A 144,179-nucleotide genomic window follows, 5' to 3' on the forward strand; every position below is an offset into this window, starting at 1 on the left:
GAAGGACTCTGTTCATGGCTGAGAGCAGAAGTGGTCTAAACAGAGATGTGCTGGGGCCAGCTTGTACCAACTCACAATAGTGATTATTAAATTTGTAGGAATTTTGCAAGTTTGCTGTTAAACATAGCTATTATTAAAAATCAAGTTATGTACACACTATTGAATCAATTATATTAAAAATAAGGTGATACATACTCAAAACTTATCACTTGCTAATTATTTTACCACGTTTTACTATTTTGTATGCTTTTGAGGTTGTTTACATCTACTTATCAGAATGGTGGAAGCAATGTATAATGCTGCTGTGTGTCCCTTCAGAGATGGCGGTGGCTTGAAATCAGTGGTGGTGAAGAGTATGAACGCCATGGAAATCAGAAAATGCTTTGTATCAGTGCTCGATATGTTTTGTTGATTGTAGACTTAATAAGATGATGGAGAAAATGTTAATAATCCAGACGAAAACTTTAAAAGTGCACATCATGTGTCTAAGCCATTGCTTAGAGAATAGCGTAAAAAATCGAGGGAATATTCTTTCAGTATTTATAAATGTTTTTTCAGCTTTATTGAGGTATAAAATTTCCTCAAAAAAAGTAAAAATAGAATTACCTTATGATCCAGATATCCCACTCCTGGGTATATACCCAAAAGAATTGAAAGCAGAGTCTTAAGGAGATACTTGCACACCCATTTTCACAGTTGCATTATTCGAAATAGCCAAAAGATAGAAGTAACCCAAGTGTCCCTCAGTGGATGAATGAATAAACAAAAGATCATATACACATACAATGGAATTTTATTCAGCCTTAAAAAGGAAGGAAATTCTGATACATGCCACAACATAGATGAACCTAGAGGACATTATGCTAAGTGAAATAAGCCAATCACAAAAGAACAAATACAATATGATTCTATTTATATGAGGTACCCAGAATAGTCAAAATCCTAGAAACAGAAAGTAGAATGGTGATTGCCAGGAGTTGGGGGAAGGGGAATGGAGAGTTGTTGTTTAACGTGTATAGAGTTTCAGTTTTGCAAGATGAAAGGAGTTCTGGAGACTTGGTTGCACAACAATGTGAATAAAGTTGCTACTGAACTGTATACTTAAGGATGGTTAAGATGGTAGATTCTATGTTATGTGTATTAAACCACAATTCAAAAAAAGATATTTCATGCCATGTGGCACTCATAAAACTGATTCATTATTGACATCTGATATTGCTTTGAAACAGGATAAAATATTGACATCTGAGATTACTTTGAAACAGGGTACTGCTCAAGCCAGGAGTCAGAGCAGTAAACTGGAGGGGAGTCAGGGAACCCAAGACCACTTCTGGTTTCATCAATGATACGCCATGTGTGAAGTACAGTTACTGCACCTTTGGAGGATTTGATCAAATGCTCTTACTGCCTTCTAAAAAAAAACTAGATGTTTTAAGTATGAATGGGGTAATATTTGTAAAACTACAGAGGCTCTTTACCAAAAAGAAGACTTTAAGGAAAAAAAAGTATTACTAGTGTTATTATGCTAATTCTATAAACATTGTTACATTGTTAAAAGGAATCTGTCCATTTAATGGTCTGTGCTAGATATCTATTAATGATAGGCCCTTTGTCACAGCAAGTAATATTTAGTTTCCAGAAACCAATCTTTAAAAGCCTGCTTTGTACAACTGTTGAAGTCTATCATTACGAGGATTTATTTTTGGCACTGGATCCTGGAGCTTTGGCTAATAGCAGTCAACTGAGGTAATTCTACCTTAATTTTGCAAGTGTTCTAATGGCAGTAAAAATTTATTACCCGTGAATCATGGTGACACTCAGCACAAGAGCTCAACATTTTATAGTTATAAGAGCACAGTAACTGTAGTTCTCATTTTTCATGGTCATTTTTTGTTGGAAATACTTTTATTATTTAGAGAAATGCAAATAATTTGGGGGGACCGAATTCCATTACAATTAATATCCACATAACAAAAATGTGTTCAATTCCAGAAGTGTTTGTGGTATGGTCAAGTAATCTAGATTCAAATTCCCTGGAGGAGTTTTTATCCTGTGTTCATGGTACCAAAGAAAGTATCACCATCAACAAACAAGTGCAATTGTTTTAATGATCCTTTTAAATTAATTTTCCTGTTTGAAGATGAAATGCCATTTCTTTCTGTTTCCTAGACTACTTTCTTTCCTATACCTTGGCAGTTATTTTTCATGCTTGTTCTTATGCTATATCAGTAGTGAAGAGGGAGGAACAGTGGACTCATGTAGCAAAAAACAAGGGTCTTTTGATAAAAAAAAAAGTCATAGATTATAAGCCAGAAGCAAGAACCATGTTTCCAGCATACAATTCTCATCGTGTTTGGCATTTTATGGCCATTAAAAATCACTATTTAAGATCAAATGATATTTTTAAGGTACTTTGCAATGCAGGAAATAATATTTTAGTATTATTTTTATTTTCAGGGTTCATGGCTTTCTAAATCTTAGTAAGATTTTAGGTAATAAGATAATAAGTAATCTTATTTTTGAATGGGAATATTAAGGAAAGTGAGACTTTCTAAAATTAGGGTAATTGGGACTTCCCTGGTGGTCCAGTGGTTAAGACTTCGCCTTCCAGTGCAGGGGGTACAGGTTTGATCCCTGGTCGGGGAGCTAAGATCCCACATGCCTTGCGGCCAAAAAACCAAAACATAAAACAGAAGCAATATTGTAACAAATTCCATAAAGACTTGGAAAATTGTCCACATCAAAAAATTCTTTAAAAAAATAAAATTAGGGACATTAAGGAAAATAACAATTAAAACTAGTATTGAAAGAAACAAAAACCTCTGCTGATTGTCTTATCTTACCATTTCCAAACTGTTGTCCACTTGTATGATGTACACGAGCAAGAGGTGAACCAAAGCTCACTGACTGAATGAAATTGCCATTATAAAAATAATATACTTTATTGATATGAGTATATGCAAATTGATGGAAAATGTTTATTTCCAACTCAGTTATTTCCAGAAGCAAATACTTTCATTTATTCAAAGCTTATACCAAATACAGTATTCTATTAATTGTTAGAAGCATTATAAAGTAACACATAACAATTTCAGAAGAATGTATCTAATGCTATCTTTTTCTTTTTTTAAATTTGGCTGTGCCAGGTCTTCGTTTTGGCACGTGGGATCTTTAGTTGTGGCATGTGGGATCTTAGTTGCGGCATGCGTGTGGTATCTAGTTTCCCGACCAGGGGTCGATCAAACCCAGGCCCCCTGCATTGGGAGCGTGGAGTCTACCCACTGGACCACCAGGGAAGTCCCAAGTCTCCATATTTTTAACAAAGAATCACAATCTTATTAAGCTAGAGGTTCCAGTTTTTTACAAACTCAGTAGATTTGAAGTTTTCACAATTTCCTTAGATCATGAAATAATCACTATAGAAGTTCTGGGCAAAGAAAGGGAAGAACAGATGAAGAAGGAATATTTCCTGTTCTTTCTTTATAAGTCTTTTGTTTACATGGAAAAAGTGTCCTTGAAATTAATCGTATTACATTCTGTTTCTATACTTAGATGCTTATCTTACAGAAAAAGATCTCTCAGCACTACAGGAGGAAATAATTTCAAGTGCATGGTGGATCAGAAGTGTGTCAGTATCAAAACAAGTGAGGTTATAAAATAGTTCTAAAGCAATCTTTATTTTTCAGTGTATCCTCACCACAATTAGATAAGTCACTGACAGTAATTCAGTAAGAACTTTAGTAATAAACAAAACCTGAAAGCTAACTTTATATTTTTTTAAATAGATGGAGGTGATACAAAAATGTGAAGCTATAAAGCCAGCAGCCACTTATGACCCTTCAGCAGCAGAGTCATGAGGCTCGTGGGCACAGGAATGGAACGTGTGTGAGAACTCCCATCACCAAAGAGGCTGGGGTGGTCTGGCTTTGAGTCCCACACTTCCTTTTTTCATCTACTTAGTTGAGACTTTTATCCTTAAAACTAGACTTTGTGGAGAGAGAATGGATAACTTAATTCCAGATCATCTCTGTTGGTTAGCATAACAAGAGCCGGGACTGGAGGACCTGCTCACGGTTGTATATCAGGAAAGTCCCAGCAAGGCAGGAAGAGAGTGGCCTAGCTTTTGATTCTGGGAGCGCCCAGAGTACTCTAGGGTCCAGGAGAGGAGAACAGTGTTAGATGAGTAGAGGGGAAGCTAAGCACAGAAGCACGCTTGCTGCACATCTCGTGTGGTTTCCTGGAAGAAGACTTTCCAGCAAGGTGCCCTGGAACAACCTCGGAGTGCCAAGAGGCCAGGCAGAGAGAGAGCCTGAGTTAGCTTTCCTGAGGAACCCAGCGTGGTGTGGAAGGAGGTGCCTGCATCCCCTTAGGCAACATTAGAGTAGCAGAGACTCTGCCTGAGAAGCTTGTTAGGGTGGGTCACCAATGCCAGGGCAAAAATAACACTGTGGTCAAGGGCTATAGCGAGGGCCACCTAAGCCAGGGAAGGGACAGCCAAACCTCAGGGGCTCAGCTGTGTCAGATGTTGAGTCAGCAGGTGGGGACTCTGGGTGAGCAGACCATAGGATGGTGTCCACATGGGAAGCCAACAGAGCCTCCAGCCCGAAGCGGCATCAGGAGAACCAAAGGGCAGTGTGTGGCCCCTCAGTACTCTCCAAGATCCCTCCCCCAACTCCTCCACCACAAGGACACTGCAAGCTGTCCACTCCCGGACTCCCATGCCATCTCAAAGAAGAAAAAAAGAAAAAATCAGAAGGAGACCATTGAACTTGGAAGAGACTAAGCTACCGGAAAAAAAGAATTACAAAAGGTACGTCCATATTGAAACAAGCACTGCTATTACACTGTCAGACAGGTGCTTATGCCTTGGCTGGGAACCTCATTACCCTTTAGGAAGTTGCATGAATAGAAGCAAAGCATTTATAAGTTCCCACTGAACAAAGTATAAACAAGCCTTTCAGGGACAAGCTCTTCTAATTTTTAAAAAATATTTATTTGTTTTAGGCTGCGTTGGGTTTTTGTTGCTGCATGCGGGCTTTCTCTTGTTGCGGCGAGCAGGGGCTACTCTTCGTTGTGGCGCGAGGGCTTCTCATTGCGGTGGCTTCTCTTGTTGTGGAGCATGGGCTCTAGGCTCGGGGGCTTCAGTAGTTGTGGCACACGGGCTCAGTAGTTGTGGCTTGAGGGCTCTAGAGCGCAGGCTCAGTAGTTGTGGAGCACGGGCTTAGTTGCTCCATGGCCTGAGGAATCTTCCCGGACCAGGGCTTGAACCCGTGTCCCCTGCACTGGCAGGCAGATTCTTAACCATTGCGCCACCAGGGAAGTCCCTCTTCTAATTTTAAGACTACCAGAGTGATGAAAACCTATTGTTGGCAGAAACTTCAAAATATGCATATAATACAATAAGAAAACACTTTAGTAAAGAAATCAAGGCAAAAGGAAAATAATGTTAGGAAAAACAAGATGAAGCCGTAGATAATTTCTAGTTTTAAAATGCATGCTTAAAAGCAGGCCACAGGGGCTTCCCTGGTGGCGCAGTGGTTGGGAGTCCGCCTGCCGATGCAGGGGACACGGGTTCGTGCCCCGGTCCGGGAAGATCCCACATGCCGCGGAGCGGCTGGGCCCGTGAGCCATGGCCGCTGAGCCTGCGCGTCCGGAGCCTGTGCTCCGCAACGGGAGAGGCCACAACAGTGAGAGGCCCGCGTACCGCAAAAAAAAAAAAAAAAAAAAAAAAAAAAAAAAAAAAAGCAGGCCACAAATTTGGCCCTGAGCTTCCTAGCAGTTAATGCAAAAAAATAAATCACGTTACATGATTCTTGAGATTTTGTTTTGGCCGGATTTCTCAGGGAAAAACTCAATTATTCCTAGTACTGTGGGCTGAGAAAATTGTCTCCCGTGGATCCTCAACAGAGGACTTCATGTCATGTAGTTTTCTAATACAATGGCTAATGCTCAGCGGGAGCTATCCAGGTAATTTTTCTATTTTGTCACCTTCACATCTCAGAAAAACGCTATGAGGCCCTTCCGAGATAAGGAAACTGAAGCTCAGAGAAGTTTAATACCTTGGCCAGGTCGTACAGTTCATACACGGTGGGCCTGGGACTTGACTGGGTCTGTTAGTTAGTCATTTTAAGTCCCTGTTGTTGATGACTGCTTCATGAACAATCACCCTAAAATGCAATCAATACGTCCCATGTGGTATTTTTTATAATGACCTCAATATCCAATGCTAAAAATGTGTGTCAACAAAGCAGCAAGTTATCGTCACATTAGAAGCCGAAAGCATTACTTGTAACTCAACTGTAATTTTTTCATACTGTATTTTTTTTTTTAAAGAAGATGTTGGGGGTAGGAGTTTATTAATTAATTTATTTTTCCTGTGTTGGGTCTTCGTTTCTGTGCGAGGGCTTTCTCTAGTTGTAGCAAGCAGGGGCCACTCTTCATCGCGGTGCACGGGCCTCTCACTATCACGGCCTCTCTTGTTGCGGAGCACAGGCTCCAGATGCGCAGGCTCAGTAGTTGTGGCTCACGGGCCTAGTTATGTGGGATCCTCCCAGACCAGGGCTCGAACCCGTGTCCCCTGCATTAGCAGGCAGATTCTCAACCACTACACCACCAGGGAAGCCCTTTCATACTGTATTGTTATTTCGTACTTTCCACCAGTAAAATTGTTAGAAATAGAAAAATATGGATATTCTTTTTCAAGGTTTCAACTGTTTCTTTAGTAAATAGAACAGGTCTGTTTCAAAATTCCATATTTTCTCTTTTATATGGATCATAGCTCTCACACAGATTATGAAAAGTTTCTTTCACTGTCTATAGGAATTAAAGTACAGTTGTCAATTCTAGAAGCTTCTTCCTTAAATATACTGCCATCTTTTGTTTAATTTTGCAGCTCTGTGGAAAATACCTTTTTTTTTCCTACTTGCAAAAGGAACTTTTCCACTCAAAATCTGTTGGAAATATAAAATAGTTCTATTTCTATCAAAGAAAACCTTATTACTTATACACAGAGTATTTTACTTTTGTGTTAAATTGAAGAGTGGCATTAACTGAATGCCCACAAAGCATCTTAAAGGCTAAGGAAGGATTAAAGTAAAGGCTAAACTCTGAGACAGGTTTATGTACACTGTGGTGCACTTTCCTGGGGCTTAACGTCTTTTCTCCTATCTGTAGAGGATATAGAGGGCAGCGTTTCTGTCATGAAATAGGACTAATCAACTTAGTTGAGTTCGTATTTAAGGCAAGGTGAATTAATTAAGACAGTCTGACACAGTTGTCTGATGTGTTTTTCAGCCTGCATTCAGAGAAGCTTCTGCAATTGAAGGACAGAAGGTCTTTGGATGGTTCTTCTTTGAGCAATGTCTAAACCAAGAGGTCTTCACAGTGGATGTAAGTACACAAATCTACACGTTGATTAGTCCAAACTGAGGCTAGTTACTTTCAGAAAACATGTTTGCACATAAAAATAAAGGGAAAATTTTATCTTAAAAGGAATACGGTTCTGTATGGGTCTAATGAAAAATGAAGACGTAAGGAAATATTCTTGTATTATTCTTGTGTAAATACCATCAACAGCATTCCTCCCTAAACTACTGGGTATACTATAAAACATGATACTGGGCTTCCCTGGTGGTGCAGTGGTTGAGAGTCCGCCTGCCGATGCAGGGGACACGGGTTCGTGCCCCGGTCCGGGAAGATCCCACATGCCGCGGAGCGGCTGGGCCCGTGAGCCATGGCCGCTGAGCCTGCGCGTCCGGAGCCTGTGCTCCGCAACGGGAGAGGCCACAACAGTGAGAGGCCCATGTACCGCAAAGAAAACAAACAAAGAAACAAACATGATGCACTTGGGAAAAATAAATATGTATAAAGAAATACTTAGATTTATCTATAAATTTTATTGGCTTCATTACTAACAGTATGTTAGCTAATAAATTCTTATTTGGCTGAAGTTACTAAAGAGTAAAGATTTATTTGACAGTAAAGTAAAGATTTATTTGCCAAATAAGTAAATACTGCCTTGCTTTAGTTTGTTTTTTTAAGTAAAAGGAAGTTTATTTGAAATAGTCATTTCCAAGTTGTTATATAAAGTTATTAAGTGTTTCATTATCTTTAAATAGATTAAGTACCTGCTTCTCTGTGTTACAGCTATACATTTACTCTCCATTCTTACTTTAATGGCCTCCCATTACTGCAGATAACTGTATGCAAAAAAATTGTCACGAGGTATGGACCATGAAATGACAGAGTAGAAAATTTGGGGGAAAAAAATTGAGGAACAATCAATGATAATCATGAAAAAAAATCTCATTTTAATATTTCCTCACTCTTTCTTTTAAAAGATCTAAGTGAAATATCTAAAATTCGGTTCAATTGAGCACTGCTAGAATTTCACTTTAGTCTATGTACAGATTTATATATAATGGGTTTTGCTTCACAATCTTTGGAAGAAAGTGAACACAATGTATACAAACTGTGGTAGCGCTTAAATTATGTTGATTTCAAGAAGAAAAGAAATTACATAATGTCTACTTGCTTATTGATGACAGAGGCTTATCCCTTTTCATTATAATACTTGCAAATAGACCTAGAACTTTTCATTTCAAGAAGACATGGGTGGATCTGACGACAATGAGCTTCCACAGTGAAAAGAAATAGGAGGTGAGGGAAGCAGGTGCAAGCCATCTGTCATCAACAACACTTTCTAGGGAATGTGTATTTAGATGCATTTAGAAGAGTGCTGAAGCATGTGCCTTCAGTAAAAGTGAAATATATTTTAGGGCCACTACCAAGTGCTTCAGTATTAACTGTCTTTGTTGTCAATACTACTTGCCACTATAGTGCTAATTCGTTTATAATGTGCTTGTATAACAGGGAGAGTGCTTATTGTTATTTAAAACCAAAATTAAGTCTAGCTGCCTTCTAAAGTGAGATGTTAGTGGTATAATTCAAACAAGTAGAAATCTCTAAACTCCCCTACCCTCAGCAAAGATGGAGTTGGGGAGGAAGATATGAAGAGACCAGAGTCAAAGGCCCACTGAGGAAAGGCTAAGAGCGGACTCAGGGAGAGGGGCTAGAGTGGTCTCTGCAAAATAAAGTGGGAAGAATTGCTTTAGAGTTATTGGGGTAGCAGCTGAGAGAAGGTTTTAAAAAAAAAAAAAAGAAAGAAAAGAGCAAGAAGCCAGAGCCTGCATTGTCAAAATTGCCCAAAGGACTGTTTCACAATGGAAAAGTCTGGTGTTCAATTTTAAGATGTATTTGACACACACGCTCCCCAATCGGCCAAGACCTTGGTAAAGTCAGCTACACACATGTGTTACCTTGTGTTAGTGGTTTTATATGGATATCGAGGGAAGTGGACTGCGTTCTGCGTCAGTGTAGAGCAGAGAGGAGGGAAGAGCTTAAGGGAGTAGACTGGGAGGCCCACAGTGGCGTAAACTCAGAACCCGAGCACCCACGAAGATGAAATCCCCAGGATTGGGCAGAGCCTTGTAGAAGATGTGGGATAGGGGCTGAAGGTGATATCAGCTGCTCATATTTTAAGGAGTAATGTCATTTGTCCTGTTATAAATGACCATGCTGCACATTTGGGTTGAAGATATTTTAAATGTAACTATTTCTTCCACTTGAGATAAGTGCTCAGATAATTTTAGGATTCCCGTGTAATCTTCTCAGGAAATACATGTATCTACAATTAGAAACAGTCAAATATTTTATGCCAGTTATGCACCTAGTCTTACCTTAAACTTTATTTCAATTAACAAATGTATTTTGAATATCAATACAATTATTTTTATTTTATACAATTAACATATAATTATTTTTTAAAACTTTTTTCTTATAGGATATAAAAATAGACTTTTTTCACGCTTCTAACTATAGCAATGAAAAACTGCCGTGATGTCTCTTCTCACAGCTAGTTTTTCTGCTAAAAGTATTTGATCATGAAATGCTTTGGGGCAGCTCTCTTGGCCTTCCAAATTTAAAAAAAGATTTCCCATTTATTATTTTAAAACACTGAAAATATACTTAAGGACAAGTGAATTACACTTCAGCATTAACGTGCTTTTCAGCACTCACATTAATACAGGATACTTAGAACAGTGAATACGTGAAGCTACTAAGGATTGTTTTATAACTTAAAAACCTTTAAGAATATCTCCCTCTAGTCTTAAGAATTTATTTTTCTCAGAATTATAGAAATATTTAATTCTATTGATCTACCTTTCAAATGTAAAAACTTACCAAATACAGCAGTTATTTAAAAATTAATTTATCTTAATGAATATAATCCCAGAATTCATGCAGCATAACGTGCAATAAGTATTCTATATATAATTGCTTAAATTCAGGGTTGGCCAAACTCAAATTGTATTGACTTTAATGAATGGTCACAGTAAAACCATGTAAAGAAATGTAATGGAATTGGCACCTGGCTGCGATGCATAAGGCAGGCAAGCGTTCTCCATAGTAGCAGTCAGTACTCAGTAAGTATCTGCTGATTCGGCAACGGCTTTGTTTCATGGTTCGGCAAGTTCATGGAGTTCATGTCTTACTACTATTGCCCTAATCAGTTGAGACAGAATTAGCACTAGCTAAATCTTCTATGTGCTGCCTGGAAGGGTTTGTTGAGGGTAAGAGTCTGAAGACAGAGATTAAGGAGTCTTCATCCTCCTAAAGTGCTGGGCATCCAGGATCAGAGCCCTAGGTCAGAGAAATCCAGCCTGAATGCAAACCTAAGCACCAGTGCATTCCTGCATTGGGGATCACCAGACACGCTCTGCATTTAGAACGGATATCCCAGTCTATGCTTTGACTCAGGAGCATTTCATGTGCCACAGCAAAGTGACCTTGGTTCAAAAATTGTCTACATGTTTCTAAACATGTAGAAGAGGATACCCTGAAAATGTGAACGTTAATGTTTAAAGACTCATGGGTTGATCCATGACTGAGGAACTCCAAAACGGTGAGTTTGTAGAAACATACATTTGGAGCTTCAAGTATTTATCTACCTATCTGGTAAAGTGAAAGGTCTGATCAACCCCAGAGTACTTCCTTGGAAGTGTCTGATTATATTTGCTTTAAAATATAATTTGGTTTAGGGCAGTGAAACTATTCTGTATGAGACTGTAATGGTGGGTACATGTCATTATACATTTGTCAAAACCCAAAGAATGTACAACAGAAAGAGTGAACCGACCCTAAGGGAACCCGTGGCCTTTCAGTAATAGTGAGGTGTCAGTGTAGGTTCATCATTGTAACAAATGTAAGACTCTGGTGCAGGATGTTGATAGTGGGGAGGCTATGCTTGTGCGTGGGAGAGGTATATGTGAATTCTTCGTACTGTCTACTCAATTTTGCTGTGAACATAAAATTGCTCCTAAAAATAGTCTATTAAAAAAAAAAGAAGAACAGTATGGAGGTTCCTTAAAAAACTAAAAGTAGAACTACCATATGGCCCAGCAATCCCACTATTGGGCATATACCCTGAGAAAACCGTAATTCAAAAAGAGTCATGTATCACAATGTTCACTGCAGCTCTATTTACAATAGCCAGGACATGGAAGCAACCTAAGTGTGCATCAACAGATGACTGGATAAAGAAGATGTGGCACATATATACAATGGAATATTACTCGGCCATAAAAAGAAATGAAATTGAGTTATTTGTAGTGAGGTGGATGGACCTAGAGTCTGTCATAGAGAGTGAAGTAAGTCAGAAAGAGAAAAACAAATACTGTATGCTAACACATATATATGGAATCTAAAAAAAAAAAAAAGTTCTGAAGAACCTAGGGGCAGGACAGGAATAAAGACACAGATGTAGAGACTGGACTTGAGGACACGGGGAGGGGGAAGGGTAAGCTGGGACGAAGTGAGAGAGTGGCATGGACTTATATATACTACTAAATGTAAAATGGATAGCTAGTGGGAAGCAACCACATAGCACAGGGAGATCAGCTCGGTGCTTTGTGACCGACCACCTAGAGGGGTGGGTTAGGGAGGGGATATGGGGACATATGTATATGTATAGCTGATTCACTTTGTTATACAGCAGAAACTAACACACCATTGTAAAGCAATTATACTCCAATAAAGATGTTAAAAAATATATATATGTATATATATAATTATAAAATATACATATATAAAATTTGGGACATTCAAAAGATAACAGGCACAACATTAAAAATTGCCTTCCTCCATTCAGGCTGCTATAACAGAATACTATAATCTGGGTGGCTTATAAACAGAAATTAATTTCTCACAATTCTGGAGGCAGGGAAGTTCAAGGTCAGTGTCTGGTGAGGACTTGCTTCCTGGTTCATAGATGGCCTTCGTCTCACTGTGTCCTGTGTGGAGGAAAGGCTGAGGGAGCTCTCTGCTGTCTCTATTCTAAGAGTACTAATTCCATACATGAGGGCTCCACACTCATGACCTAAATCACCTCCAAAACGCCCCACCTCCAAATACCATCGCTTTGGGGATTAGTTTTCAACATACGAATTTTGAGGGGAGACAGTCTATAGCACAGGGCTATAATTTTTTTTTAAGAAAATTTGGGCACTAATAGATGTCGTGGTAAGTAAATAAGCACTTTCTCACAGGTGTAAAGATGAAAAGAAACTAGGGAAGCCAGGTGGAGCCCAGAACTGTAACACTCAGGTGTGGTAGGTGCCAATGACTCATTGTCCTTCCCAGGGACCTTCATGACATAGGGACATTTCTGTAGACTTGGGAATAATTTACATTTTAGGAAAAAATTTGGTAGACTGATTAAAAATAATAAATTACCATGTCAGAAGTATAACAAAATTTTATAGATTACATTCAATTTCCCTGGCATTGCAAAAAGAAAGAAAGTCAGGTTCAAGCACCATGGAATCCAGGACAGGTATGGTACCAAGGAGGGCTTTAATGGTAAATTAGATGAGACTTGTCTCCGATGCCTCATTTCTTCAACTCCATTGGCTCAATAGCCTTAAGTCCCCCACTCATTTCACTGAACACATGAATAACAGGGAAAAAAATCCAGCTGTGTTGTTGCAGACAATGGACCCTACAGAGCCTCGTAGAAATATGCCTATGCCTGGCAAACCTGGTGGTCCAGAAGAAAGGCATTTGTGTCGATTAGTGGAATGACATTAGAAAGTAATCACGTGGCCTCAACAGTTCTTGCTGCCTTACCATACCCCCTTTCTGAGTTCACCTGCAACCACAGAGGTCATTTCCCATCTCAAGCACGTGCATTTCTCTGCTTCAGACGGAAGGCTTTCTCCGGCACTGTAGGAGCTTGTTGGATCTAGCTCCGGCATAACCCAGATGCAAGGGAGAACGTTGCCCTCCACCAGTGGCTGACAGAAATCAGTGGGTAAATGGCCAGCTCTGTGTCTTTCACTGGGACAATTATGAGGTGTGCACTACAAGTTTTCTTAGAGGGTCCCCAGAAGGTTGTCCATAGTGGTAACTCACAGACTAGCTCACCCCTTATTGGCTTTTTTCCCTTCCTGGTCTCACCCACTCCCTCATGTGGGCTTCCTGGGATTACCTCCCAAATAAATTACCTTCATTCAAGTCCTTGTCTCAGGCCTGCTTTGGAGGAATCCCAAAGTAAGATAGTCTCATCCACTTTTGGTGAGTAATCTCCATGGCACTTCCCTATGGTGACATGTGAAGTAGCGGGGTGGTCAGCCTCTAGGCAATGCTTGCTCTGGAGGGATTCTGCACTCCTTTTCTTCCTTCTCCTTCCTCCAGATTTGTTTCAGGCATCACATAAAATGCAAGATGAGCACTATATGTCACAGCTTCAGAGTTTCTACCTCTCTCATAGGTAAGTTCAGACTTCTACCAGAGACTGTCAATTCATGACACAAATCAAAGTTCAACAGTATTTCAAAAGGAAACCCCACGTTGTGTCCCACACTGTTCTGTTGTGTAATGGACGAGGTGAAAAAAGGTGGCTGGGCACCAAATCTCAGATGCGGAGGACCTGAGGTTCTAAGCCAAGGATCAGTGTCCTCACCAGAGATGCAAGCCCACAGCTGACACACCTGGCCTGAGTTCTTTCTTGGCATCTCACCCTGGCTGGCAGGCATCTGGCAAATAATTTTATCCTGATTCTGACTGGTCACTACTCTGAGGCCACTATCAGGGAAGAAATTATATTGACCTCACAGAAATAGTGAAAAGAAATCCACATTCAAAACTTGAAAAAAATGTATATGAATGGTGAAAGCCAATGCTAGGTGACCTGTGGACTTGAATTTCGAAGTTGATCCGTAGGTTTAGGCCTGAAAAAGAAGCTAAAGAAGTGACTGCTTATTTAAATACATTGTATTTCTAGTTTTGGAACCATATGAATGTATTAGCTCTTTTAAAAATTAAATCAAATATGCACACGAGAAAGAAAAAAACATCACTACTTTGAAAAGCAGAACATTTTCTTCCTGATTTCCTTTTTTTTTCAAACATAGCTGTAGTTATCTCAGTTTTTTTTAAAGTAACTATTGAGGATGAAGAAGCTAAAGTGACCTGTTTGACTAACACTCATTTAATATTTAAAATTATTCAAAAGATGTTAATGATTAATAAGAAAATATAAGACAAAATTTTACCCCTTTTATAATGGTCCCTTTTTCTGATCACTAGGTTCTAGATAAAGTTATGAATGCTTGTGTTTATGTATGTTTGGATATAACTTGGTCACTTGTTCTAATTAGACACATGCAGTCAGCCTGTATTCACTTTAATTAGATGTATTTTGGGCCATTAGGAAGATTTTCCTCCTCTTTTCTGTTTTAATCTTATCAACTAAATAGGAATATTTTTCCAAAAATTTAAAAATATGGGAGCATACATGCATTTGTACTTCTGGAAATATAAGCATCAAAATAAGTTGTAATAAAAGAAGATGGTATTTCTGGAATCTTGCAAAACTGGTTTAATTTTATTAGTGTTGCTTGTAGTGTGGTATGGTATTACCTGTGGACTCTCCAACAAATTCCAAAGGCACACGGAGTTCTACAGTTGTATCTGGGTACTTAACGATGGAGGGGTTTTTGTGTAACTGAAATCTTGCTGTAGTTAGTCTTCCCAAGTGTTGGGAAAATACAAAAGGTGTTCATCGTGTTCAAGAAGAATTCAAATAGTTCACAAAAAGTAGAGGTATTTGTTGACATATCTATCTGGTTTTTTTTAGAACTCCGTCAGTGGCGAGAGATATTGATGATAAATCCAATGATGGCCGTGAACCCTTTATTGACAGCATCAGGGCATCAGAGCATTCCACTGGTTCCCTCACCATTTGAACCTCCAAGTGTGGATAGGTATTTCTCTTCAATACGATATTCCAGTCAAAGGAGAAAATGGATATTATTAAGGTTTCAAATGCTGTTAATCCCAGTGTTGTTTTATTGTCTAATGTTATTTCAGGGAACTGTGGTGCAATAAATCTGCCGGCCACATCTTCAACAAACTTCTCATCACTTCCCCTTTGAGGCCTGCTTGACATCCTCACTCAGCAAATAGCTAAGGAGCACTTTCTATGTAACAGCATTGCATAGGTGCAAACGTGGATGTAGTCTGCTAGGGCTGTGGTAGCAAAATACCACAGACTGGGTGGCTTAATTTTATTTCTCACAGTTCTGGAGGCTGAAAGTCCTAGATCAAGGTACTGGCAGGTTTTGTTTCTCCTGAGGCTTCTCTCCTTGGCTTGGCTGCCTTTTTCTCTGTGTCTTCACGTGCTTTTTTCTCTGTGTGCAAGCACTTCTGGTGTCTCTTCCTCTTCTTATAAGAACACCAGTCCTACTGGGGCGCCACCCTTAGGACTTCATTTAACTTTAATTACCCCCTTAAAGGCCCTGGCTCCAAAGACAGTCGCATGGTGGGGCAGGGGTTAGGAACACAATTCAGGCCATAACAATTGGGTATCCTGGATTTCCTGTGATAGAGCAGTTCTTTCTTTGCAATAAAAGTGAAGTTATCAGTATTTTGGTGGTACACTCTGGCAGTTTCCTGTCTTCCCTTCTTTTGAATATATTGATACAGTCTGACATTCCGAGGAGAAAGAAAAATTCAGTATTTGTGCTTGTTCATGGAGCACAAACAAAAGAGTTGGACTTCTAGAGACCACTGAAGTGTGGAGAAATAAATTGTCCACCCAGGTAGTCGCTGATCCCAGATGGCAAAACTCAAGCCACAGTATGTTTATCTAATGAGGAAAGAATGTTGTGGTCAAGAATGGAAAATCAGACATTGGTACTGATTTGATTGGATCTTTTTTTTCCCCTGACATCCCTAAAACTTCCCTTTCCTGCTTTCTCTGTTGTGTTGGCAGCTGAGTTAGTCCTTCCTTAGTAGAGCCCTTCCTCCTAAGCTTTCTCATCATATTTCTACTTAAGCCAATAGAGACTGCAGGACTTTTGTACTTCATTTTGGGAAGAGATGATAGAATCCCATATGGCAATTAAAAAAAACTCAGTCTATGCAATGGAAATTTTGTACAATTCCATTTTCATTTTACCTAATTTGTATCTTTTTTTTTTTTAACATCTTTATTGGGGGTATAATTGCTTTACAATGGTGTGTTAGTTTCTGCTTTATAACAAAGTGAATCAGTTATACATATACATATGTTCCCATATCTCTTCCCTCTTGCGTCTCCCTCCCTCCCACCCTCCCTATCCCACCCCTCCAGGCGGTCACAAAGCACCAAGCTGATCTTCCTGTGCTATGCGGCTGCTTCCCACTAGCTATCTTTCTAGTGTATATATGTCCATGCCTCTCTCTTGCTTTGTCACAGCTCACCCTTCCCCCTCCCCATATCCTCAAGTCCGTTCTCCACTAGGTCTGTGTCTTTATTCCTGTCTTACCCCTAGGTTCTTCATGACATTTTTTTTCTTAAATTCCATATATATGTGTTAGCATACGGTATTTGTTTTTTCTCTTTCTGACTTACTTCACTCTGTATGACAGACTCTAGGTCTATCCACCTCATTACAAATAGCTCAATTTCGTTTCTTTTTATGGCTGAGTAATATCCTAATTTGTATCTTTTTCCCTAGAGATTTATTGCCTCCCACTGTAGCTCCAACTGACCCAAGACAGTTTTGTGTTCCTTCCCAATTTGGATTCTCTGCTCTACCAAATGCAAATATGCCGAATGTGCTGTCCAGTCATGTCTACTCAGGTATGAGCAACAGATGGCTCTCGTCTGTGGAGCCACTGTGAACTGGATTGCTGCATTAAGCTTGCCATCAAATTTACTGCCAAATTTTAGAGGCAAAACTGTATGGTGATTATACTTGTAGTTTCTATAATTACTACCTAGGTTTAAATCATGGTTCCACCACTGTGTAACCAAGTGTAAGTCGCTTAACTCCTCCAACCATCAATTTACTGATGAATAACATGAAAATCTGCAATTACTATCTGTCTTATCTTACAGGCAGGAACTGATGAGGTCATGAGGAGATGAGGTCTGAGAGTTAAAGGCCCTGGGGCAGTTTACAGATGGCCTGATAGGTCATAGTGAGGACCTGCCTTTTATTCTGGGGAAGAGGGAAAGCTTTTGAGGAGTTTGAGCAAAGGAATGACATGGTCTGACTTACATTTTACCAGGATCACTCTGGCTGCTGTGTTGGGGACAAACTTGATAGGATTAAAGTTCTGGAGTTAAACTGATGGGAGTTAATGGGCTATTAGAATAGTCAAAAGATTATGATGGATTGGCCCTGCGTGATGACAGTAGGAATGGTAAGAAGTGGCTGGATTCTGTAAATACTTTGAAGGTAGAAACAACAAGATTTTCTCAGAGTTTAGATACGAGATGTAAAAAGAGGAGAGGTGTTAAGGATGACATCAGAAATTTTGGCTGAGAAATGGGAAAGGTGGAGTTGCTCTTCACTGAGTTGAGGAAGACCATGAAAGCAAGAGTTCTTGGGGCGGGAGGGATATCATAGGCATTTGAGATGCCTAATAGACAATCAATGGGGGGATGTCTGGAAGGCAGCTGAAGTCCAGGGAGGACTTCTGGAGACAACCTGGAGATATAATTTTGGAAGTCATCGGGATATATGAGACTAGATGAGATCATCCATAGAGTAGGTTAAAAGGATGAGTTAGAAGTTAAAAGGATGATCCCTGGGACATACCAACAGGGTCTAGAAGATAAAAGGAGATATAGAAAAAGCAACCACTGAGGTGGGAGGAAACCCAGGAGAGGACGGAGGCCTGGAAACCAAGGGAAGAAAGTGTTTTAAGGAAAGAGTGAGCAACTGTGTCAAGTGTGCCACTCAAAGGCCAAGTAAGATGAGGACCAAGAATACATGATTAGATATAGCTTTGTGGAGGTCATTGATGATCTCGATAAGAGCAATTTCAGCAGAGTGGTGTCAGTAAAAACATGAGTGTAGGGGCTCAAGAGGGAATAAGATTGAAGATCAGATTGATGCATCTTATCTCCCCCAAACTATATTCAGTGAGTTTCTGTTTGTCCCTGCTCTCCAGTTCCAACAACTCTTAACACTGAGTTAGCCGAAAAGTTCATTCGAGTTTTCCATGTTACAGGAAAACCCAAATGAACTTTTTGACCAACCCACTAGATATGAACAATGTGAGTGAAAAGCCTGAGACAGAAAGAAATAAGATTGGTGCCAGGGCCAGTGAAGACACTGGCCTGCCTGGACTTAAGCATGTTGTCTGCCGCAGTGCATGTGGATCCACTTCGATGAGATTGAGCAGGGGCCAGGTCTGAAACTAGACCCACCCACTGGAGTGTGACAGGCCCATCAGCTGAACCTGGATGGTAGCCCCATCTGGCAGCAAGAACCAGGTTAAATCTATAGCCCGAAGTTACAGGCAGCAATTAAGCAGACCAGTGAAATAGCTGCATTGCTGACTCAGAAAGAGCTTCTTACTGATGAAGAATCCAGAAACTGCCAATAGTTGGATACAAACAGGCAGGTTGACAACCTGTCCCAGGAACAGAGGTCAGTCTCCCACCTCAAGGCTGACGTGTAAGAGAGTAAGCAAGGGCAAGGTAGGGCCTCAGTCCTATAGAAACCGAGCCACTAAGTAAGTTAGCAAAATAGGGATTAAGACAGGGATCTGTTTCAAAATTTGGGATGTTAGGTAGGGAGTGAATTATTACAACAGGACTAGCACTAAGTTTGATGTCAACTATTGGGGAAAGAGAAAGAAACTTGAAATAGGTTTGATGAGTCCACATTTTATAGGGTGCTAAAATCTAGGTAATGAGAATTGTGCCCTCTACACTGATCTTCTCACATGGACATTCTCTGCATCCTTGGGCATTACCCCATGGGTTGGCAGTCTTATGCATGCCAGCTGTCTCAAGGAGAATATCTCAAAGGCCCCGAACTGTAAAAATATAGAGGTTTAGAGTCAGAAGGATTTTTAGAGGCCATGTCATCTAACCTCTGAATTTTACAACTGAGAGAGAATCTCGTAAAAATAGATACAGTATGGTGTATTTCAAGGTAGGTTATTATTAATAGGAGTTTAACGAGCTCTGCTAGCTTGGTACAAGGCAAGTATAAAAACAGTTCTAGCCTTCATGATACTTGCCCTCTTGTTGGGGAGAACAGATTTACACATGTAGAACTATCATTGAACAAAACTCTGTAATAAGTATAATTTGTGCATCTGTTATTGTTACAGTGTGGTCTGTAGACCTATGCTGGTCTGAGAAGTGTTTGTACAAATAAATGCATAAACAGAGAGTAAGGCTTAGAAACTTTCACAGCAACCTGACAGGGTAATTTTATGTCCGTTAATCTAATCGTTTTAAATTGTGCTTGTACTTGTTCTTGCTTTCATTTCAATTTTCTAAACTGTCATTTTATGTATTTTTTGAAAGTATTGGTCCATGATGGGTTGGAAATTTTAAAAGAAAAAAATAGTCCTTCACCAAGGGATGGTTTGAGAAGCACCAGCATAGACTCTAAGTGCATTAGGAGTCCAGAAAAAGAAAAAATGATAAAAACATGAAGTTACCAGGCAAGAATAGAGCCTTGAATTCTGACGATGCTGTCATTACCTTAAGACATATTGGAAGGTTGACACAGAATGTAATTGCTGTTCAACTCCATTGAAATTGTTTTCTAAAAAGTATTTTCCTCAGCTACACCCAAAAGTCCATGTAGAGAGCTTCATATTTTATCCACTTAAAACACTATATTTGGGGCTTCCCTGGTGCAGTGGTTGAGAGTCCACCTGCTGATGCAGGGGACACGGGTTCGTGCCCCGGTCTGGGAGGATCCCACATGCCGCGGAGCGGCTGGGCCCGTGAACCATGGCCGTTGAGCCTGCGTGTCTGGAGTCTGTGCTCCGCAACGGGAGAGGCCACAACAGTGAGAGGCCCACATACCGCAAAAAAAAACAAAAACAAAAAAAACCCACTGTATTATTTCCAGGGATTTCAGTGCATAAAGAAGCACTTAGTTACTTTTTTTTTTTTAAGGTCAGCTAATTCTTTTCTTTCAAAAAAAAATTATCAATATTTACTGAAAAAGCAAGCGATCAAGAGATCCACAGTTAATTTCATCTTTTTCCTTTTGAAGTATGGCAGGGAAACATTGCCAGTCATGAGACCCATACTTAAAGAAAAAAAAATATCTGGGGAATTCCCTGGCAGTCCAGTGGTTTGAACTCGGTGCTTTCACTGCCAGGGCCCTGGGGTCAATCCCTGGTCAGGGAAATAAGATCCCACAAGCCGCAAGGCACAGCCATAAAAGAGAAAAAAATTATCTGGTGTTATATCATGCCATCACCAAAGTGACTCTGAGATTCTGAACAGCCATGAACTGATACCATTTCCAACACTGTGGTCAGTTGGTGGTTTTTTGCAGATACTGTTTTAAATCATTATATTTTCTTTCATTATTTTCAAGTGGATATTGTTAATTTGTTTGTGGGGTGGGATGGTGGTTTTCTTGTTTAAGGTTGGGGCATTTTGCCACCTGAATCCATAAAGGCAATGGCTAGAAGGAATGAAATGATTCAAAGGCAGCATACTGCCAGGTAATGTAACAATGTTGTTTTATTTTCTATTCATTCACTTGTTTGTTTATTCATTTGTTATATATATACTTTTCTATATATTCATTCATTTATTGTATTTGTGTATTGTTTTTGTATATATTGTTATATTTGTGTATATGTATTCACTGATTATATATGTATATATATGCGCACACACACACACACACACACACACACACACACATACACTGATTACTTTCAAAAAGTATTCCAGGAATATTACAAAAAGAAACATATACAAACATGTACACAGGTTGTTTAAGGATAAAAACAAGATTAGAAATTACACAGTGAAGCTAAGTCTACAGATCACAGTAGCTTGTCAATGTCTCATAATTAAAATGCCTAGCTGTGATTCCTTTGAAATTCATACTGGCATTTCTGTCTTAAATGACTTCAGTTCTGCTCAAAGACAGGAGCCAAGCTTGCCAATCCCACTTCAAACTATGCCATTAGAGCCCAGACAGCCCCCTGTCAACCTAAAAGTGGCCTTCAACAGCCAGGAGAAACACACAGCAGTGATGACTAGGTTATTGCTGTGGGCAAGAGAAAGCATCAGTCAACTTTTTCATTGATGAACATTAAGGGGTCCAGGTGATGACCAATAAGCAAAGTAAAGTAAGCAAAAATACCAGCAAGTCTTCCCCCCTTCTCCCTTCCCCAACCCTTACCACTGGCATTAATTTTAACAGTTGAGACTTCTGTGTTTCTTGAGTCTCACTAAAATTGTACTGTAAGGTTTAAAAACTTCTTCCCAGAACTTTAATTTCTTTGAGGATTAATCTCTGGCAGGAAACTAATGCTGTGCTGCATTCTCCCCATCCCTGCTAAGATTGTCACATCCATTAGAGACAATGCTCTAAAGACTGGCCTTAGACTTCCATTGTGAGATTCAGCCAAACCCTTCACCTGTGATCTTACTCCAAACTCTCCTTCCCAGTGGCTCTCTGGGGGATTCGTGTTTACACCTAACAGACTTCAGAGAAGTAGCATAAGGACTCAAAAGAAAAGCAGAGGTGCTACAATAGGGAAGGCAGAGGGCCATTAAAATGATATTTCTAATGGTTTTCTTGGGTTTATAAAATATATTGTTCTGTTTTTAGGATGGAAATGGAAATGCATGCCATTTACCAACAAAGGAGAATAGAAAAAGTTAATTCCAAGGGACTAGCAGGCCTAGGGATACCATTCCTTTATGGCTTCAGTATCCCAGCTGGCCCAGCCACCGACCATGGCAGAAGCATGCTCCCTGCCAGTGACCTGCACGCTCACAGAAGCGCCCTGAGAAACTTTCAGGGAAACCCCATGCTAGTGGCAACTGGTCCGCACTTTCTAGAGAGCTGGGGGCAGAAATGTCGTCGTCTCAGGAGAGGTACAGGAAATCAGAAAGTTCTAGACAGTGACACCGAGAGTTCTAAAAGTGGAGTAGAAGAAAAGCCCCTAGGCCAAACCCGTGCAATACCCTGTGAAGAGAGTGAGTATGCAAAAGACCCAGAAACAGACACTCTCAACAATCACAAGTTGGGTGAAACCGCCCACACCTTTGGAGAGCTGGAGCGCGGCCATGGAAAACCCTGGGGAGCCCATGGCACTCCCCTGGAAGAAAAGGCCTGGGACAATGGGAAGGAGAAGGCTTCAGAGCAGGTTTTGGCAGCCTGTGGGGAAAAGAATGAGGTTTACCCGCCAGTTCCTCGACCATCTCTGCCAGGTAGGAGTCCAGGGGCTAATCCTCATGAACCGCAGGTCATCAAGTCCCTGAAGTTATTACATGGTGAGCTGTAACCACTGTGTTTCTTTTTATCCTCCTTTTTCTTGATCCTACTTAGAATGACCTCCTCTTGAAAAATTTATTACATTAGTTCCAATTAGCCATAACAGTGCAATGTATCTCTGTTTATATATTTGCTATATAGAGAATTTTCAGCAAAGGCTAGGAAGGTAAATATGAGGAAGGATGGGAAAGCCTACCAGAATTTTTAATTAACATTTTAATTTAATTTTTAATTTAATCTAATCTCTTCAACACAAAACAGAGGGGCTTCTTGCTTAAAAGTATGAATTCAATCTCCCCTGTATTTAAGTGTAGAAAAAATAAACAATTAAACAGAAGCTCTTTCAGTGCTCACTACTGCTATGATACTCTCTAACCTAAAAGTATTAACACACTATCCCCTGCCCCAAAAAGACACACTGAATAGTTTTCAAGAACTTCTTTAGATAAAAAATAGTTTAAAACTGGAACTTCTTTAGATAAAAATATTTTAAAACACAGGGATTTGGATATGTGTAATCTAGCCACCATACCGACTGCTTCCCTGACAAAATATTAATTTGCCATTTTGATGAAGATGTAGCTAAATTCTCACATGGCTTAGAGAGCATGATAAATCATGTAACATCATAGAACATGGTAGTATTAATCTGGAGAATGAAATCCACAGGGTATTTCTATTGGAATCTGAGAGAAGCTGGAACTTTGTTTTTATTTATGATAAGGTTGTCATTAAAGATCCTTTAGAGGAAGAAAAGAAAGGAGGTAGCTAAGCTTTTTTAGAAATCATCTCTCAGTAACTCTGTCTTTTAAGGGGGTCACGTGTAGATCTATGTAAAGGGACTGCTCTGTGGTAATAGAACATGAGGAAATGAATGTAACTATACAAGAAACTGTACTCTTAGCTTCCCCCTTTTCCCTTTTCCCACAAAATAATTTTCTTTCTGTTTTAAAGGAACACATGTGCTTCTTACAATCAAGGAAAATCTATCTTTGGATGAAGATATTCAGAAATGGACCGTGAATGACGTGTACAACTTCATTAGTGGCCTTCCAGGTTGTTCAGACTATGCTCAGGTGACGCAACATTTAAGTATTTTCTTAAAAGTTAGACACTTTGAAATATACTTCCTTCATAATGAGTTCTGTCGAACTTGATTTTGACCCCAAAGAGCATTCCTAATAATCTCTCCCTTTGTATGGCATTGGCTCCCTTGGAACAGAAGTCTCTGATTGGTGGAGCTTGGGTCATGTGCCCACCCCAGCCTCAGGGGAGGCTGGGAAAGCCAGTGTCTGGCTTTAGTTTCTGTCCCATCAAGGCTCCTGAGATGTGGAATTCTCCCAGAATTAGGAGGTTCAGAGGCCAAACATCCAAGAAGAATGAGAGGTATCTACTATATTCCCTGCTCATCCATTTAGCAAACATTTGGAGGCATGTACTTCTGTATCAGAAGTTTTAGGCTACTCATCATACATAACAGAAATATATACTTTATTCTAAAAAGGACAAGAAGGAAATACATCTGAAAAGTTGGAAATTAACTATTTTTAAATTCCATTTTTATTCTGGGGCAATATATAAAAATGCCTACGCACATAATTTAATCTGGTAGATAAATACCATTTTTTAAATTATAATGAACTATCAGGACAGTTGAAAAGTAAAACTAGCCTCACTTATATGGGAAAATTGGAGATAAAAATGGTGGGTTGCCAAGTTTTTGAAGTTTATGTCAGTGCTACATTTTCATGCATATAATTTACTTTTTCAAGTGATTTAATAACATAATTCCAAGCAACAGTGTGCCTACTAAATCTGGTATAACTATCTTTGGTTTATATTTTAAAGTAAAAGAAAGCAAGAAAAGGACATTATGATTTAACTACATCATAAGTAACTGATGTTAGTGATAACTTTTTTCAGATCTCATTTTGTGATATTTTCTTCAGTGTAATGCTGTTAATTTTTTAAAAATTTTCATTTCTTTCTTCCTTCCTTTCTCTCTTTCTTTCCTTCCTTCCTTCCTTCCTTCCTTCCTTCCTTCCTTCCTTCCTTCCTTCCTTCCTTCCTTCCTTCCTTTCTTTCTTTCTTTCTTTCTTTCTTTCTTTCTTTCTTTCTTTCTTTCTTTCTTTCTTTCTTTCCTTTCTTTCTTTCTTTCTTTCTTTCTTTCCCTTTCTCTTTTTCTTCCTTTGTTCTTTTTATTGGACCAATGGAAAAGTCATATAGAGTAGTGATTAAGAGTATGGCTTATGAAACCAGAAAGTACAAGTTCAAATCCTGGCTTTTCCACTTTCTGGACATGTGACCTAAGACAAGTTGCCTCCCTCCTCAGTGTCTCGGTTTTTTCATCTGTAAAATGAGGATAATAGTATAATACATTTTCAAAGGATTGTTGTAAGCATAAATGAGTGCCTGGCACTCAGTAGATTCTAATTTCATCATTACCTCAGAGGCTTCTAGAGAAAGCAGAATCTCAAGTTACTTGTGAAGCAAGTTGTGTTCTTCAAGTCACCTACTTTGTCTTTTTGCATACCTGCTAAAAAAATTTGTTCTATTTTGCCTATTCAATGAGTATAACCTTATTATTTTATTACTAGTCATTAACCGTGGGTAAGTCACTTTTTAAATGTATCTATGCTGCTTTTCAAGTGGTACAATGAAGTTACCAAATTCTGATAACCAGAAAGAAGCAACCCCATGTATAACGAACATTTGATTACTGACTTCTGATGGATTGAATCTGTTTGAACTCAATATTTTTTATCAGTCAGTGATTCACAGTCAAAAAAATGCAGTTTATAATAACCACTCTTGTAATAAACAATGTTACATGCATTTCATACTTTATAATCCCAGATGTCCCCTTATGGGTATAAAGAAGTCACATAAACACGAAGACCCCAAACTTTGCTGACTCATTATCTCTTGCCAACAGGATGTTGGTGCTTCCTTCCCCACCCCAAGAAGTGGTACAGTTATTTCTAGGTGTTTCTCAAATGTGTTTAGGATCAAGTCCTGCTCTTGTTTCCTCACTAAAGTCAGTTCCCCTCCTAGCAATTGCTGGTGACCTCAACAGCAAGGATGGCACTACTCTGCTGGGCATGACCAGGCTGTGTTCAGTGACGGTGTTCTGTACAGAAATGGGGAGCACCCCCCTGGATGCAGCTGGGTGCCGTCTGAGCGCAACAGGCTCTGAAGCAGCACTGCTTGTGCACAGCTCTCACAGGAACCCTTGTCTGCAATGTGCCATCCGCTTTTACTCACAGCCCCTGGGACTACTCAGGGCCACACCCCCTGTCCCCTTCTCTGTCCTCTTCTTCCTCACCTCTGCCTTAGGTGCAGCAACCTCCAACCACCCACCTTCTGCAGGTAGAAAAAGAAAATTCAGGAAAAAATAACTGCAGTGAAAATCCAAAGCCCCTTGCAAATGAAATCTTTTAAATAGATGTGAAGAGAGGATGGGTGGTTCAGCCATTTAGGGATATCCAGGATACCCTGTAACACATTTTTTTGGTTCAAAGTCAATGTCTAGTTCAAATAAGTCAGCAGTTAAAGTATTCTCTCTAAAAATAAATGAAATTATTAAAAATACATGCATATTTATATCATGCACTTGGCCCAAACTGCTCTCATGAGAATGAAGTGAGGATATCTTCTGAGTGACAGAGGTATGTTCTGCATCCTTGCCTCAGGCCCAGGGTCCATCCACCATGACTGAAGGTTAGGCCCTCATGCATTTCAGGCCCTGGGTGCCAACCTACCTGTGTGTGAAAATTTATCGCTGTGATTTCTCCTTCTTTGGATGAGCTCTCACGGTCCCTTTGCTGCTCAATGGAATCCCTACAAAGGAAAGAGAAATTAGGTAAATTTTCTACCATAAATATAGGTAACTATTTTTATCAGCACTCCTTTTGCTGATTGGCAGTTAAGGGTTGATTGGGGTTAAGCAGGGAAAATTCTGGATCAGAATCATGAACTATACATTATTTTACAAGTTCTCTAACAGGCAAGCTATGCTTTTTGGGCAACTCACTTAACCTTTTCTATGTTGGTTCTCTCATTTACAAAAAATCATAATAATAGCGCCTACTCTTTATTGGCAGGAGATTATGTGCCAGGCGCAGTACTAAGTAAATTATTTAGATTGTCTTTTAAATTTAATCGACACCGTACTTCTGCAAAGGAGATATTAACTCTATTTTGCAGCTGAGTAAAGCTGAACTTCAAGGTGGCTAGAGGACTGCTTAAAGAAATGTGTGTGTGACTACAAATCTAGCTCTTTCCATTATAATTACTCTACATTGAGGATATTGGGCCATATGATTTTCGGCCAAGGGTACCTGGGGCCCTAGGAATTCTCAAAGATGGTAGGAGGTATGCTTAAGTTATTCAAGATATTTCAAAACAACAGACAACCTAAGAAATATCATACATTTCCCCAAAATAAGGCTACATAGACTAACCCAAACTGTCCACTTTTTTGCTTTGGCCCAAATTGTAGAATTAGCCATTCTACAATTTGCTCAGTTAAAATAGGAAAAGAAATAATTACTTAATAAATATAGTTTGTAAATAACTAAAATCTGTTAGAACACAAAGTTCCTGGTATAGAAGTTTCCCAAGAAGAATCTAATCTTCTGCTGGTCCTGAGGCATGCCCTCCGAGGCACGGAACACACAGTGGAAATGGGACAAATATGGTTCCTCTTCTTACGGAGCTTGTAGTCCAGAAGAGGGGCACCGTAAGGGATTCCACATCAGCGTGACCGTGCTGGAGAGGGCAGCTACGGCGCGTGGTAGGAACACATGGGAGGGCCTTACGGTTTCCTAGAGGAAGAGGCATCGAAAGTGAGACCTGACAGTGAGGAGTTTACCACCTGAGGGACAACAAGGTGAGAGGGAGGCAAAGGAGGAGTTTCCAGGTGAGGACCAGAAGCCAGAGAGAACTTAACGTGGTTGGGATTTGAGAATAATTTTTAGTGGCCAGAGGCGAGGGCCAAGGTGGGAAAGGTGAGGATGGCAGGATAGGGGACTGAAGAGGGAGAAGGGATCAGGCCACAGAGACTTGAAGGATTGTGACTTCATCCCGGAAACAGTCTAGGTTTTAAGGAGGAGTGGCGTGCTTAGCTTTGTGTTTCAGAAAGGTTGCTCAAGTTGCTTTCATGAAAATAGGTTAGGTCTTAAAAAAAAGACATTTAAACAAAGCTGACATCTTTTGTGTTTAATAAGGTGTTTAAAGATCATGCAATTGATGGAGAAACCTTGCCATTACTCACAGAGGGGCATCTTCGAAGCACTATGGGCTTAAAGCTGGGGCCGGCACTAAAGATCCAATCGCAGGTAGGGTGATTTTTCGTAACTAAACGTGTTCATGGTATGAAGCTTAAGAGAAATATGTTACCTTTATCTTGTTGTAACATTAACGATACATCTTTATTAAGCTTTTTCCCTCTGTGGTTGGGGACATGATAAAAGTGAGGGAACCTGAGGGCTTCCCTGGTGGCGCAGTGGTTGAGAGTCCGCCTGCCGATGCAGGGGACACGGGTTCGTGCCCTGGTCTGGGAAGATCCCACATGCCGCGGAGCAGCTGGGCCCGTGAGCCCGCTGAGCCTGCGTGTCTGGAGCCTGTGCTCCGCAGCGGGAGAGGCCACAACAGTGAGAGGCCCGCGTACCGCAAAAAAAAAAAAAAAAGGAACCTAAAAACTTTGGACGGGGCATTGGTACATGTTCCTAGTTTTGGTTGGGAAGGCACAAAGCAGTGGTGTGCTGGCCAGTGTTTAACAACCTGCTGTCTTTAAAAATGAACCCCGATTTGTAGCATTTGTCAATTTCTGTGGTGTCAGTCCTCCCACCATGGCTGACACATGCAGCGTCACTGAATACAGAATTGGGAAGAGATGCACAGCAGCTCCCCATTTCAGACTGTCTTCACCATGTGGATGGCACAAGTGTAAACAACCTCAATAGCAGAGATAATAATAAACAATTATAGTAAAATAAGTAGGTAAAAATAATTAAGTGATAGGTTTGGGGTATTTAATACTTTAGTTTGCAATATAATATATCTAATTGTAACTTTATATAATTTAATTTTCAATACTGGCATTTTTAGCAATTAGCTGGCAAATTTCCTAAAAATATAACAATTGGTCTCAAGAGCTGGAACAAGCCAGCTCCAGAGCACCACTTCTCATCACTACCTCCACTGCTTCATTCTGGTCTAAGGCACTGTCTTCTCTCGTTGGATTACTGCGTTAGCCTTCTAACTCTTCTCCCTGCTCTGCCCTTGCCCACCCAGAGCGTATTCACACAGCAGTAAAGAATGATTCTTCTAATACATGAGACAGATCATGTCACTCTTCTGCTCAAATGTCTGCAATAGCTCCCCATTTCTTTCAAAGTCCAAGTCAAAGTCCTATATTATTTGCACTCCTCTGCACCCATCACCACCCTTGCCTTCCTGACCTCATCTTCTAAGTCTCTCCCTGCCAGTTACTGCTTTTGTCAACTCACCTCTGGATGCTGTTTGAACATCTAGACAGGTTCCACCTTCACACTGTTCCCTCTGCCTGCAATGCTCTTCCCCCAACATCCTCATGCTTTGTTCCCTCATCTCCTTCATCTTTGCTCCACCGTACCATCTCAGTGAGGTTTGATTGGTTCACCTTACTTAAAATTGCACACGGCCCAGCCCCCATACATACTACTGCTATCCCTTTTTCTGGTCTTCTCTTTTTCCCCATAGCACCCGTCACGTTCAGTCACACAATATAATTTATTTATTTGTTATATTTATTTTTATTTTTGATTTCCCTCTGCCCCCACTAGAATGTAAGCTCCATTAGAGCAGAGATCTTTATCTGTTTTGTTGACAGATATAACCTTAGAACGTGCAAAACCCATAATAGGTCAATAGTTATTTGTTGAAAGAGTGAGTTTCCTAAAAGTCAAACCAAGAAGCCTCAACTAATTCTTTCAGAATTTTTACAGTACTTTACTTATTCACAATACATGCTTAGACCAGGAGCTGAGTTTCCAGAATGTCCTTCAAAAACCTTTTTATTTTTCCTAAACTTTTCAGGGTAAAGGAGTACTTCAGTGTTTCCATTGATGTTCTTTTTTTCAACTTCTTATTTTGGAATAACTTTAGATACAGAAAAGTTGCCAAGATAGTACAGAGAATTCACCTAGCTTTTCCTAATGTTAACATAATACATGAGAGGGCACATTTGTCAAAACTAAGAAATTAACATTGGTACAATATAATATTCACTTTTAAATGATTTATTTTTCTTTCGTGAGGAAACTATACCTCTTGGAGTACTTACAATAACACTGCAGTTTTTTCTCAAATCTGATTTTCTTTGGCTTTGGTTTATCACTTTCGTTGCACTTTTTGTTCTGCTTTGTCCTTACAATGTGGCCAACCCCAAGTCATTCTTAATCTTCTCCTCACTTGCTGCTAGCATTCTTATGCTCCTATCTGATATATATAAGTGCTTTCATGCAGCCCAGCTGAGCTATTACATCCCAGGCCCCATCTACCAGCATGACAGGACTCCCACAGAAGCTGGGGGTGGGGGGGAGGTGGAGGGGGAAGGTCCAGCTGATGCCAGATGTTCAACCAAGCAGAACAGTTGTAGAGTCCTTGGGATTGGGAATTTCCAGGGGTCCCATTGAAGCAGGAAAATTGGAAGGTTCTGAGTAACATCTGAAAGTCCCAGAAGGTGGGCAGGCAGGAATCAGTGGATAACAAAATCTCAGTCTCCAAAATGGGAATCAAGGGCAAAATTCCATTACAGCAAGAACTGCTAAGAAGAAGGAAACCTACCCTCCAGAACAGAAACGTAGAAGGTAGACCGGGACTGAGCACACAAGGGAAGGGGTAGGAGAAGAAAAAGTTACTGGAATTAGAGAAAGATATTATTAGAATGGCGGGAGCTGGGGGTTTGAGCTGTAACAATGCGAACAATATAGAAATCTCCTGGGTCCCACTCGGCATCAGGTTTGTGTAGGAGCCCGCTGGTTAGTACTAGGGCACCAAGCCCCAGCGCAGCCTTATTTATGTCTCAACACTAAGCCCACTGAAGGCCAGTTGTGTGCTAAGGTTCTAAAGAATTCCAGCCTCACCTGGAGAAGGACGGGCTGGGTGTTGGTGAAGGTGAAGTAGGGTGTCTGTGGGAACCTTTGTGGGACCATTGGGAAAGGAAGAGCTAGAGTGAACTCAGAGTGAAATAATTGTGTGTGCAAATGAACCACAGCAGAACCAAGAACAGGAACTGGCAAGCTCCTACCACCTTGATATCCAGTTTTACAATGTAAACACTATGATTCTAAAAGAAAAAGCCCACCACATCCTAGAATTGTGTCCTTCTAGATGTCCCATACCTGAAATTACCTCAGCCTCCCTGCCACCTGTGGCTTAGCAGAGTATGCTGTGTTATTGAAAGAATTCATAGATGTAATTACTATATTTTGTCTTCTAAGGTATCTCAGCATATGGAAAGTATATTCTACAAGAAAAGGCTGTCACTTCCTACCCACACGAAACAAGCATTTGATCAACCAACAGATACAAACCCTCTTTTGGATTTTAATTCCTGGAGTGATACACTGGACATTCCTTGTTCCCAGGATATGATCATTCCTAAAAGAACCGAGCGAGATACTATGAGAAATTAAAACCCTCACGGAGCAAGAACAGTCTTAATCGGTTTTCTGAAAAGTCTGGCATATTCTGAAGGGTGTGCGGGGGTTTCCCAGGACCAGATGGCGGCTCAGAGGGAGAGAAAGCCCACCCTCCTGAGCTCTCTGGGAGGAGGCCTTGCCCAGGCTTCCTGAGGTGACCACATCACAAAGTAGCTGGAGGCATATCCTTAGAAGCAAATACTAAATGAAGGATAGAATTTGCAAACATCAAATTTGTATATATAAAGAGGTCTATTTCTTTTTTTTCCTTCCAGTTTTATTGAGATACTATTGACATAACAGCACTGCATAAATTTCAGGTGTACCACATAATGATATGACTTAAATACATCATGAAACAGCTGTCACAATAAGTTTAGTGAATATCCGTCATCCCTTATAGATACAAAATGAAAGAAACAAGGTTCTTCCTTGTGATGAGAACTCTTAGGATTTACTTACTTAACAGCTTTCATACATAACGTACAGCAGTGTTCATTCTATTTATCATGTGGTACATTGCATCCCTAGTACTTATTTATCTTACAGCTGGAAGTTTGTACCCTTTGACGACCTTCATTAAAGAGGTCTATTTCTGATTTTCAAAAAAAAAAAAAAAAGAAAGCTATAGTTGGATGTTTCCACGAGGATATCTGTGCAGAAGCCAGAAGAGCTGACACTGAAAAACAGAGCTCCTAACTGTCTTCACTGGCTTCCCATCCCCCAGCCCAGAGAGAGACAGAGGCAACCCAGTGGAGCCGGAAGGAGGAAGAAGAGAATGTGAAGTACAAAATAGAGAAATAGAGGAGCTGAGCACAAGGCCCCAGCTTTTCTCGTGGCAGGCTTTCAGCCTGAAGGAAGCTGGAGAAAGGAACGGGCAGAAGCTCGAACCTTAAAATTCAGAGTTCGACTGTTACTCAGCATTTTCCTTCTGATATGAAACCATGTTATGACTAAAAACAACTGGAGGACTCCTTATGACCTGAGAGGGAGAGGAAAGGGCATAGTGACCACCTCCTATTTCACCCAAGAGGTGGGGAAGAGTTACCTCCTCAAAGCAGTACTGAACTGGCAAGATCGAGGGGAGACGATGACGGCAGCTTCTGCGCGTGCCCCGTGGAATCCCACTCTTTCAACTTCACATTTAACAGAAAGACTGTGAAAGAATCCACAGGGAGCGGATAAGCGTTTGCTCAAGGAGGGTATTGGGTGACAGCGGTGTGAGGGAGACTTCTTACTATATACCCTCTGGTACATTTTAAATTTTTAACTGTGAGAACGTATTTTCTGTTTTTAAAATTTATATTTAAAATAAACTGGGACTTCCCTGGTGGTCCAATGGTTAAGACTCTGAGCTTCCACTGCAGGGGGCACGGGTTCAATCCCTGGTCAGGGAACTAAGATCCCCCACGCCGTGGGGTGCGGCCAAAAAAACAGAAAAAATAAAATAAAAATATAAACTGTGGTAGGCAGCTTCTAAGATGGACGCCAGTTACCCCTGCTTCCTGATGTTCATACCTTGTGTGATTCCCCTCCCCTTTGGGGTGGGCTGCAGTTATGACTTTTTCTAAGGGGTAGAAGATGGAAGACATGACGGGGTGTCACTTCTGTGGCTTCTGTCACAGGTCCTCTCTCTTATTCTCTTTGGATTGCTCGCTCTGGAGGAAGCCAGCTTTCCTGTCTCCAGGCGGACCTGTGGAGAGGACGGTGTGACTGAACTCGGCAATAGATCTTCTGAGGCCTGCCAATAGCCACGTGACTCTTCCCCAGGTCAAGCCTTGAGATGACTATCCAGCTCCTGCCCACAGCTTGACGGCAGCCTTGTGGCTGACCCTGAGCCAGAGGCCCCCAGCTAATCCGCTCCTGGGTTCCTGACCCACAGAAACTGTGGGATAATAAGTATGTGTTGTTTCCAGCCACTAATGGAATAATTTGTTTTGTAGCAATAGATTCCTAAAACAAACAAACAAATTGCATTGATAAACATAGATAGCGTGCGTCCCATCTTCACTTTTTGATTTGGAAGATGGGCTTTTGAAGTCATTGCCCCACAAGCCATGTTAATTTAGTTGATCTTTGCTTTCTTTCATTTTTAATGTGAAAACAACAGGGTTTTTTCCTGACATAAAGTTATATTATACTATCAAACATGCTTGTGGACCAAAGAGGGAGTATTGGTAACTTTGAGGGGAGAGAGAGAGAAAGAGAGAGAAAGGCTCAGAGAGAGAAATGATACTTTCAAATTTCAAAATTTTAAGAACTGTTTTGTCACATAACCTTTCACTTCCTGTAATTCCCAGCATATAAAAGTTTCATAAGGTGCCAAACGTGAGTTAACAGGTGTTATGGTGCGGGATAAAAAGAAAGCTTAATTAATACTTTTAGTGGCAAAGGGATCATGGGATTCCATCCATATGATGGCTTTTGAATTTCTTTTCCCTGCTAAATGAGTCAATTGAATTGGTAACTGATTCACTTGAACAGATGTGTCTCAATGTTACTCTAAGGAAAATGTCCTTATGTCATCCTGGCATGTACTAATAGCACCAAAAAAAGCACTGTGCTTAATTTTAGAACCATGCATAAAAAGAGAACCACGTAAAGGAGGCTCTCCCCAGCTCTCAGCACTCTTCTTTGGAAGAAAAGGAGACTGAAGTTGCTTGTCCACACTAAGATTATTCTTTCCAGATTCATGACTCTAGGGTACCTTTTAACAAAAGACCCACTTTAGTAATCAAAATTATTTTGAAGGGTGAAAATTTTACTCATATTATCATATAGAAATAGTTTTTAACTCTTCTGCAAATTCAACTTTAGTCTTGATTGTACTGTGTACCCTTTGGGAGAATAAAATAAAGAACAGCAAAAACAACAACAAAATTCTCTCTCATGTTTGAAAAATAATCACAATAAAAATGTGTTTGCTAAATAGGCTCTTCTGACTTATGAAACATTCTGTTTAGACAAGGGGAATAAACATCCATATAATGGAATACTATGTAACTGTTCCTCTATGGAAGTATTAAACAGCTATTAAAAAGCAATAATAGAATTCAAATATCACCACTTTGCACCCCTAAAAACTAAAGGACCTAAACAGTGATCATAAATGACTATTAACACCACAAAAAGAGAAACAACCAGACATTATATGCCTCCTCATGGAAGCTTATGAAACTGTTATGAATATAGCAAAATCCAAACTGGGGGAAACTGTATAGTATAAATGACCTGATCTTCTTCAACAAATAAATTGCAAGGAGAAACAGAGAAGGGGAAAAGGGAAACCAATAGATTAAAAGATACTAAAGATTTAAATCACCCAGATGTAAAAGTTTTAGGAACAGGTGGTGATGATGGTGGTGAATGTTATTATTGCCACTGAACCGTACACTTAAAATTGGTTAAAATCACAACTTTTATATATATTTTACCACAATAAAATTTTTAAAGGTTCATATCACCAATACAATTATTTGGATGCCTATTGAATATATTGTTTAAAAAAAAGAAATAATTGGGGAAATTTGAACATGATTGATGATATTCACTTCTATTAAAGAATTATTGTCTGTTTTTTAGATGCAATAATAGTGACATTTTTATTGTGGTAAGAACATTTAACACGAAATCTTTTCTCTTAACAAATATTTATGTGCACAATACAATATTGTTAAGGCACAATGTCGTGTAGCAGATCTCTAGAACTTAGTCATCTTACCTAAGTAGTTTTTTTGTTTTTTTTGAGTTCTTATCTCTTAGAGATGTATACTGAAATATGTACAGATAAAATGATATATATTGGATCTGGGATTCGATTTTACCTGACCTACAATCTAATAAATTATCCACTTATTATTTTATGGAGCCTGGCAGAATACTCAAGACCCTTGGGTCAGAGACAAAGAACTTTATTACTCATGACACAATAAGCAGCACAAACATTAGCATATTTGTTTTGGGTCCCCTTGCTCTCGGTGCCACCGGGGTAACACAGATGGATGGCTGCACGTGCAGCGGGTTGCTTCATAGCTGTGGAACACTGAGTTTGGGGAACTCACTTAGTCTTACAGCAAACAGTAAGAGCAAGAAAGACCTACTGTTTGTCCAGGGGTGGGAGTGGAGGGTGGAGGGGTGGGGAGGAGATGTTACCTCATTTCTTAAAGTTACTTAGTACACAATCAACCTTGAGAAATGGGCCTGGTGAAAGCAGTCAGGGCCTTGGCATCTTGGTCCATAGGAACATAAGAGGCCCAAAGAAGAGTCTCTCTCCCAACAATATCATGACATGAATTTGCTTCAAAAAAATCCATCGAGAAATGAGGCTTTGGTAAGTCAGTGAGAGTATAGTGAAACAAGTTTGGCCATGAGTCGATACTTGTTGAAGCTGGGTTGTGAGTATATATGAGTATATAAGGTCCACTGTGCTCATCACCGTTTTTTTGTATATGTTTGAACTTTTCCACAATAAAAGTTTTTAAAAAATCTGTTTACTAAAGAGTTATCTTATACAATATGTATGGATTCCAATATTTTTTAATAAAATAGAATATGCAAAAATACATATTTGTTATTTTTAATTTATGGAATATTTTGTTCTGCCCAATAATACTAAGAATATACTTCAAGCAAATGCTATTCCTCATTATGGTAAATATATACATTGTCATCTCATTACAAATATATGAAAGGTCCGTTTTATAGAGAGTTGTAGTCAATTTACGGTACTTTTCCAGCCTGTCCTCTGCCAAATGAATGTGTCTTCACGTAAGCCAACAACATGAGGTCCAAGGTCTTCGATGTATCTGCTAAGAATCCTGAGGTGTCATTGTACAGCTGTGAAAAGTTAATCTCCCCAGGAAAGGTAAGGGTTCACTTGAACATCATTGGGTGCCATTTTGAAAAAAATCAGAATGCTTTTAGGTTGTGCATATATATTTTTTAAACTAAACTTCTAATGTATTTCACCACTACCACCCTCATTCCCTAAGGAATGGCTCATTCTCTAAGGGGTGGATTTTATTTTGCTAGTTAGAGTGACAAAAAGTTTACTGATTGTTTAATTGAATTAGATTATTATCTCTTTCATTTTGCTAAGAAGTTATTCTCATCAAATAAAACAAAAGCAGGGACTTCCCTGGTGGCACAGTGGTTAAGAATCTGCCTGCCAATGCAGGGGACACGGGTTTGAGCCCTGGTCCGGGAAGATCCCACATGTTGCAGAACAACTAAGCCTGTGCACCACAACTACTGAGCCTGTGCTCTAGAGCCCGTGAGCCACAACTACTGAGCCTGCGTACCACAGCTGAAGCCCACACGCCTAGAGCCCATGCTCTGCAACAAGAGAAGCCACTGCATGGACCTAAAGTCTGTCATATAGAGTGAAGCCAGAAAAATACCGTATGCTAACACATATATATGGAATCTAAAAAAAAAAGAGAAAAAGAAAAAATGGTTCTCATGAACCTAGGGACAGGACAGGAATAAAGACGCAGAGTAGAGAATGGACTTGAGAACATGGGGAAGGGTAAGCTGGGACGAATTGAGAGAGTAGCACTGACATACATACACTACCAAACGTAAAATAGATAGCTAGTGGGAAGCAGCCGCATAGCACAGGGAGATCAGCTGGGTGCTTTGTGACCACCTAGAGGGCTGGGATAAGGAGGGTGGGAGGGAGATGCAAGAGAGAGGGGATATGGGGATATATGTATACATAAAGCTGATTCAGTTTGGTATACAGCAGAAACACAACATTGTAAAGCAATTATGCTCCAATAAACATGTTAAAAAAAAAAAGCCACCGCAATGAGAAGACCGTGCACCACAACCAAGAGTAGCCTCCGCTCGCTGCAACTAGAGAAAGCCCGCACGCAGCAGCAAAGACCCAATGCAGCCAAAAATAAATACATACATAAATTAAAAAAAAAACAAGAAACAAAACCAAAAGCAAGGATCTCAAATACCTTGTTACTGTAAACAAATTTATCGCCTTTTTTCCTGGTTCAGGCTGCTATAATAAAATACTATAGACTGGGTGGCTTATAAGCAACAGAAGTGTATTTCTCACATTTCTGGAAGCTGGAAATCCAAGATCAGGGTGCCAGCACGGTCAGGTTCTGGTGAGAGTCCTCTTCCAGGTTGCAGACTGCTGACTTCTCATTTTATCCTCACATGGTAGAACTCAGAAAGCTGGAGCAAACTCTTATGACCCTTCTTAGAAGGGCATTAATCCCATTCTTGAGGGCTCTACCTTCATGACCTCATGACCTCCCAAAGGCCCTACCTCCTCATACCATCACATTGCGGGTTAGGATTTCAACATGAATTTTGGAGGAACACAGTCTATAACACCTTCATAGGCCCATTTTCCGTTAGTCTTCTCTCAACATTCTTGGGTTCTTTGATGTCTAAAACATTAGTCAGCAATCTCAGATGCCCTTCTGTGTCTTTTTGGGGTAGGGGAAATAGCCAAATTTCTGAACTTTTTTTTTCACAGTTCCACTCCTGTATAGAGAAGAGCTAATTTCACTTCAAAAAGGATGTTTCTCTCCTAATAGGCTGGGCCACGAACTTCCTTGAATCACAGACTAGAAATGCCTTTCAACTGCTCTTTGAACACTGCATAATGTCCTGTGGAAGCTAGAAATTTCAGTGCTTTCTATATGGGACAGGTAGATAATTTGTTGAACGCTCAACTTGTTTCTTGACATTTGTGAGACTAACCCAACCAGTTTTGTGAAGGAAGCCCAATATTTGTTGGAGTTATGTCAAATGCAGTGCTGTGTTTTGCCTTGATAACAGAACTCTGCTGCAGTTATTTTTTTTTTACTTTCAAAACAGATATGATAAGTGTTTATGAAAAGCATTTGTATAATTTAATAAATAGTGGGAAACAGTTCCCTGATATTTTCAAAACTTCAGTTGCAGACCTCTACTAGGGCAACATCTTTTTCATACATTTAGGTCCCCAGACACTGAATAGATAGAAACAGCTTCATTCCAAGCTGCAGAAAGAAATTTGGTCCATGTTAGGTTTTTTTTAATGAATTAGATGATGATCAGGTGGTTCATTGTGTTAATGAGATTGGAGTTACTATTGTAGTCTAATAGTTGGTTTAGAATCCTTTAACACTCAGCTTTTCCTAAATTATCATCTTGGCTCTTCGCGCTTTAACACCAGTGGCTACCACTAAAACCACTCATTTAATTGAGTAAGCAAATAAATATTCACAGCACAGGAATCAGAATGAACCATCCCAAATCTGGTTGTATAGGCTGTATATAAGAAAGATATCAACAATTCCAAAGAATAAATCTATAAGAGGCAACATTTTTAGTCCTGGGAGAATATGAAAAAAAGTCTTTATTCCAGGCCTGATGACTGCTCCCATGCTAGAGGCATAAAAAAATCATTACTCACCAGCCTTTGTCTACACTCACCAACTCTTTAGGTAAATCATGTATGGAATAGATTCTAAGCATTGCTTCCCTCATAGAGAACTTTCCAAAGTGAATGGTCTGATTAGGTTACTTCTTATAATTACTATCCCTAAAACACTCGTTAATTCATAAATCAGGGCTTTCTTTTAAAATTTAGGATGAAGAATAACAATAAAATGCAAGTATTCTTGTGAAGACTCACTTTTCATGTTTGAAATCTTTAATTTGAAATAATTTTTCAATTATCTTATTTTAGGGTGGTGTATCAATTAGGATATTCTATGATGCAAATGACAGAATACCCAATTCATACTGGCTTAAACTATAAAAAGGAGCTTGTTGGATCTTGTAACTAAAAAGTCTAAATGTTCGGCTTCAGGCGAGGCTTATCCAGCGGTTCAAATGATGTCACCGAGGATCCAGTTTCTCTTTGTGCTGCCTTCCCTTGACTCCAATGTTAAGTTCTATAGAAGTGGCTTCTGAGCAGTTCCAGGGCCTCTTCTCCTGATAGTGAAATGCCTCTAGCAGTCAAGACCTAATATTCTCAAATCACAGGATAGAAAAGAAGAGCATGTCTCTTCTAATAGATTCAAACTCCCGGGAGTCACTCAGTTTCATTGATTCCTTTGGCTCCTGTGCCCAGTACCTGAGCTGGATACAGATTGGTTCATCCCTAAAGCCTGAATTTGTACATGTATTTTAGCTCCTTAATTTTGTTTTTCATTTGTAATATCTCATCTAACTCTTTCGGGTATTAGCCCCTTGAAAGCAACTATGGAATCTAAATTTCTTGCACTATTTCAAAGTACCCACAACAATGAATGCTCAACAAATGGAACTGAATTATATGTAGCAATGATCATTCTTTTATTTATGCACTGTCTCTAACATCCCAAAGTACTTTGTAAAAAATATGTTAGAGTCACAGGATGACAAATGTTCTCCATTGGGAGTGGGAGGAAAGATAAGTTAGAGTGTTTATTTATTCCTTGGGTTACTTTCCTGCAAGTCTGCTTTCCTCATAAAGCCCACAGCTCCTGTCAGGCAGCCCTCTCTAGAAACAACAGCTTCTAGAGAGGGCCCTTCCTAAGTTCTGGATTGTGGGAAACCAGCCCCTCCTCTTGTCATTTCAGGCTGGGGGATGAAAAGGTTTCCTGCTATTGCTAGTTCTTGTTGGTTTCCCTTAACCCCACTCACACCTGTGTAGTTGGTCCTTCATTAAACTCTCCTCAGTTATCTGGTTTAAGTGTGCCATTTGTGTCCTGCCAGCATCCTGACTTACACACACATACACTGTTAGAAAATCAAACTCAAACTGCCTTAAATCATCAATGGAATTTATTGAATCATGCAGCTAAAAAAAAAAGATGTCTTGCTTCAAGTCAGTGCAGTGGCTCAAATGACGGCATCAAGGCAATTAGAACTGGAAGAAACTTTATTAATCAGATTGTTATCTTGATTATAATATAATTAAATTTGTGTGCAGGAGGGATGAAAGGGTTTTTTTTGTTTGTTTTGTTTTGTTTTTTGGGGTTTTTTGCTCCGTTTTGCACTAAAGAATAAGGAAAATAGTTTACTGGCCCAGTTGTTTCTGAATCCTATGTTAGCACTCTGTAAACATTTGAGATAAATAAATGAGAATCTTCAGAGGCCCAAAGCAAAACTAACTCCACAGAACTATATGGAACCTAAAGGAAAAATAATTGCTTCATCATTTTTATTTTTGCACATCATTAACTCTTTTATTCACAGTACCTGACACAGTAAACTGATGGATGATGGAAAGTAGTGACTAGCTCTTTTCTCTCACGTGATGCTGGAGATGGTATAGCAACTGATGTACCTCTCTGTTCCCAAACACTTGCTGGCCATTCCTGTCGATTTCGTGTAGTGGAGAGACTGCGGAAGACCAAGGGCACTACTAGTAAATGATTTATAGTAACCAAGGACAGCGAAACATGCACTAGTTTTAATTTTTTCAAATAAAAAGACTTTCACTCTGTACACAGTATTTCCAATAACACTATAATGTCAAAGTTAAAGAACAAGATAACATAAAGTATGCTTAAAAGTTTCTCGTTGTTTCAAGCACTTTGTTTTTCCCTGTGAACAATGGACAATTGTGCCTTTAAACTGAAATACTTGTATGAGATTTAACACAGCTGACTTTCTCTCAAAAAAAGAAATTCATCTTTTACACTTTCTAAGTTAGGAAAAGATTATTTAAATGTTTTTGATTCTTTCATTTATTTCTTTTTTAGGTAACCAGTGAGTGTGTCTCTGTTGTTCCATGCTATGCCAGTGACAGCAGTTTGTCCCTTATTTAGCATGGACAAGTATAACAATCAAGAGAGTAATGTGACCATGAGAATTAATGCAAAGCACTTGCTGCCCAAGAGGCAGTAGCTGGGGTAAGATAGGGCCATGGGAATACAAGAACAATGCCCTCCTCGTCCATGCTCCCACCCAGCCAGGGCTTCCCAGAAGCCAGACCTTTGGGGCGGGTGAGAGACCACCAAGGACACTTCAACCATAGCCCACTTGGCTCTCTGAAGAACCCACACAGCATGTCTTAGTCAATTTTTTAAATTAAAAATAACTTTTTTCCCTATTCCAAAAGCAATGCATGTTTATTATGCAGAATGTAAACATTTAAGATTAACAAAAAAAGAAAGAAAGAAGGAGGTAGGAGAGAGTAGCCTTTAATTACCCCTCTTAGGAATGACCATGATTAACATTTTGATGTATACGCAAAGCTCACTCACTCCTTGTCTCCCTCTGTCTCTGGGATTTTACTATAAATATCCTTTTGAATATCTTTGTACACCATTAATTTAATTCATCTTTTACTCCTCACAGAACCTAACACAGTCCTGCATGAGGAGGTATTCAATAAAAGGATGAATGGCTGAATGTCCGAATCAGCGCCTTTTATTCATATGCTGCTGGAGGATAATATAGCAACTGCTGCACCACTCTGTTCCCATGTGCCTGCCAGAGGAGTACCAGGTATTAGGACTTATCTGAAACCATCAAGAAATCACAGTATTTGCTAACTCCACTAGAAAACCCCTCCTTAAAAGGAATGCTTCACAAGTGACAGAGCCCTTAACTTGGAGCTAGAAGATATAAGTATGAATTACAATTGGTCATTTTACTTCTCATTTTATTTCTTTAAGCCTCCATCTTCTAATCTGTGAAATGAAGGTATTGACCTATGATGTATAGGATCCCTAGCAGTTAATGTTCTATGCTATCTATATATGTCTGTCTGTCTATCCATCCATCCAACCAAACACACATACATGTATGTGTGTATATATTTAAAAAATTTTTTTAGTGAAGAAAGGACCCAGGTGCTAGGCCTTAAGATGCTAGTATGACAAAATCTGGTTTTGTTTGCCTGTTTTGTAAAAACTGAAAGTCTTATAGGAAACCCAGCCAACATGCTTTTCCATGCCCACAAACACTCTCTGTGGCTAAACTGGGAAAATCAAAAGCATGAAAACCAAAAATAAAAATAGAAAATAATGAAAGTATCTCTCTACATGTGGCTTTTATTAATTCTCAGATTCTCAGATGATTGTTGTATTCTGTCTGAGGCTCCCTTTCTTGTTTCATAGCTTTACACTCTGTTGTGTCATTTTCAAAATACTCCCTCCCCCCATTTCCAAGGTTACAAGCAGAGAATAGCTCTTCACTGATCTGTGAACAATGAGCTCTGTTTGGTAAGAGAACTTGACAGCTGAAGCAGAAGAAATCCTAATATCAAAACAGGTTGACACAGGAAAATGATTAGTAACTCAAGTGTCTGGGTGGAAAGGGAGTATGAACTATCACCTCCTACCCATTCCTTCCCGTCAAGCTTTGAGCCATTTTAAAACCCCATACCGATTCCTGAGAGCATTGAAGAAATGATGTGTTTCCAACATGTTCTGGCTGATGCTGAGGGTTCCTTCCCACATGTGCCTCTTCACCCTGCCTAAGCAGAAGGGATGTTAAGCATGGTGGAGGGGACCAGAGGGAACCATACTTAGAAAACCCTGCTGCTAGAAGCTTGTCCATGCAAGCGCACCGAGGCTTTCGGAACTCACCACCTCCAGAGTGTTTGCTTTTTCCAAATGATCATTCGGAACAGGTGCACGATGTCACTTTTGTGACATTCTTGCCCAAAATTCATAGCCTGAATATAATCATGAGGAAACATCAGACAAACCTAAATGAGCAACATTTTACAAAATAACTGGCCAATACTCTTCAAAGAGTCAAAGAAAGGCAAAGAAAAACTACTGTTTCATTGTCATGAAAGACAAAGAAAAACTGAGGACCGGCCCAGATTAAAGACTAACAAAGCATGAAAACTAAATGCAGTCTAAGATCTGGGATTGAATCCTGAGCAAAAAAAGTAGTAGGACAGGACAAAATTTGAATAAGGTCTGCAGATTACTTAGTAGTACTCTGTCAAGTTAATTTCTTGTTTTGAAAATGGTACTGTGGGGCTTCCCTGGTGGCACAGTGGTTGAGAGTCCGCCTGCCGAGCAGGGGACATGGGTTCGTGCCCCGGTCTGGGAGGATCCCACGTGCCGCGGAGCGGCTGGGCCCGTGAGCCATGGCCGCTGAGCCTGCGCGTCCGGAGCCTGTGCTCCACAACGGGAGAGGCCACAACAGTGAGAGGCCCGCGTACCGCAAAAAAAAAAAAAAAAAAAGAAAAAAAAAAGAGAATGGTACTGTGGTTACACAAGATGTTAACATTTGTAGAAGCTGGGTGAAGAGCACATGTGAATTCTTCTATTTTTTCTCAACTTTCTCTTAAGTATGAAAATATTTCAAAATGAATAGTTGAAAAAATTAAAAATAAATTCTAAAAAACATGGTTGAGAAAAATTCATTTATTATAATATTGGTTTGTGGACAGAGTAAAAAATACATATTAATTAAAAGAAATATCTTCACTCTTGAATTTAAGACTAGACAAGCAAGCTTTTTCTTTGATTAGTCATGTGTAGAATTATTCAGGCATTTCTTAAAATCACTCTAAACTCTCAGCATATACTTTATTACCAAAAGTTGAAGTTCAGTATAGCAACTGTACGTAAAAGTACTTAGATAATCTTGGTCTGTCCTTGTCACAATATCAATAGACCTCTGCTGGGAACTGTTTTATTATGACAACCGAGCACTAAATTCTCTAATCTTCAGGTCAGCAATTCCTGGGTGTATAGAAGAAGAAAGTTTTCCATTTGGCAGATGAAATATCAAGACCCCCAAATCCCTCTCCTTAGGAAGTAGAGCTTAGGAAAAGAGCCTAGTACTTTTTTGCTGTTTGCTATGAAATATAGCACTTTAAATGAACTGAGTTCATTTCCAGTGGGGTTAGGGGTGACCCTGCATAACTCAGAAGCAACCTGTAGGGGAAAAAAAAAAAGGCAAGTACAGTCATGGGAAGCAGAAGATTTTACATGTCACGTAGGAATATAAAATGTTATATTTAGTAGTTTCTTATATAGCTATACAAAAAAATTGAATAACTACGGGGGGGGGGAGGTAGACCCATAATTACCACAGCCTCCACCAGATTATTTAGATAATTACCTAAAAGTTAACATATCTACTCCGTAAGATTTACTGGCCTTTTGTTCTTTTCATTTCAGAGAAATCAGCATTACTGGACCAGTTCTTGACCACACGTGCTGTCTGAAAATTTTCTGAGGCCAATATAATGTGAACAAAAAATTAATAGTTGATCTAAAAAAGAAATGGAAAATTTTATTCAAGCCAAACTGAGGATTATAACCAAGGAGACAGTCTTTCAGAAAGCTCTGAAGACTGTTCTGCCCATTAGAGATCAAAACACAGTTATATAAGTTTTTGAGACAAAGGGTTATATGTCAAATGACTATTGACAATTTACATAATCCATATCTATACATACAAAGCAAGTAGTGGGTCTAGCTAACTAGTTGTTTGTTTTTTGTTTTTTTTTAATTTATTTTTGGCTGCATTGGGTCTTCGCTACTGCACACGGGCTTTCTCTAGTTGTGATGAGCAGGGAGCTACTCTTCGTTGTGGTGTGTGGGCTTCTCATTGTGGTGACTTCTGTTGTTGCGGGGCACAGGCTTTAGGCACACAGGCTTCAGTAGTTGTGGCTCATAGGCTCTAGAGCGCAGGCTCAGTAGTTGTGGCGCATGGGCTTAGTTGCTCCGCGGCATGTGGAACTTCCCAGACCAGGGCTCGAGCCCGTGTCCCCTGCATTGGCAGGCAGATTCTTAACCACTGCGCCACCAGGTAAGTCCCATGCTTGTTACAAGATTAAGAAGGAATATTATTTCCTAAGGAGGGCTGGTTAATGCAGATCCACAATACACACTAAAGGGAAGGTAGGAGGCCCAAACTGGCAAAGAAAAATTTTTATGTTTAAATTTTTCTTGTCTTGACATAAAACATGAATTTTATTTTATCAACAAGAAGAAAAAAATGTTAGGATTTTTCTCCCAATCTGCATGTGAGGTCCAGGTCTAGATGCCCTGGTTTTCTTGGCCCTCCTGACTTCAGGTTCCATGAATTCTGTGCCAATTGAACTTCTGTTCTCACCCTTGCCATCCCTCTCCTCTCTTCCCATCTTCATAGATGTTGGGTTTGGACAGAAAACAAGCTCTAGATATATTAATAACCTATGAGGTTTAGCTTTCTTTCCTTGTCCAAAAGGTTTTAATGTGGGGGATTTTTTGCTTTGTCAAACCCTGTATTTTCTCTCAAATTGCTGGGTTGGAGGTAGGTTGAGAAGGTGGATCCTTACATGTCTCTGTTCTCAGGTAAGACTACTATTATACAGGAAACCAAGCACAATGACTGAAAGCTAGAGTCTCTCATCTTGCACAAGGAAGTGCTTCCTCCATCAAATCTAGGGAAGCTTATTAAACCGGTTTCTTCTAATTTCATAGAGGACTATAGAGATAATAGAGGCCATGGATATAATGAAGACTTAACATAATTTTGTCCATCTTGTAAGTATATTTCTCTCCATTTACGAAAGCTGCAGAGGATAAGGACTATGTCATTGTCATCATTCATTATTTACTCCATTGACACCCATTCACACGAGGCCAGTAGTGTGAATTTGTTGTTTTCATTTCTACCAGACTGTGAACCTTTTAAGGGCAGGTACTATGTCTTATTCTGCTGTTCTCAATATCTAAGTCCAGTGGACTAGATATTGAAAACAGCAGATATTGGACTAGATATTGAGAACAGCAGATATTGGACTAGATATTGAGAACAGCAGATATTGGACTAGATATTGAGAACAGCAGATATTGGACTAGATATTGAGAACAGCAGATATTGGACTAGATATTGAGAACAGCAGATATTGGACTAGATATTGAGAACGGCAGATATTGGACTAGATATTGAGAACAGCAGAATAAGACATAGTACCTGCCCTTAAAAGGTTCACAGTCTGGTAGAAATGAAAACAACAAATTATACTATTTGTTGTTTAAATTGTATTATATATATATAATTTTACATATAAATATATTAAAACTATATTAAATTATATTTACTATAGCACTGATTGTATGAAATGTTGCAGAAACCCAGAAAAAGGAACAGCTAATTCTGCTGAAGAAAGAATTCAGGGAAGGTTTCACTGTGGAAGTGTTAGGTTTCTTGACCCTTGAAGGATCTGCCAAGTGAGAAGGGGAAGAAAAAAATGGAAACATGTGGGTATGAAAAGGCATTTGGCAGGATGGGGGAGTAGGAGAAGTGTGGTCTCACAGTACGAAAGATGAAGCAGGAAAGGAGTGACCCAGGTGATTCTAAGGAAGAAGATGATGGTTGGATATGGTCAGCTGGCACATGGCAAAGGATGGAAAGCTAAAGTCTTCATTTCTCAGACTTCCTTGCAGCTAGAGTCTGTTTCTAATTCAATGCACTGGTTGTATATCAGAAGGACAAAAGTGATGAGGAAGCCATCTTTCTGCTGCTGGCTGGCTTTCACTTTGCTGGCAGGCAAGGTCATGGAGACACAGGGTTCTTCTTCAGCTCCAGTGTTCAGCCTTGATTGTGGGAGTTGAGGCAGCTGCAGCAGTGCTGGCAACAACTTCTGATGCTGGCTTCCCAACAGGTTGATCACAGCTATCTGGTAATTTCTTGAACTCAGCATGGCTATCATGGACTCCTCACTCCTCCAAAGCAGAGATTCCCCTGAGTGGTTAGTTCTGCAGGGTCTGACAGGCCCAGGCTTGATCCTGCTTTTGCAAACTTTCAATGATTTTGGAAGCATCTAATTCCCCTAATTAAGTCTTTACAAACAGCAACATTAGTAGTACAATCTTCATTCACATACACGGTACTCATGACTTCCTTATCTTTGCTCTATTAGTTAGGGTTCAGTGCAAAAAAAGAGAAACTAATCTCTGTATTTTAACAAGGACTTAATTAGGGGAATGACAAAACAATTACCATTTCGGTTAAAAAGTCAAAGTGACTTTTAAAAATGTTCTTAGTCTAATATTAGCGTACTAAAAATCATGTATTGTGCTTTTTTCAAAACAAAATATTTATGCTCATTTTTCAATAATACATATTCGTTGTCTTATTTATGCTGTTTCCTGAGTGGAAGTCTAAAGAATCAACTCAATTTAAAACATTAACTGAAATTTTAAATAAAATTAGGTTTACTGTATTTTATTTTATGTTAAACATATGTATATTAAATTTTTTTTTCTTTGTGATAACAGCATTAAGTCACTGACATTGTCAATTAACATATTTTAAAGTGCTTTTATAAAAATAATGCCCCAAAAGGCCTGGGCGTTATTTGCTATACTTGCCTACAATTTTTTTCTTTTCAATTTAGTCACACATATATATTTAACATACAAGATGGACCCAGAGAAAGTGTTATTTAAAACAAAAACCTAAATGTATCAGTTTCCAGTTTGGATAAGTCTGATCAATGGGAATACATTTCTATGTACTATTCCATTCCACTTACTGGGATGGTAGATCCCAGGAAACTGACTTTTTCAAGTCCACACCTAATCATCAGTCCTCAAGAGAGGGGAACCTGATCAGAGAACACTTTGTTTAGCAGAGCATGGTAATGAGTTTTTATATATTTATGCATCCCAAGGAATCCAGTAAAGAGTAAAGACCTCAAATTCTCTATATAGCAAGAAAAATTCTGAGTTTCAGCCCCAGGGAGAAGAAGTGACAGAGTCCAGGGATAAACAGAAGTTTTGCGTTGGCAAAAGAAAGGGAGAGGGGTAATGTGCCTCATTTGGGTGAGAAATAAAAGTCAAGTCACAGGAATGAGATTGCAAATTCATAAGGAAATCAGAGCAAGAAATGGCCAGGAGAAACTCCCCACTACCACCATCAAAGATATAAATGGGGTGATGATAAGAGTGCTTGAGCTATTTTTATATAAATATTAAATGGAGGGAGGACCCAGAAACGTGACATTTGGGTTATATGTGCAAACATTAGCCATCCTTAATGTTGCTGTACACGCTGGGGAGCAATGGTGCCTGGCAGGTGGTTAACAAGGGAGTGGAGGATGGTCTGGAGTGTAGAGAGGGTAGAGTTGGGGTGGAACAATTAGCAGGCTTTTGCAACAACATTTCAGGTAGGAAATGATAAAAACCTAATCAAAGCAATGGCAATAGGAATGATGAGGAAGGAAAGAATTCCAAACGTCTCAGTTGCAGAGTCAACAGGATTGCTTACTGATTGGCATGGTTGAGATACCTCCAAGGTTTCTAGCATGAGTGACTAAGTGAACAGTGATGCAGTTACCAGAGTTTAAAAATGCAGTAAAAGAGACAGGTTTTGTGGGGGGGAATGGTGATTTCTAGTTGGACATTCAGTGGAGATATCCAGAAGACAACTAGAAATAAACAGTAATGCAGTATTTTGGAATTAAGCTGTAAACATGAATAAGAATCCCCAAAATGCATGGAGAAAAGGGAAGAAGATGAGAATGGAAACGTGGTGGCCAGGAACATTGAAGAGCTAGGTAAAGAGAGAGGAGCCAAAGAGATATCAGAAGGAACAACCTGATATCATGAATGCCAAGGAAGGAGAACAAATTAAGTGCATGGTCAATATTGTCAAGATGCTACAATTTGACATGAATTATTAATGGATGGTGGAGGTAGAAACCAAATTGTTGTAGTCTAAGGAGTGAATGTCAGTGAGACGTGGGGAGAGTAAATTAAACCTCTTCTGAAGAAAAAGGTGGTAGGGCAGTAGCTAGAGAGGTAGTTATTTTCCATGAAGGGCTTTCATTCCCCATCATAGTCCTAACCTAGCATTTTGCATCTAGTAGGCACTCAACATCTATTAAATACAATAATATTTTCATTTATAAACTAGCTTTCCTATGAAGAGAATCCAGTGTTCTCCAAATAAAACAGTACAAAACAGATCTACCCTCATTTTGGATGGGGAGGACTGAAGGAAATAAACACATTTCATATTCTGTGTTATGTTTTGGGTTAATTGGTAAGAATCATCATTTTTTCTCACCCCTCTCTGACTACACACACCCTGATTATAGATTATAGAAGGAAAAGGAACCAAATGACTTGCTGATCCAGTCCCCAGACTGCAGAATTGCATAGTCCAAAAGTGAACTTTAGCTATGTTACTTTATAAAAGACTAGGCGTCAAGATGCCACTATTTGCCTTAATTACATATTTAATTGCTATTAGGTTACATATATATGGGGAATGAAGAATTTTTTAAAGATATAATATATGCTCAGCATAACATTAAGTGAAAAGGCATATTATGCAATATGATCTCAATTAGGGGGGAAGGGGGAAATAATATATACACACAAAGTATGAATAAATACTAGAAGAAAATAAACTGTTAACAGATCTTTGGACGGTAGCGTTAGGGATTTTTATTTCCTTCATCTTACTTTTCTGTAAATTCCTAATTTACCATTATTTAAAATCTCCATCTAAAAACACTTACTAGCAATTTAAGCCCATTCTCTTTGATCTAAGTAGCTCTAAAATAACAATAGTTATAATAGTAATTCACCAGACTCCAAGTACCCTGCAGTCTTCTTAATTCCAACTTCTTAGAATCTCTCTCCTTACTCATCGTATTAGTTGCTTGTACTCCCTGAGTTCTCTGACTCGGATTCTAAAGGTGCGTTTCGAGAAGCAACGTGGAAAATGGAATGGGGAATCCAAAGTTTGTTTCACATGAGCCCGACTACCCCCTACATTGTACGGGGAGATAATTTGGCTTAGGTCTCGTCTGTGCCATCTACCAACTGTGGAGCCTTAGATAAATCTGTTCATATCGCTGCACCTCAGCTGTCTCGGCTTTCCCATCTTCAAAATGGGATTAGGAGAATTTACACGTGGGGAATAGATGCAGGGCTCACTGGCAAGAAAAGAAGTGCCACACTTGGAGACGTCTAGAATTCCATAGGTCTCAGGAAATCCTCTGTAAAAGGTTCCACCCCAAACCTACTGACTCCGAGGAGCATGGGGCCCCAGGAATCTGTATTTTAATAGCTTCCCAGGTGATTCAGATGCCCAGTCAGGTTTGAGAACCAAGGACTCTTTCCAGTCCTCCTGTTCTTTGATCCACTTCTCAACTTCCTTCTGGTCCCAGCGATTTCCAGTTCCTGCAACAAAAGGAGCCAAGGAAAGAGGGGAGAGAAAGCGCAGCCAAGACCCGCCGAGCCCGCCTAGTACCGGCCTCTCGCCAGCCTCCCCGCTCCGGCGCCAGCCGGTAGATTACATAACAGCCCCGCGGCGCGCTATCGCGATATTTCCACCGCCCCCGCCTACTTCCACGTCAGAGGGAACCGGGCGGAGCGGCCAACATGGCGGAACGCAGGCGACACAAGAAGCGGATTCAGGTAGCAAAGGCGAGCCCTGGGATAGGGGACTCTCGGAAGTGGAAGACGCAGGGAAAGCTCCCGGGAAGGGTGGGCGAAATCGAGGACGAGGTGGGGTGGGGTTCCCCCGCGAGGTCGCCGGTTGCGGGCTGAGTCGTTTTGAGGGGCCTGAGGAAGGGCGGTGTTGGCGACGGCGGAGACCGAGGCGGAGGTGCTGAGGCAGCGGCGGAAGGCGGGAGGCGCGGCCGCCAGCCCAGGGTGGCGGTGTCGGCGGCGGCGGCGGCGGCGGCGGCGTTGTCGTTGTCGGCCTGGGCCTGTGCTGGGAGGTCCGCGTCCTCCGAGCGCAGACACCGACCCTCCCCGGGCTCCTCCCCTCCCTTCTCCACGCCATCCTTTCGCCTTAGCTGTCCCGAAATTAAGGCCGCGATAATTAGGGTAGAAGGAGGCGGAGGACTGACCTAAAGCTGCCCGTTCTTTGTGCGCAGATAGAAGGACCGTAGGAGGGGGCAGTGATCGGGGTTTGGTCAGCTGCCCCAGGGGCCCAGGCGGCGATCTGCGTATCCAGATGTTCGTTTGCGTGCAGCCTCCTTTCTCCTCACAGTTATTAACTTAAACGTCCAACTGAAGCTTTCCGGCTTTCTTTCAGCGACACAGTGTAAATAAACAAAACTCCCTTGGTACTGCAAAGAGCGGGTCCCGCCCAGAAACCTTTCACATGCCAGTGTGTCATCCTCATAACCTACATAGCATCCCTCCCTCATTCCACATGCATGTCATCTATGTATTTCTTCCTTGCAGTTTTCCCCCTGTTGTTCTTGCTCTTTGCCGAGAGGATTAAATATGGGGAACATCTTAGACTGAGGATGTTTTGTTGTCTCCTTATTAGCTCCTGTGCCTAGAAACCTTCATATGTCGTCATAAATTGATGGCGTGTTGTAAACTGTTAATATACTAATCACAAATTGTTACACTCATCATTGTCTTTTTGTTCCTTACTATTTCATTGCTTAGATGAATGTTTCTAATGTTTTTTTCCCCCATTTTTTTCACTTAACTGACTTACACCACAGGTGATTTGAGCTATGCAAGTTAAAATTCTCCTGAAAACTTTGAAGTACTAGGAAAAAAAAGATTTCAGTGATCAGTAAATACAGAATTTTAGAATTAGGCAGAAATAAGAAAGTAGTTTCAAAAAGAGTACAGAAGGGGACCAGAGACAATTGCTCCCCAAGTTCAGACAGGTCATAAAACCAAGGCTTAAGGTTATTATGGAAGAAGTTTCTAATTATACTGTTTCTAGTCTTTCAAAATTTAGTGTTATTGGTCAGGTATGGATACAAAATATACTTTTATTAGAATTTGTATTGAAGTTATCAAATTAGGACTTACTGGACTTATATTTACACACATGGTATATTTTATGGCCTTAAATAAACATTGTTTTTACAGTTTCAACTGTTTTTTAATATTGTTGTAAAGGTGATCCTAATTCACTTTGAATACCTGGTCTATTTCAATTGTGATCTCATTAAGCAGAAAGATAGATTTAAAAATCTGTATGGTAGTGGTAGTGACTGGGAGCTAAAACTTGTGCCTGTTTGTACCCCAGTGTCAATAATTATTGGCTGTGTAACTTTGGTCAAGTTACTTAACTTTTTTCCTCTATTTCCAAATCCATAAGAAGGAATATTTACCTTAAAAAAATATCCTCATTGGGTTGTTGTGGAAAAAAATAGGTGCGTGGGTGACTTGTTATTAAAGGTTATAAAAGCTATTAAAAGAGTGCTTAGCACATAACTCCTTTTTCCCCTTCCCCAGGGATGAAGGCTTTAGGATAATTTGTTTTGGTTTTTGTTAAGCACGCTGATATGCTGAAGAAAAATTAACAGTTATCTATTCAGTAAATAAACCTTTGAGTTGTGAGCTCCATAAAGAATGGCTGTTTACTTACTGTTGTTTAGTTGGGGATTAGATAAGTGTGTGAGGATCTGATTGTTAAAAATCAAGTTGGTATACTGCTAGGTGAAAATAAATAACATTTTTCACCTCCTCCAAGTTTTCTACATAGCTGTGCTATGTAAAATGTTGTGGAGATCTTGGGAGTGCTACCTGGAGTACTACTGTGCGGTGTCAACAGATTAATAAAAGTGTACAATATCTTATAAAACTCCTTGGTTTTTTTCCCTCCAGAGAATCAGAAACTCTATAATATTGGCATTACTTTAGACAAAAAGATCAAACGTAATGACCAAATTCAGAGTTGAAGTTACAGAAAAAATTCTATTGTGAGACTCTGGGCAAAAAGATCTGTAATATTAACTCAGTTTCCTGTTGCTACTTGATGTTTCATGTTTAGAAAAGATTTTTATGTTTAGTAGATTTACTGACCTTGAATTGTAATTTGTATATTGGGGGAAATGATTGATACAAACAAGTTCAGGGTTTTAAAAGGTAGTTAATTTGTATGCTTTTTCTTTTTTTTTTAATTTATTTTATTTATTTTTGGCTGCATTGGGTCTTCGTTGCTGCACGCGCGCTTTCTGTAGCGGTGAGCGGGGGCTACTCTTCATTGTGGTGCGTGGGCTTCTCATTGTAGTGGCTTCTCGTTGCAGAGCATGGACTCTAGGTGTGCAGGCTTCAGTAGTTGTGGCTCACAGGCTCAGTAGTTGTGGCACGCGGACTTAGTTGCTCCGCGGCATGTGGGATCTTCCCGGCCCAGGGCTCGAACCCATGTCCCCTGCATCGGCGGGCGGATTCTCAACCACTGCACCACCAGGGAAGCCCTGTATGCTTTTTCTAATGTAGCCTAATTTTAGATTCTGGTATTCCATCAAAGTTGGAAGCAAGAAGACTATTTTGTCACATTTCCTTCTTGGACTCACTTTACTGGTCACTGAAAACCAAAAGTGAGCTGCGTGTTCACTGACGTGATATTGGAAAGTTTTCATGATTGAGATTCTCAAGTGAGAGTGATCTCAATTCAAATTAATAAAACATTGGAAAGTAAATAATTGTAAGTTTTCTAAGAAATGCAATTATGTAAGTTTTTAAGAACATTAAAATCAGTACTTATAGGTTAACAAAGTGCTGCTTACTAGAAGGGTTAATTGAGAATCCTAGTACCATGAAATTTTAGAGTTGAAAACGATTTTCAAGTAGTAGGGGTTTTTGGAATCTTTTTGCACAAATGCAGCTCTTATGTAAAAGCAGAGGGGTGGGCCCAAAGCCCTATCACCTCAGTACCCCACTACTTCACTACCATTATCCCTCATCCTTAAGCTACTTTTAGGACCTAGATCTAAAAGCATTACTAGGTATAAAACATATTGATCTAAACCGTTAACATCATTTTACAGATACACTGAGGTTCAGTGAGGATATGTGGCTTGACCCAGGGTCACTCATCAAGATAGTAAAACCAGATTTAGACCAAGTCTTCTAATTCCAGTTGAATGTTCATTCCACCGCACCATTGATAAAATAAATTGTTTTGACATACTTTAATCTTGCAATCTTTATATTAAATTGTACAACAAAGACTTAACGAGACTTGTCCCTGCTAAAGGGGCTCATCCCATTTAGTGTTCTGCTTATGTGTAAAGTATCTAGTTGAGTTTTGGGACATTGAAATGGCTTATTCATTCCTAGAAATTTTATAGTACCTGCATCTCAGTTAACTTTGTTGCACCCATCTGTCTCCCTGTCAGTAAAACCCTGACATATCACGAACCAATATGCTTAATTTCAGAAAAGGGCAAGTTTAGGATTATGCGCTCTGACTCTGGGACTTTCTGAAGAAAAGAGATGGAACCCAGGAAGCCAGTCCTAAGTGGAAAAACTCCCCCCAGAGGCTTAATGAAGGGCTTACAATGGCAGGGGGTGGGGGATGTTAGAAGGGCACTGCCAAAGTCAAGATACAGAGACTCTTGTAAAGCTCTGTTAGTAACATACTGTGTGACTTTAAGCAAAGGATTTATCTAAGATCTCCTCCAGCTTTCAGATTTTAACCTGTTAACCTATTTACATTTTCACGAATATTTTATACTGTTTGTATAAAGATACAAATTGACAGTTGGTGAACTAATCTTTTTCTTTTGCTCAGTTCATTCAACAAGCTTATTTATTACCTAAGCTTATTTCTATTGAATATAACAATTTTTAAAAATTCTAGTCGTTTTGGGGGTCGGAGGATGAGGAAAGCAAATTCGAAGTCAAAAATTCTGTGAGATTGAAGTCCATGGCTTACTGACTCTTGATCTAATATTTTTTTTCTCAAAAAGATTATCTTAAGTACCAAAAATAATATATAGTTAGAAATGGTAACCCGAGTTTCATTGTAGTATTTGAGTGTTGAAGTATTCTAAAATAAAAATATTTGTTAAATAATTTAAAAAGAATGTTCTACCCAAACTTTCAGTTTTTGTAATTTTGGATTAAGGGTTGCAACACCCGGCATCTTGGTGTTTGGGTTGGCAGTCCAGCCTCAAAACGTACTGGTTCTTTGCTTCCTCATTCTAAGACATTTGAGCTCATTCACTGAGCTACAAAGTTCTCCTCATTCAAGGCTCGATGAGCTGGTTTCTCTTGGTTAGTGGGTGATGTTATTCGCAAAAGGCCTTCACTTTTTGTCAGAGGGTTTCTAGAAAAGTTAGGAAAATATTCTGAATATTTCTTCACATCAAAAGGGAACAAAGAGGGGAAGTACTTTAGTCTAATGTATAAACAGGAAGAGGATAAGACTGTTTTAGCCTGCAGCAGGGGAGCAGTGAGAATGAAGATTCCATGGCAGGCTCTTCTATATTACTAGCTTCCCAAGGTCATATTCTCTTGGTGCTCTTCTGTAGCAGTCTTTCTTTCTGGCTTTAAAGCCCCAGCAGATGGCACAAATTCTATACTGCTAGAGACAGTCTACAGTATGTATAACTTATATGTGGTATAATGAATATTTCATAATATTTCACAGAGGATAATAGAAACTTTTTAAGGATTTGAACTTGAAGGAGGAACAAGGAAGGAATCAGTTCTGTTGTACCAATATATTGATAGAATTCACTACTTTTCTAGTCAGATGTTTAAGGGAAGTTAACTGATACTTTAAGAAAGTATCAATGAATAAGTAACTGTCTGGTTGGGAGAGATTATCCAAGTCCATGTTTTCTGGGTCTGTTCACTTCATTCTTGCTTTGTAGTGCCTTTACCAAGGAGGGGAAGGGAATGCAAAGAGAATACTTGAGTCTGTTTTTGCAGTTGTGGAAGAGTTTGGTGAACTTGAAGTTAATTGTTAAAATGAGGTTTTAAAGTGTGGATTCATGTATTATCAGATTCCCTATTATATAATAATAGAACGGACTTTTCAGTTTCTTGGGTATTCTAATAGATTTTACGTCTGATGCCTCTTATCAACGATCAGTAGATTAGTACCTGTATGCCTGTGTTCAGTAAATGGTTTGAGTGTTAGTATGAGTGTAGACTTGTCATGCCTAAAGTTGATGTGATTGTTTTTCCCCCAAGAATCACCTTCCTCCCAAATTTCTGTTAATTGAAAAACTGTCCTTTCAGTTGATCAAATTAGAAATCTGACATCTTTTACTAAGCCATTTCATTCATCTTTTATCATTGAGTCCTACCTGTTGTACATTTGAAATGTTTCAAATGTCAAAATCCTTCCCATTCCTAGTCTAGTATCACATCACATCTTACTTGAATACTAAGTAGTTTTCCTGCCTTGTGCTTTTTTCCCCCAGTTCATTCTACATACAGGCTCCAAAATAGTGTCTAAGTCATTTTTTTTTTCTCATTTTGTCCTCCTTCTATTCAAAACCTAGTTTCTGTGACTTAAGGAGTAAATTTGAAATTTCTTAAGACTGCCTTGAATACTGTTTAGCCCTATTATACATACTTAACCTCACAATTCTTCCTAACTTGTCTCTACTAGAGCCAAATTTTATGCTCATTTTTAGCCACAGTATGTTTATGCTATTCATTCAGCTTATCCCAAATTTGTTCATCTTGGAAAATCCAGGTCCCTCTTCCAAGAGGTCTTTCATAGCTATTCTCATCCACATTGATAATCTCACTCCTTTTGTACTCCTAAAATATTTTTTCTACCACTCATTTTGGAAAATAACAGTTGTTGTTTTGGAAGGTTGTAACAAAGTGGAGGTATCATACCTTAACAAATTTTTGATATTAACAGTAGCACCCAGAGTTATTATAGGGTAAACACTCAGTAAGTATGCATTTGAACAATTTATGTTTATTGAGACTTCTCCCCCACATACCATTTTTAATCAAGCATATCCCAGTAACAAGTTATCAGTTAATTGGATAAATCTTTAAATTGGCAACAGTTGTATCAACTGAGGGAAAAATTGAACATATATGGGTGTGATTATAAAATAGAATTGGTTTCTATAAAGCCAATTATAGTATCTCATTATTTCCAACTATTTATATAGTATTACTTTTTTGGCTGTACGTGACTATATAGGATATTATTTACTAATAGATGAGCCTCCTCGAAATGCAGTGCGTTACACAGACATAATTAAATGCTATCGTTTAACATATACTAACATATATGTTAATAATTTTAGTGTGATTTCAAAAACCGAAATATAGAATTTTTAGTTTGTCAGAAACTATATTTTGTGACTAGGACCCAGATTAAATAATTATGAACATTGTAGATGTTACTGAACTTGGAGTGTTAAATTTTGAATTTACAGTTTTTTAAGATTCTATTTTTTTGTGATATGTGTTTTTATATATAAAACTAGAGGTCTTTTAATCACATAAATATTTGGTTTTTACTATAGTTTTCATTTGGATTGAATGGTTTGGGCTTTTTTTTTTCTTTTTTAAAATTTTTATTGTATATTGGAGTATAGTTGATATACAGTGTTGTGCAGGCTTTTAATTTTTATTGTCACAAATAGTAACCCACAAGTCGGGTAATACGAGAGTATAAGAATCATGCATTGTTAATTGGCTGTTGGAAGTAGAGGAGTTGGGAAGTGCAAAGAAGGAAATACGAGAAGTAGCTGCCAGGTGACCCAGCAACCACGGCACAGATTTTCACTTCATCTCACAAATTACTCCTCTTCAGGATAAAATTAAAGCTGAAACTTTGATTTGTTAGTTGTTCCTTATTTTCAACAAACATAACTGAATGCAAACTAACTTGAAATCTGTGGGAAAACTGACGTAAAGATAGATGATTTAGAGAGTTTATTTTTCCTGTTTTGTGTTATTAGAATGTCTTGCCTAAAACATAACTGTCTTCAGCATCAATTTTTCTCGGCATACTAGATTCTTGGCAGATAATTCTTTACTATTATTTGGCACTTTTTTCATCTTAAGAAATAGCCTTTCCTGAAATCATTCACATTTAAATTGTATATTGCTAGAAATATTGCTTGAGTGCTCTGTGTACTGTGCTTAAACATGTAATTAAAGACAGTACTTTTGGGCTTCCCTGGTGGCGCAGTGGTTGGGAGTCCGCCTGCCAATGCAGGGGACGCGGGTTCGAGCCCTGGTCCGGGAGGATCCCACATGCCATGGAGCAACTGGGCCCGTGAGCCACAAATACTGAGCCTGCGCGCCTGGAGCTTGTGCTCCGCAGCAAGAGAGGCCGCGACAGTGAGAGGCCCGCGCACCGCGATGAAGAGTGGTCCCTGCTCGCCCCAACTAGAGAAAGCCCTCGCACAGAAACGAAGACCCAACATAGCCAAAAATAAATAAATAAATAATTAAAAAAAAAAAAAGACAGTACTTTTAATATGATAGCTTACAGCAATAAGACAACTAAAAGTATATATATAAAAGATATATGCAAACATAGACTGACCTAATATTCTTCAGTATATGAGTGGGGAGAATAAGTATACAGGAACATAAGTTCAGAATGTAAGGAAATAAAAGCAAGATGGGGAATGATAAACAATGAAGCTGGTAGAAAGTTTGGAGGAGGGAATGGAAAAAAGAAAACAGGGAAGGATTAAAGTAGCCTTTCTAAAACTCTTTGTGCCCTTCCATTAATCAGTTCTTAAATGAGATTGTAATTTATTTGTCTATTGCTTTTTTTTTTTTTTTTTTTCTGTACGTGGGCCTGTCCCTGTTGTGGCCTCTCCCGTTGCGGAGCACAGGCTCCGGACGCGCAGGCTTGGCGGCCATGGCTCACAAGCCTAGCCGCTCCGCGGCATGTGGGATCTTCCCGGACTGGGGCACGAACCCGTGTCCCCTGCATCGGCAGGCGGACTCTCAACCACTGCGCCACCAGGGAAGCCCTGCATCTTTATTTTTGCTTTACCCCGTTCAGAAAGAAAAGAAGAAAGGCAAGGTGAGAAAAGATTCCCTGACGATATCTAGAATCTGTAACCACAGGGGAAAGGGAAGAGAATACAAATCTTCAGCATCTCTGATAGTAGTTTGTATCTGGGACCACACTGGGACAGCTGTCTTTGGTTAATTTGAGAACTCCTCCTGCAATCTGTTGTCCATTGTTCAAGGTACATGGCTTTGGCTGTTATTTAACATTTATTTATGGCACCTGTTTCTACTTACTTTGACATTTGGGCACTCACTATTGACAACCTCTTAATGTTTTGAATTATTGCATTACGGCTTTTAAAAAGAGACCAGGCAAAAGTGAAGGTGAACTGGTACAAAATGATTACCATACTGGAAAAACAACTCAAAATAAATGCCTTGTAGCTGAGGCCAAGAGGCAGACAGGTTTGGGCCCTATCAACTTGTATTTGAAAAACGTGATTTTAAAAATCTCCATTCCAGGGGCTTCTCTGGTGGCACAGTGGTTGAGAGTCCGCCTGCCGATGCAGGGGACACGGGTTTTGCCCCTGTCCGGGAGGATCCCACATGCTGCGGAGCGGCTGGGCCCGTGAGCCATGGCCGCTGAGCCTGCGCGTCCGGAGCCTGTGCTCCGTAACGGGAGAGGCCACCACAGAGAGAGGCCCGCGTACCGCAAAAAAAATCTCCATTCTGTCTTCTGTATACATTACCAGGTCTGCTCCAGAAAAAGCTTGAAAGAAAGGCCTGTACTAAACTTAAAAAGATTTTCAGAAGAGATCTGTAAATTATTCTTCAGTATATCAATGTCACAAGTAAATGATTACATTAAATTAATATTCTTACTTTGCAGGAAGTTGGTGAACCATCTAAAGAAGAGAAGGCTGTAGCCAAGTTTCTTCGATTTAACTGTCCAACAAAGTCCACCAATATGATGGGTCACCGGGTTGATTATTTTATTGGTAGGATTACATCAATAAAATTATATTTGTGTGCATATCTTATGAAGATACCTAATTTGGGGATAGGTAGATATTTTAAAAATGCTCTCCAAGCATGATTGGTGAAGCTAGATGATGAGCATATGACAATTGATTATCCTGTTCTTTCCTTTCATGATTGAAAATGTCAATAAAAATAAAAGAAAGTGCTTTTTAATAACGTTTCTTGGAAATTTTTAAAATAGGATTTATTTTCAGTACTAACACTAACTTTTATTCAGATAGTACATGTACTTAACGATACTCTTTTTGTAAAACTCTGGCATAGAATTCAGTGTGAAACAAGTGTGTCAGAACCAACTTAGGAGTGTTTGTTATTCACATAATCTAAACAACTTCATAATCAGCTAATATTATCTGTAATATTGTCTCATAGCTTATAGATCAATAGTTGTTGAGTTTGCCTGTCTGATCAGTTAAGGTTGAATTACCTATTATTGGGAAGAAATTTATTTATCATCTCTTCAGTGTTATGATTAATGATTTTGATAGTCCTTAAAAGTTTATAAAAATAGACATGCTGATTTTTTCACATCTCATATGTTTAGCTTCTTCCAATGACAGTAGATTGTTTCAGAGCTTATTCCTCGGTGGGTTACAATAAAGCTTGGTGACAGAATTTCTGTTACTGTGGTAGAGGAAGATTTTTGGTTTGTTTATCCCATATTATGATTATTTGATAAGAGTGTTATTTACATTTATTTTGAATTTTTTAAAGAACATTTTCTCATTAATTTATCTTGCTTTAGTTAATATTTTTGAATGTCATTTATTTCAGAGCATTACTTTAAGAAAGGTGCTTAATCAGTATGTTTCACAACTTGAGGTTTTGAGGAACTATTTGTCATCATTATGTCAGACTTAAATTTTCTGTTGAACTTGGTTGTATTTTCGGATGCCAGAATGTTGAAATTTGCCTTATAGAATATTGTTTAGATAGGCACAAATCCTGCTGTATACTAAATTAAAAATAATAAATTTCTTCTTTAGCTTCAAAAGCAGTGGATTGCCTTTTGGATTCAAAGTGGGCGAAGGCCAAGAAAGGAGAGGAAGCTTTATTTACAACGAGGGAGTCTGTGGTTGACTACTGCAACAGGTAGTTTTTATTTCTTAGTGAAGGATAATATAAATAGTAATTTAAAAATATTCTCCATGGTCCTGAAGCTCCTTCCCTATTTCATCATTAAGTATAGTGCTATTACAGCATAGCTCAAGTATAGCTTTTACATGTAACCTGGATTTCTTCAGTACTTCTGGAAATGAATTTATTTGATGTTAGGCTATCATATTTTTATAACTTTTATTTGTGTTCTGTTACATTTGTACATTTGCCAGGCTGACTGAACTGAAGGATCAGCAATAAAAATCATATACCAGTGCCTGTCGTGAACAAAAAAGTTCTTTCTTTTCCAGAGCAAAAGTTGGGGAATCTTTTCCAAAACTTTGTCAGAGATTCCTAATAGACCTGTTGTCCCTGTTTTGTTTTGTTTTTTCAGCGCCTACTGAGCCATTAGCCAGGTACCCTTCCCTATTTTGTTTGTGATTGCTAATATATTCCTTGTGAAATCAAGGCAGCTGAAACATCTGTCTTTTCTTCATTCCAAGATGAAGTATAGACAGTTCAGTAACATATCCATGTTTTTTATAATAAGTACTTCTCCTTTGGGAAAAACTTTTCATGGTGAATGGTGTACAAAAATCACTTCTCTGGGGAATTCCCTGGTGGTCCAGTGGTTAGGACTTCTCGCTTCCACTGCAGGGAGCAGAGGTTCAATCCTTGGTTAGGGAACTAAGATCCCACATGCTGCATGGCGCAGCCCCAAAAAAATCACTTTTCTCTTGGAAAGAAGTATGCTGGGGTTGTTTTTGGGTTTTTTTTTTTTTTTCCTCCAATTTTTCCCTTGGTTTATTTACTACTTAAACATATTTATTAAGATGTTAGTATATGAAATTTTGTTTTTGTGACACTAAATTTTGTAATTGGTGGGAATTTGACATTTTAGATTATTTTATATGCTTAGCAGGGAGATACACATAGCATTTACTAATATATTGCTTAATGGCATTTAAAGTATCAGCCACATGAGACCCCTCTTAAAAACCACTATTTTACAACCTGGTTTCTAAAACTGTAAAGTTGAAGAATTATTAACTATTTCTTAAAATTCTTAGCTGCCAGGGACTTGCCTGGCAGTCCAGTGGTTAAGACTCCACACTTGCACTGCCACGGGCCCAGGTTTGATCCCTGGTCGGGGAATTAAGATCCCACAAGCCATACTGCACAGCCAAAAAAAAAAATTCTTAGCTGCCAAAATCTAGAGTCACTAATGGACCTTTGAGAAACAATGGAAATTTCATTGTCGGGGCAGGGATTAGCTAACAGTGGTGTAGTCGGTATTTTCCTTTACAGCCATCTGTGTATTAGAACTCCAAAGTGCAAATTTCCTTGCCTGCCTCAAAACAGATTTATTTTTTATATATATAGTGTAAAAATTAAAAGATGCTATAAATGCAGAAACAGAGAAGTTAAATCACTTACCCAAGGTCACACAGCTAGTAAGTGGCTGAGCCAGAATTCTAAATCCAACAATCTGACTTCATAGTCCATGCTCTTAACCACTGCACTATACTATCTCCTCCAAAATGATGATGGATTTAATGAAGCAAAAATTAAGATGAAGGATTAACCTGTCAATACTATTTGAATATTAAATCTGAGCCCAGATCTCTGAGGAGAGCAGCCAGTATTAATACACTTCACTTGGCCTTTTAGGAGACTTGATACTTCGTTATATGAAAAGCAAAAAAAACCTGAGTACAGAGATTGTCCTAGCAATACACTCACTTTTTGTTGTATATGTTATTCCCATTCATATCAAGCTTTTTGTGTCCTTTTTGCACTAAGAGAGAGAAGCATAACTACCTAAAGTTTTCAAAGCCACTTCTAATAATAACCATGGTGACCTCATGATGGCCAGCCCTCATGGGTTCCTGCCTGACTACAGGCAAAACCACAAAGGGACACTTGTCCTGTCTCATTTTCTGAAGTCTTGAGGGAGTCTAAGGAAAAACAAAGGAAAACAGGAAACTGTAGGATGTGCCTCTTTATGGCCTATTTCAAGTACAGACTCTTCAACCTTTTATCTAGCATCATCCTAACCCTCCTAGTGACTTTGCATCTCCAACCCCCCAGTCCAGTAGTGTCCTTCTCACTCTCATTCATATACCATACTCATTCTCTCTTCTGGTCTTTCTTTGATAATAACCTGCCATTTTCCGCAAACAGTTCTTCCTCTATCCTGCCTGCCTCTCAATATAAATATCTCTCAAATTCCATCTCTACCATCTAGTATTCCCCAGATCCTCTAGCCCACATTAAACTAATGTTCTACAGAATTTATAAAGGTAATAGCATACAGTTTAGTCCTTAACTATTTAAATAGAATTGTTGCATGTGTGTTAGTTTTTCTAAATTTCTTGCCTGCTAAATCTGAAGGCAATTGGAGGACTGTTTTAGATTTTATTGTAACTCCACAGCAATTAGCACAATGTGGGCATTCACCATTGTCAGATAAGTGAAGGTCCTAAACATATGTCTGGCATTTAATAAACATTTATTAAACCTGGTAAAAAAAATTAAGAGGTGAAGAAAAATAATAAGCAATTTAATAACTTTTCACAAGCTGCTTTTAATCCATTCATTTATTCTAGAAATACTTATCAAATATCTATTATAGGCCAGGCCTCAGGAATACAGAGATAATTGTGACTTGGTTTCTGCCTCCAAAGCACATATTTTCATCTGTTAGAGAAGATTTGTGACTAATTACAATACAGTGTGTTCTGTAAGAAAGACAGAAATGGGGAAACTTCAAGAATGGCCTCTCAGGGAATATGTTTTAATCAAATTTTGAAACAGAAATAGGTGATTACCCAGCAAACAGTAGGAGAGTGGACATTTGATCCTGGCAGAGGGCACAGAACATACTGAGATAGGAATGTATGAGTAGTATGTGAAAATGTCAGTTTATGTAGATGATCTGTACTGTACAGTGTGTTTAAAGCTAAATAAATGGAGGCACTGATTTTATTACAATAGTAAATGTCATCTCATTTTTTGAGGCATAGAGTGAATTGAAGTAGGCATTCTCTAAGGAACTATCAAGGAATAAGTGAATGATTCTACTTATTAATGAATGGAATGAGGGTATAATGTAACTATTTATAAAACCAAATGTGTTTGTGTTTTCCATAACTATCAATATTAAATGAAATTCAAGATTTTGCTACAGCAGTAGTAATGGCTAACATTGAGAACATGCATGCCAGGCACCACACTAAACAATCTACATGCTTCTCATTTATACCCCATTTTAGAAATACACTAAAATTAAGTAACTTACCCAATGCTACATAGCTCGTTATGTGGTAGTGGTGATATCTGAACCCATCTACCTGAATGTGAACTTCTCAAGACCAATTTGATTGGTTAATAGTCTTCTTTTCTCTCAAGGGGTTGGGGCAGCTGTACAGGAGGAGTAACAGAAGCAGGTGTTCCTGCTGATTCTGTGCTCTTCTGTATCTGCTCGTCAAGGGAAGGATTTCTTTTTTTTCTCCTAAAGTTCTATGGTTTATATTTTTTAATTGTTTATTTCTTTATTAAGAACATTTTTTTTCACTAAAGTAAATTTGAGAAAATTTTGAAAATGATACAGAAGAAAATCCAAATTACCAATAATGTTGCTTCATGGATAATTATATTACCATTTGAGACTATATACTCAAGTATCTGTGTTTGTGTGCCCATGTACTCTTACTATATGGAGAGCTGTAATATGAACTGTAGTATGAAATGCTGGTTTTCAATTAACATACAATGAATAAGATGTATTTTTGTTTTCATATTAACACATTATTGACTGGGGTGGGGGGTTTTGCAGAAACTAATGCTGTGGTGTTAGTACAGCTGCGGTCAGTAATGTGTGAAGTTGTAATGAATGATCCTGATAGAAAATCTGGAAATCATCTAAGTGCAAAAATAGAGATTAGAATATTTTCATTATAAATTTTTGTAAGAAGTTCTGAAGTAGTAAAAATTAAAGATCCCCCTTCATATGCAAATACCCACCACTACTCTTTAAGTCTCACTTTCTACTCATAAGTAGTTAATTATTAAGGGTCTCATTTCAGATTTTTGCTTGTTTATGTATATATGTATATGTGTAGCAGATATTAATGATGGGTTCTTTGGGGGCATTTCAGGCAGTGGCATAATTATATATGCCGTATAGATCTTCTGAACAAGTAAAAGTCCAGATGAGGAGACCTAGAAGTTAGCTTTGTGGAGATGTTCATGGGGTGGACCTAACTGAGCAGCAGAAAGAAGCCCAGCCAAGCAGGTCAAAACACAGGTGGGCACAAGATAATGATCAGAAATAAGTTGTCTTTAGGCAAGAAGGAGGCATCTAGTTAGCAAGTGGTATGATGTGCTGGAGTAGGCACCAGTGAAGGTATTGAATAGAAAGGTGGATAGTTACCATTAACAGGCACAGATGGTGGCAGTGGGACCTAGCTTCTAGTTGTGTTTTGGTAGTTGTACTTTATCAAGGCAGGAATAAAGAAATCAGGAACTCTGAAACTGGAACATAAGATTTGAAAAGATGGCTTTTAGATGACAAAGGTAGGGGTAAACCAGTTTCTTGAGTAAGATTAGAAAAGATTGAGGCAGCCAAGGTTGACTTAATTTAGGGTCAGCTGAGCTTCTAAATTCATCAGATAAAGAAGTGAATAAAGCAAGGATCTTACTCTTAAGAAGTTTACAGTCTAGTGAAGGCAAACAAGCATGTTATAAATTGTATATTAAACTAAAAGAATAAATGCTGTGGATAGGATAACAGGAAACAGGAGGAAGGATGGAGGATAGATTTATAATTTTAAACAGGGTAGGCTTAGTAGAGAGGGTAACATTTGAGGGAAGACTTGAAAGAAGTGAGGAAGTAGACCAAAAGGACATGCTTATTTGGGGGAAGAGCATTCTAGATAAAGGGAATAGCCAGTGGAAATGCCCTGAAGTAGGAATATTAAAAAACAAAACAAAACAAAATAACCCCTGCTATATAGAAGAAAGATCAGTTTATTGAGAGAAATTAGTGAAGCAAGGAACACATGGTGTTGTTCTGCTACATATATTGTACAGTTTTCAACTTGATACTGTGTTGTTTTCAGAGTCCAGAAATCTCACCTTAGCATATTTAATTATTCCTTAGTTAATTGGAGATATTTAATTACAGTGACAGGCTGAATAGTGAAGTACATGGAGAGAAGAAAAATACATCAAGAAGGACAGGTGAAGACACGATTTGGATCAGTCAGATCATGGGCACATTTTTTTTTTTTTTTGTGGTACGCGGGCCTCTCACTGCTGTGGCCTCTTCCGTTGCGGAGCACAGGCTCCGGACGCACAGGCTCAGCAGCGGCCATGGCTCACGGGCCCAGCCGCTCCACGGCATGTGGGATCTTCCCAGACCGGGGCACGAACACGCGTCCCCTGCATCGGCAGGCGGACTCTCACCCACTGCGCCACCAGGGAAGCCTGGGCACATTTTTAATCTGCTAACATTTCTTAAACTGTTACTTTTATTTTCCCCATATATTTATATACCACTTATGTCTGCTCTTGAATTTGAGACTTAACTTTAAATCAGTCTTGATTACTCCTAATGAACCTAGAGAAAAACTTAAGGATAATTCCAAACCTATAATCTCATTAAATTATACAGTTAAAAAATGAAAATTAGGTTGACAACTTTCATATAATCAAATTGGCTACACAGGTTTTCAGTTAGACATTTTTGATGTTCTTCAGTGGGCTTACTAGTTGTAATTTCTTTTGTGAGTTGCCAGTGTATGTCTTCCTTTGCTCATTTTATTCAGGTCTTGAAATTTTTGCTTTTTAGTCTGTATTAATTTATAGGGAATGTAATGTCATATCTTTGTTTCCAAAGGCTTTTAAAGAAACAGTTTTTTCATCGGGCACTAAAAGTAATGAAAATGAAGTATGAGAAAGACATAAAAAAAGAAAGAGAGAAAGGAAAAGCTGAAAGTGGAAAAGAAGAAGATAAAAAGAGCAAGAAAGAAAATCTAAAGGATGAAAAGACAAAAAAGGAGAAAGAAAAAAAGAAAGATGGTGAAAAGGAAGAATCCAAAAAGGTGATTTCAACTAAAATTCAGTAAAAATCAAAAAATTATGACTTGCACATTAGCACTACTGGTGTATCAGCACTTTAAAATATCGCGCAACAACCACTTAACCACATTAGGATTCTTACACATGCTGTGGTTGAGAATTTTGATTTCTGTGTCTCATATAGTGGAACTTTGACTGTATGGATGTTACATTGCTTTTTGCTTCTTTGCAAACGTGTTTTCTTCTATTCAACTTGTTTTTTAATAGGAGGAAACTCCTGGAACTCCCAAAAAGAAGGAAACTAAGAAAAAATTCAAGCTTGAGCCACATGATGATCAAGTTTTTCTGGATGGAAATGAGGTGAGAGTATCTAGCTTATAAGTAGAAATCCAATTTTCCATAGGAGTTTTTAGAATTACCTTTGATGCCTTCACTAAGAAAAGAAGTAATTCAGATAAATTTAACCATATAGATACAAAATCTACTTTTTAAAAGTGAATGTCTCTGAATTTAGATTTATAAAAATTTTTTTAAATCAATCTGAATCGGGTTCAGCTGTCTATGATAGATAGGAAACAGTGGATTAAAACAAAACAGATACTTGTTTCTCTCTCATTAATGAAATCGGAAGGTAAGCAGATATGGCAGCTCCAGGGTGGATCTGAACTTTTCCACCTGTGTGAGGCAGTTAGTAAAGATTACCTCATGGTGCAAAATGACTGCCAGCCTTATATCTGCATCCAGAGGAGGGAAGGAGAATGAGAGACATGCTTCCTTTTTAAGGATACTTTCCAGGAAGCTGGCGATTTTATTTCTGCATGTATTCCATTGGCTGGAACCTACTCATATGGTCATGCCTACCTGCAGTAAAGTCTTAGAAATATGCTTTTTATACTGGATGGTCATTTGCCCAGTAAAGTATAAGATTCCCATTAGAATCAAAGGAAAAAAAGTACAATGGTTAAGGAGGGACACCTACAGGTTTCTGCCTCTTATAGTTAGACACACGACTATCAGGGTCTAAAATTTTCAATATTACTTGATGCTTTACTCAAGGAGATCATTTTTATTTATTTAATTTAGTGGCTTATTTTTATGGTTGTAGCCTTCCATGAAGACCACTTAATTTAGTCATTTAACCAATACAAAAACATTTACTTATATACTGGCCATTGAGTTGTTGTGAATTTCTTGCTATACCTAATACAAAAGTAGTATAAATAGAAAGCAGTGGTTCCTGGAGCTATGAGCTTGAAAATCTGGGAAGGCTTTTCACAAAACATGTGCACTAGGCTCATTCCAGGCATACTTCCATGAGGATCTCTAGGGTGGAATCTATAGTAAGTGAGTGTGTATATGGATGTGTGTGTGTGTTTTGTATAACGTATCCCTGGGTGATTCTGGTGAACCCCTGCTTAAGAACCAATGTAATAGAAGACCACAGGTCTTTCTTAATGTGAGAGCGCAAATACCTTCAGTTAAACATCAGGCATTGGCTATATGCGAAGTCGTTTTTATAGGTGTTGGGAATAACATGATAAATAGGATAAAATTATCTTCTTGGAAGCTCTTATAGTCTAGCAAGCATACAAGCGTTTAAACATGGTATGGGCATACCTCATTTTATTGTACTTCTGTTTATTGTGCTTCAGAGATAAAGTTTTTTGTTTGTTTTTTTGTTTTCAGCAAATTGAAGGTTTACAGCAACCCTGCATTAAGTCTATCAACTCCGTTTTTCCAACAGCATTTGATCACTTTGTGTCTGTCCCATTTTGGTATTTTTCACAATATTTCAAACCCTCCTCCAGCAAAAAAATTAAGATTCACCAAAGGCTCAGGTGATGGATAACATTTTTTAGCAATAAAGTATTTTTTACTTAGGGTATGTACATTGTTTTCTTAGACTTAATGCTATTGCACACTTAATAGACTATAGTATAGTGTAAACATAACTTTTACATGCACTGGGAAACACCAAAAAATGCATTATTGCGGTGATCTGGAGCTGAACTGGAAATACCTCTGAGGTACACTGTATATATTATATAGTACAGTATAATATAGTACATGCCTGTACTATATTACAGCATGGTGAGTATTGTGGGAGAATACCAATTAGGGATAGGTAATTTAATCAAGAAAGGATAAGAAGGGTCTGGAGATTCTGGACACTTGACCTGAGCCTTGAAGGATGACTGGTAGATTGCCAGGTACACTGCAAAGGAGTTATAGGTCTGTTAGACAAAGGAAGCTTTTTCCTGAGCAAAAGCATAGGTGCTTGCGTTCCCAAAAAGGCTAAGATTTTATTCTGTAGAAAGAAGCAGGCTTTGAAACTTTTAAAGATGGGAAACATCTTTAAAAACTTGTTTCTTTAGAATGCTAAATGGCAGAAGTGATGTCTGTGGATCCGATTTCCAGGATAAATGTGCAGCATTAAAAAAGAGAAATGTTAGAAAAAGAAGCAAATCAAAAAGCAGTAACCAAGAGCGCTAGTCAAAATAGAACCAGGAGGGTTTCCCTGGTGGCGCAGTGGTTAAGAGTCCGCCTGCCGATGCAGGGGACACGGGTTCGTGCCCGGTCCAGGAAGATCCCACATGCTGCGGGGCGGCTAGGCCCGTGAGCCATGGCCGCTGAGCCTGCGCGTCCGGAGCCTGTGCTCCGCAACGGGAGAGGTCACAACAGTGAGAGGCCCGCGTACCACAAAAAAAAAAAACAAAAAAAAAAACAAAATAGAACCAGAAAATGGAAGAGTACTGTTATTTATAGAAACTGAGAGATAAAACTAAGAGTTTTATGGATGATGAACAGAGTTCTGATTATTCTAAATGAAGTAAATTTCTGTTTTCTAAAGTAAGTTTTAAAAGCAGTGGTTCCCAGCTTTGCAGCTACAGACCCTCCGTGGGGAGCTGGCAATGAACTTATTGCAGGGAGTCATAGAATCTTTATGTTCACTGAGCAAGATCTTTAATAATGGTTCTTTGCTTCTCATCAGTTGGGTGGAATTGAGAGCTGCTGGATCTTTAATAGGGCCTGACTGGAATCTATCATAACTGTGCTCTTAGACTGGTTGGTTCTACTCTACTCATGCCAGTATACATCATTACATTAGGGGCAAAAAGGCTGTACAATTGCTGGTATTTAGGTTGAATAATTAATGGTTTGCACACAGGAGTAAACTGTTAAAAGCATGCAAGTACATAGAAATGTACTTAACTGTGTTACGTAATTTATAGTTTTTAAAACAATTTTCTAACTGAATGGATACCAAAAGAAACACTGCTACTAAAGGAATAGTCTTTGGAATTTGTTTACCTTTAAAAGTAGTTCTTATATGTTAAGAGGTTGGAAGTAACTGTTCTAATGTAACCTTAGAACTTTAAGCACTGAGGTTTCTTGATTCTTCTAGGTATTTGTGTGGATCTATGACCCAGTTCACTTTAAAACATTTGTCATGGGATTAATCCTTGGTAAGTACAATCTCTAAAATTTAGAAAGGGATATAAACAATGCAGAAGCCAGAAAGAAAATATTTAACATAAAATAGTTATTTTTTTAAAGTACATTTTAAATAAAGCCAGAAGATAAATGATAAACTGAGGATAATATTTGCACTACATCTTTAAGAGATTAACAACCTGCTAGAAAAATGGTAACGGTAACTCACAGATAAAGAAATACAGTGACCGGACTTCCCTGGTGGCGCAGTGGTTAAGAATCCGCCTGCCAATGCAGGGAACATGGGTTCGAGCCCTGGTCTGGGAAGATCCCACATGCCACGGAGCAACTAAGCCTGTGTGCCACAACTGCTGAGCCTGTTCTCTGGAGCCTGTGAGCCACAACTACTGAGCCCACGTGCCTAGAGCCTGTGCTCCACAACAAGAGAAGCCACCGCAATGAGAAGCCCATGCACCGCAATGAAGAGTAGCCCCTGCTCACCACAACTAGAGAAAGCCCGCATGCAGCAACGAAGACCCTACGCAGCCAAAAATAAAATATAAATAAATAAATAAATTTATTTTAAAAAAGAAAGAAATACAGTGACCAATAATTGTGAGTGATACTTAATCACACTCAAATACAAATTAAAGTAACAGTGATTATCAAGAGAATTATAAAATTTAATAGTACCTACTCTTAGTGAAGGTCCAACACAAGAAAAACCAATACTCTCCAATAATTGACGATATGTCCGTTATTTTATTTTTTATGGAGGGCAGTTTGGCAATATCTTCCAAATTTTAAATGTATACACATGGACTCAACTATTCTACTTCTAGGAATTTATGTCATGGCTGTTCCTAATATAGTTGCACAAAGTATCTATTCAGAAATATACATTGACACTTTATTCTAATCCAAATACCTCAGACTATATTTAGGAGGGCCATTAGCAAATATCTTTCAAGTTTTTTTTTTAATTTTTAAATTTTATTTATTTTTTTATACAGCAGGTTATTAGTCATCAATTTTATACACATCAGTGTATACATGTCAATCCCAATTGCCCAATTCAGCACACCACCATCCCCACCCTGCCGTGGCTTTCCCCCCTTGGTGTCCATACATTTGTTCTCTACATCTGTGTCTCAATTTCTGCCCTGCAAACTGGTTCATCTGTACCATTTTTCTAGGTTCCACATACATGAGTTAATATACGATATTTGTTTTTCTCTTTCTGACTTACTTCACTCTGTATGACAGTCTCTAGATCCATCCACATCTCAACAAATGACTCAATTTTGTTCCTTTTTATGGCTGAGTAATATTCCATTGTATACATGTGCCACAACTTCTATATCCGTTCGTCTGTCAATGGGCATTAGGTTGCTTCCATGACCTGGCTATTGTAAATAGTGCTGCAGTGAACATTGGGGTGCATGTGTCTTTTTGAATTATGGTTTTCTCTGGGTATATGCCCAGTAGTGGGATTGCTGGATCATATGGTAATTCTATTTTTAGTTTTTTAAGGAACCTCCAACTGTTCTCCATAGTGGCTGTATCAGTTTACGTTCCCAGCCAACAGTGCAAGAGGGTTCCCTTTTCTCCACACCCCTTCCAGCATTTGTTGTTTGTAGATTTTCTGATGATGCCATTCTATCTGGTGTGAGGTGATACCTCATTGTAGTTTTGATTTGTGTTTCTCTAACAATTAGTGATGTTGAGCAGCTTTTCATGTGCTTCTTGGCCATCTGTATGTCTTCTTTGGAGAAATGTCTATTTAGGTCTTCTGCCCATTTTTGGTTTGGGTTGTTTGTTTCTTTAATATTGAGCTGCATGAGCTGTTTATTATAGTTTGGAGGTTAATCCTTTGTCTGTTGTTTCGTTTGCAAATATTTTCTCCCATTCTGAGGGTTGTCTTTTCGTCTTGCTTATGGTTTCCTTTGCTGTGCAAAAGCTTTGAAGTTTCATTAGGTCCCATTTGTTTATTTTTGTTTTTATTTCCATTACTCTAGTAGGAGGTGGATCAAAAAAGATCTTGCTGTGATTTGTGTCCAAGAGTGTTCTTCTATGTTTTCCTCTAAGAGTTTTATAGTGTCTGGTCTTACATTTAGGTCTCGAATCCATTTTGAGTTTATTTTTGTGTATGGTGTTAGGGAGTGTTCTAATTTCATTCTTTTACATGTAGCTGTCCAGTTTTCCCAGCACCACTTATTGAAGAAACTGTCTTTTCTCCATTGTATATCCTTGTCATAGATTAGTTGACCATAGGTGTGTGGGTTTATCTCTGGGCTTTCTATCTTGTTCCATTGATTTATGTTTCTGTTTTTGTGCCAGTACCATATTGTGTTGATTACTGTAGCTATGTAGTATAGTTTGAAGTCAGGGAGTCTGATTCCTCCAGCTCCGTTTTTTTCCCTCAAGGCTGCTTTGGCTATTCGGGGTCTTTTGTGTCTCCATACAAATTTTAAGATTTTTTGTTCTAGTTCCATTAAAAATGCCATTGGTAATTTGATTGCATTGAATCTGTAGATTGCTTTGGGTAGTATAGTCATTTTCACAATATTGATTCTTCCAGTCCAAGAACATGGTATATCTCTCTATCTGTTGGTATCATCTTTAACTTCTTTCATCAGTGTCTTATAGTTTTCTGCATACAGGTCCTTTGTCTCCCTAGGTAGGTTTATTCCTAGGTATTTTATGCTTTTTGTTGCACTGGTAAATGGGAGTGTTTCCTTAATTTCTCTTTCAGATTTTTCATCATTAGTATATAGGAATGCAAGAGATTTCTGTGCATTAATTTTATATCCTGCTACTTTACCAAATTCATTGATTAGCTCTAGTAGTTTTCTGGTGACATTTTTAGGATTCTCTGTATAGTATCATGTCATCTGCAAACATCTTTCAAGTTTTAAATGCCTTTACCCTTTGACCTAATAGTTACACTTCAAGGAGTTTATCCTGTGCTGTAATCACAGTTGCACACATGTACATGTACATTGGTATTTGTTGCCCTCTTGTCTATAATAGGATAAAACTGGAAACAGATCAGGTCCCTCAGTAGGAGGATGGTGAAATAAATCCCAGTAGGAGGATGGTGCTGGGAAAACTGGACAGCTACATGTAAAAGAATGAAATTAGAACACTCCCTAACACCATACACAAAAATAAATCCCTCAGTAGGAGGATGGTGAAATAAATAAATGGTGCAACTGTGTGCCAGAATATCATGCAGCTTTTAAAGAATTAGATAAGACTAATTCTTATTGGTACTCACGAAAAGATATCTAGAATAGATTAAATGAACACTGTAAAAGAGTAAGAGTGTTATAAGCTCATTTTTGTAAAAAAAAAAATTCTGTGTAGCTAGTTTTAATTGTATATAGGCAGTCTCTGGGAATACAAATAAATCATAGTAATTAACCTCTGGGGAATGGACCAAGAATTGGATGAAGACTTTACATTATACCTTTTGGGTTGTTTTTTCTTTTACTGTTTTGGGTTTTTTGTTTGTTTTGGGGTTTTTTTGCTTCTTTTGTTACCACAGGTATGTGTTATTCCTGTAAATTTAGTGGGGCGGGTATAGGAGTAGAGGAAGGGAATGATTTAACAAGTAGAAAAAAATAGCAGTTAAGCAAGTTTGATCAATATGATCATAGGATCCCATTCAAAATAATAAATCCACTCCTTAGCTTATAAATGAAATAGCTAGAATTTGAATTTGAATCCTGATCTCTTTTGCTATAAATACCTAAAAACCAGATCTTTCTTTTGATTGTTCCATGTGGTTCCACTGTACTTAGAAAAAAACTGGAGATGCTTGTATACAGCTTCCCTAACTACCAAAAATGATCTGTATCAGAATTTCCTGGTGAGCTTTTCATTTGGTAGATGTCAGAGCTTCACCCCAGAACCAATCTCCAGGGAGGGATCTTTGGAATCATTTTTGGTTCTGTTGTTTGGCTGCTGTTTCTTTAAGCTTCCCTATTTGATAGACAGATATCTTATAGTCAAAAAGTTGACCAGCAGCAGCAGTTGATCATTTAAGGAGCTAATAGTCTCACATTTTTAGACAATACATTTTTCTAATTATATATAATTTATACTAGAAAAATCCTAATCTAATTTAAAAATAGTAGTTCAACTATGAAATGGTTGATAATCCACCATTTTTTACCTATAAAAATGGCAATTTTATATGTTTCAATATGGTTTTGTTTTATTTCTCCCCCTAGGAGTATATTCACTGTTACGGCAACTAAGCCATTTAAAATTTTAATCTAAAGGTTATGTATGTAACTTTTTCATTTCTTGTTCCAGTGATTGCAGTGATAGCAGCCACCCTCTTCCCTCTTTGGCCAGCAGAAATGAGAGTAGGTGTTTATTACCTCAGTGTGGGTGCAGGCTGTTTTGTAGCCAGCATTCTTCTCCTTGCTGTTGGTAAGTATTGTTATTAATAAGACTGACCTGCGTAAGAGGTAGATATTGAGCAGTTTGGACTATAATCTGGAGCTTCAGTAAAGTTTAACAGCAAAATTAATGTAAGTGAATCAAGAAATATATGGGCCTACTTTTTGGGTCATATACCAAAACGGACTCAGGCTTGAAGTAGTATATGTGCTTGATTATATTTGGTCTGTTGTGTTGAAAGGATTTAAATATGTCTCAGTCTGCAAATAGTTATGCTTTAAGATTTAACTACCACAAGGACTTCAATATTTTTACAGTGATTGATCATTTATTAGACATAATATTTTCAGTAAACACTTTTTTTTACTTAAGGCAAGTGAAACTTATTTTAAACATTTACATTTTATACAATAAATGATTGTAAACAATTGATATGCCATTTTTAGTAAAAATCAGTTTGTACCATGTACCAAGATAAATTCTTGATGCATTAACAGGTTGTAAAATGCTGTTTAAAAATCAACAAGAAAATGTAAATAATGTTATTTTATGTTTCTGGATGATTGGGGTCTTTCATGGCTAAAATAACAATATAAAAATAACCCAATTCAAAAGAGGAAATTCAAAACAATTGATGAATATATGAAAAATACTCATCACTAGTTATCAAATGATAAAATTAGGATAATGTGGTATTTTTTGCTTATATAATTAGGAACTTAAAAAAATTGTTTTGTTTTGTTTTGTTTGAAATGGAAATAGTGCCAAGGAGGGTTTGACTATAAGGAAGTATGCCTAGGGCTTCCCTGGTGGCGCAGTGGTTGAGAGTCCGCCTGCCAATGCAGGGGACACGGGTTCGTGCCCTGGTCCGGGAAGATCCCCCGTGCCGCGGAGCGGCTGGGCCCGTAAGCCATGGCTGCTGAGCCTGCGCGTCTGGAGCCTGTGCTCCGCAATGGGAGAGGCCACAATAGTGAGAGGCCCACGTACCACAAAAAAAAAAAAAAAAAAAAAGGAAGTATGCTTAAATATAAATGGTGGTGGTAGTTTTGAATGATTTTAATGTTCTTCTTTACACTTGTCTGTATTTTTTACAATGAACATGTTACTATGAGAAAAAACAAGTATTATTTTGCTTAAAATTCTAGTCTTTGAAGATTTTCCTGTATAGGATAAACTGGTCTAATTTAGTTTTTCATTTTGGGAAAGAAATAGGAATTTTTTTATGCTTGTCTAAAGCTATTTAGTGATTTCTTTTTTAACCTTATATATAATTCTTTGAACCATTGAGAGTTTATGTTGGTATATGGTACTAAGTTCTGATTATTTTCCTCAAATGACCAATAAGCTTTTCCACCAGAACATATGGGAGTACTTCTTTATAGAAATGTTTTTAAATATCCACATTAATGATTTAATATCTGTTTTTAGAGGACATGATTTGGCCAAGATTATCTGAGGAGGGTGTGTTTTACTCTGAGATTCTATGATATGTAATGTAATAGATTCTTATGTTTATAAAGCATTACTGCTATAGCCCTAAGCAGTTTCCCTCTGCACATCCCTTCACCCTGGACATCAAAGTGTCCTGAGTTGGTGCCACCACCCATGGACCTAGGAATTCATTGAGTATTTTCATTCAGTTCATCTTGTTTATGGGCCTCCGTTTTTTTCTGGGATCTCTGACTGTGTGTGAGGCCTTTTTCATCCACCTTTCAGTTTTTCCTTCCTCTAGCTTAGTCACCTTGAAAATAGCCCCTGAAGTTTTTGCATGTAACAGCACACTTGTAGGCCAAGAAATAATATCTAAGAGTGTGAAGCAGGTAATTCGTGGTAGTGTACTACCTGCATCAAGAATGAGAAGCCATAAACTTTTATCTGCCATTAGATATACTAATCAGGTTGGTGTCTTCTGGTTTGCAAATCTCTGAAAATTTAGAAGCTCTTTGAAATTTTTCAGCAAAGGTTTAACTCCACTAAATAGAAATAACCCACTTGGTTATCTTTTATTTAAACCAATATTTGCAATAATTTATGGTTATTATCTTGTTTTGCTTTTTAAAGTATTGTTTCTTCAGTAATGTTTTCTATAATTTTTCATTTTAAATACAGTATGGATTTAAGTAGCATTGTACATTAAGTAGTCTTGTGAATCAAATCAGAAAATAAACCCAACGTTTTCATTGCTTCTCTTAGAAAATGTTGTTTCTCTTGGAAAATTCCAAATATACTTTCAAATGGTTTTGATCTGTACCCCACTTATAAATTGGAGATTTTTTAAATATTATCTCATGAAGTATTATATATTGGTCAAAATTATATTTGGTGCTACTTTGAATACATATTCTTAGTATTGCCATTTAAAATAAGATCTTTGCTGATTTTCTAAATATGTCACTTTTAGTATAGAAGTGGTATGACGATACATATCACAGCGGTTTTCTCATGATTCCTCTCCTTTTGCCCCTGATAATAATCTACTGCCACATAGAGAAAAACTGTAAAAAATGTTAGAATTCTGCTACACCCAGTTTATATATGGCATTAGAATTTAGATTTTATTTGCCATTTCGATATTGCTCTTTCTTGGATTTGAGGCAAGATTTCATATTATGAACTGTCTGTCTTAACAACCCTTCAAAGCCTATCATAACATCATAATTCTATTTGGAGGGAAAAATATGCAACCTCCTTAAGAGATGTTCATTATTTTTTTCAGTGGGGTTTATTCACTGATTATTCCATAATTTCAAAGCATATTTGCCTTTTCTGTTTGTACCACAAAAGATACTGATGTATACACACACAGTCTTTCAGCATATTTATGTTCTTTTGTGAAAATAGAAATTACTGCTTTATAAAAGTCAGGGCAGCTATAACCATTTTATTTGTCCAAAGCAATATAATGGAAGAAACATAGAAGAGCTTTTCTCAGGTCTTACTTGAAAACAATGATATAATTATTAGTAAAGAAAACAAAAAGTAAAATAAAACCAAAAAACCTGTCATAATTGATTAGTCCATAACATTCACATAATCATGACCTTAAAAAAAAAAAAGAAAAACCAGGCAAATCACTCACTCAGCTCTTCAATATGTTTGGTAAATTAAGAGAAAACTGTATGAAATATTGGGGTTTGTGTTTGTGATAGCTCATTACTATAAACTTTAAAATTCTCAATTTCTTCCATTATCTAAACCGCAGTTTTGTCATATATTGCTCGAAAAGAGTAACTTCAAACCTATTTGTTGAAGCCATCTGGCTTTCATTAGCATTGTATGTTTCCTAATATTGGGAGAAGGTTGGTCCTTAAAATAAACAGAAATTATATACTTATTTAAGAAACTCATAACTTTTAGTAAAACATTATCTTATTGTTCAAAAGTATTTTTTCTTAGAAGACTTATCCTTTAGGCAGGGTAGGCACATGCCTTGAACTCAAAATATATTTAGGGGCCCACGGAAATTGTTTCATTTTCATTTCTTTTAAAATCAAAAGTAATAATGTATACACATGTATATCATAGTGAACCTGTGCAGGATTATATTTGTATTTGTACCAGTATGGTCGGAAAAGCAGAATTTTTAGTATGTTTTAATGAAGGAATTGCCTTACAAAAGCAAAAGTGTCTGGGGTCTAGGGAAGTCACGGTGCAGCCCTGCTTTCTCCTTTTTAAGGCTGCTTAAGGTATCCTTCATCCTGCATTTATTTCCTTTTTCTTCTACAATGATCTCATGTGTACTTCAGGGTCCAACTGGCAGCTGTGCTTATTGAACTATAACATAGCAAAGTGCATAATCATAAGTATATCCATGAAACAGCACCCGAATTAAAAAATTATAAAAGCAATTTTTTAATGGCATTGTAGTGTTATGCCCTCAAGTTCAGAGAAGAATGCTCTGTGCCTAGAATACTGTTGATAGCTGCTAAACTAGGATTTAATTGTTTATACTTAAGGTGCATGTAATATGCAAATAATAAAACTCTGAATGTTTTCCCACTTTTGCATTAACAAATATTCTGTGCTTTCTGAGTCAATGCTTGAATTATTCAATTAGAGAAATTTTTCTCCCACAGCTCGTTGCATTCTATTTCTCATCATTTGGCTCATAACTGGAGGAAGGCACCATTTTTGGTTCTTGCCAAATCTGACTGCTGACGTGGGCTTCATTGACTCCTTCAGGCCTCTGTACACACATGAATATAAAGGACCAAAAGCAGACTTAAAGAAAGATGAGAAGTCTGAAACCAAAAAGCAGCAGAAGTCCGACAGTGAGGAAAAGTCAGACAGTGAGAAAAAGGAAGATGAGGAAGGAAAAGTAGGACCAGGAAATCATGGAACAGAAGGCTCAGGTGGAGAACGGCATTCAGACACAGACAGTGACAGGCGAGAAGATGACCGATCCCAACACAGTAGTGGAAATGGGAATGATTTTGAAATGATCACAAAAGAGGAACTGGAACAGCAAACAGATGGGGATTGTGAAGAGGAGGAAGAAGAAGACAATGATGGAGAAACAACTAAATCTTCACATGAAAAATCATAATCTGACTAATTTGGGGACTAAATAAGTGCAAGAGGTTGGATTTTCTAGGTTGGCTGATCATCATAATGTACACGTGACATTTGTAGCATTCTTTAAATCCATTTACTGAAGTGGATTTGTCATCCAAGCAGTTATATTCAGCCCCTCATTTCATGTAATACTATTATTGGTACAGTCTAAAGCCATTTGTAAGTTTTATCTATTTGATAATTTTACAGTAAATAGGTCTCATTTATTTTGATAGTTATCAAAGGTGCACTTTCCACAGTGACATTTACATTAATGACATTTTTTGATAGTTGTATGGCTTTTTACTGTTAGACTAATCAAAATAACTAAAAGGGATAAAAACAAACACCAACATTTCAGATTATGCATAGTTCTGTAGCCATTTCACAGTTTCTTTAAGGTGAAATGCTTAAATTATTGTTCTTGATAGTTTAGCTTTTGTTGATTATAAAATTATACCAGAAAATTTCCAAGATTCTGAGTTAGCAAGGTTCAAAAGCATTTTGTGGAAACAAGCCAACTAGTAATAATGCAGCAACACTTAGTTTAACTACAAATTCTCCTTTTCCAACTTAGGAAATCCAAACTGATTTGTACGACTGATTCAGAGTAACGTGGTCATCTCCAACAGAGGAAGCAAGCAGCATTGGCTGGAAGGTGATGGCTCTTCTTCCCATTTCCTTGTCGTAAAGTAAAATGTATTCTGTACATAATTTACAAATAAACATTTTATTTTAATTGACTTCTTATTTAGACACTTTCTCAAAACTTAAATTTGTAAAATTAAGACCATTTAAGCATATGTTTTTAGAGAAACGGAAGTTTCAGTTACCCACAAAACATCTGTGATCTTTCTGCAGCAGCTTCAGTTTTGTGCCAACATTCCATGTATTTGAATATGAATTAAAACGATCCTTATTAAATAAGAGCAGACTTAAAGTAGCTGTTTGTATGCCTTAATGTTTGTTTTGATTTATCTTAAATCTCTACATTCAGAAATGGGGTGCTGTATTATCAGACCAGGAGGACTGCTATGAAAGATAATTTACTGTTCTAAAATATCAATTTAAAATAAAGAACATAAAAGCAAACATAAGAGAACCATTGGACTCTAATTGCTTTAAACTAGTTTTGCAGTTTGATTTCATGTCTTGCAAACCTTAGTTACAAAAAAAATCTTTAGGAAAAATCATGTGTTTACTTATGAGCATAATCATTCCTTGGAGTTATACTCTTATAAAATGATAATGAATATTAAATTATTTTCCTTCAGTCACAGTCACAGAGCATTTTGCTTTGTAGTTGAAATAGGTGGTGTGTATAGGTCTTCATTTTTCTTTAGGCAGTTTCCCACCTAAGTGTTAGACTAAAGGTGTTAAATTTTTCTATTTGTGAAAAAGAACACTTTCTGTATACTGACACACTTTGTTAAACATGGCTTGTTTGCTTCTTTATAGTATTCCTTGTTAAGTGGACAGAAATGTGGCTGTTGGATGTTAATGCAACTCTATCAAGGATGCAGTCAATCAGTTTAAGTTTCCTCCTAGCCAATGTTCATTGATTTAAGTGCCTGGGTGTTTTCCCCTCACATTTTCAGAGCTCTTCTGCTTTATTTCCCTAAAAGGGATGCATAATTATAACTTCTGAGCTTCTTAATCACCAGTAGCATTAATACCTATTTTGGGATATGATAATGGTACCAAAAGTGTCTTTCAGAAATAAAAATGATTTAACCTTTACTGTTGTGATAATGCCCAGGCACTCAATATTTATCCTTAAGCTCTTTATAATATATGTACTGTGTCTAACCTTTAAGACATTTGGAGCATGGCAGGAAAGTCAGCTTCTTATTGATATGTGTGGATTCTTAAAGAATGTTAGTACAAATTTTTATAAATATTTGGTGGTCCCTGGGGGAAAATGTCATTCTTACTATGGTTAGAAAGCAAGTTAGAAATTTCAGCTCTTTTACTATTCAAGGTTGTATACTTTAAACAAAAAATCAAAAGACTGCCACTGTTACATTTCTCAGAATAATAGATGGCTGTCTTTGTTGACTAACATTAAATATTCTTATGCCAGAGCATGGAAAATTGTTTACACTAGTCATTGGAATCGTGATTTAAAAAAAAAAAAAACTTCCAAGTTTGCTATGCTACTGTAAATAGAAGCATGAAGCTTTTGGATAATGTAGGATTTATTGTGGAGTGGGTATAAATTGACTTAACTAATAAGCAGGATTGAATTAATGAACTGAGTCCAGATGATAATAATAATAATGCATTTGTGATTGTAAAGTCAATGTATTAAATAGGTTGTTTCTCCTTTTCCCTCCCACTGATTTCTTTAATATTCAAACTATATGGCCTTCTAGATGACTTTAACTGAAATAATTTGGATTTAGCCAAATACTATCAAAAAGTAATAAATTTTAATATGTCACATTAAAATTATGCAGTGGTGATGGGTTTTAATGTTTTCCCCCCTTCTGGTTTTAAATTATGAGTACCAATTAGCTGCTAACTATAGAAAAATCATCTACATGATTTTTCTTTTATAAATTGAATTTTCTTTTGTGAATCTTTATGAGGAATTGGAAAACAGTAAGTACAGTTGATCATCATTATTCGTGTAGTTAGGTTCTGTAAAGTCACCACCAACACGGAATTAACAAATACTGAATCATTGCTCCTAGGGGAAATACTGGGGTTATTGTGTGAGCTTCTGGCCACATTTTCACCAGCTAATCAATACATAAATTTGTTTTAGGTGTCTTTCTGTTTTGTTGAGTTAAGTAACATTGAACTCATGGTCAACAGCACCATAACTTCATGCCCGACCCAAGCTTATCTAACACACGTGCTTTCTCCATATGGTCTATTACAGCCTTCTAGTACTTAGGAACACTAGACAGCATTTCAGCACTACATCTGGGGACCATTTTAAACAGTAAAATCACCAGTAAAACACAAAAATGCAAAAAACAATGCACTAAATAGAGCAAAGGATGCTTGTTTAAGAGAGCTGAACCAAGGACACAGCATGTCAACTTGTCACCCTCAACTGGGAACATATGCATTGGGCAAGTCAAATTTTTCACCTCTGTGCATGATTGTGAAAGCACCACAGAAGTTTTAAACAACAGGCAAATTTACAAATACAGAATCCACAAATAAGGAACAGTTGTACTTAACTGTATTATAAAGCTGTGACATATCTGTCTGATCTACAGAATAGGATTTATTGCTGAATCATGCTCTAGTATTTCCATAACATTTTAAATATCCATTCTGTCTGGAAGTAAATATTTAGTTCCTACTTGTATGTAGTAGTTTCCTTTTACTCTTTGTTTTAGCAGTATTTCAGTTCTTTGTCCATTTGTTCAGTAATACCAAACACAGCGTGCCAGAATTTTAGGTGTAGCCATGAATTTTATAAAAAGTTTTGCGGGGCTTCCCTGGTGGCGCAGTGATTGAGAGTCCGCCTGCCGATGCAGGGGACATGGGTTCGTGCCCCAGTCCGGGAGGGTCCCACGTGCCACGGAGCGGCTAGGCCCGTGAGCCATGGCTGCTGAGCCTGTGCGTTCGGAGCCTGAGCCTGTGCTCTGCAATGGGAGAGGCCACGACAGTGAGAGGCCCGCGTACCGCAAAAAAAAAAAAAAAAAAGTTTTGCCCTCTTGGACCATCAGATAGTGTGAAAAGTGCTATGGTAGGGATTTGCCAAATGTGCTGGATATCTCTGCCTTTCCAGTTCCACTCTGCTCTCTGCCCACAAGAGACTTATGAGTGGACCACAGCAGTGGGCTGCCTCGCCTCCTGGCTTCTGGGTGGGTGTGGCTAAGGAGTGTCCTAGCTGGAGATCTGAGGATGGTCAGGGTAACCTCTTCTCTGCTCTCCCACTATGGGCTCCCTCAATAGTCAAAGGTTACCACTTCCTCTAAACTTCTCTTCACTCCTTTCCTTCAAGTTGCCACTTCCTGTTCTCTTCCCTTCTGGCCAAGGGGTGATGTCAGCTCTGCTGATACTGGCCTGGAGTTGTTGAAGCTATTGTGCCTCCTCTTGTGGCTCCCCTACACCCCACATCTTTGTTAGTATCTCCTCGAAGTATCTTAATTTAAGAATCATCTGCTTCCTATCGGGAACCAAGACCAAGTAAACCAGAGAAATTCCTAGAGAACAATTCTGATGAAGAGTTTACCTCTTTGACGGGTCCTTGTCCCCAAACATTATTAGAAAGTATCTCACAACCTTACAGAGCATGCCCTAAGAGTTTCGTTTTGTTTTTATTTTTGTTTTCTGGGGAGGTTTTTTTGAATTTTATTTATTTTTTATACAACAGGTTCTTATTAGTTATCTATTTTATACATATTAGTGTCTATATGTCAATCCCAACCTCCCAATTCATCCCACCACCACCACCCCTGCCCCCGCTTTCCCCCCTTGGTGTCCATACGTTTGTTCTCTACATTTGTGTCTCTATTTCTGCCTTGCAAACTGGTTCATCTGTACCATTTTTCTAGATCCCACAAATATGAGTTAATATACGATATTTGTTTTTCTCTTTCTGACTTACTTCACTCTGTATGACAGTCTCTAGGTCCATCCACGTCTCTACAAATGACCCAGTTTTGTTCCTTTTTATGGCCGAGTAATATTCCATTGTATATATGTACCACATCTTCTTTACCCATTTGTCTGTTGATGGCCATTTAGGTTGTTTCCATGACCTGGCTATTGTAAACAGTGCTGCAATGAACATTGGGGTGCACGTGTCTTTTTGAATTATTGTTTTCTCTGGGTAAAAGCCCAGTAGTGGGATTGCTGGGTCATATGGTAATTCTATTTTTAGTTTTTTAAGGAACCTCCATACTGTTCTCCATAGTGGCTGTATCAATTTACATTCCCATCAACAGTGCAAGAGGGTTCCCTTTTCTCCACACGCTCTCCAGCATTTGTTGTTTGTAGATTTTCTGCCCGAAGAGTTTTGATAACCAAAATCCTATTCTGGTAGATACCTATGCAGATAACCACACAAAGAAAGAAATTTGTCTTCTTTAGCAAACTCCTAAGCCAATGTTTGCAGCATTTAGTTATAAGTTTTTGAGTAGGTCCAAATGCATTTATTCCACTCTTCTAACCTAGTCCAGAGACCCTCTGAAACTAAAGTAAATCACACATAGATAGGTCTGTAGTTTTTGGATTGTCCAAAGGCTCGTCATCTCTATTTCAGCATGGCATTAGAAAGAGTAGAGTGGGCTAAGGTTCTCGGGAGTCAAATCATCACACTTTGGTCTCATCTTGTTTGAAGTGAATACCTAGATCACTTCAGCTTTTTGTGCCATGGATCCTTTCTCAGAATAATGTTTTTAAGTGCAGAAAATAAAATGCATAGCATTACAAAACCAATTATGTTGAAGTGTAAGTTATCAAAATATGTACGTGTGTGATACAGTAATATATGTTCATTTAATAACCAGATCTAGCAGAGAGTTTAATAACTGCTATGACATTGAAGTAGCATGAACAATATATTGAGATCTCTGCAACTGCAATGTGATATGAAAAGACCTCATTTCTGTTAGTGACGAAGTCACGTTACTGCCTAAAACAGCTCTGCATTGTTGTATGCATTTATAATCAAATTTCCGTTACAGTCTATTGAAAAAAAAGTAATTTTTTTCCCATCCAAGTTCACATATCCTCTGAATTCTATCAAATCCCTTAGAGGTCTGTGGACTCCAAGGTAAGACCCCTTTACCTAGCTAATCAGATACACCAATATCAAGTGAAACTATAACATTATATTCAAAGGCCAGTGATACTTAATTTAGCATAATTCAGTATTTAATGTGATTCACAGCTCATGTCTACTTCAGTAACACATATTTAGCAAGTTCCATGGTGGGACAGCCTACGGGACCAGCCAGATGCTGTGCTGTTGCCATGATCATACCTGTGCACTGCTTCACGTGTAGCAAGATCACCAGCAACAAGTGGGAGGGCTGCCTGGGGCTGCTGCAAGCTGAGTACACCCAGTAGGACTCCCTGCAGTGCTGCATGCCGCTGGCCCACATGGACCTGACCGAGAAGCTGCTCAATTATTCACCCCTGCAGAAGTGATGCTTCTGGAGCCCAGTCATGGTTTGCCTAAAATATCTTCCTTTGGGGAACATTCCTTCCTCTTCTGTAGTCTCCTCATTCCATTCTAGGGTGACTGGCCCTATGGAAGAGCACATGACCCAACCCAGACCAATCCAAGTCCTCTCTTCAGGATCTAGAGTTCTAAGGACCAAGTGGGCCTGGAGACACCAATGACTGTGTTTCCTTCAGGTGGACCAAGCCTGCCTAGAAATAAAACCAACGTGAAAAAAGCAGAACCAGGAAAGACAAGACATAATGCCATCTTGGAACTCCTAGATCTAGCCTTGCCTGGATTTTTCAGTTACATGAGTGAACGGATTCCTTATTTTTGCTTAAGCTATTTTGTGAGGCTTCTGTCCCTTGGAACTGAAAGGTGACCGACTTACACGGGATAATAAGGATGAACAGTGACACTGAAGTACCTTTGGAGGGAATTAACTCAAAGTGGGGAAGTGCCACAATCAAATTTGCATCTTAGACTATACTAACCACATGGAAATGGGCTCATGAGGGGCAAGTCTAGAGGGAAGGAGAAGATGTGGCTCTCGGAGCGGCCATCAGATTCTCCGAATATTTCTAATAGTTCTTAAATTTACATGTTCTAACCAAAACTTCCCTCTTGTTTTAAAATAGAGATTATTTTCTTATTACAGAAAACTAAGAAAATACTTAAAAGCAAAAATAAGGAAACAGAAAACCCCCAAATCTACCCTGCAGGGACAACCACTGTTAAAACTTAACGTTTATACTTCTAAACTCTTAGCTGTGTAACTGTGTTCACTGAGGTGGGAAAATGTATTAAATAAGTGCAAGTACCTTGCACTTAGAATATGCAAAAATTGCTGATCTGGAAAAAGAACATGTGCGAAACTACAGACTTAACATTTTTTCCAGAAGAACAAATCATTGACCAACTTATGATTTTAAATTGTATTTCTGTTCATCAACTTCAAGCTTCAAATTGTGAACTTAATGTTAACCTGAGACTAAGTATATGCCAAATGCATGTTACAAAGATTTCACATTAGGATGTGTTTGATGATCAACATAAGAGGGATTTAGATGAAGAAGATTTAATGGTTAACTTACCCATATCTTCACCTCTTACAATTTTAGCAGTTTGTACTGCAAAGAAAAAGTAAAGATTACTAACAAACAAATTAGTCTACAACTGAAGAAAGTAGCAATGAGTATGTAGAAACTGGTCTGCATTTATTGAATATATAGTCTATACAATATCTGTCAGACTTCACGACTAGAAAGAGCTGTTAGATGCTACACAAGTAAGAGATCACATCTTCATCCCTGCTCTCTAGTTGCATATACTCTGCAAGGTTTACAAGATTGAAACTCCTATTCTTAATAACTTTGTTCTCACTGTTTAATAGGACCCTCAGAGTTCTCCACTTCTCAAACTCCTATACATTTGCTTCTACCTCACCTTCCAGCCTGCCTCCAATTCAGTCTCTTTCCTAAGGACAGATTGTAAATTTTATTTCTTAAAAACAGCATATGCAAGGACTCTGAAGATGTCTAGTGATTCCCTCAGGCTCCAACCAAAGTGACTTATAAATAACAGTACTGGAAGGCAGCATGGAATGTTTGTTTTAAAGTTTCCATCAATGCCAAGGCACAATTATAAACAGTTTCCCTATAGCAAGGGGACCAATTCCTGGGAAACTGGCTCAAATTTTCAGCCCCATTGCCTACTCACATTCTGTTTTTTTTTCTGGCCATGTTGCATGGCTTGCGAGATCTTAGTTCCCCTACCAGGCAATGAAAATGCTGAGTCCTAACCACTGGACCGCCAGGGAGTTCCCCCAACTCACAGTCTTTATTCCACCCTATACAGATTAAGAGGAGTGAGGTGACCAGTAGGGACAGAAGGAATGCCATTCAGACTCCCAATATAGACCATAGACTGCTTTTCCACGAGGCAATTACAGTTTTCTGCAGCACTCAGGAAGTTGGTCATCTGGAGAATCTTGAAACTGGGAGACCCGATCCACCTTCCCTTATTTTCTTCGTTCGGCCAACTGAGCCCCTACTACGTACCAAACAAGGAAGATACAACGTGAGGAACCTGTAGTCCCTGCCCCCAAGCAGCTCACAGTCCAGGGAAGGACCATGCAGCAAGCCTCTGCCCATACAAGAGCAAACACGGTGCAGAAGGAGATCCATCCTCTACCCTAAGAGCACAGCCTCTGCCACCTGAAAGTTTGCAGCCTTGTGGGGGAAGATAATGCAAATACAGAGTCAAACCCTATGTGCCATGGAGACAAAACATTGGTGCTGCGGGGCTTAGATCATGAAGGAAAGACTGGGGAGGCAAAAAAGGAAGATGGTTGGGGTAGTGCTTCTGTGACAAGCAAGGGTTTCACCGCTGCAATCACTCATTCCCTGTGCTTCCTTTTTACCATCAACAGATGTTTTCCAGAATTGGGAATATTGCCCTCCAGGAGTTTACAAATCCAAGTGAAAAATAACCGCGAACTGTTGGAGTAGAAAGGAACAAAAGAATAACTCCTTGGGCCTCTGTGATGGGGGCTTCCAGTACACAGCCTTAACATCTGGGACAATGTCAAACAAGCATTCCACTTACTTCTTAAGTATCTTGTGCTTATCATAGTTAAACCTGCTTAAAATAAAATCCACCAGGATGCTCATTTTGTTTGCTGCGCTACAAAGAGGAAGCAACCCAAGACATTGTTCTGTGCTGCTGAGAACAATTCCATTTCCTTCCTGTTGGCTGATTTTATTTTTCTTGATACAACATGTAATTATGGGAATTCTTTTCAAACAGATTTGTACTATAAAATTCAGTCTCTTGGGCGTCCCTGGTGGCACAGTGGTTGAGAGTCCGCCTGCTGATGCAGGGGACACGGGTTTGTGCCCCGGTCCGGGAAGATCCCACATGCCGCGGAACGGCTGGGCCCGTGAGCCATGGCCGCTGAGCCTGCGCGTCCGGAGCCTGTGCTCCGCAACGGGAGAGGCCACAGCAGTGAGAGGCCCGCGTACCGCAAAAAAAAAAAAAAAAAAAAAAAAAAAATCTCTCTCTTAACTTTGCATCTGCCCAGTTTCTCCTCCCACTCCACCCCCTCCCCTATAAATATCCTTCCAGAGTTTCTTTATGCATATATAATAAAGTATGAATAAAAGTTCTTATTTTCACTCCCTCCCACCCTTTGTTTCTACCCTAAAGGCACATACTATATCCTTTCTTCTGTATCTTACTTTTTGCCACTTAACAAACATGTGCTGGTAAAACTGCATATCATTGGATAGTAGAGAGCTGCCTTATATTTTTAATTTTTGTTTTATGTAGGAGTATAGTTGATTTACAACGTTATATTAGCTTCAGGTATACAGCAAAGTGATTCAGTTATACATATACATGTATCTATTCTTTTTCATATTCTTTTCCCATATAGGTTATTACAGAATATTGAGCAGAGTTCCCTGTGCTATACTGTAGGTCCTGGTTGGTTATCTCTTTTATATACAGTAGTGTGTATGTGTGAATCCCAATCTCCCATTTTATCCCTCCCCCAACCTGTCCCCTTTGGTAACCGTAAGCTTTTCTAAGTCTGTGAGTCTGTTTCTGTTTTGTAAATAAGTTCGTTTGTATCAATTTTTTTAGATTCCCCATATAAGTGATATCATATATTTATCTTTCTCTGTCTGAATTACTTCACTTAGTATGATAATCTCCAGGTCCATCCATGTTGCTACAAATTGCATTATTTCATTCTTTTTAATGGCTAATATTCCATTGTATATATGTACCACATCTTTATCCATTCATCTGTCAGTGGACATTTAGGTTGTTTCCATGTCTTGGCTATTGTAAACAGTGCTGCAATGAACATTGGGGTGCATGTATCTTTAATGAATTTATTTATTTATTTATGGCTGTGTTGGGTCTTCGTTGCTGCAGGTGGGCTTTCTCTAGTTGTGGCGAGCAGGGGCTACTCTTTGTTGTGGTGCGCAGGCTTCTCATTGCGGTGGCTTCCCGTTGTGGAGCACGGGCTCTAGGCATGCGGGCTTCAGTAGTTGCAGCACATGGGCTCAGTAGTTGTGGCTCGTGGGCTCTAGAGCTCAGGCTCAGGAGTTGTGGCACACAGGCTTAGTTGCTCTGCGGCATGTGGGATCTTCCCAGACCAGGGCTCGAACCCATGCCCCCTGCACTGGGAGACGTATTCTTAACCACTGCGCCACCAGGGAAGTCCCATGCATGTATCTTTTTGAATTATGGTTTTCTCCGGATATATGCCCAGGAGTGGGATTGCTGGATCATATGGTAAGAGAGTTGCCTTATTTTAAGAGTATTTTCCTAACGTGCTGGTGTCATAAATGCCTGAAAAGTTTATTATATGTGTCTTTTCATTCAGTCTGGTTGAATTGCCCATCAACCATACTATTTAGGCACTACATTTTTAAAATTGAAGTATAGTTGATTTACAATGTTGTGTTAATTTCTGCTCTACGCAAAGTGATTCAGTTATTTATATATATATATTTATATATACACATTCTTTCTTATATTCTTTTCCATTATGCTTTATCACAGGATATTGAATATAGGTCCTGTACTATACAGTAGGACCTTGTTGTTTACCCATTCTATATATAATAGTTTGCATCTGCTAACCCCAAATTCCCAGTCCATCCCTCCCCACCCCCCCTTCCCCTTGGCAACCACAAGTCTGTTCTCTGTGTCTGTGGGTCTGTTTCTGTTTTGTAGATAAGTTCATTTGTGAATACTTTAGATTCCACATATAAGTGATATCATATGGTATTTATCTTTGTCTGACTTACTTCACTTAGTATGACAATCTCTAGGTCCATCCATGTTGCTGCAGAGGGCATCATTTCATTCTTTTTATGGCTGAGTAATGTTTCATTGTATAATATATATGTGCCACATCTTCTTTATCCATTCATCTGTCAATGGACATTTAGGTTGTTTCCATGTCTTGGCTATTGTGAATAGTGCTGCTATGAACATAGGGGTTCATGTATCTTTTTGAATTATAGCTTTGTCCAGGTATATGCACAGGAGTGGGACCACTGGATCATATTGGCAACTCTATTTTTAGTTTTTTGAGGAACCTCTATACTGTTTTCCATAGTGCCTGTACCAATTTACATTCCCACCAACAAGTAGGAGGGTTACTTTTTCTCCACACCCTCTCCAGCATTTGTTATTTGTAGACTTTTTAATGATGGCCATTCTGACTGGTGTGAGGTGATACCTCATTGTAATTTTGATTTGCATTTCTCTAATAATTAGTGATATTGAGCATCTTTTCATGTGCCTGTTGTCCATCTGTATGTCATCTTTGGGGAAATGTTTATTTAGGTCTTCTGCCCATTTTCCTATTGGTTGTTTTTTTTTTATTGTTGAGTTGTATGAGCTATTTGTATATTTTGGAAATTAAGCCCTTGTTGGTTGCATCCTTTGCAAATATTTTCTCCCATTCTGTAAGTTGTCTTTTCATTTTGTTTATGGTTTCCTTTGCTGTATAAAAGCTTGTAAGTTTGATTAGGTCCCACTTGTTTATTTTTGCTTTTATTTTTATTGCCTTTGGAGACTGACCTAAGAAAACATTGGTATGATTTGTGTCAGAGAATGTTTTGCCTATGTTCTCTTCTAGGAGTTTTATGGTGTCATGTCTTACGTTTAAGTCTTTAAGCCATTTTGAGTTTATTTTTGCACATGGTGTGAGGGTGTGTTCTAACCTCATTGATTTACTGCAGCTGTCCAATTTTCCCAGCACCTCTTGCTGAAGAGATGTCTTTTCTCCATTGTATATTCTTTAGGTGCTTCGTTTTTTGAGTACAGCAGGTTTGAGAGCAATTTGCTAGAAATATTAACCAGTTCTCACCTTTTCTCTATTCCAAATCAGCTATAAGAATAACTGAAATTTAAACACACTTCAAAGATTATTACTCCACATGAGAAAACAGGATGCTGCCACTTTTCGGAATAAATGCCTGCTGGGGGTAGAGTGGCAAAAGTGTAGAAAAATCTGTTTGGGGGTTAACAGCAGGAAATCAGCAGACCTACAGAACTGATAGTGGTCAGAAACTTGGGAGTTTGGAGGACTGGGATGGAATGGCTGATTCAGGTGTAGCAAAAGGAAAATGTCACCATTGGCTAAAGGCAAATGCAAAGGTGGATCTGGTGTCCTCCAGAAGTGCAGAGCTGAGCTCTAGACATTAACTCTCTCTCACTTCTTAGACTGATGACTTGAAGTGATTGACTTGAAATATAATAAGCAAACTACAAATAGAAGAAAATTTTCTAAATCTGATAAAGAGTACCTACAAAAACCTATTGCAAACATCACATTTAAAGATGAATTACTGAAAACTTTGCCACTAAGACTGGGAATGAAACAAGAGGGCCTCCTATTCAATATCATACTAGAAGTACCAGCTGATGCAATAAGGAAAGAAAAAGGAATAAAGGGCATAATAATTGGAAATCAAGAAATTGTATGAAAAAAAAGAAATTGTATGACATGATTATATACAAAGAAAATACAAAAGAATTTACAGACAAGCCACTGGAACTAGGAAAGCTACTGGATAAAGGTTAACATAGATGAAAAACTCAATGGAATTTCTATATACAAACAACAAACAAGTAGAAATTGATTTAAATGATACCATTTACAATAGCATCAAAAAATGTAAATTACCCAGGATTAAATCTAACAAAATGTGCACAGAATGTTATTGTGCTGAAGTAACACTTCTCTACCCTGAAAACTGAAAATATTAAGATGAACTAAGACATATTAAGAAGACACAAATAAATGGATTAATATATAACATGTTCCTGAATTATGACAATACTATAAAGATTTCAGTTCTCCTCAAATTGATTTATGTGTTAAATTAAGTTCTAATCAGTATCCCAACAGGGATTTTTAAAATAGAAATTGATAGGCTGATTCTAAAATGTAGATGGAAATATAAGGGCCAAAAATAGCCAAGACATCCTTGAAAAAGATTAATACTCACATGTTTATATTCAGTTGATTTACAATAAAGGTGATACTCCAGTCTGGTGGGGAGTGAATGTGAGTCAACTGGATATCTATATAGAAAAAAATATATTGACCCCCTACATCATGTCATACACAAAAATGAATTCCAGATGACTAAAGGTCTAAATATGAAAAGTAGAATAATAAAGGTTTATGAAGAAAGGAGAGGAGTATATCTTCATGACCTTGGGTATGTAAAATTTTCTTAAACAGGTCACCAAAAGCATACAGACCATAAAGGGAAAAAAATAAATAAATTTAACTACAGTGAAAGTAAAAACTTCTATTTATCAAAAAATACTATTAAGAAGGTGAAAAAATAAGACACAGAGTAAGTGAAGATATATATAGTACTTATATCTGACTTGTATCCAGAAGATATAAGGAACTCTTATGAATCAGTAAGAAAAAAGCAGATAACCCAAATAAAAAGTAAGCAAAAGATTTGAGCAAGCATTTCTCAAGTAAGCATCTGAAATGTTTCTCAAATAAACATGTGCAAACATCCTCAATATCAGTAGTCATCAAATTAAAACCACAGTGTGACACCACTACATAACCACTAGAATGGCTAAAATAAAAGATAGAAAATTCAAGTGTTGGTGAAGATGTGAAGCAAATGAAATTTTCATGCCTTGTCAGCAGGAGAATAAATAGATATAATAATTTCAGAAAGCTGTTTGGCAATATCTTCTAAAGCTGAACACATGCCAAGTCTGTGACCTAACCATTCCAGTCCTAGGAATATACCAAACAGAAATGCATCAAAAGATGTTTACAAATTCTTTTTTAAGATGAATCCAAGCAGCAGCATTTGTGATAGCTAAAAACTGGAACCAACACAAATGCCCATCAACAGTGGATTGGATATACACATTGTGAGATATTCACACAATGGAATACTGTGCAGCAGTGAGAATGAATGAACTAAAAGTACAGGCAACAATATGGATAAATCTCATGAACATAATGGTTGAGCAAAAGAAACCAGACACAAAAGAATACATATTATACAATTCCATTCATATAAGTATCCAAAACCAGCAACACTAAGGTACACTGTTAGAGGTCAGAATAGTGGTACCCTTGATGAGGGGACAGTGACTGAAAGGGCGGGGGGCTCAAGGAGGTCTTCTTTGGTGCTGATGGTGTTCTGTTTTTCAATCTGTGTGCTGGTTACCCTAGTGTAATCAGTTTCTGAAAATTCATTGAGCTGTACATTTATGATATGTGCACTTTTCTATATGCAGATTATACTTCAATAAAAAGTAAAGCAAAAACACGAATTGTGGAGTGTTAGAGAATATGAGAAAAGAAGTCTTTTTTTTAATTGAAGTGTAGTTGATTTACAATGTTATGTTAGTTTCTGCTGTACAGCAAAGTGATTGAGTTTTATATATATATATATACATATACATTCTTTTTTATATTCTTTTCCATTATGGTTTATCATAGGATGCTAAATATGTTTCTCTGTGTTATGCAGTAGGATCTTGTTGTTTATCCATCTCTAGCTGCATCCATGTTGCTGCAAATGGCATTATTTTGTTCTTTTTTATGTCTGAGTAGTATTCCATTGTATATATTTACCACATCTTCTTTATCCATTCATCTGTTGATGGACATTTAGGTTTTTTTCACGTCTTGGCTATTGTGAATAGTGCTGCAGTGAACATAGGGGTGCATGTATCTGAGAAAAGAAGTCTTTAGTCAAAGGTACTATGGGCTATTTGCTTTGATATCTTTTATGTACTTTGAGATAATTGAGAAAAGAATGGACTGTTCCTTCCTTGAAGGCACTGGGCTCTAGATCATGCATCAGGCACTGGTAGAAGAAGACATATTCCTCCTTATCCTTAAAGATACTCTTGCCTATGGCTTAGACCAGTGTGCTACTCAAAGTGTGGTCTGAGGAGTGGTGCTGGGCTGTGACAGTTTTATTACTAGACCACAAAAACAAAGAAAGCTTGTGCAAGGATGTAGTCAACATACTGCTTACTTCATCAAGAAAGTCTTGATCTGAAAAAAAGGTACTAAACAATGTGCTTAGTGATACAGTTGATTTATATTCTGTTGCAAACCTCATCTGATTGCAGACCAATAGCAGCAACAACAAAAAAAACCATAATATTATTTGAAAGTACACTGTGTTAAGATCTATAAGATCTATATTGTAAACTTTAGGGCATCCACCAAAAAAAGTTTTTAATGCATGATTAGTAAGTCTAGTGAAGATTAAATAAAAACATAATAAATACTCAATTGATCAAATTAAAAGGCAGGGAAAGAAGGGGAAATGAATTAAGAACAGATCAGATGAACAGAAAGATGGTAGGTTTAAGGCTAACACTAAGAGTAAGTGGTCTATGTACTCCGCCCCCAAGTAAAAGGCAGAGGTTGCCAGATTGGATAAAAATAAAGGTATAGATAGGCTAAAAAGAAAAGGATGGAAAAAGATATACCATGCGAATGAAAATCAAAAGAAAGCTGTAGTGGCTTTATTATAACAAAGTGGACAACAATAAAGAGGGACATTACATGATGATAAAGGCATTAATTCATCAAGAAAACGTGATCCCAAATATGTATGCACCTAAGAACACCGTTTCAAAATACAAGAAGCAAAAACTATTAGAACTGATAGGAAAATTGTGTTCTACACAATTGTGTTCTACAAACACAATTAGAGACTTTAACACTATTGTCTCAGGACAAGTAGACAGAAAAATCAAAAAGGATATAAAACTGAATTACACTATCAACCTTTTTGACCTAATTTCCATTTATAGAACATTCTACCCAATCACATCAGAGTACATATTCTTTTCAAGTGCACATGAAACATTCATCAAGATACACCATATCCTAGGCCATAAAAAATGTTTTAAAGAATTGAAATTGTACAAAATTTTCTGATCACAACAGTTAAAACATAAATATAAAATAGAAGGTATCTGATAAATCCCCAAATGTTTGGAAATTAAACAACATGCTTCTAAATAACCTATGGGCCTAAGAGGGTGTCAAATAGACAATCAGAAAATATTTTGAATCAAATGAAAATAAAGACAAAACATATGGGAATTTTGGGCATATAGCCAAAGCAGTGCTTAGAGAGAAATTTATAGCACTAAATGTTTACATTAGAAAAAGAGAAGGTTTTCAAATTAAAAACCTAAGCTTCTGCCTTAAGAAACTAGAAACAAACAAATAAACTAAGTCCAAATCAAGCAGAAAGAAACCATAAATAGAAAAAGTGATATCAATGAAAAGGGCAGAGCAAAATTGATGAAACCAAAGTTCTCTGAAAATATTTTAAAAGGGTATATTTCTAGCCAAACTCATCAAGAAACAGAAAAAAGACACAAATTACAAATGTGAGAGCCTACAGACATTAAACAGATAGTAATTTTAAAATTGTTTTATATAATAAATTGGATAAATTAGATGAAATGGACAGATTCCTTGAAAGATGAAAATGATCAAAGCCCACTCAAAAAGAAATAGATAAGGAGAAGTCAAGAAGGTGGCGTGGGAAGACGTGGAGTTAGCATCTCCCCACAACTAGGGTACCTGCCGCCTGATGGTGGGGAACTCTGACCACCAAGGATCAGTGCCCCTGAGGGAGGGGAAATCAGGAGAGCAGGTGGGAGGGACTCGCTGGGAAGAGCAGGAAAGGAGTGGAGGGTGATCGCCTGGCCCACTTGGGCTGGGGAGCCTGCTGAGCTCCCAAGTCGGTTCCCCCACTCCAAAGCCCCATCCATGCTGTGTGGGTCCTTGGGGGCATAGGAGGGAGGCCAGGGGGATCAGAAGAGGCAGGTGGGAGGGGCCCTCCGGGAGGAGAGGGAAAGGAGTGGGAGAGGAGTGGAGGGTGATTGCCCCGCCCACTCGGCCCGGGGAGCCTGCCGAGCTCCCAAGCTGGTCCCCTGCCCTCCAAGGTGCCCCCTCCCACCCCACCCCACCCCCTGGGGGCATAGGAGGGAGAACAGGGAGATCAGGAGAGGGAGAAGGGAGGGGCCCTCCCAGACCCCAGGCCCGAGGAGCAGGAGAGGAGGGTGTTTGCCCCGCCCACTCAAGCCCAGGAAGCCTGCTGGGCTCCCAGGTGAGGTCCCCTGCCCTCTGAAACCAGGGGTGGGGGGCATGCCTGGGCTCCTTCTGTTCCTTGAGCCTAAGTCCCAGCCCCCACAGCCCCCAGGGCCTTTTCCAGCCCTGTGGGTCCTGAGCACTGACCCAGCCCACCACCCAAGCCTTACCCTTGCTTAGGCCCCACTGTCCGCAGCCAAGGCCTTCCCTCCCACCCCATTTGTTTTTCCTTCCTCTTTTTTACTACTGTGGCACCAATGTAACTTCCAGTTGTTGATTCACCTATATTTTTATGTTTACATTCTTTCTAACATATCTGTTAGTTTCCTAGTCTTTTTTTATTTTTGCCACCTCACATGACTTGTGGGATCTTGATTTGCAATCCCAGGGTCACGTGGAAGCTCCTGCAGTGGGAGCTCTGAGTCTGAACAACTGGACTAACAGAGAACCTCAGACCCCAGGGAATATTCATCAGAGTGAGGTCTCACAGAGTTCCTCATCTCAGCACCAAGATCCAGCTCTACCCAATAGTCTACAAACTCCAGTGTTGGAAGCCTCAGGCCAAACAAGCAATAAAACAGGAACACATTCCCATTCATAAAAAAAAAAAATGAGACAGCAAAAAATATGTCACAGATGAAGCAGCAAGGTAAAAACCTACAAGACCAAATAAATGAAGAGGAAATAGGCAATCTTCCTGAAAAAGAATTCAGAGTAATGATAGTAAAGATGATCCAGAATCTCAGAAATAGAATGGAGGCACAGGCTGAGGAAATAAAAGAAATGTTTAACAAAGATCTAGAAGAACTAAAGAACAAACAAACAGAAGTGAACAACATAATAACTGAAATGAAAAATACACTAGAAGGAATCAATAATAGAATAATGGAGGCAGAAGAATGAATAAGTGAGCTGGAAGACAAAATGGTGGAAATAACTGCCGAGAAGCAGAATAAAGAAAAAAGAATGAAAAGAAGACAATCTCAGAGACCTCTGGGACAACACTAAATGCACCAACATTCAAATTATAGGGGTCCCAGAAGAAGAAGAGAACAAGAAAGGGTCTGAGAAAATATTTGAAGAGATTATGGTGGCAAACTTCCCTAACATGGAAAAGGAAATTGTCACCCAAGTCCAGGAATCACAGAGTCCCATACAGGATAAACCCTAGGAAAAATACACCAAGACACATATTAATCAAACTAACAAAAATTAAAATCAAAGAAAAAATATTAAAAGCAGCAAGGGAAAAACAAAAAAATAACATACAAAGGAATCCCCATAAGGTTATCAGCTGATTTTTCAGTGGAAACTCTGCAGACCAGAAGGGAGTGGCAGTATATACTTAAAGTGATGAAAGAGAAAAACCTACAACCAAGATTACTCTACCCAGCAAGGATCTCATTCAGATTCAATGGAGAAGACAAAAGCTTTTCAGACAAACAAAAGCTAAGAGAATTCAGCACCACCAAACCAGCTTTAAAACAGATGCTAAAGAAACTTCTTTAAGCGGGGAAACACAAGAGAAGAAAAAGACACACGAACGCAAACCCAAAACAATTAAGATGATGGTAATAGGAACATACATATCGATAATGACCTTGAATGTAAATGGATTAAATGCCCCAACCAAAAGGCACAGACTGGCTACATGGATACAAAAACAAGGCCCATATATATGCTGTCTACAAGAGACCCACTTCAGACCTAGGGACACATACAGACTGAAAGGGAAGGGATGGAAAAAGATATTCCATGCAAATGGAAATCAAAAGAAAGCTGGAGTAGCAATACTCATATCAGATAAAATAGACTTTAAAATAAGGACTGTTTCAAGAGATAAGGAGGGACACTACATAATGATCAAAGAATCAATCCAAGAAGAAGATATAACAATTATAAATGTTTATGCACCCAACATAGGAGCACCTCAATACATAAGGCAAATGCTAACAACCATGAAAGGCGAAATCGACAGTAACACAATAATAGTAGGGGACTTTAAAACACCCCTCTTACACCAATGGGCAGATCATCCAAACAGAAAATAAATAAGGAAACACAAGCTTTAAATGACACAATAGGTCAGATAGATCTAATTGATATTTATAGAACATTCCACCCAAAAGTGGCAGAATACACTTTCTTCTCAAGTGCACATGGAACATTCTCCAGGATAGATCACATCTTGGGTCACAAATCAAGCCTCTGAAAACTTAAGAAAATTGAAATAATATCAAGCATCTTTTCTGGCCACAACACTATGAGGTTGAAAATCAATTACAGGAAAAAACCTGTAAAAACCAAAAATGTATGGAGGCTAAACAGTGCACTACTAAATAACCAAGAGATCACTGAAGAAATCAAAAGAGAAATTTAAAAATGCATAGAAACAAATGACAATGAAAATATGATGACCCAAAACCTATGGGACGCAGCAAAAGCAGTTCTAAGAGGGAAGTTTATAACAATTCAATCTCACCTCAAGAAACAAGAAAAATCTCAAACAATCTAACCCAACACTTAAAACAAATAGAGAAAGAAGAACAAAACCCAAAGTCAGTAGAAGGAAAGGAATCATAAAGATCAGAGCAGAAATAAATGAAATAGAAACAAAGAAAACAATAGTAAAGATCAATAAAACTAAAAGGTGGTTCTTTGAGAAGATAAACAAAATTGATAAACACTTAGCCAGACTCATCAAGAAAAAAAGGGAGAGGATGCAAATCAATAAAATTAGAAATGAAAAAGGAGAAATAACAACTGACACTGCAGAAATACAACGGATTATAAGAGACTAGTACAAACAACTATATGACAATAAAATGGACAACCACGAAGAAATGAACAAATTCTTGGAAAGGTACAGTTTCTGAGACTGAACCAGGAAGAAGTAGAAAATATAAACAGACCTATCACAAGTAATGAAATTGACACCGTATTTTAAAATCTTCCAATAATCAAAAGTCCAGGACTAGACGGCTTCACAGGGGAATTCTATCAAACATTTAGAGAAGAGCTAACACCGATCCTTCTCAAACTCTTCCAAAAAATTGCAGAGGGAGAAACACTCCCAAATTCATTCTACATAGCCACCATCACCCTGATACCAAAACCAGAAAAAGATATCACAAAAAAATTTATAGACCAATATCACTGATGAACATAGATGCAAAAATCCTCAACAAAATACTAGCAAACAGGGCTTCCCTGGTGGCTCAGTGGTAGAGAGTCCGCCTGCCGATGCAGGGGACACGGGTTCGTGCCCCGGTCTGGGAAGATCCCACATGCCACGGAGCAGCTGGGCCCGTGAGCCATGGCCGCTGAGCCTGTGCATCCGGAGCCTGTGCTCCGCAACGGGAGAGGCCACAACAGTGAGGGGCCCACGTACCACAAAAAAAAAAAAACTCTCCAGAAAATGGGCATAGAGGGAACCTACCTCAACATAATAAAGGCCATACATGACAAACCCACAGCAAGCATCATACTCAATGGTGAAAAACTGAAAGCATTTCCACTAGGATCAGGAACAAGACAAGGATGTCCACTCTCACCATTCTTATTCAACATAGTTTTGGAAGTTTAAGCCACAGCAATCAGAGAAGAAAAAGGAATGAAAGGAATACAAATTGGAAAAGAAGTAAAACTGTCACTATTTACCAATGACATGATACTATACATAGAAAATCCTAAAGATGCCACCAGAAAACTACTAGAACTAATCAATGAATTTAGGTTGCAGGATACAAAATTAATGCACAGAAATCTCTGGCATGCCTATACACCAACAACGAAAAATCAGAAAAAGAAATTAAGGAAACACTCCCATTTACCATTGCAACAAAAAGAATAAAATACTTAGGAATTAACCTGCCTAAGGAGGCGAAAGACTTGTACTCAGAAAACTATAAAACACTGATGAAAGAAATCAAAGATGACATAAACAGATGGAGAAATATACCATGTTCTTGGATTGGAAATATCAATATTGTGAAAAATGACTACACTACAATAGCCAGGACATGGAAGCAACCTAAGTGTCCATCAACAGATGAATGGATAAAGAAGATGTGGCACATATATACAATGGAATATTACTCAGCCATAAAAAGAAACGAAGTTGAGTTATTTGTAGTGAGGTGGATGGACCTAGAGTCTGTCATGCAGAGTGAAGTAAGTCAGAAAGAGAAAAACAAATACCGTATGCTACCGTATATATATGGAATGTAACAACAACAAAAAAATGGTATTGATGAACCTAGTTGCAGGGCAGGAATAAAGAGGTAGGCACAGAGAATGGACATGATGACATGGGGTGGGAGGGCAAAGCTGGGGTGAAGTGAGAGTAGCATTGACATATATACACTACCCAATGTGAAATAGTTGGCTGGTGGGAAGCAGCAGCATAGCACAGGGAGATCGGCTGGGTGCTTTGCGATGACCTAGAGGGGTGGGATAGGGAGGATGGGAGGGAGGCTCCAGAGGGAGGGGATATGGCGACATGTGTGTGCATATGGCTGATTCACTTTGTCGTGCAGCAGAAACTAAACGGTATTTTGAAGCAATTATACTGCAATAAAGATCTATTTAAAAAAAAGAAGAAATAGAGGGCTTCCCTGGTGGCGCAGTGGTTGAGAGTCCGCCTGCCGATGCAGGGGACACGGGTTCGTGCCCCGGTCCGGGAGGATCCCACGTGCCGCGGAGCGGCTGGGCCCATGAACCATGGCCGCTGACCCTGCGCGTCCGAAGCCTGTGCTCCGCAACGGGAGAGGCCACAACAGTGAGAGGCCCGCGTACCGTGAAAAAAGAAAAAAAAAAAAAAAAAAAAAAAAAAAAAAGAAGAAATAGATAACCTGAGTACTGTTATATCCATTTTTTAAAACTAAATTTGTATTTTAAAACCTTCTCACAAAGAAAATTCCAGGTTCAGATGGTTTCGCTGGTAAATTTGAAAATGTTATCTACATAATGATTCCATTTATGTGATATTCTCAAAATGCAAAACTACAGAAATGGAGAATGGTTTAATGGTTACCAGGAGACAGGGATGGTGGTTGAATATAAAAGGGGAGCACAAGGGAGTTCTTTTGTGGTGATGAAACAGTTTTACATCTTTATTGTGGTGGTGGTTACGTGAATCTATGCATAAGATAAAATACATAGAACTATACACACAAACACAAATGAATGTATGTTAAAAATGGTGAAAACGGGGCTTCCCTGGTGGCGCAGTTGTTGAGAGTCCGCCTGCCGATGCAGGGGACACGGGTTCGTGCCTCGGTCCGGGAAAATCCCACATGCCGCGGAGCGGCTGGGCCCATGAGCCATGGCCGCTGAGCCTGCTGAGCCTGCGCGTCCGGAGACTGTGCTCCGCAGCGGGAGAGGCCACAACAGTGAGAGGCCCACGTACCGCAAAAAAAAAAAAAAAAAAAAAAAAAGGTGAAAACGAAACCTTATCTGTATTTTAACAGATACAGATAATTGGTAAATTAACAGAATTGTACCAATGTTACTTTCTGGGATTTGATACTGCTCTACAGTTATACCAGTGGGAGAAACTGAAGAAGAGTACAAGGAACTCTATGTATGTTTTTGCAACTTCCCATGAGACTATACTTATTTTAAAATAATTTTTTAAAAAAGAACTGAGCACTAGCAAGCTGTGGAACAACCTCAACTTTTAAGATGCTAAGTGAGTAGATCTTAAAAATTCTTATGACAAGAAAAAAAAATGTGGCTATGTATGATGGACATTAACTAGACTTATTGTAGTGATCATTTCACAATATATACAAATATCAAATCATTATTTTGTACACCTGAAACTAATGTAATGATACGTGTCAAATATACCTTAATTTAAAAAAAGAGGGGCTTCCCTGGTGGCGCAGTGGTTGAGAGTACGCCTGTCGATGCAGGGGACACGGGTTCGTGCCCAGGTGTGGGAAGATCCCACATGCCGCGGAGCGGCTAGGCCCGTGAGCCATGGCTGCTGAGCCTGCGCGTCCAGAGCCTGTGCTCCGCAATGCGAGAGGCCACAGCTGTGAGAGGCCCGCGTTACCAAAAAAAAAAAAAGAAACAATGCTAGTGAAAAGACAGTAGGGCAACATCTTTAAAATACTGAATTAAAACACTGTCAACTTAGAATTGTACTACCCCAGTGAAAATATTTTTCAAAAACTAAGACAAAATACACTTTTTCAAATATACAAAAAGTTGAAAGGATTCATTACCAATAAACCCACATTGCAAGAAATGTAAAAGGAAGTTATTATTCACATGGGATGAAAAGATGCCAGGTGGAAGTATGGATCTACACAAAGGAATGATGAGCTCCAAAAATGGCAGCAGTTCTCAACGTATGGTCCAGGGGAGTTCCTGGTTGTCCCCTTCCAGGAGATCTGCAAAGTCAAATTATTTTCATAATAATGCTAAGTAAGAAATTATTGCCTTTTCATGCCCGTTCTCTCACAGTGTATAGTGGAGTTTTCCAGTGTGATATGGCAACAGAATAAATGCAGAGGCAGATATAAGAACCAAGCTTTCTTCTATTAACCCAGACATTCAAGAGGTTTGTTTAAAATGTAAAATAGTCACTCCTCACAAATTTTTTGTTTTGAAAAATATATTTTTCATGATAACATTTTATGTTAACCTGTAATCTCTTTCATCGTTATTTTTAAATTAATTAATAACTATTTAAAAAATTTTTGTTTTTTAAATTTATAATGCAGTAAAATATTGACAGAAATAATCCACAAAAAAAGCTTTTTAGGGCTTCCCTGGTGGCGCAGTGGTTGAGAGTCCGCTTGCCGATGCAGGGTACGCGGGTTTGTGCCCCGGTCTGGGAAGATCCCACATGCCGCGGAGCGGCTGGGCCCGTGGGCCATGGCCACTGAGCCTGCGCGTCCGGAGCCTGCGCCCCGCAACGGAAGAGGCCACAGCAGTGAGAGGCCTGCGTACCGCAAAAAAAAAAAAAAAAAAAAAAAAATCTTCTTAGCATCCTCAATATTGTGAAAGGAGTATTTAAGGACTCTAGAGACCAATAGGTATGAGAGCTTCTGTTCCAGTGCACCTTAGCATTTAAAGGCCTTGGAGAAACATGACTGAAAATAAAGAGGGTTTGATGACACACAGAATCATGTGGGTTTAAAAAAAAAAAAAGGATGAAGGAAGGGCTTTAGAAATGGAGGCAGACAGAATAGGACCAGAAAATCCAAGCTGGAGATTTACACAAAATGGAGGAGGGTCAAAAGCCCTGAGGACATTGTCTCTGGGGTGTAAATCATTTACCTGCTCAGGATGGACCAGTTGCAGCCAGCAAACAAAACTGCCAGGCACCTTCAGCAATTAGTTGTTTGAGACACATGTATGAGTGCAGATTGTGGCTGCATTTAATAACAATGCCATTTAAATTGCATCTGGCACATAGGGACACTGCCCAAGTCCCGGTGGCATCATTATTCACGGCTACCTTTCTGCCATCATCAGTCCTTTTACTGATGAAGAAAGTGCAAACTTGCAGAAGGAAGAATGAGGGACTTTGGATTCAGGGAGCCCTGGACTCAAAATCCTGTCTAATCCCGCCTTCATCTAGAAATTGCTGTGTGATCTTAACCATTTCAAGCTTGACCTGCTGAAAGTGTGTGCCTTGGAAGCAAAGCGAAATTCCGTGACTCTGGCCCTGGCTCTGACGCGTGGCTTCTCTGGCTGCAGCTCAGTGCTTGAGCCTTATCCTCCAGCTTTTCCAGTAAGTCTCAGAGCCACTCAGACTTTAACAATCACTTCATCTTCTTTTATAAATGAGGGTTCCAACCTTCCATGACCTCCTTAACACTTGTTGCTGTCCATCTGTTTTTACTGCTGTATAGCCATCCTAGCCTGGGTTGGTTTCCATTGTTTGCAGCTAAAACGACTGTGGATAATCTCAAAATGAATTAAATCGTAAATACTTCATGGAAAGCCCTCACGACATAACACTTCATCTTCCAAGTTGAGGGACTACTTTTGACTTGTGTGAGGACAGAGCAGGAAGGAGTCAATACTGTATAACCCTGGAAGGCAAGTAGCATTGGCCCATGAGCCCATAGAGAACTCTCCACACTTTCAGAATGGATAGTTCCTAAAAATATTTAGGCCCAACTTCCATAGTGGCAACGCTTGCACAGGCTCTCTCTGGCTCCTGGAGTCCACATATGAATCAGGCCACAAGTTCCAAGGAGTTAAATACATCCCAGGAGCAGACTTCAACCAATGACTGCTGGGAGCAGGTAGATAAATATTCCAGCTCCCTCCTCCCTCAGGCAGGACAGTATTTTTAAAGATCTTATCTCTCATTTTTTTAAATCAAGGTATAAATTACACATCATAAAACTCATACTTCTTTTAAATATTTATTTATTTTTGGCTGCGTTGGGTCTTTGTTGCTGCGCGCGGGCTTTTCTCTAGTTGTGGCGAGCGGGGGCTACTCTTTGTTGCGGTGCACAGGCTTCTCATTGCGGTGGCTTCTCTTGTTGCGGAGCTCGGGCTCTAGGCGCACGGGTTTCAGTATTGTGGCACGCAGGCTCAGTAGTTGCGGCTCGCCGTCTTAGTTGCTCTGCGGCATGTGGGATTTTCAGGGACCAGGGCTCTAACCTGTGTCTCCTGCATTGGCAGGCAGATTCTTAACCACTGTGCCACCAGGGAAGCCCCAAAACTCATATTTTAAAGTGTACAATTTAGTAGTTTTTAGTATAATTGTACAGTTGTGCAACCATTACTCCTATTTAATTCCAGAACATTTTCATCACTCCAAAAAGAAACTCAGTACCCAGTAGCACTCACTCCTCATCCCAACCTCTCTCCAGCCCCTAGCAATCACTAATCTACTTTTGGCCTCTATGGATTTGTCTTTTGGGGGATTTCATATAAATGGAATCATACAGTATGAAGCCTTTTGCGCCTGGCTTCTTTCACTTAACGTTTTTTCAAGATTCATTCATGTTGAGCACATACTAGTATTTCATTCTTTTTATTGCTCAATAATATTCCATTTTATGAATATACCACATTTTGTTTATCCATTTATCAATTGATGGACATTTGGGTTGTTTTCACTTTTGGCTATTATGAATAATGCTGCTATAAGCATTCGTGCTTTTGTGTGGACATATATTTTTGATTCTCTTGGGTAAATACCTAGGAGTGGAATGGCTGGGTCATATGATAACTCTGTTTAACTTTTTGAGAAACTGGTAAACTGTTTTCCAAAGCAGCTGCACTAAAATTTTCACCAGCAGTGTATGAGGATTCCAATTTCTCTATATCCTAACACTTGTTATTGCCATATTTTTTTCTTAAGAATAAATTTTTGGGGCTTCCCTGGTGGCGCAGTGGTTGAGAGTCCGCCTGCCGATGCAGGGGACACGGGTTCGTGCCCCGGTCCGGGAGGATCCCACATGCCGCGGAACGGCTGGGCCTGTGAGCCATGGCCACTGAGCCTGCACGTCCGGAGCCTGTGCTCTGCAATGGGAGAGGCCACAACAGTGAGAGACCTGCATACCGAAAAAAAAAAAAGAATAAACTTTTTTAAAAATAACTTTTATTTATGGCTGTGTTGGGTCTTCGTTGCTGCGTGCAGGCTTTCTCTAGTTGCGGCGAGCAGGGACTACTCTTCATTGTGATGCACAGGCTTCTCATTGTGGTGGCTTCTCTTGTTGCAGAGCACGAGCTCTATCTAGGCGCATGGGCTTCAGTAGTTGTGGCACGCAGGCTCAAGTAGTTGTGGCTCACGGGCTCTAGAGCACAGGCTCAGTAGTTGTGGCACATGGGTTTAGTTGCTCCAGGGCATGTGGGATCTTCCCGGACTAGGGCTCAAACCTGTGTCCCCTGCATTGGCAGGTGGATTCTTTTTTTTTTTTTTTAATTTTTATTTATTTATTTATTTATGGCTGCATTGGGTCTTCGTTGCTGCATGCGGGCTTTCTCTAGTTGTGGTGAGCGGGGGTTACTCTTTGTTGCGATGCACGGACTTCTCATTGCGGTGGCTTCTCTTGTTGAAGAGCACGGGCTCTAGGCGCACGGGCTTCAGTAGTTGTGGTTCGCGGGCCCTAGAGCACAGAGCTCAGTAGTTGTGGCGCACGGGCTTAGTTGCTCCGAGGCATGTGAGATCTTCCCGGACCAGGGATCGAACCTGTGTCCCCTGCATTGGCAGGCAGATTCTTATCCACTGCGCCACCAGGGAAGTCCTTGCCATGTTTTTTATCATTAGCCATCCTAGTGGGTGTGAAGTGGTATCTTGTTGCTGTTTTGATTTGCATTTCCTTAATGACTAATGATGTTGCTATGGACTGAATGTTTGTGTTCCCCAGAATCCATATATTGAAGCCTTAATATGATCGTATTTGGAGGTGGGGACTTTGGGAGGTAATTAGGTCATAAGGGTGGGGTCCCATGATGGGATTAATGTCCTTATTAGAAGAGGAAGAGAGCTAGCCCCCTCTCTCTCCTCCATATGAGATACAAGAAGACAGTCATCTGTAAACCAGGAAGAGGGTCGTCTCCAAGAACCTGATCATGCTGGTACCCTGATCTTGGTCTTCCAGCCTCTAGACCTGTGAAAAATAAATATCTGTTATTTAAGCCACCCAGTCTATAGTATTCTGTCATAGCAGCTGGAACAGACTAAGACAGATGTTAAACATCTTTTCTTGTACTTTACTGGCCATTTGCATGTATTTTTTGGAGAAATATCTATCCTTGCCCATTTTTAAATTGGGTTGTCCTTTTATTGTTGAGTTGTATCTGGCAGGATAATTTTGAGTTCTACACTGTCTGCAGAGTACTTTCTCCATTTGGTCACACTGATAACTTGCCTGATAACACATCCTTTATTGACACCTTCCCTTCTGTATTAGTCTGCTAGGACTGCCATAATAAAGTTCCACAGACTGGGTGGATTAAACAACAGAAATGTATTGTCTCACGGTCTGGAGGCTAGAAGTCCAAGATCAAAATGTCAGCAGTGTTGGTTCCTTCTGAAGGCTGTAAGAAAAAAAAAAAATCAGTTCCATCCCTTTAACCTATTATCTGGTGGTTTGCATGAAATCTTTGGTGTTCCTTGGCTTGTAGAAGCATCACCCCAGTCTCTGCTTTCATGTTCACATGGTGTTCTACCTGTGTGCATGTCTACGTCCAAATTTCGCCTTTTGATAACGACATCAGTTATATTGGATTAGGGCCCACTCTACCTCATATGACCTCATCCTAACTTAACTAATTACATGTACACTATCCTATTTCCAAATAAGGTCACATTTTGAGGTATGGGGGTGGGGTTTAGGACTTCAACATACGAATTTTGGGGAAATACAATTCAACTCATAGCACCTTCCTTGGTCTTTCCTACTCCCCAGTTGGTGTTTCCTGAGATCACTGCCCAATGAACTACATACACTCAAGTCCTTATCTCAGGGCCTGCTTCCAGGGGACCCAAAGCCAAGACAGAAAACCAATCAGGGCCTTAGTAGGTTTAAAGGCAAATATCACTCCCAGGTCCAACAGTGTGGAAACTTCCAATGACACTCTCCCTTTCAAAAAGGACCAAGGGCTTGGACTGGAAATGTGAACTCATTGCCTACTTTTCCTAAAAGCTTAATACAACTTGTTAACCCTGGGGGTGGCAGTCTTTTTCAGTCAAGCTTTTGTAGTTTATTTGGTGACATTTTCAGTTCATAAAAATAATTCAAGTGATGTAGGTAGATTAGAAGGAAAGGAATTGGGTATGGATGCTGCCTAAAATTCTGGGTAAAAATTGGGCACGTCACTGTTCACTTCCCTTAAGGCCCATCACACATGCTTCTGACGAACTGGAGTTTTGGATTTCCCTAGACACACCAAGCTTTCATATAGTCTTCTGCCTTTGCCTGGACTGTTTCCTCTGTCCCACCAATGACTCATAAGTTCTCACAGTTCATTTAAGTTCCAGCTCAAATGTCACTTCTTATTTTAAGTCATTCCTGACTCAGTCTAACCAGAGTGAATTCCAGGACCTGTGTGGTAGCTATTAGTGCAGATCGGCTGAGGCTGGAGCTCCTGGCACCATCTTGCCAACACATAGAGCCTGAAAATGACGCCAGCATGGAGAGGAGCAGACAAGAGAGATAGAGAGAAGCCAAGTCCTGGGGACATCACTGAATTCCTGGATCAAACTATGCCAGACCCTGCCAATCCTTCGACATTTCAGTGCCATATGCCAAAGTATTTCACCTTCTTGCTTAACTCAACTTGAGCTGGTTATTGATTTTTTTTTAAATGAATCCAGAGATTTAAGACTGAATTATCCATGAGATATGACTTCCAAGACATGGGCAGGACAGCTGTGGGGACTCTCAGCCCTCTGCTTCACTTCAGCAGGGGTCCTAGAATGACACAACACCTAAGTCCTGTGTCAAGACTCTTCCGGGTGGAACATTTTGTTAATTAAGTCACATAATTTGGAAGTCCCTTTTATGTTATAACCTCCCAAACAATATTACCTACTGTTTTAACCAAGGAATTTGAGGAACCTAACATTTTCACAGTCTCTTGCACTTAGTGGATATTCAATTAAAATCTCTAGATATGATCTTTCTACTTCTTAGAATCTAGAATTGAAGAACTGGAGGAGATTTTAAAGGGACAGAGTCTGCTTCTCTCATTTTACACATGAAGAAACATTTGCACAGACAGGTTAAATGGATTTCCCAAAGGTTGTGCTACTAGCTAATGGGGGAGCCAGAGGGATAGTACCCAGGTTACGCAACTCCCATTCTAATGCTTTTTTCACTATACTTCTACCCAAAGCATCTAGCACAGTCCTGAGCACATAGGAAGTACCTAATTAATAAGGAAATGACTGATCATCCACAGGGCCTGCTGCTCAACTCAGGTGGAGGTCTGAGAGCACCAGCTATGAGACTTCTCCAAAATGACAGGATCAATGTCTGAAGAGCTGCCTAGCTGCAGGATTCCTTAGCGTAGCTGGCCTGCATTAGCCGCCTTAGTGCAGTTTTGGATAGTAGCTCAGATCTCAAGTAAACTGGTTTCTTGTAAGCCAGAGAGATGATTCCTCCAGGGTTGCTGCCAGCAAAAGCAAGTATCCTGGAGGTGACTTGGGTTGAACTGGTGTTGTCTCAAGCCGGTGTCTTTAATTGCTGCAGAAAATTCAAACAGCTGTGTCTGTCACTCTGAAATAGTAACTTCCTGTCTTTGGGGGAAAAAACACATGGTCACCTCTAAGACTTCGGATGTTCAGATAGAAGACAAGCTGGCTTACAACATGTCCCACATTGAAGGATTTGTTTTTTGTTTTTTGTTTGTTTTTGCGGTACGCGGGCCTCTCACTGTTGTGGCCTCTCCCGTTGCGGGGCACAGGCTGCGGACGCGCAGGCTCAGCGGCCATGGCTCACGGGCCCAGCTGCTCCGCGGCATGTGGGATCCTCCCGGACCGGGGCACGAACCCGTGTCCCCTGCATCGGCAGGCAGACTCTCAACCACTGCGCCACCAGGGAAGCCCAGATTTGTTGTTTTTAAGTCACCTTCTCCTCCAAGCAATAGGAGATCACAACCCCCCTGATTAAACAGTCCTAGCTCACAAAACTACAGGGACCACCTACGCTCTATACCCATCCCTTCCTTGCTATGCAGCTGTCACCCTTCCTGCCATAGTTCCTGCCCCTGTCGTCACTCTCCTGATGTCACGTTGTCTTGCCCTGGCTGCCCTTCTGCTTGGCTCCAGCTGTCACTGCTCCACCCCTTGGAGCCTCCTCCGCTCCGGTTCAGTCAACTGTCACCAACAGACTCTGTTTCATAAACCATCTCCTTCTTTTTACAGGAAGGGGACACCAGGCACCTGCTCGGTTGGACTGGAAGGTGAGGTGAGTGGCACTGGCAGGGACGCATCCAACACTCTACCAATGTCCACCCAGGTGTTGTGTGCATGATGAATTCCTTGCTCATCAGGTACCCTCAAAAGGCTACCCAGTCACATGAGGATCTTAATCTCTGGTCCACCTTCAGCCCTACTAGCCAATCCTCTATCCATCCATCCATCCATCCATCTGTCCATTGTTCAGTAAATATAAATCGCTGATAAATACAAATGAGACAGGCAATTCCAAGAACTGTGGGTACAGCGAGTACAAGACAGACAAGGCTCCCAGGCCCTTAGAAGCCTATCTTTCGGTGAGGTGAAATAGACAGTAAACAAGCATACAAATAATAATTTTAGAGAGCAAAGTGTGCTTGAAGAAATTAAGATCGCACAGAGAACAGGAGGAGGGTGAGGCCAGAACTTCAGATCAGGCTTCCGGAAGGTCCCTTGGAGGAAGTGACATTTAAATAGACACCTGATCGGGTCCAGTCACGCAAAGATCCTGGGAAATGGCTCCAGACAGGGGACCAGCGGCGCCAAGGCCTGCAGGCAGGAAGGAACTCTGCTCAGAATGCGGCACTGTGAGGGAGGTGAGCATGGTATGGGTGAGGCCAGGTGCAGATGAGTCTATGCGCTGGTGGCAAGCCCTCATCCTCACCCCAGCAGCTCTGTGGACAGTGGACTGCCGTCAGGAGGCTGTAGCACAGGAGAGGAGGGTGGTGTGCATTAGGGGGCAGCGTGGGGACGGGAAATGGGGCAGATTCAGAATATGTTTTTAATGTAGAGAAAACAGGATTGCCTTAGGAACATATTCTAAACAGGTCAGAGTTCTGGAGGTCGGAAGTCTGACATGGGCCATGGGGGCTAAAATCAAGGGGTCAGAAGGGCTGTTTTCTGGAGGTTCTGGGGAAGCATCTGTTTCCTTGTCTTTTCCAGCTTCCAGAGGCTGCCTGTCTCCTCCATCTTCAAAGCCAGTACTCACCTCACTCCAACTTCTGCTTCCGTTGTCACGTCTCCTCTGACCCTCGTGCCTTCTTCTTTCCTTTTAAGGACCCTGGTGATTACATGGGGCCCACTCAGATAATCTAAGATAATCTCCCCACCTTGAGATCCTTAACCTTTCACGTATACACAGTCCCTCTTGCTGAATAAGGCAACGTATTCCCAGGTTCCGGGGATTGGAATGTGGACACCTTTGAGGGGGCCATGATTCTGCCTACCACACTCTCCATAGATTTTCTTTTTTTTTTTCCTTGCTGCTTGGTTTACTGTCACCTTTAGCCACTTCTAAAACTTCGGCATTCTTTCAATTAGTTGTTCAGGCCTTCCTTCCTCCCTTCCTTTATTGGACAACCATTTTCTGTGCACTTACTATGTGCTAAACAGTCTGCCAGGTATTATGGGGAGAAAACTGTGTATCCAGACTCTACCCTCAGGGAGTCTACAGTCGGCTTTCCTGGAGAGCCTTATTACTGGTCCCATTAAAGCGAGCTGGCCATACTGAAAGGACAATGCAGATGAGACAGGTACTTCAAAAGGCAGTCACTGAATTGCCACCTTTGCTGAGTTTCTCCCATGGGGGTCATTAAAACACTAACTAAGACTCAGGAAGAAACATCAGTAAATTCACCAAACACGGAGAGAGCTAACAATGAAGAGTGGAGGCCGAGAGCTGAAGAACTGACTCTCCCTGAGTGGGCCCTGGTGCTTCCCTGGCTGCTCCCACATTCACCCAAAGCCTCCCTGCCCACCAGCCATCTCCTCTGACCTCGCTCCCCACCTCTCCCAGTGCAGCTTTCTGGAAAACATCTGAGCCCTTTCTTGGCAAATGTTCCCACAAACCAGTCTCAGGAAATGCTCGACAAAACAGTCAGCCCCCAAAGAGTTCTTATCTCTTAAAGGTACATACTGAATCATCTACAGATGAAATGATACCAAGTCAGGGATTTGCTTCTGAACAAGCATGTGGGAGGAAGTGGGTGGGTACAGATTAAACAAGCGTGGCTGTGAGTTAATCATTGTTGAAGCTGGGTGCCGGGAACATGGGGGTTCATGATAATCTTCTATTTTTTGGCCTGCTTAAAACTTTCCATAATAAAAAAAGTTAAGAGGAAAAAAGCCCCCACATTTTGCCTTATGTCACTGAAACAAACTTAACTTTTGCATATATTTTACTGCCTAAATAATTGCCTAGACTTAAAAAATAAATAAGTGCAGGCATAGGAACATTTGACAAACATTTTGTACAGTCTCTGAAGTCACAGCAGGGAAGAGAAAGTACTAGATATCTTGCGTGCTGCTCATCTTGAAACAATAATGGTCCCGTTCCCCAGGGAAGAAACACATAAAACTCTGGAACATGATTCCAGCAATTGGATTCAAAGGGCTAAAGATACCATCTGGGAAAAGATAGTTGAACTTGATTAAGAGATCACTGTGGATTCATTACGATGGAGGTGATGAACTGGTTTGATCTATCTCAGAATTTTCACACACTCATTTCCAGACAGCATATTAGCATTGTAATCCCTTTGAATCATGAAACTGTACAAGTCTGAGAAAAACAACTGTGATGTGGATAGAATTGTCTTTGGAACGTCTCCACCTGCCTTTTCAGCACTCCCATGAGGCAGTGTTATGTAGTGGAAAGACCGCAGGCTTTGGAGCCAAAAAAGTTGACTTGACTTCCATCTCACTCCTGCTGCGAACTTGGGCAAGTTATATAAGCTCTCCAGACCTCAGTTTCCTCATCTGTACAATGGGCCTAATAATATCTGCTTTGCAGGGATGCTGTGAGGATTATGGGATATGTGTGTAAAATGCCTCTCTCATCACAGATACTCAGTTAATCGTAGCTTATTGTTTTTATAATTGCATATTCCTCTTTACCCCACTCCACACCTCCCAGTATAGTGCCTAACACGTGGAATGCAGCAAATATTTGTTGAATTACATTAAACCTTGAGGAGGTAGATGGAGTTAATGGGAGGAAATATTAAGACTCTACCAGAATCTTCCCTTTGCAGGTCACTCATCCTCAGGAGAGCTTCTCTACCTAATTGCTCAGAGCAGAAAACAAGGACCCATTCATGATAGCTCCCACTCTCCCTTCCTCACATCTAATCAATTACCAAACTCCATCTATTACAGTTCTCGATTATCACTAGAATCTATTCACTTCCCTCAAATCCTACTGCTACCACCTTAGTTCAAGACTGTCTTCTTTTTCACCTGGTCTATAGCAAAGTCAGGTCTCCTCACATCTGTTCTTTTTTTTTTTTTTTTTTTACATCTTTATTAGAGTATAATTGCTTTACAATGGTGTGTTAGTTTCTCCTTTATAACAAAGTGAGTCAGTTATACATATACATATGTTCCCATACCTCTTCCCTCTTGTGTCTCCCTCCCTCTTACCCTCCCTATCCCACCCCTCTAGGGGTCACAAAGCACTGAGCTGATCTCCCTGTGCTATGCGGCTGCTTCCCACTAGCTACCTATTTTACGTTTTGTAGTGTATATATGTCCATGCCACTCTCTCACTTTGTCACAGCTCACCCTTCCCCCTCCCCATATCCTCAAGTCCATTCTCTAGTAGGTCTGTGTCTTTATTCCTGTCTTACCCCTAGGTTCTTCATGACATTTTTCCCTTAAATTCCATATATATGCGTTAGCATACAGTATTTGTCTTTCTCTTTCTGACTTACTTCACTCTGTATGAAAGACTCTAGGTCTATCAACCTCATTACAAATAGCTCAATTTCGTTTCTTTTTATGGCTGAGTAATATTCCATTGTATATATGTGCCACATCTTCTTTATCCATTCATCTGATGATGGGCACTTAGGTTGTTTCCATCTCCTGGCTATTGTAAATAGAGCTGCAATGAACATTTTGGTACATGACTCTTTTTGAATTATGGTTTTCTCAGGGTATATGCCCAGGAGTGGGACTGCTGGGTCATATGGTAGTCCTCTTTGTAGTTTTTTAAGGAACCTCCATACTGTTCTCCATAGTGGCTATACCAATTCACATTCCCACCAGCAGTGCAAGAGTGTTCCCTTTTCTCCACACCCTCTCCAGCATTTATTGTTTCTAGATTTTTTGATGATGGCCATTCTGACTGGTGTGAGATGATATCTCATTGTAGTTTTGATTTGCATTTCTCTAATGATGAATGATGTTGAGCATTCTTTCATGTGTTTGTTGGCAGTCTGTATATCTTCTTTGGAGAAATGTCTATTTAGCTCTTCTGCCCATTTTTGGATTGGGTTGTTTGTTTTTTTGTTATTGAGCTGCATGAGATACTTGTTAATTTTGGAGATTAATCCTTTGTCAGTTGCTTCATTTGCAAATATTTTCTCCCATTCTGAGGGTTGTCTTTTGGTCTTGCTTATGGTTTCCTTTGCTGTGCAAAAGCTTTGAAGTTTCATTAGGTCCCATTTGTTTATTTTTGTTTTTATTTCCATTTCTCTAGGAGGTGAGTCAAAAAGGATCTTGCTGTGATTTATGTCATAGAGTGTTCTGCCTATGTTTTCCTCTAAGAGTTCGATAGTTTCTGGCCTTACATTTAGGTCTAATCCATTTTGAGCTTATTTTTGTGTATGGTGTTAGGGACTGATCTAATCTCATACTTTTACATGTACCTGTCCAGTTTTCCCAGCACCAATTACTGAAGAAGCTGTCCTTTCTCCACTGTACACTCCTGCCTCCTTTATCAAAGATAAGGTGACCATATGTGCGTGGGTTTATCTCTGGGTTTTCTATCCTGTTCCATTGATCTGTATTTCTGTTTTTGTGCCAGTACCATACTGTCTTGATTACTGTAGCTTTGTAGTATAGTCTGAAGTCAGGGAGCCTGATTCCTCCAGCTCTGTTTTTTGTTCTCAAGATTGCTTTGGCTATTCAGGGTCTTTTGTGTTTCCATACAAATTGTGAAATTTTTTGTTCTAGTTCTGGGAAAAATGCCATCGGTAGTTTGATAGGGATTGCATTGAATCTGTAGATTGCTTTGGGCAGTAGAGTCATTTTCACAGTGTTGATTCTTCCAATCCAAGAACATGGTATATCTATCCATCTATTTGTATCATCTTTAATTTATTTCATCAGTGTCTTATAGTTTTCTGCATACAGGTCTTTTGTCTCCTTAGGTAGGTTTATTCCTAGATATTTTATTCTTTTTGTGCAATGGTAAATGGGAGTGTTTTCTTGTTTTCACTTTCAGATTTTTCATCATTAGTGTATAGGAATGCAAGAGATTTCTGTGCATTAATTTTGTATCCTGCTACTTTACCAAATTCATTGATTAGCTCTAGTAGTTTTCTGGTAGCATCTTTAGGATTCTCTATGTATAGTATCATGTCATCTGCAAACAGTGACAGCTTTACTTCTTCTTTTCCGATTTGGATTCCTTTTATTTCCTTTTCTTCTCTGATTGCTGTAGCTAAAACTTCCAAAACTATGTTGAATAAGAGTGGTGAGAGTGGGCAACCTTGTCTTTTTCCTGATCTTAGTGGAAATGCTTTCAGTTTTTCACCATTGAGGATGATGTTGGCTGTGGGTTTGTCATATATGGCCTTTATTATGTTGAGGAAAGTTCCCTCTATGCCTACTTTCTGGAGGGTTTTTATCATAAATGGGTGTTGAATTTTGTCAAAAGCTTTCTCTGCATCTATTGAGATGACCATATGGTTTTTCTCCTTCAACTTGTTAACATGGTGTATCACATTGATTGATTTGCATATATTGAAGAATCCTTGCATTCCTGGAATAAACCCCACTTGATCATGGTGTATGATCCTTTTAATGTGCTGTTGGATTCTGTTTGCTAGTATTTTGTTGAGGATTTTTGCATCTATGTTCATCAGTGATATTGACCTGTAATTTTCTTTCTTTGTGACATCCTTGTCTGGTTTTGGTATCAGGATGATGGTGGCCTCGTAGAATGAACTGGAGAGTGTTCCTCCCTCTGTTATATTTTGGAAGAGTTTGAGAAGGGTATGTGTTAGCTCTTCTCTAAATGTTTGATAGAATTCGCCTGTGAAGCCATCTGGTCCTGAGCTTTTGTTTGTTGGAAGATTTTTCATCACAGTTTCAATTTCAGTGCTTGTGATTGGTCTGTTCATATTTTCTATTTCTTCCTGATTCAGTCTTGGCAGGTTGTGCATTTCTAAGAATTTGTCCATTTCTTCCATGTTGTCCATTTTATTGGCATAGAGTTGCTTGTAGTAATCTCTCATGATCTTTTGTATTTCTGCAGTGTCAGTTGTTACTTCTCCTTTTTCATTTCTAATTGTATTGATTTGAGTCCTCTCCCTCTTTTGCTTGATGAGTCTGGCTAATGGTTTATCAATTTTGTTTATCTTCTCAAAGAACCAGCTTTTAGTTTTATTGATCTTTGCTATTGTTTCCTTCATTTCTTTTTCATTTATTTCTGATTTGATCTTTATGATTTCTTTCCTTCTGCTAACTTTGGGGTGTTTTTGTTCTTGTTTCTCTAACTGCTTTAGGTGCAAGGTTAGGTTGTTTATTCGAAATGTTTCCTCTTTCTTAAGGTAGGATTGTATTGCTATAAACTTCCCTCTTAGAACTGCTTTTGCTGCATCCCATAGGTTTTGGGTCGTCGTGTCTCCATTGTCATTTGTTTCTAGGTATTTTTTAATTTCCTCTTTGATGTCTTCAGTGATCGCTTTGTTATTAAGTACTGTATTGTTTAGCCTCCATGTGTTTGTATTTTTTACAGATCTTTTCCTGTAATTGATATCTAGTCTCATAGTGTTGTGGTCGGAAAAGATACTTGATACAATTTCAATTTTCTTAAATTTACCAAGGCTTGATTTGTGACCCAAGATATGATCTATCCGGGAGAATGTCCCATGAGCACTTGAGAAAAATGTGTATTCTGTTGTTTTTGGATGGAATGTCCTATAAATATCAATTAAGTCCATCTTGTTTAATGTATCATTTAAAGCTTGTGTTTCCTTATTTATTTTCATTTTGGATGATCTGTCCATTGGTGAAAGTGGGTGTTAAAGTCCCTTACTATGAATGTGTTACTGTCGATCTCTCCTTTTATGGCTGTTGTATTTGCCTTATGTATTGAGGTGCTCCTATGTTGGGTGTATAATTATTTACAATTGTTATATCTTCTTCTTGGATCGATCCCTTGATTATTATGTAGTGTCCTTCTTTGCCTCTTCTAATAGTCTTTATTTTAAAGTCTATTTTGTCTGATATGAGAATTGCTACTCTAGGTTTCTTTTGGTTTCCATTTGCATGGAATATCTTTTTCCATCTCCTCACTTTCAGTCTGTATGTGTCTCTAGGTCTGAAGTGGGTCTCTTGTAGACAGCATATATATGGGTCTTGTTTTGGTATCCATTCAGCCAGTCTGTGTCTTTTGATGGGAGCATTTAATCCATTTACATTTAAGGTAGTTATCGATATGTATGTTCCTATTCCCATTTTCTTAATTGTTTTGTGTTTGTTATTATAGGTCTTTTCCTTCTCTTGTGTTTCTTGCCTAGAGAAGATCCTTTAGCATTTGTTGTAAAGCTGGTTTGGTGGTGCTGAACTCTCTCAGCTTTTGCTTGTCTGTAAAGATTTTAATTTCTCCATCAAATCTGAATGAGATCCTTGCTGGGTAGAGTAATCTTGGTTGTAGGTTTTTCTCCTTCATCACTTTAAATATGTCCTGCCAGTCTCTTCTGGCTTGCAGAGTTTCTGTTGAAAGATCAGCTGTTAACCTTATGGGGATTCCCTTGTGTGTTATTTTTCCCTTGCTGCTTTTAATATGTTTTCTTTGTATTTAATTTTTGACAGTTTGATTAATATGTGTCTTGGCATATTTCTCCTTGAATTTATCCTGTATGGGACTCTCTGTGCTTCCTGGACTTGGTTAACTATTTCCTTTCCCATATTAGGGAAGTTTTCAACTATAATCTCTTCAAATATTTTCTCAGTCCGTTTCTTTTTCTCTTCTTCTTCTGGAACCCCTATACTTCGAATGTTGGTGCGTTTAATATTGTCCCAGAGGTCTCTGAGACTGTCTTCAGTTCTTTTCATTCTTTTTTCTTTATTCTGCTCTGCAGTAGTTATTTCCACTATTTTATCTTCCAGGTCACTTATCCGTTCTTCTGCCTCAGTTATTCTGCTATTGATCCCATCTAGAGTGTTTTTAATTTCATTTATTGTGTTGTTCATCATTGTTTGCTTCATCTTTAGTTCTTCTAGGTCCTTGTTAAATGTTTCTTGCATTTTGTCCATTCTATTTCCAAGATTTTGGATCATCTTTACTATCATTATTCTGAATTCTTTTTCAGGTAGACTGCCTATTTCCTCTTCATTTGTTAGGTCTGGTGGGGTTTTATCTTGCTCCTTCATCTGCTGTGTGTTTTCCTGTCTTCTCATTTTGCTTATCTTACTGTATTTGGGGTCTCCTTTTTGCAGGCTGCAGGTTCGTAGTTCCCGTTGATTTTGGTGTCTGTCCCCAGTGGCTAAGGTTGGTTCAGTGGGTTGTGTAGGCTTCCTGGTGGAGGGGACTAGTGCCTGTGTTCTGGTGGATGAGGCTGGATCTTGTGTTTCTGGTGGGCAGGTCCATGTCTGGTGGTGTGTTTTGGGGTGTCTGTGGACTTATTATGATTTTAGGCAGCCTCTCTGCTAATGGGTGGTGTTGTGTTCCTGTCTTGCTAGTTGTTTGGCATAGGATGTCCAGCACTGTAGCTTGCTGGTCGTTGAGTGAAGCTGGGTGCTGGTGTTGAGATGGAGATCTCTGGGAGATTTTTGCCATTTGATATTATGTGGAGCTGGGACGTCTTTTGTGGACCAGTGTCCTGAAGTTGGCTCTCCCACCTCAGAGGCACAGCATTGACTCCTGACTGCAACACCAAGAGCCTTTCATCCACACGGCTCAGAATAAAAGGGAGAAAAAGTAGAAAGAAAGAAAGAGGATAAAAGAAAAGAATATAAAGTAAGGTAAAATAAAATAAAGTTATTAAAATAAAAAAATAATTATTAAGAAAAAAAATTTTAAAGTAAACTAAAACAACAAAAAAACGGACGGGTAGAACCCTAGGACAAATGGTGAAAGCAAAGCTATACAGACAAAATCTCACACAGAAGCATACACATACACACTCACAAAAAGAGGAAAAGGGGAAAAAAATAATAAATCTTGGTCTCAAAGTCCACCCCTCAATTTGGGATGAATCGTTTTCAATTCAGGTATTCCACAGATGCAGGGTACATCAAGTTGATTGTGGAGATTTAATCCGCTGCTCCAGATTCTGCTGTGAGAAATTTCCCTTTCTCTTCTTTGTTCGCACAGCTCCCGGGACTCAGCTTTGGATTTGGCCCCGCCTCTGCGTGTAAGTGGCCAGAGGGTGTCTGTTCTTCGCTCAGACAAGACGGGATTAAAGGAGCTGCTGATTCGGGGGCTCTGGCTCACTCAGGCCGGGGGGGAGGGAGGGGCACGGAGTGCGGGGCGGGCCTGCGGCAGCAGAGGCCCGCGTGACGTTGCACCAGCCTGAGGCGCGCCTTGCGTTCTCCTGGGGAAGTTGCCCCTGGATCCCGTGACCCTGACAGTGGCGGGCTGCACAGGCTCCCCAGGAGGGTGGTGTGGAGAGTGACCTGTGCTTGCACACATGCCTCTTGGTGGCGGCAGCAGCAGCCTTAGCGTCTCATTCCCATCTCTGGGGTCCGTGCTTTTAGCCGCGGCTCGCGCCCGTCTCTGGAGCTCCTTTCAGCAGCGCTCTTAATCCCTTCTCCTCGCGTACCAGGAAACAAAGAGGGAAGAAAAAGTCTCTTGCCTCTTCGGCAGCTCCAGACTTTTTCCCGGACTCCGTCCCGGCTAGCCGTGGTGCACCAACCACCTGCAGGCTGTGTTCACGCTGCCAACCCCAGTCCTCTCCCTGCGCCCAGACAGAAGCCCGAGCCTCAGCTCGCAGCCCCGCCCGCCCCGGCAGGTGAGCAGACAAGCCCCTCGGGCTGGTGAGTGCCGGTCAGCACCGATCCTCTGTGCGGGAATCTCTCTGCTTTGCCCTCCGCACCCCTGTTGCTGCGCTGTCCTCCGCAGCTCCGAAGCTTCCCCCCTCCGCCACCCGCAGTCTCCGCCCGCGAAGGGGCTTCTAGTGTGTGGGAACCTTTCCTCCTTCACAGCGCCCTCCCACTGGTGCAGGTCCCGTCCCTATTCTTTTGTCTCTGTTTATTCTTTTTTCTTTTGCCCTCCCCAGGTACGTGGGGAGTTTCTTGCCTTTTGGGAGGTCTGAGGCCTTCTGCCAGCGTTCAGTGGATGTTCTATAGGAGTTGTTCCACGTGTAGATGTATTTCTGATGTATATGTGGGGAGGAAGGTGATCTCTGCGTCTTACTCTTCCGCCATCTTTCCTCCCTCCCCACATCTGTTCTTAATCCTTTCTCTTTATTGTAGCTGGAGGGATTTCTGTTTTTTCTTTTTAATTATAGAAAAATTTAAATATTCACAAAAATAGAGTATAATAAGCTTCCACATACTCATCACACAGTTTCAACAAATCAATGAATGGCCAATTTCATTTCATATATACCCCACCTACTTTCTCCAATGTTCTTGGGTTATTTGAAGCGAATTCCAGAAGTCATAGCTTTTAGGGAGGATCTTTTCATGCATTCAGAATGAAATTCTAAATCTTCCAGTGAACTGCCATGTCCTGTTCCCTGCTGACTCCTCCAAATACAGATCACAATTTGCTATTCCCCCTCCCCAGACCCAGTCATACCAGCCTCTCTCAGTTCCTCTAGCATTTTATGTTGTCTCCTTACGAGCCTGAGGCCTTCAGGCTGGACTGTATTCAGGGCCCAGAAAGCCCATTTTTTATCCTCTTTCACCCTCTTTGCTCAGCTTCAGCTACTCCTGCTCTGCCATCACCCTGCACATCACTTCTCAAGAGGTCCCCACGCTAAGGCTCAGTGCCCCCTCGTCTGCTCTCTCAGTCCCCTGTGCTTCTCCTCCAATTATATATATGTAATTTTGTAAGTGGTCATGCAAAGGTGTCTCCCCTGTTAAAAATAAATTCCGGGCATAAGAGTTGTGTCTGCCTTCTTCCTTAATGAGGCACCCGGCACACGATCCCTTCCTTACAGGAGGCACTTAATAAATATTTGTTGAATGAGGTCCCCAAGAAAGGTACACACAAAAGCCACATCCACTTCATGTTATAAATTGCTTATAAACCAGTGTCCTAAACATTTTATAACAGTAAGAGCAATGCTTAGACCTTAAATTGTAAGTGTATTTTGTTATATTCAAGGTGATGTCTTTCCAAGATTATGAGCTCCATTATGCTAGACACTGAGGGTTCAAACTGAATAATACATGGGTCCTACCCTCAGAGAGCTGAGTCTAGTGGAAAAGACAGTCGTTTAACTATTTAAAAATTGGTAATTGCTCATGTTTTATATATAGGAACCAGAATATTTAATTAGTTAGACAATTTGTAAAGTGTCAAACAGCTAAGAATAAACAGGAGTTTGCTGTAAAAACAACAGCTACCATTTACTGGGTCCTTCCTTTGGGCCAGGTATGGTATAAAGCATATTTCACACATGATTTCATTTAATCCTTACAACACCCTTTGAGATATGCCTTATTATTCCCATTTTACAGATTTACCTTAAAAACCACCAAGGCATTAAAAACGTAGGCAACCCTCAGTCACCCAGGATTTGAAACCGGGGAATCTAACTTCAGAGGGAGTACCTCTACACTCTATGCTGGGGCTGAGTGGTACTGCAGGAAACGTACAGTAAGGAACACTTTCCAATTCATCAGTGCTTTCCACTTGACGTCCTGGTTTCAGAAGAGATGTGGGCACACTTTCATGGGAAAACAGCAGCTGTTGAAAAACCTGTTACTGATAAGGCCAGGTTCCTGTGGACCCAAGGCACTAGCCACTGAATTTGGACTTTGTACCAAAGCTTTCCAATAAAAAATATAAACAGGAAACTTTCAAGTTGTGAAGCTACTGCCTGCCATGAACTTAGCCTGTCTTCTCAGCCAAACTGAAAGCTCTGCATTGTTTTCTTCATTGTACACCGTATCTTGTCTGCTTACCTCTTGCAGATGGGTTCTGACCAAAAGGAAATTTATTACATTTTAAAAGGGAGAAATTGTTAGGGTAAATTACATGTGTGGACCCTGAACCATGAAAAGAGATTTTGTATTAATTATGCATATTTGGGAATTCGTTTTAAACTTTTCATTAAGGAAAATTTCAGTCATATACCAAAGTAGACCAAATAGTGTAACAAACCCCCAGGTACCCATCTCCTTGCTTCCAGAATGATCAGCTCATAGCCAATCTGTTTCATTTATATTGCCATCGAATTCTACCCCCTCCGCTCCCCCACCCCGGTTTTATTTTGAAGCTAACATGTTTGGGAATATTTTGAATGTTGTGTTCTGTTGGTAAAGAATATATGGAATCAATAGAATAAATAAATATGACTTGGTCAGCAAGATCCCTGGGGACACAGGAACCAGAAAGAAGAACAGGCTGTGTGGTTTGACCACAGAAAAGACAGGAGGACTGGCATGGACTATAGGTGGCATTTGCACAGGCAAGAAATAATGCCCACGTGAAGAAAGTTTGGACAAGGGAATGTGATGGTTCTGTCCTGCGTCTTGAGCATACTACCTTTGCCTTTTGTTTCCCTCTCAGCAAGTTCTCTGCCAGTATAATTACATCACTTTTTTGTGCGTATATATTGCCCTCCCCCTGCTTGCCTAAACCATAGCTGCAGGAAAGGAAACCCTAGAGCAGCACTGCCCAATCGAAATACAATGTGAGCCACATGTATTAATTTTACATTTTTTAGTAGCCACATTGTAAAAAGAAGAAACAAATAAAATTAATTTTAATATTATATTTCATTTAACCTAGTATGTATAAAATATTATCATTCCAACACGATTATCAATATAAACAATTCTTATCCAGATATTTTACATTCTTTCTTTTGTGCTAAGTCTTTGAGATGCAATGTGTATTTTATAGTTCCAGCATATCTCAATTTGGACTACGAATATTTTAAGGACTTAATTCGTAGTCATAAGTAACTAGTGGTTACTGAATTGGACAAGGCCCAGGGTAGGGGAGTCAGTAGCTACTTTGCAATTTTCTTGCAAATCATGCAATTAAAGATTTCTGGTAAAGTTGAAGTACAGTGTGTAATGCTGGGCTTCTCCAGGAAATATACTGAAATGAACGAGAGAAAACAACAATAAAAAGCTTAGACAACTTCATCTATATAAGCAAGGAAATAACTACAACCTCCAAAACCCAGGATATGAAGAAACGTGGCTCTTCAGGTCTTGAGCAAGATTCTTGAGCAGAAAGGATGTTAGCAGCTCCTGAGAGGTTCTCCGTTTACTACAAGTGTGGTAAAGTGTAGTGGCTTTGAATACTCAAATCCTAGTTCTGTTCTTTACAAGCTGTGGGTCTTGAACAAATTCTTTCATCTCTCTGTGCCTCAAGTTCCTCATCTATAAAATGGGGATCGTAAAATTTAGGGTGGTTGTAATGATTAAATGAAGTAATACATGCAAAACACTTAGGACCAGATGCCTCGCCATGTTAACCTCTCCATAATTGCTAACTATTAAAAACAAAAATAAGTAAAGACTTGAAAAAGGTGAAGGATTAAGTCATGTGTTATTTGGAAGAAGAGAGTTCCCAAAAGAGATGGCAAGTGTAAAGGCCCTGAGGCAGAAGTCTACCTGGCATATTAAAATAGAAAAACAAACAAACCACCAAGGAAGCTCCTCATCTGGCTGTAGCAGAGAGGGGAGTATGGAAGGGGATGGTACAGAAAAGTAACGGCAATGGGGGCCGACAGTGTAGCTCTATAGGCCATTGTAAGGACTTTGTTTTTTGGGTTTTTTTAAACATCTTTATTGGAGTATAATTGCTTTACAATGGTGTGTTAGATTCTGCTTTATAACAAAGTGAATCAGTTATAAATACATATGTCCCCATATCTCTTGCATCTCCTTCCCTCTCACCCTCCCTATCCCACCCCTCTAGGGGGTCACAAAGCACGGAGCTGATCTCCCTGTGCTATGCGGCTGCTTCCCACTAGCTATCTACCTTATGTTTGGTAGTGTATATATGTCCATGCCACTCTCTCACTTTGTCACAGCTCACCCTTCCCCTCCCTGTATCCTCAAGTCCATTCTCTAGTAGGTCTGCATCTTTATTCCCGTCTAGCCCCTAGGTTCTTCTGACCATTTTTTTTTCTTTCTTTTTTTTTTAGATTCCATATATATGTGTTAGCATACGGTGTTTGTTTGTCTCCTTCTGACTTACTTCACTCTGTATGACAGACTCTAGGTCCATCCACCTCACTACAGATAACTCAGTTTCGTTTCTTTTTATGGCTGAGTACTATTCCATTGTATATATGTGCCACATCTTCTTTATCCAGTCATCTATTGATGCACACTTAGGTTGCTTCTGTCCTGGCGATTGTAAATAGAGCTGCAATGAACATTTTGCTACATGACTTTTTGAATTACGGTTTTCTCAGGGTATATGAAGGACCTTGACTTTGACTCTGAATGAGAGGGAAGCCACTGGAAAGTTTTGACCAGAGAGGGACAGTATCTGACGACTATTCCGGGGAATTCCCTGGCGGCCCTGTGGTTAGGACTCTGTGCGCTCACTGCTGTGGGTCAATCCCTGGTCGGGGAACGAAGATCCCGCAAGTCGTGTAGCGCAGCCAAAAAAAAAAAAAAAAAAAGACTATTCCAGCTGCTGCATTGCAGATGGGTTGAAGGAGGACAAGGACAAAAACGGGAACCATTCAGGAGGCTATTCCAACAATCCAGTCAAGAGATGGATAGGGGCTTGGACCTGGGGAGCAAGCTGTGAAGTGGGGAGATGTGGTCAGATTACACAAATGGGCAAAAGTGTAGGGTCAAAGATGTTCGAGGCAATGTCATTTGTAACTGAGATAAACTAGAGGTAACCTAAATGTCCATTAATAGAAGGCAGGTTAAATAAATTACGGTCCTTTTTTTTTTTTTAACTTAAAAACTTCTGTAGTGATTGAAAGAATGTATTATTTTTAAAGTTAAAAGCCAAGGGCTTCCCTGGTGGCGCAGTGGTTAGAAGTCAACCTGCCAGTGCAGGGGACACGGGTTCGATCCCTGGTCCGGGAGGATCCCACGTGCCGCGGAGCAACTGGGCCCGTGCACCACAACTACTGAGCCTGAGCTCTGGAGCCCACGGGCCACAACTGCTGAAGCCCGGGTGCCTGGAGCCTGTGCTCCGCAACAAGAGAAGCCACCAAATGAGAAGCCCAAGCACGGCAACGAAGAGTAGCTCCCACTCGCTGCAACTAGAGAAAGCCCACGCGCAGCAACAAAAGACTCAACGCGGCCAAAAATAAATAAATTTTTTTAAAAATTAAAAGCCAAAGTGAATGATAGTAATTTTTAACGTTATTCAATTTCAGCATAAAGGGATATGTTGTAGTTTCAACAAAAGCATATTTTTTGGACCATTAAAACATCTTGCTTGGTAATTAAAAATACAAAGCATTGAAATTAGAGTTTCTTATTTAAAAAAAGAGAGTCAAACAGAAATATGCATGTGTACCTGCTGAACTAGTGTACCAGTAATTCATGGTTGGTCACTACAAAGTCTATGCTTCTATTCTTTTCCTTTTAAAAATTTTTGGTAGAGTGTATATTGTCTAGGAGATGAGGAAACAAGACGCTTGGCACGGGCTGGTTTTTACTGAAACTTTAAGATTGACTTTGCTATTACAAAGCATCTAAGTGCGGAACAGACAAAAGATTTGTCTAAGGGGTGAAACTGGTAAGTGGATATATGATTCTGAATCTACATATTGGCCAGACATCCATTTGGTGGAGGCTCTAAACTGATCATTTATTAATTACTCACCATATGCCAGGAAGCACTATGCCTTGTATTTTGATGACAATTTCTAATTTTACAACACGTAATCTAATTTCACAAAATTGCCCAAGGTCATTAGCTAAATAAATGGAAGAGCTGAAACTCATAGATTGTCTCATGCCAATCCCACCCTCTTTCTGCTATCACACTGTATTAGGTAGAGTTGGTGGATTGATTTTTGAGGCTTTTCTTGGGAAAGAATAGTGTATCCATTAGGACTGCATTCAATTGCTTGCAACAAACCTTAACCAAGAGTGCTTTAAACAAGTAAGGGGGGACTTCCCTGGTGGCACAGTGGTTAAGAATCCACCTGCCAATGCAGGGGTGAAGGGCTTGATCCCTGGTCTGGGAAGATCGCACATGCCGCGAAGCAAGTAAGCCTGAGCACCACAACTACTGAGCCTGTGCTCTAGAGCCCGCATGCCACAACTACTGAAGCCCAGACCACACAACTACTGAAGCCCATGAGCCTAGAGCCCGTGCTCCGCAACAAGAGAAGCCACCACAATGAGAAGGCCGCGCACCACAACGAAGAGTAGCCCCTGCTCACCACAACTAGAGAAAGCCCGCGTGCAGCAACGAAGACACAATGCAGCCAAAAATAAATTTATATTAAAAAAAAAGTAAGGGGATTATTTTTCTCATGTAATAAAAAGTCTGGAGCTCAGCAGTCTGCAGTAGGTGCTTTTCCTCCTTTTCTCTTGTGTGCTGTCCTGTGGTCATAAAATGGTTGCTCACCCTCCAAGCTCACAGCAACCTCACAGCCAGAATAAAACAGAAGGAGAAAAGCGGTGGTGTCCGCTTCAGGAAAGCAAAAACTTTCTCAGGACTCTCTAGGCAGCTTCCCCCTCCACCTCAGCAGTCGAGCCATGTGACTGCCCCGCAAAGACTTCTGGGACGGTGAGCATTTCAGCCCGACCCATCGCCTCCTGGAACAAAATCTGAGTTCTCTTCGAAGCGAAGAAGGGGGATTGGTTATTGAGGAGACAGTAAGCAGTGTCTGCCCCATGAAAAATATCTGACAGATCAAAGATGTTGGGGAGGAAACAGCTGCTTCAGAAGTACTGCTGGATCAAATGGATTCTAGGGGCTCTGGGCACCACTGTTGATGTGTTGATATTTTGCTGCAAGAGAGGAAGGGAAATGTAGTCTTTGTTCTAAGCAGGCTTGGGCTCAGCTTCAATTCTATTATTATGGGAGAAGGAGAGAATGGCTGTTAGGGAACAAGAAAGGGCTCTTCTACAGTCCCTCCACCAGCCCCTGAAACCGAGTACCCCTTGGGAAAGAGTCTGGTGTGCACAGCCGTATACTCTGTCATCTGTTCTAGGCAGGTGCGGGTCTGAGGGCAGTTGCTGACACAGGCTTTGGAATGGAGAGACGGCAGTGGGCACCTGGGGATACTTGAGGATGCTGAGAACATTTGAAGATAATTCAGCCTCCTGGATTGGCCTGGAAAGAGCCATGAAAAGTGCAGGCTAGCTCTTGAGAGTCACCTCCCCCCAGCCCTGTCAGTAGCAAGACACCTCACATCCCTATTCCTCGTTTTCCTCTTCTTTAAAGGGGAGTAATAACCCGACCACACAGTTTGACGTGATGCATGTCCAGTTCCTGTTTTATGCTATACACTCCATAGACGGCCGCTGTTGTTATTTTTTATACAGCAGGTTCTCATTAGTCATCCATTTTATACACATCAGTGTATACATGTCAGCAGCTGTCAGTTGTGATAGGAGCAGGATCTGGTCCCCACACCCCCTGCTCTAACTCAGTTCACATCCTCTTCTTCTCAGCTCTACTGACTCACTTGCTATTCCTCTGTCAGAACATGCACTCTCTGGCCAGTTCTGGCTTCTGGCTTTGCTCACAGTGGAATCTTGGCTGAAACACTTCACATCCTGGTGAATCCTGTAGTCCTTCAGGACTCAGCACACATGTCCCCTTCTCCAGAAATTCCTCTCTGACCGCCCCCAGGTTGGGTCAAGCCGCTTCTCAGGCCCTCTAGCAGCCCACACTTATTTCTATCACGGTTCAGTTCTTACTGCACCTTTGGGCGGGCCGTTGCTAAGTTCCTTGCAAGACCACTCAAGCTTTCTGGGAGGTTAAGAAAGGGCCAGCCCACTCCACTTATTGAAGGCTCTTCAGGAAAAGGAGGAGGAGGAAACTGTGCTGGGTTTTTCTTTTCTTGTTTCTTGTTTCTGGCCCCGCCACTGGGCATGCGGCACTTATTTACCCGACCAGGGAGTGGCCCTTGCAGTAGAAGCGCAGAGTCCTAACCACTGGACTTCCAGGGAATTCCCTGCGCTATATTTTAAATGTTTAAATGATTGGCAAGTCGTAGGTGCTCAACAAATATTTGTTGAATATAACAAATTAGTAATGTTGACACAAAGAAAGGCAATGCAGTATAAGTGTGCTATTTCCAAATATGCAATTTGCGGATTTTTATTTTAAATGTGAATTCATAGTGCATTACAGGTGGTTGTTTATATCAGGTTCTGTCACCCTATGTATACCCTCATCTGGAGGAAACTGCAATGGCCCCCTGCCGACCCTGCTGAGGAGATGGGAGATCCTTGGGCAGGGCTGGAGGTGGGAGTATCTGAAGGCCCAGCACGCAAAAGGGGGAGTCTCATCTTCCACCCTACACCCTCGGGGAATCCCCTGTGCCAGCCCCGACCCAGGCTCCTCTCCCGCGCGCCTGGGTGGCGGCCTGGACACCTCTCGCCGCCCCGCCCGCAGGCGGCGCCCTCCGGCTAGTCTCCTGCTGGGGTCGCGACGGGGCGTGCGCGCTCAAAGGATTGCATCCGCACTTCCTGGTAGCAGCGCGCGGGGCCGTTGCGGGGTTGCTGCGGGTCCCCCGGGGCCGTGCTCTCAGCCCCGGCCTGTACCCCGTTACCTGGGGCCGGGCGCGGCAGGTGCCCGGGCGGCGACCTCGCCGCGGGTCTGGTCGGGCGCCCAGCGCCGCGGACGCGGAGCGCGAGCCGGGAGCCGGGAGCCGCCGCGCCTCGGGTGAGTTGCGGGGACTCGCGCCTGGCGTCTCGCAGCTGCTTCCCTCCTCACCCGGGGCTCCGGGGTGGGGAGGCCGACGGCACCGCGCCGCTCCCCGCTTCCCTGGCTGTGCTCTGCGCGTCGGGGAGGGAGAGGAATTTCACTCCCGGGGATTCAGGGGCTGGAGTTCTTTATTACTTAAGAGATCCTGGAGTGGGTGGTGGCCCTGGACTGAAAGCCGAGGACGCCGCGCTCCGGCTGGGGGGTGATAGTAGCCTTCGCGCCACGGGTCCTCCCCGGGTTTGGACCCGGGGGTGGGGTGCAGGGATGGAACCGGTGGCCTAGGTTGGGTGTATACTCACATCCAGCTCGCAACCCCTTTCCAGGGCTATTAAACATTGTAAAACATCAGTGTGTGCAACTTTCCTTCCTGGAACACACAGGTGGGCATATAGTCACGGGCACACATGCTCGTGTATTCGTTGGGGCGGACTTTGCGTCCCCTCTCTTGGCCCTCGGGCGTTGGGGACGGTGCCCCCGCGAGCGCCGGGCATTGGGATTAAGCCCTGGAGCTTTTCAGGTTGGTTGTTCTCTGAGACCGTGGCGTTCTGGGTGGTTTCTCTGTGCCCAGCCTGGATGGCTCAAAATTCTCTCTAAATAACTTGGGACCGCCCTCCGGAATTTGTTGGCTCAGTGAAACTCCTCTTCTCACCTGGGCAGGTGGTCTCGGGAGGTGGCAGCGGGGTCCCCCGCCCCCCGCATTCCGGAAGCGACCGCGAGGACCCGGCTTGCGGAGGAAGGTCCAGCTGGGAGGAAACGCACTTGCTTCGCCCCATTGCTTTGCTTGTGCAAATAACTCGGGTAAGGGCCGGGGCGGGGGGTCGTTCAAACCCCGGAGATAAATCCACCACAGACCAGAATTGCAAAGGACACTTGAGTGAGTGTTTGGATCTCAGAATTGTTCATGGCTTCAGGTCAGATCAATTTCGTTTGTGCTTTTCAGGTTACTTTTAAACTTCTTTAACTATGAAACGACTAATTAACATACACGTTTTTTCTCGATAGCCCCTAAGACTGGAGTTTCTTTGTGGTATCTCTAGAATAGAATTGTTGGGAATTGCAGGTGAGGATCAGCCTGGCTGCTATGAGAATCATAGGGATGGAGGGAACCTGTGGTTTAAAGACTAAGAGACAGAAGGCATCAATGCTATGTGTAAACCTTGGTTGGGTCCTGATTTGATGAAAATAGTTTTTTAAAAAATTGTGCCAATTGAGGAAATTTGTACTGGCTGTTGTTTAGTATTAAGAATATTAGTTTTGTTTAGTTACTTTTGGTAACGGTATCATGATTAGGGTTGTTTTTAAACGCTTATCTGTTAGAAATACATTCTAAACTTGAAATATAGGTTGAGGATTTGCTTCAAAATAAGCCAGTTTTGGGGAGGGCTGCTAGTGGAGAAGTGAGGGGGAACAAGGTGAAGGGAGATTGGCCATGAATTGTTAATAGTTGAAGATGGATGAACGGTATGGGGGTACGGACTGCCTTGTACTCTTGACTCTGCTTTTGTATGTTTGGCATTTTCCTTTCAACGTAACCCCACTTGTGGAGGTTTTTTGCAGAAGGTAGATTTGGAAGGTAACGCTAGTGGTTCTAGATTCAAAGCCTTCCACAGATCCTCACTCTTTGCTAGCTGGGTATAAAGCCTGCCTCTCCGGACTCATAACAAGTCTTTTTCTCCCTCCCAGGGGTGCCGCTTTATTTTGTTGCGAAGGCACAGAGCATTTGCTGAGTGTGACAAAGCTGAGAGGATCAAGTTGATGCAGGTGGATGCTGGGTCAGCTTTTTTTTTATACAAAGGGTATTAGCGAGCATAGGGGTTGAGTTGTCTCCAAATGGACAGGTTGTATAAAATGTGTTAGCAATTTTTCTGAACTGCCCAAATCCTTTCTAAGTTACGCTCATCAAAAAACAGAGCTCAGAGTAGTGAACACTCTCGTACACACTTAGGTTTTGTGTACACTTTTGGAAGCATCGTATACATCAGTACAAAGTCAACATTATGAAAATGAATCACAAGGTGAGTGGAGCTCTACTTATTACCCGAGAGAGATCTTATCTGTGTGTGTGTGGCCTGTTTCCTGTCCTTACCTTGTTTGCTTCAGGTATCATGCAGTGTAAATATTTAGCAAAGAACTGGCTCCTGAAATTTCTGTGTATTCTTTTCCAAGAACCTTGCTTTCAAGAGGAGGGACATGGGAAGTTATATCTATATATTCATCCAACTTGCTTATTTTTGCCCCCTCTGGATTTACCATATAATTCCTACTCATTCTATCATGCCTGATGAATAATTTGGAAAAGTGATGATCTTATGAGGGAGCTATTAAAGTTCAATAGAGGGAGGAAAGGGAGGCATATAGTCCCGCAAGATAAACCCACATTTCTTAGTAGATATCGTGGAACTGATTTTAATGCCTCCTTGCTTTTAAGAGAAAACAACGCAAGTAAATGATACCAGTGATAGCTGAAAGTTGAAGTGTTAGATGAATCCCCTCAGCCTAGACCTTGCCCGTGAAGATTCACTTGAATAAAAGAGGTTGTAAAGATGCTTGAAGTCAGATTCAGTTGAGGAAATGCCAGAGCATGTCCCAGTTTCCTCGTAGTGCATGGGAAAATGAGAGAACCAACCAAAATCCCCTTACTGTTGGGAAATATCCTCGTGAATTCATGATGGTACTTAAGTGAAATTGTTTGGCTTGTGACAGTTTTCTTTGTGTGAATCAAAGAAATAGGCAACTGTTAAGTGACTTTATTTTTGACCTCAGTTCTCTGAGACAAGAACATGGAGAGAGAAAAGAAACTTGCCAGGTTCTTAAGTGAACAGGCAGTGACCTCGCGTATGCTCTCCTCTGTGAGAGGACGGTAGATTTGGGTGGACTCTGGGGAGTTTATTGTTAATCGCCATTTTAAGGAATTACCACAAATGTGACACCATCTTCTCCCGCATCATGTTATGGAAGGGTATAAACACATTAGAAAAGCAAACTACATACTGCTTTGTTGGCCTAGAAACGAGAGGAAAGGGTGTTGGCAATCCACTCAATAATCCTCTTCTAATTTGTAAGCACTCAGCTCTCATCTACATCACTTCATCCCATCCTGTGAAGTTCAGCAGCGGTGCTGGAAGATTATTTTAGTTTTTAGCAGATGAGAAATTTGAAAATCTAGAGAAGCGAAGGCTTGCCAGGTGGTTTCTTTGGAGATATGGGGGAAGGAAATTTAACATTCATTAAGAGTTCAAGTCATCTTCACACACATGTTTTTAATTCTCACAAAGCTCTCTAAATTGGGTATTTTCAACCCATTTTGTGGATGAAATTGTAGCTAAGAGAGGTTCGTAGTTCACTTGAGGTCTGGCAGCTGGTAAAAATAGAGCCAGGATTCAAATTCAGATCTGTTGGACCTTAGAGTTTACGTTATTTCCAGCCTCTGTGCTGGTCCAAACTCTAGCAGACAGCAGAGCTACCATACCCAAGAGTTCTTTTTTTTTTTTTTCCGGTACGCAGGCCTCTCACTGTTGTGGCCTCTCCCGTTGCGGAGCACAGGCTCCGGACGCGCAGGCTCAGTGGCCTTGGCTCACGGGCCCAGCCGCTCCGCGGCATGTGGGATCCTCCCGGACCCGGGCACGAACCCGTGTCCCCTGCATCGGCAGGTGGACTCTCAACCACTGCGCCACCAGGGAAGCCCAAGGCAAGCTATCTTTTTTGCCACACTCAACTGCCCTGGTTACAAACTGGGGCCGTATGCTACATCCAGCCGACAAGGATGTTTTATCAGGCCAGGGCAGAGTTTGGGAAAATCAAAAACAAAGCTGAGCCAATGTTGACAATGGAGGTTTCAAATATTCTGCCCCCAAGAATTCCTGAAGGTGGTACTGGAGCAGCCTTCTCTCTAGAGAAGGGTAGTGTACTCCATTTCCCCCTGGTCTCCACCACTCCCTATCGTGGTCCCTGTCCTTGAGCCCAGGGACCATCACACTTGCACTGTTGTTTCTTACAGTAAGAGTTTTTCCTACGTGTGCATCTCCCCAATATGGAATAACTCAGGAGAGCTTGAGGGCTCTTGTCCCAAGAAAAAGGGAAAGAGCATATTCCTTTGAGAGAATGAACACTCTTGTGTTTATACTCTGCAGTGATTCTGTGACAGAAAATACAAGGTATGTCATCATTTTTCTCACACCCTGTCTGTGTTACTCATTTACATAGAACTTTAGAGCTTACTACCCCTGCAATACAATAAGAATGGAGTACATGTGTGGGCACGCTGCAGCAGAGAAAAGGAGGGCCTCCCAAACCCCAAACTACTGACTCTGTGAGCAGGAAGATGGGTCTTGTGCACCTGGGGGGGTTCCCCGGGGTGTCCTGTAGGGGTGGGCCACCAAGAAGCCCTCTGTCTTTAAGCAGCCTGACTTTGGGATCCAGAGGGATCCTGAGATTGTGCCCTGGCTCTCTGCTCTGAGGGCCCCAGAAAGTAATCCCCTCCCCCTCCTCTGCCCACCCCTCTCCAGCTGGTGACAGATCTGTCCTGCACACCACTGAGGCATGGCCCCGTCGGAAAGCTCCGCAGGCAGGAGGAACTGAGGCGCCCTAGTCCAGCCTTTGAGAGGTTTCTGGGGTGCAAGTCCAAGAGTGGCCTGATTCCTCATCTTGAAACTTTCGCTCAAGGGTCGTGGGACAGATGTTCCTGCCTCTGTCTATACGTGGAGTTTTGTTGCAGGGGAGGCTGCTGTTTAGATCTTTGTTTCCTCTCCCTGAGTTCCGAGTACTCCTGGCTGCTGTGTGGAGGTGTGGGCATGGTGAGGCAGAAGTGCTGAGAAGGAAGTACAGATGGAACCTTGCTGTGCGGTTTTGAGGAAACGTCAGGTGTTGTTTTGTGACCTTTGTCACTAGAGCTGTGAGTCTAGGTGTGTGCGTACCCCAGTGTGAGAAGAAACGTGGGACGGGGGGCGCTGCAGGCGGGCTGCCTTGTGTGGTTGGAAGAAGGACATTAGAGGCTGAGGGCTTTCCTAAGTGCCAGGCCGGCGGGTTGATCGGAACCTTTCTGGGGAGCTCTGGGCGTGTTCTTAGGTAGGTGATTACTACTCCCTGGTCAAACACACGGCCTGCAAGGAGACTAGGTTGATGACCGGCCTCAGCAAACACAGGTGAAGCGTGGCGCCCCCGAGTGTGGACTCTTGCCAGGTGGCTGATGTCTCCCTGGTTCTCCCACCACCTCGCTGTGTGACCTTGACCTTGACCTATTTTTCTAACCACTCTGCCCTTCGGTTTTCTCTGTGTAGAATGGAAGTACTGAGCACACCTACCTCACAGGGCTGCGAGGATGAAGCGGCGCGTGGAGGGCCCGGCGTGGAGTAGGGGTTCCCTGAGCGCTGGCTGTCGCTGTCGCTGGAGCCCCGCCTTCCTTCGCTTTGGCCTTTATTCGGGGGATTTCCCCCCGAGAATTTTAGAAGGCAGGCTGCAGGGTAGACACGCTTTCCAGCTCTGACCTCCCTGTTTTCAGAGGCCGCCTGGCCTGCCTCGTGGCCTGAGGAAATGTCCTCCGTGACAGATGTCAGCAGGGGGTTTGGCGGAGCAGCTTTGGAACTGATGACGAGAACGGGGCCGGGAACTGGGGCTGTGGCCCTGTGGTCTGGGGATTAAAATGCGCTGTGCCTCTGGAAAGGAGATGGGTCCCCCCCGCCGGCCCCTGGTGGGGGAGGAGCGGACTGCGTAGATGGGGCAGATGCCTCTGCCTCGGCGGCTGCGGCAGGGCTCGTGCCACCTGAGTCCTCTGTCAGCTGGGGACGTGCCCTCCTCACGGGAATGCTGGGAGCAGCTAACAAATACGAAGTCCTGACCCAGGCCCCGTGAAGTACTGTGTCCGACCTGCCCTTTGGTGGCGAAGTCAAAGACCAGGTACCCCAGGGGGTTTACTTTTAACTTGGAGAAATAATAGAGGTGCTGTTAACCTGTATTGGCAGAACATTTTGTCGTTTTCAAAGGGCTATCCAATTTGATCTTTGACCAGTGGTGCGGGCTTATTTATTTGCATTTGTTTCTCTTGCCTATTGCTCTCTGTCAGGAGAGGTACACAAGGGAACTGAGGTTCAGGCCAGAGGGGAGCCCAGAAGTAGGAACAGAGGAGTGGGCTGTGCGTTCTATACTTTATCAGAGAAGGTAACCCGTGTTCGTATTCCTTATGCCCTTAAGGAGTCATAGGGAGTGATGACGTCTGGGGAGGGGGAGGGGAAGGGGGAGATTGAGAGCTGAGGTGTTCTCGGGAAGCTGAAAGCATCCCTTGTGTCGAGGGAGGCTGAACGGAGGGGTAGCCTGTCCCCCGCAGAGTCCCCTGCCAGCAGCCGAGGCAGAGGTCGCCCGGTTGACAGCTCCTGCCCAGACCCATTCACGGAGGTACCAGTGGGGCTCAGGGGGAGGCGGGGCTCTGGGCTGCTGGGCTCCCTCCTCCTCCTGCCCAGGTCCGGACCTTCATGGAACTGTTGCCTTTCTCCTCCTTTTTTTCTCCTCCGCCGCTCCCAGCCAGGTGTTCCAGTGAGGCTAACAGCCCACAGAGCTGCTCCCTTCTGACCGTTCTGCAGGGGTTTCCCTCCACAGCCCCTGCCATTTCCCATTGGTATCCTTGCCCCTGCTGCCTGCTGATTCTGTGTGTCCTGCAGACCAGCAGCAACGGGAGCTTGTTAGAAGTGCAGAATCTCAGGCCCACCCGAGACACAGTGAATCAGAATCCAGCTTTTACCAAGATCCACATTCAAGCTTGAGAAGTATTGGTCTACAAGGCCATGACCTTACCAGTCACAGGTGGCCTGGCATTAATTACCTCTGATCTGTGTATATTCGTACATTTTTCAGGTTTACCCAATATGGGAATAATGCTGTATGTACCACTGGTTTTCAGCCTCCCATCCCCTACCGTTAGACTGTCTGAGGATAACAGCTCACGCCTCTCGGTTACGCTGATTCTCAGGGATCAGCAGAACCTCTGGAAGGCATGAGGAATTCCATTACAGTATCTCCCCCCCGTGAGAAACCCTGGTATATACAGCTTTTATCTCAGTTCTGTCATCTTACATTGTATTGTCAGCATTTTCTAGTACTTTAGTCTTTCTGAAGAGCTTGTCTTTCATGGCTACAGATAGTAGTCCATCTTATGACTGTCATAAATCATTTGACTACTTCCTTATTGTGAGGCATTTAAATTGCTCTGATCCTTTTGGGGTGGGAGAGTGTTCTGTAGGCTATTATAAGTATGCTGAAGTGAGCTGCTCAGGCCGTAATCACTTCCTTCAGCTCTGATTATTCCCTTATGGTGAATTCCTGGAGTGGATACTGAATCAGGAGGCATGAACATTCTAAACACTCTTTAACATGCAGGAGGAGTAGAGGAAGTACCCTGACAGATACCCTCCCGGGCACTGTGGTCTGTAGACAGATTCTCTGGGGAGCAGCAGTCACTCCTTGCTCATCATCACACACGTCAAGGCCCAGCTTAGAGCAGATTCTGAGGTGTGACTCCCAAGGGGGTTGGCGAGTGGGAGGGAAGTTACCTGAAGGGTGGGGGTGGGTAGCTGCCTGTGATGGTGGCATTTCTTCCTCCTGGCCTGAGTCCTGAGCCCAATCACCAGGCAACAGCTTCCTTCAGGGTGTGTCTGCACGTTTTAGCTTGCCTTCCAGTGGCAGGCGCAGGCAGGAAGGGGAGTTCGTGGAGGCCTGAAATGACAGCCTCACTTACTAGTCCTGAATCTGCAGTTCCCGACTGGCACCAAACTTGTTTTTGCTTCATAAGTCTGTGACTGTTAGGTTTGTAACACTTTTTCCTCCCGGGAGCAGACCAGGAAACTCATGTTAAGTAAACTGTATTCTGAAAGGTACACTCAGATTCTGTCATGAAGAAGAAGTGATATATCAACACTGTATTTGTGATTGAGTCATGGTTTGAACTTGGTTGCCAGGAATATATTTTTGGCCCTCTATAAATATGTTTGGAGTAAATGAGCGAATGAATATGCACAGAATGAATGAGTTTGATTATGTTAAATAACATACATATATTAGATTTGTGTGTATCACATGACATAATTAAAACATTTTAAACTGAATATTAAATCATTAGCCATTCATTTATATTAACTATTTGACATGTTATGACTTCCAAATAGACACACACACACACTATACTTTCTGGAAATAAGTGATTGATTCAGAGGTTGTCTACAGCAAACAACAGACTCTTTTATGAATGGAATACAATATACAATAGGAAAACAAAAGTGGCTTCTTTTGTCAGCATGTTTTTGAGATTCATGCATGTTGTGTATTTCAGTAGTTCTTTTTTATTAATAGCTAATATTCCACTCTTTGATTATACAACCATTCATTTGTCCATTCTGCCTGGAAGACCATTTGGGTTGTTTTCAGTTTGGGGCTTTTATGAAGGAAACTGCTGTGAACATTCTTTTACAAGTCCTTTTTTAAAAACACAGTTTTCTTGAGGTGCAATTTACATGCCATAAAATCCACCCATGGTAAGTGTACGATTCTATGATTTTTATAGATTTGTACAGCCATCACCACAATCTAATTTTTGAACATTTCTATCACCCCCAAAGTTCCCTCATGCCAGCTTAAGTCCCCACTCCTAAGTCCAGGCAGCCACTGACCTACTTCCTGTCTCTTGCCTTTTCTGGATATTTCCTATAAATGGAATCCTAGAATATGTAGGATTTTTGTGTTTAGCTTCTTGCACTTAGCATAATATTTTTGAAGTTCATCCATTTGCAGCATGTATCAGTAGCTTGTTCCTTTGTATTGTTGAATAGTTCAGTTTTTCAGATGTAACCACATTTCATTTATTTCTTCGCTAGTTGATGGACATCTGAATTGTTTCTGGTTTTTGGCTGTTATAAATAATGTTTCTCTGCACATTCGTGTACAGGTGTGCGTGGGCCTATATTTTTATTTCTCTTGGGTAGATTCTTAGGAGTGTAATTACCAGATTATATAGTAAGTTTATCTTTTTAAGAAACTGGTAAACTGTTTTCCAAAAGTGGCTGTAGAGTTCCACCAACAATGTATGATGGTTTTGATTTCTCCACATTCTTGCCAACACTCAATATTGTTAGTTTTTTTAATTATAGCCGTCCTGATGGCTGTATGAGTGTATCTTATTACAGTTTATGTGTTTTTTTGTTTGTTTTTGGCCACGCCACTTTCGGGATTAGTTCCCTGCCCCGGGATTGAACCCCTGCCCCCTGCAGTGGAAGTTCGGAGTCCTAACCACTGGACCACCAGGGAATTCCCTTATAACAGTTTAAATTTACATTTCCCTAATGACTAATGATGATTAGCACCTTTCCACGTGCTTATTATTATTAGTCATTGGTATATCTGCTTTGCTGAAATATCTAGTTAAATCTTTTGCCCTTTTTTTTTTTTTGGTACGCGGGACTCTCACTGTTGTGGCCTCTCCCATTGCAGAGCACAGGCTCCGGACGCGCAGGCTCAGCGGCCATGGCTCACGGGCCTAGCCGCTTCGCGGCATGTGGGATCTTCCCGGACCGGGGCACGAACCTGTGTCCCTTGCATCGGAAGGCGGACGCCCAACCACTGCGCCACCAGGGAAGCCCTGCCCATTTTTTAAATTGGGTTGTCACCATCGTCATATGGAGTTTCAAAAAAATTTTAATATTCTATAAAATATTCAAATAAAAATAATTGAAGTAAAATATTCAAATATTTTTTTAAATTCTAGAGGCAAGGGCTTTATCAGATATATGACATGCAAATATTTTCTATGAATCTTTGACTTATATTTTTATTTTCTTAATGGCACCTTTTAAAGAAAAAAGTTTTAAATTTTGATGAAGTCTAAGATATCAATTTCTTTTCTTTTATGGTTTGCACTTCTAATTACATATCTAAGAAATATTTCCTAACTGTGTACAAGCCTTTTTTTAAATAGACGTTATCTTTTAGAGCAATTTTAGATCGCAACAAAATTGAGCAGAAGGTACAATTTCCCGAAGAGATTTCTCATATATTTCCTGTGTCCACATATGCATAGCCTCCCCTATTATCAGCATCCCCACTCAGTGACACATGTGTTATAGTCGTTGACCTTACATTGACGCATCATAATCACCCAAAGTCCAAAGTTTACATTACAGTTCTCTCTTGGTGCGATTGGACAAATGTATAGTGACATGTATTCACCATTACAGTAGTATACAGAGTAATACTAAAAATCCTCTGTGCTCTGCCTGTTCATCCCTTCCTCCCCTCTAACCCTTGGCAACTACTCATCTTTTTTACTGTTTCCATAGTTTTGCCTTTTCCAGAGTGTCATATAGTTGGATCATACAGTATATAGCTTTTTCAGATTGGCTTCTTTCACCTAGTAAATGCATTTTTTAAGGTTCCTCCATGTCTTTTCATGGCTTGATAGCTTTTTTTTTTTCTTTAATGCTAAGTAATCACAGTTTATCCAGCCACTTTCTGAAGGACATCTTGGTTGCTTCCAACTTTTGGCAATTATCAATAAAGCTGTTATAAAGACTTGTGTATAGGTTTTTGTGTGGGTATAAGTTTTAAACTCCTATGGGTAAATACCAAGGAGGGCGATTGCTGGATTGTATGATAAGAATATGTTTAATTTTGTAAGAAACCGCCAATCTAAACTGTCTTCCCAAGTGGCTGTACCATTTTGTATTTCCACTAGCAGTGAGAGTTCCTGTTGTTCCACAAGCTCACTAGCATTTGGTGTTATCATACAGGTCTTTTTGTGGACATGTATTTTAATTTCTCCTGCATAAATACCTAGGAGTGGAAGTACTGGATCATAGGATAGATGTATGTTTAAATGCCAGACTTTTCCAAGGGGTTGTACCATTTTATACTCCTACGTCTTTCCCAATACTTAGTATTGGTCTTTTTACTTGTAGCCATCCTGATGGATGTGAAACTGTATGGCTATGTGCTTTTAATTAGCTTTTTCCTGATGACTAATGATGTTGAGCACCTTTTCACATGCTGTTGACCATATGTTCATTTTCCTTTTGAACTGTCTTTTCAAGTATATTGCCCATTTTTGTCTTGTCTTTTTTTTTTTTTTTTGCGGTACACGGGCCTCTCACTGTTGTGGCCTCTCCCGTTGCGGAGCACAGTCTCCGGACGCGCAGGCTCAGCAGGCTCAGCGGCCATGGCTCATGGGCCCAGCCGCTCCGCGGCATGTGGGATTTTCCCGGACCGAGGCACGAACCCGTGTCCCCTGCATCGGCAGGCGGACTCTCAACCACTGCGCCACCAGGGAAGCCCTGAGTTGTTTGTCTTTTTACTGTTGATCTGTAGGCATTATAGATAGATAGGTAGGAAGGTAGTTAAGTAGGTAGATAGATAGATAGATAATCTGGTAGTCTGAGCACAAATCATTTGTTAGATATATGTGTAGTGAATATTTTCCCCCAGTATATCTCTTGCTTTTTCATTTTCTTATAAGCAAAAGATTTAAATTTTCATGAGTCTATAATTTTTTCTTTTATGGTTGGTGCTTTTGTGTTTTGCTTAATAATTCTCTACCTACCCCCAGGGCTGCAAGATTTTCTTGTTATCCTTCTAAATGCTTTAGTCTTAGCTTTTACACTTAGGCCTGTGATCGATCCTGAATTAATTTGTGAGTATGGTGTGAGATGGGATTGAGCTCCTTCTTTTTCATACAGTTATCCATTTAGTGCAGCACCATTTATTGAAAAGACTTTCCTTTCCTCCATTGAATTGCCTTGGTACTTTCTTGTAAATCAGGTGGACTATTGGAACTCTCTACTCTGTTCTATCTGTTTGTCTGGTCTTAAGCTAGCACCACACTATGTTCAGTTCGGTAATCAGTCTTGAAATCAGGTAGTGTAAGCCCTTCAACTTTGTTCTTTTTCAAAAATTTTCAACTATTCTGGCCCTTTGCATTTTCCTTCTTTTTTTTTTTTTTTGCGGTACGCGAGCCTCTCACTGTTGTGGCCTCTCCCGTTGCAAAGCACAGGCTCCGGACACGCAGGCTCAGCGGCCGTGGCTCACGGGCCCAGCTGCTCCGCGGCATGTGGGATCCTCCCGGACTGGGGCACGAACCCGTGTCCCCTGCATCGGCAGGCGGACTCTCAACCACTGCGCCACCAGGGAAGCCCTTTTTCTTTTTTTTTAAATTAACTTTTATTGGAGTATAGTTGCTTTACAATGTTGTGTTAGTTTCTCCTGTACAGCCAAGTGAATCTTTTGCATTTTTCATGTACACTTTAGAATCAACTTGTCAGTTTCTACCAAAAAGCCTGGTTGGATTTTGATCAGGACAGCATTGAATCTACCAATCTAGAGAGCATTGTCATCTTAACAATATTAATCTTCCATAGACATGGCATATCTTGCCATTTATTTAGGTCTTTAGTTTCAGCAGTGTTGTTGTTGTCTTCTCAGCAGTGTTTTATAGCTTTTAGCACTGATGATTTGTACATTTTTTTTTTTTGCGGTACGCTGGCCTCTCACTGTTGTGGTCTCTCGCGTTGCAGAGCACAGGCTCCGGACGCGCAGGCCCAGCGGCCGTGGCTCACGGGCCCAGCCGCTCTGCGGCATGTGGGATCCTCCTGGACCGGGGCACGAACCCGTGTCCCCTGCATCGGCAGGCGGACTCTCAACCACTGCACCACCAGGGAAGCCCGATTTGTACATTAAAAAAAAAAAATTATTTACTTACTTATTTTGGCTGCTCCAGGTCTTAGTTGTGGTGTGCGGACTCTTAGTTGCAGCATGCGGACTCTTAGTTGCGGCATACAGCCTTCTTAGTTGCAGCATGAATGTGGGATCTAGTTCCCTGACCAGAGATTGAACCCGGGCCCCCTGCATTGGAAGTGCGGAGTCTTACCCACTGGACCACCAGAGAAGTCCCTGATGATTTGTACACATTTTAAAAGATTTATTCCTATGTATTTTACATTTTAAAGTCTACTGTAAATGGCAATTTTTACATTTTCAAATTTTGTTTTATATATATGCTATATATATATATACACATACATATATATGTATATATATACACATACATATATGTGTGTGTGTGTGTGTATATATATATATATATATATATACAATTTTAAAAATTGATCTGCAACCTTAGTAAAGTAACTTAGTAATTCCAGTAAGTTTTGGGTAGATGCCTTAGCATTTTCTGTATGTATAAACATCATCTGCAAAGAGTTTTACTTTATTCTTTCTAATCTCTATGCCTTTTTTTTCCCCTTGCCTTGTTCCTTTAAGGGAAAAGTGGTCAGTTTTTCACAGTTAAGTATGATGATAGCTGTAGATTTTTTTATAGATGTCCTTTATCAGGTTGAGGAAATTTCCCTCAATTCCTACTTAGCTGAGAGGTTTTTATCATGAATGGATGTTGAATTTTGTCAAAAACTTTTTTCTGCATTTCTCAAGATGATCATATCGTTTATTTTCCTTTATTCTGTTCATGTGAATGTGTCTCTTTTTCATCTTTTGGCACTTTTTCATTATGTCGAATTAGGGAAAAGACCACTGTTACTACTTCTGACACTCGAACATCTTGGCATTATTCATTGAATGTAGGTTCAGGAGCATGATTTAGATAGATTGAATCTGATCATCTCCATAAAATACTTTATAAACTAAAAAGCACCATGTATATTTAGGTAGAATTATTTGACTTAAGGGGCCTACCTGTCCCCCAAAGCTTCTCTTAATCTCTGAAACTTCTGCTGTTCGTCTCATGCCTAAAAAAATCAGTATGAAAATAACAGAACTGTACACAATGAGATTTTGACCTTAAAAGGTCTTACTTCCTACTTTCTGAGCTTGGGAGACCTAACTTATGGATATGACAAAGTCTTTCCATTTAAGTGTCCAGTAATATTTCTCAAAAAAGAAATTCTCAAAAAAATCTGCATACTTGTTGCCTATGTCCCAATTTTTCATTGACCTGAAAATCCTGGGGGACTAAGAAGTCTATGGTCCTTGGTCTAAACACTGGAGAAATCAATGACTTAAAAGGAATTTCAGATGATTTGGGGTGGAGCTATCACCCTCCCAGACTTCAGACTATACTACAAAGTTACAGTAATCAAAACAGCATGGTGCTGGCACAAAAACAGACACATAGATAGTGGAACAGAATAGAAAGCCCAGAAATAAACCCACACACCTATGGTCAATTAATCTATGAGAAAGTAGGCAAGAATATACAATGGAGAAAAGACAGTCTCTTCAATAAGTG

At 40.2% G+C, this 144,179-nt stretch overlaps 2 protein-coding genes and 1 pseudogene across 2 annotated transcripts; all 3 read left to right on the forward strand.

Moving 5' to 3' along the window:
- The first annotated feature begins 15,237 nt into the window (after window positions 1-15,237).
- On the forward strand, window positions 15,238-31,513 carry SAMD7 (sterile alpha motif domain containing 7). The gene is made up of 7 exons (XM_065877033.1): window positions 15,238-15,323; window positions 17,061-17,185; window positions 20,961-21,039; window positions 22,164-22,768; window positions 23,787-23,908; window positions 28,061-28,171; window positions 31,319-31,513. The coding sequence occupies exons 1-7, from the start codon at window positions 15,238-15,240 to the stop codon at window positions 31,511-31,513; spliced, it is 1,323 nt and encodes a 440-aa protein (XP_065733105.1).
- A 19,037-nt stretch (window positions 31,514-50,550) lies between these two features.
- Window positions 50,551-81,156, forward strand: SEC62 (SEC62 homolog, preprotein translocation factor). Its single transcript, XM_065876312.1, has 8 exons — window positions 50,551-50,859; window positions 59,999-60,107; window positions 61,137-61,242; window positions 67,151-67,355; window positions 67,600-67,692; window positions 70,739-70,799; window positions 75,091-75,210; window positions 79,257-81,156. Exons 1-8 carry the CDS (start codon window positions 50,824-50,826, stop codon window positions 79,724-79,726), a joined length of 1,200 nt encoding a protein of 399 aa, XP_065732384.1. The 5' UTR covers window positions 50,551-50,823; the 3' UTR covers window positions 79,727-81,156.
- Window positions 81,157-85,677: 4,521 nt separating this feature from the next.
- Window positions 85,678-85,854, forward strand: LOC136122777 (DNA-directed RNA polymerases I, II, and III subunit RPABC5 pseudogene; annotated as a pseudogene).
- The last annotated feature ends 58,325 nt before the right edge of the window (window positions 85,855-144,179 follow it).

The sequence above is a fragment of the Phocoena phocoena genome, chromosome 4 (assembly GCF_963924675.1).
Source record: "Phocoena phocoena chromosome 4, mPhoPho1.1, whole genome shotgun sequence".
NCBI classification, from domain to species: Eukaryota; Metazoa; Chordata; class Mammalia; order Artiodactyla; family Phocoenidae; genus Phocoena; species Phocoena phocoena.

What these genes read in the sequence shown, in the direction of transcription:
- SAMD7 (XM_065877033.1), top strand. Translation starts at nt 15,238, where the DNA reads ATGGCCGTGAACCCTTTATTGACAGCATCAGGGCATCAGAGCATTCCA. An exon ending in TCCTCGACCATCTCTGCCAG is followed by an intron (nt 22,769 to 23,786) that starts GTAGGAGTCCAG and finishes TCTGTTTTAAAG; the next exon opens with GAACACATGTGCTTCTTACA. An exon ending in CACTAAAGATCCAATCGCAG is followed by an intron (nt 28,172 to 31,318) that starts GTAGGGTGATTT and finishes TTGTCTTCTAAG; the next exon opens with GTATCTCAGCATATGGAAAG.
- SEC62 (XM_065876312.1), top strand. Translation starts at nt 50,824, where the DNA reads ATGGCGGAACGCAGGCGACACAAGAAGCGGATTCAG. An exon ending in GACACAAGAAGCGGATTCAG is followed by an intron (nt 50,860 to 59,998) that starts GTAGCAAAGGCG and finishes CTTACTTTGCAG; the next exon opens with GAAGTTGGTGAACCATCTAA. An exon ending in AAAAGGAAGAATCCAAAAAG is followed by an intron (nt 67,356 to 67,599) that starts GTGATTTCAACT and finishes GTTTTTTAATAG; the next exon opens with GAGGAAACTCCTGGAACTCC.